This window comes from Sceloporus occidentalis, unplaced genomic scaffold (genome assembly GCF_023333645.1).
Source record: "Sceloporus occidentalis isolate IW3139 unplaced genomic scaffold, rSceOcc1.0.p SCAF_2, whole genome shotgun sequence".
NCBI classification, from domain to species: domain Eukaryota; kingdom Metazoa; phylum Chordata; class Lepidosauria; order Squamata; family Phrynosomatidae; genus Sceloporus; species Sceloporus occidentalis.
In genome coordinates, this window is record NW_028316982.1 from 253555268 (window position 1) to 253659079 (window position 103812).

Here is a 103812-nt window from a genome sequence, read left to right on the forward strand (position 1 = left end):
GCTCACAACGAACTTTGATTTTGCCTTTTGATATAAGGGATGGCATTTATTACACCTTTGTATATAACAGAACTTGAGCATCCATGGATTTTGGTATCCATGGGGTATCTTGGAACAAAGCCCAAGACTACACCTAACATCCCCCCTAATTCCAAACAACAGGAAAAAATTAAGTTAGAGGAGCTTCAAAGCTAGTCTGTGATCCTTATCTCCCCACCCCAAGCTGCTATCAAACTGTTTCTCCCTTTAGGATCCCATTAGAGTGTCAACATCATGTCCTGCCTCATTTGGATAGAGCTCCCTGCCCTCTGTCCAAAAAGAGAGCTATGTCTGTATAAGCTACATTTATGTACACATATACCTCTAAAAGGATGCTGTCCAATGAGTATATATATTTTAAATGTTTTTGAAAAATTCAAAAAACTATCCCATTAAAAACTGCACTGATTTAAAAACAGTTTGAAAGCACTGAAAACATAGCTCTGAGAGTAAAAGCATAAACACTCCTTAAAAGTTCCTTCTCCAACAAGTTAAATTGCCTGCCAGCAGTAAGAGAGAAGAAAAATATTGGATCTCATTTTGTGGTGTTGGAGCTTTTCCTGCAGGGAAATGTTCATTCCTTCTAGTGGCCCTTAGAATACCAATCCTAGCACCATAGAATGCATCTCTTCCTGTTATAGAAGGGTATAATCACTGCTAACATAGTTGCCATTTCCTTTGCTTTGCCTTTTCATCCATTATGATATGTATGCATTTTCGTAGCTCTGCCTATGCCGGATTACCTCTCCACACACATCACAAACCACTATTTACTGTATTCTCCTCTCATCCATTCAATCTTTAGGGTGAGCACAAAGAGTTATGCCTGCTCCAATTCTGCAAGTTCTTTGGCATTGTTTTCCTTTGCTTCATCCTTTACATCCTTGGTTACATGCCCCTAAATTTTACCCTGAACTTATCCTAGGTGCGTTACAGACGCGCCGAAGGGGCGTGCTAGGGTTAGAAAGGGACGTGTTAGGGTTGAGAAGGGGCGTCCCTTCCAGACACCCCTCAACCCTAGTACGGACCGAGTCTGTACAAAATAGCGGCACCCATCCACACAGGGGCCGCCATTTTGACGTTGCGGACGCGTAATGTCCGGACATCACGCGGCGGAAGTGACGCTGCGAGTGTGTGACTAGCACCTCGCGGTGCCACTTCTGGGGCCCAGAAAGAAGTGCCATGTCAGCGCTTTTCTTGCTGCGCCGGGAGCTGCGCGGTTTGGCCGCTGCGGTTCCCGGACATAGCAACCGGCGGCGGCAGCAGAGCACCCTTCTTGGGCACTCTGTAACGCGCCCTAGGGTCATATCAAAATCCATAATTTTGGTCCCATGCTTTTGTTATCTGCAGAGGGGTCTGGAACCCTCTGGAAGTATATTTTGCTGTGGCCTCTAAGTAGTTTCTGACTTCTAGCAACCCTGAACCAAACCTATCATGGGATTTTCTTGGCACGTTTTTTCAGAGGGGGGTTGCTATTACCATCCTCTGAGGCTGAGAGAGTGTGATTTGCTCAAGGTCACCCCAATGGGCTTACATGGCTGAGTCCGGATTTGAACTCTGGTTTCCACAGTCATAGTGCAACACTCAAACCACCACACCATGCTGGGCCCCATCGCATGAGTATATACAGTAGCATAAATAGCCACATGTGGGGATAAACTACAGTAGCACTACGTAACCCCCATTCAGAATAGCAACAACAGACAATAGACAAATAGACAAATGAGATCATTGCACAACTAGTGGTGTGTATTTATGTTTTAATCATGCTTCTAACTTTTATATATTTTTATGTAATTTTATAATGTTTTTAGATGATTTTAAGTATTTTAAATTTTATTGTACATTTTTAAAAAATGTTTTTTACCTGTGTGCAGGAAGAAAAGTGGTATACAAATGAAATAAATAAATAGTGGTTGCCAGTGTGCAGCTCTTTTGCTACTGTGTAATACGTCAATTGCATAATACTGAGATTGTCACTCTGCAGGCATAGGTCACTAGCAGAATTCTGGCCATAGATACTTATTTTACAATACTTTATCTTTACGCACTAGAGCTTTCTTTAATCTATTTCCACAATTCCTAGTATTATCCCTAACTTATACATAATTTTTCTACATAAAGCTATCTACTAATCAATTAATGTAAGTCATTCAAATGAAAATCAATGTAGCGATCAAATTCTTACTAAAAGGCAACATTATGACAGGGGGGGGGAACAATGTTATTCCTTGTGTTAGCTGGAAGTGAATATTTTCATTTTTGTGCTGAAAAGCTCTACGTTTTGAATCCCAGCCACCTTGTTAAGGAATTAAGGAATTGCCTAATCAGGGATTTTAAACTTAGCAGCCTGTGTTGTGTGTCATTCTGCTCAAAGGAGCATTTTCTGTGTTTGACAGGTCAACGGATGTTATAATGCTGTGAGTCATCTTTCTGTTGATTTTATAGAACAAACAAGGAGTATATATAGAAGGCCACTTTAGAACATCTTAAACAGATCCATTGGCAGAGGCAGCAGAGTTTGAGAAGTTGGCAGCTGGGACACAAGAGGGAACGCCAAAATGAAATGCCTTCTACTGATGATTGCCCTCTATGGAGCCTTTTCTTCTGCTGCGCCCTTAGTCCAAGAAACTGATCACATTTCAGAAACGGACCTGGAGTTTGCAAAGGTAATAAATTGTTAGAGATAATGATTACCTGACTGATGCAGATCCAGCCAGCAGGTTGATTAGGAATAGATTGTTGCTGTTGTTACAGTATGTGCCTTCAAGCCAACTCTGATTTATGGTGACCCTATCATAGGGCTTTCATGGTGAGATTCCTTCCTCTAAGTGGGTTTCCACAGCTGATCAGTTTTTTGATCTCAGGTTCTTCCTTAGTCTTAATCCAATACTCTACCTGCTATAGTATGCTGGTTTTTGGAAATAGCTAAACTACTAGCCATGGCAGCTAGAGGATGCTAGCAACTGTAATCCCAAAAAAGAGACTTTTTATACAAATCACAACTGGTGTGATCCTGTTTCTCATGTGGCTATAGTATTTGACTGGGAAGTGTTTGCAGGAAGTGGGAAATCTGGAATTTAGTCTCGATTAAGCCAAGAAACTCACTGTGTGATTCCATGCGAAACTCACTGTGCCAGTTATTCTGTCTCATTCTCAGAGGTTTCTTCTGAGGAAGGAAACCATATTTGATGCCTTGACCTCAATAGAAAAGAGAAATGTAAAAGTAACAAATAAAAAAATAGTTAAAACTATAATCGCATTTCTTTGTAGACCCTGGTGGTTGGTTTAGGTAAGTTATTGTGTGATGCTATGTCTATAAAATGGGTGCAACAGATGAATTATCTTCTGCATTCTGAGCATAGAGAGGACACTGCGAGGTCCACTTTAAAATGTGAAAAACAATAAATAAATAAATACAATGATTTAAGTAATGAGATGTATGTTATGTCTTTCTGTCAGAAATACATGGAAAACTACTATCCCGAATCAGAGTCAACACCTGTTCTAAGAAGCAAAAGTGCCACTACTGCTGAGAAAATGCAGAAAATACAGCAAATGCAGAAGTTCTTTGGGCTGAAAGTGACAGGAAAACTAGATCCAAGCACTTTGGAAGCAATGAAAAAACCGAGATGTGGGGTTCCTGATATAGAAGAATACCGCACCTTTCCTATGTCTCCTAAATGGGGAAAGAAAGACCTGACATATAGGTAAGGCTTCAAAATGCTTGCCTGAATTTAAAATGTCACTGGAGATGGCTGTTATCACAGCTTGGAAAAGCAGTATGTATGTGTGTTTATTATTATTATTATTATTATTATTATTATTATTATTATTATTATTATTATTTAAAGAAACCTACATTGTTTCAGACTAAAAATCTGACTCCTAAAGGAACAATTCTCTTCTGTCTCCTCTGCTTTGGATTTTTAAGTGTGTGTGTGTGTGTGTGTGTGTGTGTGTGTGTGTGTGTATATATATATATATATATATATATTCCCAGGATATTTGAGAGAGGGAGTCCAAAAAACTTGCTTTGGGCCTGAGAAGCATGTGATTCTCACCCCTGTTTTAAGTGATGTTTATCAATTGTGTGTGTATGTGTGTGTGTTTTGTGATTGACATTGATATATATATGTACAGAGATGTAGCTATTGGAAGATAATATGAACCTTTTCACCCCCCTCATAAGAATTCTGGCCCCCCATTAAATTTTTCTTCAGCCCAAATTTCTAACATTTCAAAGAATGAGACTTTGAACATTGTTCATACCTAGAAATCTCAACTGACTGTATTTGTATTCCCTTGACCAATTTGCCTGCCCCTTTTCTTGGATATATATATTATTTCTAAATGCTCAATTGTAGTTTTAAGCATTTAGTATTTATCATTTATCGTTTACATTTCTATACCACTTAATACAGAACTCAGTAGTCTCTAAATAGTTTACAACATGTAAGCTAATTGCCCCCCAAAAGTTGGGTACTCATTTTAGTGACCTATGGAAGGACTGAGTCAACCCTGCAGCCCTAGCATCGAACTCACAACCTTGTGGCTGCAATACTGGCTGCAGTCCCGGCTGCCCCAGTTGTGATGCACAGAGAAGCGGGGTACAAATAAATTGTATTATTATTATTTTTATTATTACTGGCATGTAACCATTGCACCATTAGGTCTCCTTATTTTTAGTATTAAGGTACCGTTGCCCTTCTGTATCCATGGATTCTGCATCCACAGATTCAACCATCCACAGCTTAAAAATATTTTTTAATCCCAAAAAACAAACTTTGACTTTGTCATTTTATATAAGGCATACCATTTTACTATGCCATTATATATGGACTTGAGCAGTCACAGATTTTGGTATCCATGAGAGGTCCTGGAACCAAACCTGAACAAATAACAGATCTATACACTGTATTGCAATGATAAAAATGTGGAGACGGAAAGAAAATTTCATTGGGAGAGGGCAAAGGTGATTTAGAAATGAGACAAAAAAACATGAGAACAGACCCTATGAGGAATGAGCATCCTCCGTGGCCAGGAAATGGTGAATGCAGGAAATTAGGTGGTGCATTTGAGGACATGACTGACTGAGGACATTACTGGTTGTCTGGAACCCTGAACAAGGAGCGTGTTGCTGCAGTCTATCTTGTCAAGCATCTCTTTTCACACCATGGTTCTAGGAAGCCTTGCTATGTCCAATAATGACTTTCCCTGAACATGGGCTGATCCTGCGTTAGTGATCTTCTTCAGTAATGGAGACCAGTATTACTCAGGCTATCCTATGCGGAAGGGGGGACTGGCATTCCCACCCCCCCATTGGCCATCACTGTTGTTTTGTTTCCTGGAAATTTTCCACAGACTGGCAGCTGGTAGCTCACAGGCCATCACTGGTCCACTGACCACCACAGTGAATAGCAATGATGTAGAAGGCCATCCTAGTTTCTGTGGCCATTGGTCTATGTCAGGAGCAGGCCACTGAAGCACGGCCAGGAGAGTACAACTCTTTAGGCTGGCCAAGGGTTTAAGGGTCACAATTCTATTGTTTCAAACTTTTTTGTATTGATTGCTATGTGTTTTTATTAAGAGTAAGAACTTTGAAAACTTCCATAATCTTTCCCCAATCCAGCATTTATTTTACACTCTTCTGTGTATTCCGCAGCATTCAGAATTACACACCAGACATGGCGCCTGCTGATGTAGATAATGCTATTGAGAGAGCCTGGAAAATGTGGAGTGATGTGACCCCGTTGACCTTCACCAGAGTTTATGACAGCTCTGCAGATATAGAGATCTCTTTTGCTTCTGGGTGTAAGTAAAGCTCTTTTTTTAAAAAAAGCACTGGGAGATTTCTCCCAAGATATTATCTGGAAGATTAAATATATATATTCTTTTCCTTTTTTAAGATCATGGCGACTATATTCCCTTTGATGGACAAGGTGGACAGTTAGCTCATGCGTATTCACCAGCTTATGGTGGAAATGCCCATTTTGATGAGGATGAAAACTGGACAAAATCTTCCCCAGGTTATTTTGTCTTAATATATTCAACTATTTATGGTATTTCTAATGACTGTTGAGTGATTCTTAACTAAGCTGACTGCAAACCATCGAGACATGAGAGCTATTCCAGACTCTGGGTGTAAAAATATCCATCTACTGAGGGATTTACCTTGGATTATTTTGAAAACAATCATCCCCAAATGATATTGTTTGATTTTAGCTTCTATTTGTATACCACAGTATAAGGAAGGGCTAGGAAACCTGTAGCTTTCTGAATGTTGTCAGGGTATAGCTGTGATCATCCTTGAATATTGGCTATGTTGCCTGGGACTGATGGGAATTCAATTGTAACAAAAACTAGAAGATCACAGGTTCCCTTTTACTGGTATAAAAGTACTAGTACATCTTTAGTCATTGTTCTAAATAAACCAATAGTGCTGATCCTGTGTGTCAGGGTAGACATCTGATCAATCAAACTGAACAATGCTCACCAGCTTGTCAAATTCCCCCTGCCTGAACTGGTGCCTGAAAAAGATTTGAGTACATTTTTCAAGGTCCAAGTACATTGTCATAAATAGATGTTGGCCCGTAAACAACTTGGTGGGCTATAGACTAAGAAGGTCTTCAGTAAATCTTTCTTTCAAAAACTTTCAAAAATTTAGTGTTTGTGAAATCCAAATGCATAGCCACAGTATTTGCATAAAGACAATTAAAATGATGAAAAACAACACATTAGCTCTGGGGCATGGTGGTCCTTCCCACACAATGTGTTGTGTGTTATATTTCATACATTGGCAAAGGGTAGGCAATTAGACAATATGCCCATGTTTCTGACAGAAAAGGGCTGTGTTCTCTTAGCAATTCACTGAGGTAGAAATTCAGGCCCAACTCATTTGTCATCCTGGTGGCATGGCTGCAGAGCTTGAAAATTACATGATTTTACTAACATCCAATATAGCCCAACTTGTTGGGGGATTGTGAGAAATGCAATCTGAAAAGTAACTTTTACAACCTCTTGAGGTTGCTACTAGCAAAGTGAAATGAGTGAATGACATGCAGTGACATCAATTATATTCATCATGGCATGCTGCTGTAGCTGGGCTGACAATGTGCAATTGTGTGTTATTACGTACTACTCTGGGCCTCATCTACATTCATGGGCTCTTGACACAGACTGCTAATTATTGCCCAACACAATTTGTTTCCTGGTAGCATTACTGAGCATAAACCATGAGTTTATGCTCACGGTGTGTATGTGCCTTCAAGGCACCTTTCAAGTAATGGTGATTCCATGAATTTCATAGGTTTTTCTTAGGTAAGGAAGACTCAGATGTGGTTTTCAAAATTGCTTCCTCTGAAATATAGCATACAGCATCTGGTATTCACTGGTGGTCTTCCATACAAGTACTAACTAGGGCTAACCCTGCTTAGCTTCCAAGATCAGACAGGATCTGGTTCCTTTAGGATATTTAGGCATTCTCGCTGATCTTTCCCTTAGTAAGGAACGAAGTTTGTAAATGTATGTGATTTAAACCAGTTTTAATTTCTTTTACATTGGTAAATTGTTCAATATATATTTTAGACTTTATTTTAATATTTTAAATTGTTTAAATTTCAAACAAAGGACCATTCCACACTACACAATCATAGCACCATGATTCCACTTTAAATGCCATGGCTGCACCTTAGGGAATCCTGGGGTTTACAGTCTGGTGAAGTATTAGAGTTTTCTGACAAATAATGGTAAATCCGCATCTCAGGAGTCCATAGGATGTTAGATTGGAACCATAGCATCATCACTGTGTACTGTGCAAAGGCCCAAAGCAATGTAAGTTCCATGACCAGTTTACTTCATCATAGTTGCCCACTTCATGGAGGGAATTTACCAAGAAGAGGAGACTCTGAGTTTGAAGAATGGGGGATTATGTGCTTTTCTACATTTAAATTCTAAATTAAAAGTGCACATTTCTAAAAATGTGACTAGAATATACACTTTTCACAACCTTTTTTTTATTTAAAAAAATTCCCGATAGCAGCTTTTGGAACAGTAGCATAATATGGAGAGTTGAATAAATGAGCTCATTCCCAGGTGCACCTGGACTGTTCATATATAGGTCTCTTCCATTCTGTTCAATATATCATGTTGAGATTTAATTTAAAAAATATGCCTTGAAGTACATTTTGACATGTTTTGACACCAAGATCTATGCATAACATTAAGTGAAAAAATCTGATGGATAGTGATGTTCTGATCTGTACATTAGTTTGAGAGATGGAGTGGGTCACTTTGAAATGAAATTTGCAATGAGCACATTCTTCAAGCACCATTGCTCGCATACGTTTTCTCACAGCCAAAATTGGACAACTCATGCTCCATCTGTTTCATTTTAGGAATCAACCTATTTATCGTTGCTGCCCATGAGTTTGGCCACTCCCTGGGTCTTCAGCATTCCAATGTTTTGGAAGCTCTGATGTTTCCAACCTACCAGGCTGGAGACCCACAAAACATAAGGCTTCATAGAGATGACATTGAAGGCATCCAGCATCTGTATGGTAAGTTAAAGTTCCCAGTTGATGGTCTGGATTGGTTCTGTATATTATCATTACACTGAAGAGTTGTAAGCATGATGTAACCCCTCTTTTGGGAACTAACCCATTTTTCAGCCAGGAAATTAATAATGGTGAATATTCTTTCCATCCCTGGTGGTATGTGCCTCCAAGTCATTTTTGACTTATGGCAACCCTAAGGTGAACCAATCATAGGGTTTCCTCAGTGAATTTCTTCAGAGGGGGTTTGCCACTGCCATCTTCTGAGAGAGTGTGACTTGCCCAAAGTCACTGTTTTTTTATGCTCAAACAGGGAATCAAACCATGATCTCCAGTCATTGTCCAAAGCTCAAACCATGCTTTGGCCTAAATCTAATTGCTAGTCAACTAGATTAGACCCATCAAAACAATAATACTTACACAAGTATTGGCTTACCAACTTCCCTCTGATTCTGTAGATCTGCTCTAGCTGAGACAAGCACTTCAGTTTAGGATTTAACCTTTTCGAAATGTCCCACAAGTCTCACTGACATGAAAGTTTTCAAGCTGAAGAATATTTCATTTCTGAGGTGGTATGAAATTAGTACTTCCCATAAGACTATCAAATCTAAAGAAATTATTTCCACCCCTAAGATTAATGCCTAAATTCTGATGTTAATCCCACCTCTTGTAAAACGTTTTCTGCAATGGCCCCTAGACTTTGGATCAACTTACCGGAAGAGATCTGTCTTATACCTTCTTAGGGAGCCTTCAAACGAGCATTGAAGACAGATCTCTTCCGGCAGGCCTATTCAACAGATCTCCTTTAATCTGATTTTGAACATCTGAATATGATGACTTGATTCTTCCGACTGTGAGCGATACTGTAACATCTCTTCCCCTTTTTATTTTTGATTGATGTATTTTATATGTATTTTATGATGTTCTTACTGTTGTAATCCCACTTCAATCCGAAGGGAGAAGCGGGAGATATAAATAAAATTTATTATTATTATTATTATTATTATTATTATTATTATTATTACTATTATTACTATTATTATTATTATCTATAATATACCCATTGAATCACTGCAGTTAGGTAAGCAATACTGAGATAAGTACCATGAGAACTGGCCTTAGATCCAAGTGTTTTGCAATGCTTCTAAACTGCAGCTTTGGACATCTTATGCATTCTTCAATTCTTCTCTTTACCCTGTTTTTAAGGTCCCCCTAAAGAAGACAATGATGAGTCAGAAGACCCCATACTAGTAAATGACGCAATGTTAGCAGACTCATGCGACCCACATCTGGCTTTTGATGCTGTTGTTAGTCTCAGAGGAGAAACCATCTTCTTTAAAAACAGGTAAAAGGAGTCTAAAAAGACTGACCCTTTCACTCCTAGATACCAGAGATTAAACCTGGAATCTTCTGTACACCACATTTGGGTTCTAACACTGAATTCCACCGGTTTCTCCCTAAAATGTATGTTGCCTTTTCCAAACCACTTCAGGTTTTTTTGGCGAAAAAATCCACTGAGAACACAGGTTGAAAAAGATCCTATATCTGCTTTCTGGCCAACTTTAAACCATGATATAGATGCTGCATATGAAGATGAAGATGATGACACAGTCTTTCTTTTTAAAGGTAAATGTTTTGGCCTGAATCCAATTGCTAATCCAGTTAGATCAGACCCTCTGAATCAATAGGATTTACATAAGTGTTGATATATTGCTCAGTAATAAATGGTGTATCCATACTAGGTAGTAATAGCACTTTGACACCACTTGAACTGCCATGGCTTCATCCTATGAAGTCCTAAATTTTGTGGTTTGGTGAGTTAATTCAAATTCTCAGCCAGAAAGTGCCTCACCAAACATAAAATCCCAAGATTCCATAGAATGGAGTCATAGCAGTTAATGTGAAATTAAACTGCTATAGCTGTGCTGTGTGGATATGTCCTGAGACAATGTGTGTACTCTGCTTTGGACTGCAAATTGGCTTTAGGCCTCTGGAATCTTAGACATCCTGTGTAGAAAGAAGGATGTTCTGTTCTTGAATAGAATGGATTGTGGAAGTGTCTACAGGCTAGGGTTATGAAATATTATTTTACAAAGCTTTGTTTTCAGTTTTGGTAAATGTGCTGCTTGCTGCTGACGTAATCACAAGGGTCTTTTTATTTTTTACAAGATTTGTTCAGAGGTTTGTTTTTGCCTTCCTCTAAGGCTGAGAGTGTGTGACTTGCCCAAGGTCACACTGTAGGTTTCCATTGCTGAGCAGGGATTTTGACCCTGGTCTCCAAAATCATGGTCCAGCACTCAAACCGCTACACCATGCTGGCTCTTCAAGATGTGCTGCTACAGGCCAAGAAATTGATTTCCTATTTGTATCACTACTGTGCACACACTGGGAAGCCAGTTTCAGAAATGGAATGCGGGAAGCACTTTCACTATCATGGAGTTATGCAAACAAGAATAAATTCAAGAAAACAGAGGTTCAGTGTTACCTCCTGGCATTTACCTTTTGGGTTCCAGTAATGATTCTCGGGGAAACATTTTTTTTAATATGCCCTCACCAGATATACATCATAAGAGCTCATTAATACCATTCCAATCAGTCAAGCTTAATAAGATCTTTTGGAGACCAGTTTCTTTTCTGTGCAGCTCTACCCTTCATTCTGAGAGATAAAGAATGATGTTTGCCATCCATATACCGATAGTTCCCATCCAGGTTGACCCAACTTAACAGTCAGCAGCTGCTGTGATCAATAGGGATCTATTCCCCTGTCACTCAGGAAGCAGCTGATTAATGTTCTCACCTTCTTATGATCTCTGATTCAACAAGCAAAAACAGGGTCCCTATAGCAGTTTTTCCTCATATTAGAGATCACACATGGAAGGGGCTGTGAATGTTAGCTACTTTCAGAGCAACACAGGAACAGATCCCCACTGATCACAGTGGCTGCTGATCTGAAGCTAGTATTTTTGGGACTTTCACAGTCCCTGTGAGGGCAACTCTCCTCTGAACAAACTTGCCAAGAAAACTCCATGATACGTTCACCTTAGGGTCACCATAAGTTGGAAATAACTTGAAGGCACACAGCAGCAACAACAAATACATCCCCTAAATGATGGGATAGGTAGAGATCATGAATACGAAGCAGACCTGAATAAGTGTGTGATTTAACTCAGTAGGATTCTGGTCACTGTTTTTAACTGACATTTACTTCATCTTCATACAAAACTTTTCTATATTTTTTCCTGACAGGTCATAAGTATTGGGCTACCAAAGGAAATATTATTCAGCCAGGTTTTCCAAAGAACATCCACAGTTTGGGCTTACCAAAAATTGTGAAGAAAGTTGATGCAGCTTTTTATGACAGAAGCTCAAAGAAAACGTACTTCTTTTCTGGCAGCAACTACTGGAGGTAAGAGAAAATGCCAACTTTATATTGGATCATCTGTACAATGAGAGTTAATATGGTGCTGTGCTTAGCATGCTAGTTTGGAACTTGGGAAATCCAGTTCATGTCCTCCATTGAGCTATAGATAGGCCTGCCACTCCCTCTTAGCCTAATCCACTTCATGTGCCTTTTGTACAGATAAAATGATATATATAATTATATATAGCATCTTGTGCTTATAGAAGGAAGACAGAATATACATGTAACACATTAACTAACAATCCTGAAAATTCATTCCTGAACTCTCTGAATCCTTTGCAACTGAAACATAAAACAAATACCATGTTCTTCTGGCTTCTTTAATATGTATCCTCAGATCCATTACATATCTAGTGAAAATAGCATATAATTTCCATTTTACTCAGTCTCCAAGCTTATAATTTCTGTTCTCCTCAGAATCCCATACTTCTTTCTATGGTAGCAATGTACATTCGGCTGAGGAAATCACATCATTTTCATCTTTGACTTTTGTGCTGAACTCTCTACAAGAGCCATAGGTACACTTGCAGTAAGGCCCAGTGGGTTCAACAGGTCTTAATCAAGAGTAAATATCATTAGAGTTAGGCTGCAAGTCTAAAAGAAATTAAACCCCATTTACATAACAGCAGGAAGTCATGATGTTCTAAATTATGGTCAGAAAAGAAGATAAACATTTGGAAATAGCTGAGGGAAAGATGATACTCAGGCTAATACAAATGTCTTTTGTAAACTAGAAATGAATCTAGAATCCCGCATTATATCAGTTTGATGCCATTTTAGAAGTTATGTTTCCATCCTGTGGAAACCTAGGATTTGTAGCTTGGTGAGGAACAGAATTCTATGCTAGAGAGCCTTTAGCCTTATGGTTCTCCAACAGAAAATTCTAGTACCTTGTGTGTGTATTGTGTGCTTTCAAGTAATTTTAGGCCTATGACGACCCTAAGGCAAACATACTATCGTTTTTTCTTGGCAAGATTTGTTCACAGGAAGTTTGTCATTGCCTTCTCCAGAAGCTGAGAGCATATGACTTGCCCAAGGGCAACCAGTGGATTTCATGGTTGAGATGGGAATTGAACCCTGGTCCCCAGAGTCATCATCCAACATTCAAACCAGTACACTACACAGGCTCTCTTACGAAAATGCAAATCTTAGAATTCTGTAGGATAGAGCCATGACAATTTCAAATGGTACTGAGCTGTTATAACTCTGTAGTGTTGACATACTCTAGAAGCTTGCTCCTTGTTAAGAGTGACAAATTTCATCTACCAAAATTATATAGGAGAGGAGAGTCAAAGACTGGGACTAGAGCTGGTATAATTTGGAGATGCATTAGCATATTAAATGTGATGATTTTGTGTGACAATGTGGACTACCTCTCATACAGGTTGACGTGTAAATGGATAAGATGCTTTTCTCTCTAACTGTAAGATTCAAAGACATATGTAGTTGTGTTAGTCTGGATCAGTGTGCAAAGGAGGCTTGTAGCATCTTTGAGATTAACAGAGAAAGAAAGTAGTTGGTAGCATAAGATTTTGTAGACTTCTCTCTAATGGTACTTATAGTGATAAGTTACTATGCCAGTAAATGCTAGCAACTCTGAATTTTCAACATGTTGATTTCCTTAGATATGACAAAGCCAAGAATGCACTGGAGAAAGACTATCCAAGGAAGATAACAGCTGATTTCTATGAAGTTGGTTCTGCAGTGGATGCTGCTTTTCTATATAATGGTAAGCAGATGGCCTTCACAGTATTAACATATAGAATTCTTGAGCTGGAAGGGACCTTGGACCTGAACATCTTGAAATCCAGGATGGCCATCATGGACAGAGGCCCCCTAGATGCTGGTGGATTATAGTTCCCAGCATTGTCCACCACTAGTTATGTGGCTAGGGCTCCTGGAAATTGCATTCCAGCAATATCTGGAGAACTTCATGGTTCCCACCCCTGATCCAGTCAAGTCCCTTGCTTGGTATAAGCTCTGCATAAATTGGAAACCATTTAAAGGCAGACAATGACAACAACAGCAACAAATACCTATAGCAGAAATTAATTTCACCTGCATCCAAATCCATATAAGTTAGTACTGCAAATGCACCCCTCCCCAAAAGAACATGCAGAGTTAATCAAACTTTTCCTCCTTGCTGCCAGTTTATATGCATATGCATGATTATACACACACATATTGTAATTTATGTGCTGGTTTATATTTATATACACAACAACAGACATTTCTATTTAACTGCACCTGTGGCCAGGTCCAGGTGCAATGCCCAAAATCCATAGTGACAACAATCATTTTATTGGTACCCTGTGTTTCCTCAACATCGGGACTCAACTAAAGGTGTCTTGCAAATTAAAATGATTAAAATAGAGTTAAAAACATACCAAAGGCTCTGGATAGCCATGTACACATAAGACACCAGCAAGATTATGACCATATGCCATGATGGTCCAGAATGTATTATACCAATGTTTCCTTAATAGAAAAAGGAAGCTGGGGGGATGAATGTTTCACAATAAGATTTCAAAGTTTCCTGACCCTATTTGATTTATAATGTTTCCTCTTCTCATTATCCTTTTAGGACATATCTATTTATTCCATGGCTCAAAGCAATATGAATATGACAGCAGAACCAAACAATTTCTTGGCATAAAGAACAGCAACAGCTGGTTTGGCTGCCAGTGACATGGGGTTAAGGAAGAGAGAAGTAACTGAAAACAATGGGATCCCTGTTTCTCCACATACCCAGCAGGCTTTGCTTTTGAATAAGATGGAATGAGATGGAATGTCCAACCCGAATATATATATTTAATATAAATTATTACCTCAAACTATTTGTTCATTTGTACATTGCCAAATAATAAAGTGATTTATCTTTCTATAAATGGTTGTTTTGATTTGTTTTAATTTTGATTAAGCAAAAATAAAAATTCACAACACATCTGAAAGTGGCGGACACTATCTATCTAGACAACTAACTAGAAGTTTCTTGGTCAATCCACTGTGTTACAAGACTGCAGCTTCATCTGCACTGCAGAAATTGTGCAGTTTGATAACACTTCAACTGTAATGGCTCAATGCTATGGAATCCTAGGATTTGTAGTTTGTTGTGGCACCTGAGCTCTCTGAGAGAGAAGGCTAAATCTCGCACAAAACTACAAACCCAGAAATCCATAGCATTGAGCCATGGCAGTTAAAGTGGTGTCAAACTACATTATTTTTACAGTGCAGATGCAGCCAGAATAGCACATGAGTTGCAACCACTCTAAAGCACAGTATTGCCATTCAGTGTGGTTTCCTCGCCAGTTTTTTGCCACTGAAAACAGTGTGGTTTCCTCACCAGTTTTTTTACCATTCAAAAGGTTGCTTGTCTGGAGATCTGAAGGCCCAGGGCAGGGAAAAAAGCAAAAAGCCTTTTTTTCCTGTTTTTCCTGACACTTTTTTTGTTTTTGTTTTCCCTGTGAAAAAAATTTAAAAAGGGAAAAAAAGGAAGACAATTGATTGTAGAATGTTTTATTTTAGCATGACAAATAAAATCTTTAAGATGAGGTGTTCATATATTCTCAAAATCATTTCTAAAAACTATGTACAGTATCAGATTATTCTAATTTCTGTGCACTGAATGAGAAAGATAAGCCAGTCCTGGTTACAAACTGAACTCTCCACTGGAACAGTAAGATCCATTTCTTCCCTTAGGAGACACTGAAAGAATCTGGTCTATGTTTAGTCATATTTTATGTTCCTAAAATAACAGAGTGACTTTCAATCTTTAAAGAAATGCTGTTGCATTTTTCATTTTTCTGATTTTTTTTAAATTTCTGGGGGGGGGGAATGGGGGGGACCCCAGTTTTTCCCCATGGCTTCAAATTTTTACATTTCTATTTTACATCTCTCTGCTTGCCACACAACCAGCTAACAAAAAAGCACCTACTAAAATTTCCACTTTTACACAACCATAAAAGGTTCAGGCGACCTTTCAATTTTTCCCTCTTGTGAAGGAAGAGTCAAATCCATCCATCAATCTTTATTGTACAGTCATATACCATTAAAACAGAAGAAATCTGTCCTACAAAACATGGTAAAAAGTTAAACAGTATGAAACAGGCAAAGGTAATATCAAGAGTTGTTTAAAAGATTAAAAAACAAACAAAACATTTAGTATATTTGGTGTCATTCAGTACAATTTAAAGGAAACAAATTCCAAGTATTATGTCTGTGTCTGAATCATAAGTTTATGAATCTGAATAGCAGAGAAAAGGAACCTTGCAACATGTGAAGTTGAAGGCTTTTGCTGCTGGCATCCATAGTTTTTTGTGGGTTTGTGACCATGTTCTAGAAGAGTTTCTTCCTGACATTTTGCCAGCAGAGATGCCAGCCACAGATGCTGGTGAACATCTTTTGAGGATGAAAGAGCATGACCTGCTCAGTATCACCCAGTGAGTTTCCATGGCTGAGCAGAGTTTCCAACCCTGGTCTACCAGAGTCCTTGTTCAACATTAAACTACACCATACTGAAACAAAGAATCCAGGAACCTGGGTGATGAATAGAGTGATGAGACACAAAACCACATGAAGTGTAAGATGCGATGTAATAGTTTTGTGTTAAGAAGGAAATGATCCCACTTCTATAATGTTACATACGTAATATTCTTGAGTATAAAAGGAACTGCACTAAACAACCCCTGGGATGACAAGTGACTCATTTTCTATATCATATTCTCTAGTATGAAGAGGGTGTCTGTGAAATTCCATATTGCCTTGGGTGGGAAAGGGGGAATCAGTCACTTTCCTGCCCACAAGAAAGAAATGATAGATTGTGATTGATTGTAAAGGCAAAGCATCTTGAAATGAAATCCTTCATCACTTCTCACACAGTCCTCTCCTTGCAATCCATTTTACAGCTCTGAACCCAAGAGCCACTGGTCTGGCTCTCACCAGAGACACTGTAGTCTTTCTCCCCAACAAAGCAGCACATGGCAATATGCCATGTGTGACCCTTCACTTTCTTTCTCTCTGTGCTTTATTTGCACCACAAAGAAGTAGAGATGCAGACAGTTGAATCATTGTCCAAAAGATGGAAGAAGCAACAAGGGGTTCAACTATTCTAGATCTGATCCTAACCAACAAAGATGACTTGGTTAACGGGGTGCAAGTGGTGGGATCCTTAGGTGGAAGTGACCATGTTCTCCTGGAGTTTGTTATACAATGGAAAGGAGAAGCCAGGCAGAGTCAGACATGCATTCTAGACTTTAGGAAAGCCGATTTCAGTAAACTTAAAGAAATACTGGGTGTGATCCCATGGTCAACAATAGTAAAAGAGAAGGGAGCTCAAGATGGATGGGAGTTTCTTAAAAGGAAGATTCTGAAGGCACAATTTCAAACAGTTCCAATGAGGAAGAAAAATGGGAGATGTCTCAAGAAACCAGGATGGATGACTAAAGAACTTTCAACTGAGCTAAGATTAAAAAGGGACATGTATAAGAAATGGAAAAATGGGAAAATCACCAAAGAGGAATTCAAACAAATAGCAAGCCAGTGTAGGGGTAAAGTCAGAAAAGCCAAAGCACAGAATGAACTCAGGCTTGCTAGAGAGGTTAAGAACAACAAAAAGGGCTTTTTTGGATATGTCTGCAGCAAAAGGAAGAAGGAAACGGTAGGCCACTGTGTGCAGAAGATGGCAAAATGCTAACAGAGGACAGAGAAAAGGCAGAATTACTCAACACCTTATTTGCCTCAGTCTTCTCAGAAAAGGCAAAGGGAACTCAACCTGACGATAATGGAGCAGAGGACAGAAAAGAGGAATTTCAGCACAGAATAAGTAAAGAGATAGTACAGGAATACCTGTTTAACCTAAACGAATATAAGTCTCCAGGACCAGATGAACTACATCCAAGGGTATTAAAAGAACTGGCAAATGTAATATCAGAGCCATTGGCAATAATCTTTGAGAAGTCCTGGAGAACAGGAGAGGTGCCAGCAGACTGGAGGAGGGCAAACGTTGTCCCCATCTTCAAAAAAGGGAAAAGAGAAGATCCCAACAATTATCGTCCAGTTAGTCTGACATCGATACCAGGAAAGATTCTAGCTCAGATAATTAAACAAAAAGTCTGTGAACATCTAGAAAGCAATTCCATAATCACAAAAAGTCAACATGGGTTTCAGAGAAAGAAATCATGCCAGACAAACCTGATCTCTTTTTTTGATAAAATTACCAGCTTGTTATATGAAGGGAATGCTGTGGATATAGTATATCTTGACTTCAGTAAGGCCTTTGACAAAGTTCCCCATGATATTCTTGCAAACAAGCTTGTAAAATGTGGGCTAGACAAAGTAACTGTTAAATGGATTTGTAATTGGTTGACTGGCCGAACCCAAAGGGTGCTCAACAATGGCTCCTTTTCATACTGGAAAGAAGTGACCAGTGGAGTCCCACAGGGCTCTGTCCTGGGCCCAGTGCTATTCAACATCTTTATCAATGACTTGGAGGACAATATTGGGAGCATACTTATCAAATTTGCAGATGACACCAAATTAGGGGGAGTAGCTAATACCCCAGAAGACAGGATCAAGATTCAAAATGACCTGAACAGACTAGAAAACTGGGCCATAGCTAACAAAATGAAATTCAACACAGAGAAATGTAAGGTACTGCACTTAGGGCAGAAAAACGAAAAGCACAGATATAGGATGGGGGACACCTGGCTGAATGAAACTACATGTGAAAGGGATCTAGGAGTCCACGTAGACCACAAGTTGAACATAAGTCAACAGTGCAATGCGGCAGCTAACAAGGCCAATGCGATTTTAGGCTGCATCAATAGAAGTATAGTGTCTAGATCAAGGGAAGTCATAGTGCCACTATATTCTGCTCTGGTCAGGCCCCACCTGGAATATTGTGTCCAGTTCTGGGCACCACAATTAAAAAAGGACATTGAGAAACTGGAGCGTGTCCAAAGGAGGGCGACTAAAATGGTGAAAGGTCTGGAAACCATGCCCTGCGAGGAACGACTCAGGGACCTGGGGATGTTTAGCCTGGAGAAGAGAAGATTAAGAGGTGATATGATAGTCCTGTTTAAATATGTGAAGGGATGTCATATTGAGGAGGGAGCAAGCTTGTTTTCTGCAGCTCCAGAGACTAGGACCCAAAGCAATGGATGCAAATTGCAGGAAAAGAGATTCCACCTCAACATTAGGAGGAACTTCCTGACAGTAAGGGCTGTTCGACAGTGGAACAAACTCCCTCAGAGTGTAATGGAGTCTCCTTCCTTGGAGGTCTTCAAGCAGAGGCTGGATGGCCATCTGTCGGGGGTGCTTTGATTGTGATTTCCTGCATGGCAGGGTGTTGGACTGGATGGTCCCTGTGGTCTCTTCCAACTCTATGATTCTATGATTCTATGATTCTATAGAATCCACACCTATACACTCCAAATTGCCCCCAAATTGAATGGAAACTAGCTAGTAGTGGTCCAACTACTGGCTGGTAGTTATCACAGAAGGCGTTTTCATCAATGGTCTTAATGACTGCTGCCTTTGTAAATGCTGAACCCCGCTTTATGCACTTAGTCTGTCATCCTCTAGCTTTTTAAAGGAAGGGCAAAGGTGTAGTGCACATGTCCCTAATATCTATCAGAAGTGCCCAGTGAGCATGACAAGTGCCCAGTACATAAGAGGAATTCCCAATCTACATATGAATTGTCCAATGTGCATAAGACATGCTAAGTGCACATCAGAAGTACCCAAAGCTCACGAGGCGCACCATATGTGCATGTTGGCACATTCTTCCTGGTGCTGGGATGCACATCTTCACAATTCAATAACAGAGTTTCATTGCTTTGAGAGATCTTGTAGCACCTTTGAGACTAACTGAAAGAAAAAAAGTTGGCAACATGAGCTTTTGTAGACTTCAGTTTACTCTTGGGAAAGTAGACTGAAGCCTACGAAAGATCATGTTGCCAACTTCTTTCTTTCAGTTGGTCTCAAAGTTGCTACACCATCTCTGCATACTGATCCTACAGACTAACATGGCTATATCTTAGAGTTTCATTGCATTTGCAAAAATAGATTTGCAAAGTTACAAAATGTAGACTGAGGTTTCATTCAGCCAGGTATCCCCCATCCTATAAATGAAAAGCACAGATATAGGATGGGGGACACCTGGCTGAATGAAACTACAAGGGATCTAGGAGTCCAGGTGGACCATAAGTTAAACATGAGTCAACAGTGCGATGCGGCAGCTAACAAGGCCAATGAGATTTTAGGCTGCATCAATAGAAGTATAGTGTCTAGATCAAGGGAAGTAATAGTGCCACTCTGTTCTGCTCTGGTCAGGCCCCACCTGGAATACTGTGTCCAGTTCTTAGCACCACAATTAAAAAAGGACATTGAGAAACTGGAGCGTGTCCAAAGGAGGGCAACTAAAATGGTGAAAGGTCTGGAAACCATGCCCTATGAGGAACGACTTAGGGAGCTGGGGATGTTTAGCCTGGAGAAGAGAAGGTTAAGAGGTGATATGATAGCCCTGTTTAAATATTTGAAGGGCTGTCATATTGATGAGGGAGCAAGCTTGTTTTCTGCTGCTCCAGAGACTAGGACCCAGAGCAATGGCTGCAAGCACCAGGAAAAGAGATTCCACCTCAACATTAGGAGGAACTTCCTGACAGTAAGGGCTGTTTGACAGTGAAACACACTCCCTCAGAGTGTAATGGAGTCTCCTTCCTTAGAGGTCTTCAAAACAAAGGCTGGTTGTCCATTTGTCAGGGATGCTTTGATTGTGATTTCCTGCATGGCAGGCGGTTGGAATTGATGGCCCTTGTGGTCTCTTCCAACTCTATGATTCTATGATCCTAGGTGAAGAATCTCAGCTTTTTTGCATTTAAAAAAGCTCAAGTAGACAATTGTTAGAATTTTTGTGAAGATGTATAATTTATGCTTTCATTTTTCATTTTCATTTATTACGGACACATCCAGCACATATGCTTTCCTTTTTTCAGCTGTCAATATATTAGCTAATATATTTCCCCTGCACCAAACCCTTTACTTAACCCGACGATGGCCTGCTGTGACGCGTTTAATAACTTCTTTGTAGATAAAATCTCTCAGATAAGAGCCGACTTAGATGCCAATATTTTAACAGAAACCATAGACGAGGTGTCCAGCGACTCTGTCAATGAAGTTATTCTGGATCAGCTGCAATCTGTAAGTACCGATGACGTGGACAGGCTCCTTGGTAGAGTGTGGAAAACAACTTGCCCTCTCAACCCTTGCCCATCATGGCTGGCCGTCCGGGGGGGATGCATTCAGGACGTTCCTTATGGATATCATCAATGTGTCCTTCAGGGAAGGACATATTCCATCTTGTTTGAAGGAAGCGGCTGTTAGGCCGCTTCTGAAAAAAACCTTCCCTTGACCCCCCTGGATATGAATAATTACAGGCCAGTCTCTTTACTACCATTTTTGAGCAAGGTGATCGAGATGGCAGTTGCTCTTCAACTCCAAGCTGTCTTGGATGAAACCGATTATCTAGACCCATTTCAAACTGGCTTCAGGAGGGGCTTTGGGGCTGAGACTGCCATGGTTGCGTCTGAGCATCGACAGGGGCAGTGTGACCCTGTTGGTGCTCCTAGACCTCTCAGTGGCTTTTGACACAATAGATCACGGCATCCTCTTGGACCGCCTGAGGGGGTTAGGTATTGGAGGAACTGCATTGCAGTGGTTCCGGTCCTTCCTCTCGGGCAGATCCCAGAGGGTGCTGCTCGGGGACAGCTGCTCCAGTAAAAGGGAGCTCACCTGTGGGGTTCCACAGGGTGCTATACTGTCCCCAATGTTATTTAACATCTATATGAAGCTGCTGGGTGAGATTATTTGGAGTTATGGAGCTGGGTGTTATCAGTACGCTGATGACACCCAGATCTATTTCTCCGTGTCTCGTTCGTCAGCCTCGAATTCTAATGGCATCTCCTCTCTCAATGAATGTCTCCAAGCAGTAATGGGCTGGATGAGGAAAAACAGATTGAAACTGAATCCGGACAAGATGGAGGTGCTCACGGCAACCAAGAATTGGCTTGCAACCTCCAGTCCTGGATGGGGTCACACTCTCCTTTAGTGACTGTGTTTGCAGTCTGGGGGCGCTCCTTGACTCGTCGCTCCTGATGATAAATCAGGTAAATGCGACAGTCAAGAGCGCCTGTTATCAGCTTCGGCTGATACGCCAACTGCACCCTTTTCTGGAAGTAAGGGATCTCGAGACTGTTGTACACGTGCTGGTAACCTCATGTCTAGATTTCTGTAATGCACTCTACTTGGGGCTACCCTTGTGCTTGATTCAGAAACTGCAATTAGTGCAGAACATGGCGGCCAGAGTAGTGTCAGGAACATCGAAGAGGGACCTTATTACTCCTGTATTAAAGTCTCTCCACTGGCTGACTATTAGTTTCCGGGCCCAGTACAAGGTGTTGGTTATCACCTTTAAAGCCCTAAATGGCTTGGGTCCAAACTATCTCTGGGACCGCCTCCTCCCATATAATCCTCCCCACACACTCCGGTCCTCTGGGAGGAATTTGCTGCAGCCTCAAAGATCTAGGCTTTCGACTACCTCCCAGAGGGCTTTGTCTGTTGTCGCCCCCAGATTATGGAACGACCTGCCAGACGAGATCCGTCAATTGACATCTTTAGACAGCTTTAAAAAAGCTGTCAAGACAGATCTCTTCCGGCAGGCCTTTCCAGGATAGATAACCCCGGCCTCAGGAACACTCCCTGGAAATGCTACCGTAGTTTACTGTTTTATTTGTTTTGTTTTGTTTTGTTCTGTTTTGTTTTTGTCTCGTAATAATGTGTATGTGTTAATGTTGTTTAATTTGTTGGTTTTAATTATAATTGATTTAATAATTTTTTAAGGGGGGAGGGAATTTTGATGCACAATGTATTGTATTTTATTGCTGTTAGGTGCCCCGATTGACCTCAAGGGGCGGGATATAAATAAATTATTATTATTATTATTATTATTATTATTATTATTATCCATCAAATAAATGTGTTTATTAAAAATGTAATTAACAGACTGGCTTCCAGTCCAAATCAGAGGTCCCATTATGGAAATGATTCATGACTGATACCCTGTTGAAATACTTCCCATCGGTGTAATCAGCTCTGAAATAGATGGACTTCAGTACCATATAAGGCCATTTCCTGAATTCTTCCTACTCAAGGGTCAATGCACAGAAAATGTGATGGACATGATTAGATGTTTTGAGTCATGATTCTGTTGACTTGATAGAACCACCATGAAGTATATATAGAGGAGGACTTGAGACATACAAACAGATCTATTAAGACACAGAAGAAAAAAACCAAAATGAAGTGCTTTCTACTAACCATCACACTCTTCGGAGCACTTTCTTGTGCTGTACCTGTACTTCAAGAAGCTGAACAAGTTTCAGAAAAGGACATAGACTTTGCAAAGGTAATGGATGAAGGCAGTGGATGTTGATAGATTCAGGGAAGAACTAGAATGCATCCAGTGGATAATTAGATAGCTAATCAAGAAGTGTATTGGGCAGTCTGATTCTTAGCATGATTCTCTGTGTGATTATGAGTTAGAGCAGGAGTGGTAGTCATGTGTCTCTCCACATGTTTGATAGTAACTCCCAGCATTCCTCACTATGGTTTATACTAGCTAGGGCTACTGGAAGTTGCAACCCAGCAACATCTGAAGGGCTGCATGATGCCCACTTCTGGGCCAAAGAAATCAGAGTTGGGCAAAAATTCCATTTTTGGACTACACCCCCCAGAGTCCCCCAACAGCTATGCTAGTTGGGGAATTCAATTTGTCTCTCTGAATTCTTTTTTTTTTAATCTCATGTTCATTCTAAACATTTTTAAAGCTGCAAGTGCTTTTTTTTTTTTAGATGAACCAAGTAGAACATTCTGTCATCCCATTTCAAGTCTCAATTCCACTACAGGGTTTATGCTTGAAATACGTAGTCACTCCCCATCTTTCTGCTTTCCAAATGTGTTCAGCTGCCAGTCCCATAACACCTAGTCAATATGGCCACTCGCTCACTCTGATTCTGGCTTAGGTTGTAAATGTATGTTGGCTTTATTTTCTGGATCTGTGAAACAGGTGGATTAGATAGATGATTGAGACTTCTGAAAGAGCTAAGTTTTGAAGATTTGGTGTTGGTGTTGGCTGACTTGGTATTAAAATGAATATTATATTATACTACTCTCCTTTATTAAGATGATCCAACTTTGGAGCAAAATGATAGAACAGAAATACAAACACACAAATACAGTCGACCCTTGTTATACACTGGGGTTTGGTTCCAAGATCCCCGTGGATAACAAAATCCATGGAAGCTCAAGTCCCATTAAATATAATGACATAGAAAAATGGTGTCCCTTACAAAAAATGGAAAATCAAGGTTTGATATTAGAAATTTATACTTTTTTTGAACATTTTCAAACCGTGGATGCTTGAATCCGTGTATAAAAAAATCCATGTATAAGAAGGGTCGACTGTAATAGCAATATATGTCAAAACTATGTAAAATATTAACTTCACTCAGCTAAATGCATTTTATTTCCCATCAGAAATACATAGAAAAATACTATTATGAATCAGACCAAGTGCCTGTCTTTGGAACCAGAAGCAGAAGGAATATTCCTACTGAAAAATTACAACAAATGCAGGAATTGTCTGGATTGAAAGTGACAGGCAAACTAGATCCAAACACTTTGGCAGCAATGAAGAAATTGAGATGTGGGGTTCCTGATATAGGAGAATACAGAACTTTCCCCTTTTCTCCAAGATGGGGAAAGAAAAACTTAACATATAGGTAAAAATTTAATACAGTTTCTTGAAATTAAGATGTCACCTGGAGATGGTTGTCATGAGACCTGAAAATGTTTTTATTTTTCATTTTATTAATGTGTAGGCCAAGCCATGTCCTAGAATTAGGAAAAAAAAAACAAGTTATAAAGGAAATGTTATATTTATTTATTTAATAACAAATCCTGAAGCAAGAGTGCACAAATAGAATATAAGATAATGATAATATGATCTGCAATTGCACATTAGAATCTTTACAAAAAGAAAAGAAAAGAATTACCATTGTGAAAGAAACCATTGGTACATTAGGCTGAAAAAGTTGTTGAAAACAGTGCTGTAAAAATTCTATGACATTTTAAGATTCAAACTGCAAAACAATTAGGGCATAATTATTAAAATGTAATTGTTCTAATTGGGTCCCATACTGGTGGGAAAATTAGAGAAAAATTAAAGAAATAAATAAACAGGTGAGACATACCTCTGATGTGGCAGTCCAGGGTAAACAGCAGAACTGAAGACAAAGAAGGAAAATATTATAAGGTATAGTCTTACATGGAGAGTAAGAAGTTTGAAAGCTGTGTGATCCCTTTTACTTCAAATATTCATTTCATGTACTCCCATGCATATCTCAGTATTCAGAACTATACACCACATATGGAGCCTGCAGATGTAGACAATGCAATTGAGAGAGCCTGGAAAATGTGGAGTGATGTGACACCATTGACCTTCACCAGGGTTTATAGTGACTCTGCAGATATAAGGATCTCTTTTGTTACCGGAGGTAAATAAAGCACATTTAAGTGCGGGAGGGGGCCAGGTTTTTCCTAAGGTCCCGGCTGGGAAATTACATGTATTTGTTCTATTCTTTTTTTTAAGACCATGGTGACCATCATTCCTTCAAAGTATATAAACACCTGGCACATGCATTTTCACCTGCATATGGTGGTGAAGTCCATTTTAATGAGGATGTTCTCTGGTCAAAGGATTTGAAAGGTATTTTTCCTTAATATATTCCTTTGTGTATATTATTTGTTAGGGCTGTTAAGAAGTTCTTAACTGCATTGATTGCAAACTATTGGTACAAAAGAACTATTCCAGTCTCAGAATGTTGGTCTGTTAGCAGGTTTTGCTTTGAATTTTGATTTATGCAAAAATAATCTCTAAATGTAGTCTTATGGTCTACTGATATAATATGTATGTATGTATGTATGTATGTACTGGGCACAAAGGACACTTGGGAAACTTATGGCTCTATTGTTGGACTAGACTTCCCATCAGCCCTTACCATTGGCAGATTCTAATGGGAATTCAAGTAGAGGACCACAGGTTACCCACCACTGGAATATAGGCATCTACAGTTATTTATGGGTTTTTTCAGTCTATGAGGCCATGTTTGAGAAGAGTTTATTCCTGACATTTTGCCAGCAGCTGTGGCTGGCATCTTCAGAGAATGCTACATGGAAGAGAATGGAGTATATATACTGTTGGTTGAGAGGAAGCGATTTACTTGTTAATCTGTGTATTGTTCTGTTGTTGAATGGCTAGGGCTCAGGGTGTCTATTTATTTTATGGTCATTGTCTGCTGGGAACCCCCCTTCACCCTGCATTTCCTGAGTCCCGATTTTGCTGTTTTTCAGGACTGGTAGCTAAACTTTGTTTACTTTAAAGGTTTCTTCTTTCATGTTGAAGTTGCCCAGGTGTTCATGGATTTCAATGCCTTTCCTGTGCATTCTGACCTGATAGTTGTTGGCATGGTCCAGAATTTCAGTGTTTTCAAACATAAATTTATGCAAATTCTGATGTATAGTGATGTTCTGATCTTCCCATTACACTTGATGGTGTAGTCTGACCTATTTTGTACTGCAATTTGCAAGGATCACATTCTTCAAGAAAACTGATTCATTGATGTTGGATTTCTTAGGACCTTCCATGGAAAGTAATTTCAGAAGAATTGTTACACTTTGGGATACCCTTGAGGCAGTGGTTTTGGATACCCTTAAGGCAGTCTTAAGAGGGTTCTTCATACAACAAAATATAATATTACAAAAGAAAAGGAAATGCAAAATAGATTTGTTGAACAAATGATAAAAGAAAGAGAAGAGTTTTAAAAGAGAACCCAGAGAATAAGAAACTGGAAGATGAAAATTGGATGAAACTGGAAGATAAAAAATTATTAGAATTAGAGGGAGAAGGGATAAAATTTGGATTGCGTGAATACTTGGCTTATGTCAAAGAAAAGATTAATCAAATGTTCAACAATCACTGTATAAGGAAGACTATTTTGAAAGTATGGGGAAAATATAAAAATAGGATAATCAACAAAATTCCTCTATGGCTATTTCCACCAGAGGCTTTTTATAGGAAAGAAATGGATAGTGAGGATAATTGGTGCAAGTACAAAGATATAGTGGAGAGGCAAAAAAGGAAGATTAAAATAGTAGAACAACAAGTTTTACAAAATAAAAGATTTAAATTGGGATGGTTTCAATACAGACATATTTATAAAAGGGCTATGATGGATATTAAAAATTAGGGGATAGCGGAAGGAAAAACGAAGTTAGAAGGAGTATTACGTGAGAAAAATAAGAAAATGATAGGATTATTATATAAAAATTATTGGAAATTAAAACAGAAGATGAAATAGTCAAGGAGACAATGATAAAATGGGTGAATGATGTGGGACATTCAATTCAAATGGAGCAGTGAGAAAAAGAATGGAATAAACGATTAAAAAATACAGTGTCACAAAGTTTAAAAGAAAATTGGTATACAATGTTCCACAGATGGTACCTATCACCAAATAAACTAGCAAAAAATTTATAAAAATGTAAACAGTAATTGTTGGAAATGTGATGGAGTATCTGGAACTTTTTACTACTGTTGGTAAAAGTGTAGATTGGCTACAAGATATTGGAAACTAATTAGGGAAACAATTAATATCATATTGGATTTAAAATGGAAATGAAGCCTGAAATTTATTTGCTTGGAATCCTGGATGACAAAATAGAGAAAAGATATGGGAGAATTTTATTTTATCTCATTACTGTGGCTAGGATAACTTTTGCCCAAAATTGGAAAAAGAAGATTGGATGTGGAAATTATATGATATTATGGAAACAGATAGACTGACACATCTAATAATAGAAAATACATTAGAAAGATTTTATAGACATTAGGGTCCGATAATAATGTACTGTATATGAGAGAACAAAGAGGAGATTTAGCAGTAATTGGTTTAACAGAATAATGACTAAACTATTAAGGAAAACATAGATTACCGTTTAGGAAATATAAAGTTACAGAAGAAAAAATAAATTAAAGAGAATTTGGGGGAAAAAGGAGGAATTGAAGGGGTGGAATAGGAAAAAAAGTAAAATGAATAATAGAAGTGTAGTAATAAAGAAGATATGAAATAGAGAACTAGAAAAGAGTCATGATATATGTCAAAGTATAGGACAAACTGGAAGTGAGGAAGCTGAAATAAGTTGTTCTCTCTTATTCTCCTGAAAAAAGAAAATGGAAGAGGTGGCAGAAGGATGTTATGCATGTAGATGAGGGTTTGTGTAAGTGTGTAGAGAGTAAGTGTGTAGAGGGCAGAAAGTAGAGGTAAGTAGAGAGGAATGATGAGAAGGGGAGGAGAGTAGTGGAGAAGAAGGGGTAGAGATCTGGAAAGAATGAAGGCTGAGTTAATAGGTAGGAAGATGAAGGATGAAGAGGGAAAGAAATAGGGAAGATAAGGATAAAGGAAGGATGAAGAAAGAAGATGATGGAAGTAAGAAGAAAAGAGGAAGAAGAAGATTAAAAATACAAATGTATGAAGAACTGTTGTTTTATTGGTTGTATGACCCGGAGCAATGGATCCAGCTAAAGGAAAAGAGATTCCACCTCAACATTAGGAAGAACTTCTTGACAGCAAGGGCTCTTCAACAGTGGAACAAACTCCCTCGGAGTGTAGTGGAGTCTCCCTCCTTGGAGGTCTTTAAGCGGAGGCTGGATGGTCATCTGTCAGGGAAGCTTTGACTGAGAGTTCCTGCATGGCAGGGGGTTGGACTGGATGCCCTTGTCGTCTCTTCCAACTCTATGATTCTATGATTCTATGATTTTATTTGCATAATAAAAAAGAAGTATTGATACACTTCCTGTTTCCTTTTAGGAATTAATCTTTTTATTGTTGCTGCACATGAATTTGGCCATTCACTCGGTCTTTATGATTCTGATGTTGTGAATGCTCTGATGTTTTCCTTTTACAAACCTAGTGATCCCCAAAACCTGAGGCTTCATCGTGATGACATTGAAGGCATCCAATATCTTTATGGTAAGTTAGCATTATGGTGCCTAACTGTACCGGGGGACATTTGACATTTGACATTCAAAAAGTATGAAATTCTGTCAGAGCACTCCCTAATTTGATGATCTGACAGAATCCTGTCTTAAATTCAAGGTCCTTTTAGTGTCTTTCTGAATTGTGCTTGTCCTTTAATCACTTTTAATATTTAATTTCTTTTCAAGGAACCCCGGGAGAAGACAGTGGTGAGACAAAAAAACATACACCACCAGTAAATATTTCAGAAGAGGCAACATCAACAGAATTGTGTGACCCTCAGTTGGCCTTTGATGCTGTTGCTAATGTCCGGGGGGAGACCTTATTCTTTAAAGACAGGTATATTATTAGTAGTTCATTGACAGAACCAGTAGCATTACTAGGGCTGGTGTCACCCCAGTGCAGTAACTCATGCTGTCACTCCCAAGCTTGGAGCCACAAGACCAATGGTCCCTCGGGAGTAGATCAGGCCACTATGGAACTGGTATACTAGTTGCCCATGGCTGGTGGACTGAAGCACTTGAAGGAATTGTCCATGTCCCAGAATGTTCTGGTCTATACACCTTATGCACAAGTTATGAAGGGATCCAGGCACCATTCGGCAAAGGGAGACACCTCCAGAGGTTTGCTGTAACATGTCAACAGTGTCCTGACCAGCCTCCTTGCCATCTTTGGGCAATTGGACTGGGTCCTTCCCAAGACCTTCAAACTCTGGGAGTCCTGGTCTACGTGGGGAGAGGTGCATTAGTACACTCCACCCTGTAAAGCAGACTCCCTGCTTTCCTTTCACAGGCAGGCAAAGACATTTTTAAGCAGGCTTTTAATATTTAATATGCAATCATTGACAGGGAAGCCTTTACATGAGATGTGTGTCCTATGTACTTTTTTTTAAAAAAAAAAGTGTTTTTTTTAACTTTTTAATGTAATTGTATACTGTTTTAATGAGATAATTTTAATTCTTTCAAATTTTATTGTTATGTTTTTAACCAGTTTTATCTGTGGGTTCCACTCCAGAAGAAAGGCATCATATAAAACAAACAAACTGGGAAGGGCAAGACTTTAGCCTCTTCTCTTCCCTTCCCGCACTGAGTGCAAGCTACTTTTGCACTTTGAATTGTTTGCTGCAGTTAAAGTAAGCTGAGGAGAATGGGGAAAACTGGGAGGAAGAGAATGAAAGTGACACTTTTTTTAAAAAGGTGGAATATGAAAAGATTAATGAGGACCATCACTGCCAAATAGGGATAGTTGAAAAGTATGAGATCAAAAACCTTTCCCAGTTCACTCATAATACATCTCCCAATCCAGATTCTTTGGCCTCTACTAATCCCTCTGATATTGGAGAGGTATGAGCCTCAGAAGCTGGGATGGGACATCTGAGGTCAGTTTTCCCCACCCTGAGAGGGGACACCTAAACCATCCCATAGTCCCTGGGATGTCATCCTGAATAAAATTTAGGAAAGTACTTTTTTTGGACTGCAATGCTCAGAATCCCTCAGCCAATGGGCCATGGGAGGTGGGTTTTGGGGGGAGTTGTAGTCCAGAAATAATTATTCCAAACTCGACTCCCAAATACTATAGACACATTTTCTTTTACTTATATCCCACTTTTTCTATGAGACGAGGGTTGCCAGAGTTAAATCCATTGCATTCAAACATCACACACAAGAATGTTCCAAAGAAGAATTTTGATTTAGTATAAGCTAAATAAATACTTCTGGTGTCACTTTCCTCCTGCAGCTTCATATGGCGGAAGTTTCCTCAGAAGAAAGTAATTGAAAAATCATCTATTTCCTCCTTCCGGCCAGCTTTGAGAAAGGACATAAATGCTGCCTATGAAATTGAAGAGGAGGATATAGTCTATTTGTTTAAAGGTAAATATTTTTCATCTCATAAATGGCAATTTAGGCCTGATCCAGACGGGTCTATAGGGCACCCTCATCATGTGCTAGGGGTTGGCTGAGGGTGCATCGCCCATATGTGCCTCACCCCTAGCACGTGACGAGGGCGTCAAAATGGCAGCGCCCTGTACAGACAGGTGCTGCCATTTTGATGCGACGGACGCCTAGTGTCTGCACGTCACAGCTTCATTGTGACCTAGTGAGTGTGCCACTGGTGCCACAAAAAGAACTCACTTTTTCTGGTGGTATTTTTGCTCCACGAGGGAGCCGTGCGGTTTGTCCGCTGCGGCTTCCTCACGGAGCAAAACAAAGCGCGGGCAGACCACTCTTTTTGGGCAGTCTGTACCCTGCCTTAATTTGAATTACCAGGTAGGAGGAGAAAATACCCTACTGTTGAATTAAATCAGTTGTGTAAGATGAGGGCCTTTTCCCTGGATGCTCCCATGCTCTGGAAAGTCTTCCTAGGAACATAAGGCCGGCTACGAACTTGCTATCTTTTTGTCTGCAGGTGAAGACCCCTTTTATTATATAAGATTTTAACGGAACTGATTGTTTTATAAGAAAAGAGCTTTTCTTAGTATGTTCCACTACTAAAAGCTTGTTTTGCTTTTAAATCAGTATTTTAAATGTCATGGCCATGAAGACATGGTTAAAGATTCTTTGTGCACAAGAGATTCCATAACTGAAGCCAGTGTTGCTGATGGTTTTCAGCTGTCACTCAGTATGATGTTCTTTATTAAAGTATTAATAAAGTATGTCCTTTATTAATATTTAGTTGCCATTCAGAGCCATAATTGATTTTAAAAAATACAGGTTGGATTCAGATGCAATCATCTTCCACATAGATTCACTGAAACCAATGCAGGCCAAGATACTTAGTCATTCAGTGCCATTCTTTTCCATTGGACTTCTCTCACTATGATCCAATCAAAAGAACAGAGCTTGAAACTGTTGCCGTTTGGGCTACAAATTCCAGGCTGGCCCCAGCCACCATGGTCTGCAATTCTAAAGGAATGTGGAAAGTGTAGTTCAAAACCTCACTTTCCCAATTTCTGCCAAATTAACATGCAGTATGCCACCAATAATCTAATTCTGCCTTATTTGATCTCTGTTCAAAACCCTTTCAATTTTGTTTTAAACCCTTTCTATTTTATTTTATTTTTAAAAACAGGAACTAAGTATTGGGCTACCAGGGCAAATATTATTGAACCAGGTTTCCCAAGAAACATCCACAGGCTCGGTTTCCCAAAAAGTGTTAAGAAAATTGATGCAGCTGTTTATGATGAAACCACAAAGAAAACATACTTCTTTTCAGGTGACAAGTATTGGAGGTAAGAGAAAATGAATGGTTTTATACTATTTTATTACAATTTTACACAATCACATTAGACTAGAGCAGAAGAAAATAACCTTGACTTGTGCCATCTCAAAGACTCACAACTTTACTTGAACAGAAGCATCTGGCATAGTAGGCTGGAATCCAGGAAAACACAGCCTAAACAAACTTTTTTTAGTTTCAAAGTGCCACAATATTTGTTGCTGTTTTTATGTGAAACTGGCTAGCGCTTATGTTTTATTAATAAAATACTGGCAATCAAAATAGAGATTTGGGGGGGGGGGGGTTGTACTTGCTAATTTACCACACAACCTGAAATGAATTGTGGGTATGGTAATACAAATAATTTTTGTTGTATAGGATCCAGTTAAAACTCTTGGTATTAGAATAGTTAGATGCATTTGAGTTAGGGAGGCTTAAGGAAAATGTGGCCAGCTTGTTTCAATAACTGAATACGGTTCATGGTCTATAGTTCCCAAGAGGCGAAGGGCAAATTTAGACCTTCAGTAATCTGATAATCATGATTCTGTAGGACAGTGTTTCCTCCAGTGCTTGATTTATACAAATTTTAAATAATACAAAGGCTGCAGTACTAAACGCAAGGCCCCTGCTGCTTTACACAAAGTTCTAAAAAGGGAAAGATGGACTAAAAAGCATCAACTACCTGGTCCTAGCCTTTTGTACACTAATTGTCGAGACATGTTTGGCCAGGCAGCAAAACATCATGGACTTTTCTTTCAACCGATAAAAGTTGGCCAAAAAATAAATAAATCCCAATTTTGCTTTGTGAATGAGGCGGTTTGTGTTTGTTTTTATGTCACTTTTGATTTCTGTTAGTGCTAACAGTGACACCTGTCACACTAGGAAAAGCACCCTTGCAGCTGCATTAATTCTAAACCCATTTCCTCAGATACAGTGAAACCACAAAGACTATGGAAAGGGGATATCCAAGGCAGATAGAAGCTGACTTCCCAAACATTGGCTCTAAAGTAGATGCTGCCTTTCAACAAGATGGTAAGCATCAGGTGATATTTGGATATTGAAAGCTCATTTTTCATTATGACTGCAATCATGCAAAGGTATGGGATGCATTAGCCCCCCAAAGGAGTATACCTCTTGCTGAACCTGGTCTCATTTGCTCCCATTAAAAAAAAAAACAGCTTTTGCCCTCAAATGTCCTCTGGGATACAAGGGGGCATTTTCACCATGTCTTGGGGCCTTGCTGGGACACTTTAGGTCCAGACAAGGCCTTTTTTAAACAATAGGAAGTGAGTAGAAGTCACTTCCTTTTTTAAAAAAAAGCCTCTGTTGAACCTACATTTGCCCAAGGTGGACCCAAACTATGGTGCAAATGCCCCACACACCCTCTAGAGGGCATTTTGGGACAACAAAAATTGTGGAAAATTTTGTCTGACCCCTGGGGATCTCCAGTTATGGTGGAAATGCCCTATGCACCCCCAGGGGCTTTTGGGAGGCATTTAAAGATGCAAAAAGATATTTGTTGGCCCTCGGGGGTCCTGGGGCCATAAAATGGTGAAGGGTCTGGAAACCATGCCCTATGAGGAAAGACTGGGAAGCTGGGGATGATTAGCCTGGAGAAGAGAAAGTGAAGGGGTGATTCTATGATTCTATGAAATGGTACTATAGAACCGTAGGATCTAAACGCCCAGGCTCCAGCCATGGGATGAGAACGGTCCAAAAGGGGCCAGGAAGGGAACGGAACAAGTGGGGACACATTTTACTGCACACAGAAATCCCTCACTCATTCCATTCCCTTCCCTTTCGTTCCCAATTCATCCCAGAGGAAGTTGTTTTTGAGAACTGTTCAGAACATCAACATCTTCCACTATCATACAGCTCTCACCATCAATAAGTTCTTCCCTCTTTTCCTGTAGTTTGCATCCATTGCTCTATGTCCTAGTCTTTGGAGCATAGTGAGAGCTGAAAGTTTTCTATATCAGTGAAATTCACAGGATTTACCTCTCTTTTTCTTTAGGACACCTGTATTTATTCAATGGCTCAAAGCAATATGAGTTTGACAGCAGAAGCAAAAATTTTCTGGGCAGGAAAAAGGCTAACAATTGGCTTGGCTGCATGACACCTGAGAAGAATTTTAAAAAATAATGAAGAATAATGGCATCTTCATTCAACCAACACATGCCTTTGTTTTCGTTACTGGCATTACTCCAGTCTGTCCTGTGTTTCTGGCTCATGGAAAAAGCAACTGCCATTAATAATGTTTTTATTTGTTTAAATTTATATTTTAACTTATGTTTGTATTTCTCATACCTCACCTTATGGGATGACAAAAGGCTCTAGATGGTTTATATTAATTTACTTACTTATTTGCTACTTTTTATTTATTTATCATTATTATTATTATTATTATTAAATTGAAAGTTCCAGTTGGAAACACATAGATAAGCATTATATATTTAATATAAATATATTAATACAGCATATTAATTGTTAATGTTTTTGCTGTGTTTAAATTAATAAAGTCATTTATTTATTTTTATAATGTTGTTTTTGTTTATTCCTTTGTATGAAAGCATGAGCTCATGGCAGTGTATACTGCTTTGGTTGTTTTTGTAACAGAGAAGCAGAATATATTATTATTATTATTATTATTATTATTATTATTATTATTATTATTATTATTATTGAAAGGAAGGAAAGCCCATGTAATCAAGTTCCCTCATTAGATGATTTAAAAAAAAACCTGAAACAGTGCCAATAACTAAGTGTCTTATTTAGGATACATGTGTGGTTTTGGCCAATTTTCATTATGTCATTGGTCTTCCTCATTCTCTTTCATGTTCGTTTCTCTCAGAAGCATATATACTCTGCACATACACTTGAATCTTGAATTCTCTGTAGGGTTTAAATGAATTAAAATCCATGAAAGATCAAACAACCCTGTTGGTTTTGGAGGTGGCACAAGGCTATATCATTCAACTCACCACACTGGTCAATTTACAATATTTATTCTCCTCTTTGTATGTAAAGCACAGTGAGAATATTATGCTTACTCTAGACAAAAAATCCAACATTGTCTGTCTCAATTCTGATCCTGCTGCCAGTTATTTCATTTGGTAACCCCTAAGCAGAACTGGGAAACTGACACTGCGAACAACACATCCCAGAATCCCCAATGCAGCATGGGCAGTGGGAGCAAACCTGGACTCTCTCTAGAAGCCAAATTGAAAATGTCATACTTTGGCCATAGACAGAGAAGACATGACTTGCTAGAAAATACAATAATGCTTGCTAAGGTAGAAAGCAACAGGAAAAGAGCAAGACTCTTTTACAGATAGACACAATGAAGAAAGCCCCAGCCCTAAGGCTGCAAGACCTGAGCAGGACTGTTAAGTATAGGGAGACTTGGGGGCAGTATAGACGGGTGGCTAGAGGCCGTCCCTGTAAGCCCCACGTCTGTGCTGCACCATCCACATGCTGCAGCACAGACGCACCATCCAAAAGCAGCCACTCTAGGCAGCTCTATTTTTGATGTGTCTGAAGTCGCTTCTGCCCAGAGGTGTATGGACACTCGGATGCCCTTATGTCATGAAGCTGCACCCTGTGTGGATGGGGCTGCAGCCTTGTGACATAAGAGCACTGATACTAGGGCTCGGCAGATGTGGCCGCTGAGCCAAATTGAGCCCTAGAAATGGTGCTATGCAGTGGGGACAGGCTGCTAACCAAACGTCAACCCCCACCTACACACTTGTACTCTTAGAGAAAAACACTCCACCTCCTTTTTTCTGTTAAAAGTTGGATCCCACACTTGAGACATGACTTAAGATGTGACTTGAAAGTACTTTGCAAGGACTAGAGACTTGACTTGAGACATGAATGTAGAGACTTGAGAGTTGACTTGAGGCTTGGCCTAAAAGACCTGAATATATCACTGCCCACAGGAGGTTGGTCTAGTAGAACAAATGGGACATTTAGTGAACATTGCGCTGGCCTCTAAGGAGGAGAACAACCAGGTTCAGCTCCACAGTGCTTTGGTCCAATAACTGGTCATACATAAACCTTTCATGTTCCAACTGCCACAGCACTGGTCTCTGAGGGGAAAGGAGCAGCCATCATGTACTGGATTTAGAAGCTGATTGCACATGGTTTTTCCCCGTTATGGGAACAGGCAGAGGACACTCGGGGCCACACGTGACCATGAAAAAACAGATTTTACTGCACACCAAAGTGTCCTCAAAATGGCCCCATTCCATTCACTGGCCCCAAGCCATCCCCATTCAGTGCTGAGGTGCGCCATTTTACTCGGCCGGAAGACTTCCAACCTGAACATTTAACACCCCTCAGCACTGAATGGGGACAGCTTGGGGCTGGGGAATGAAAAGGAGCCATTTTGAGGACACTTTGGAGTGCAGTAAAATCCGTTTTTTCTCAGTCACGCGCAGCCCTGAGTTTCCCATTCCCATTCCCATAACGGGGAAAGAAATATGTGCGATAAACTTCTTAATCTTAATCCTCACTTGCCTTTCCTTTATGTGTCCTGCCTTATTTATATGGTAAACCTGACGGCAGGGAATCATCAAATTTAAGCTTTGTAAGCTGCCCCAGGAGAGTTTTTGGCTGAAGAGTGTCAATCTAATCCAACCAACCTCTTCTGCCTGCCTCCCTCTTTACTCACAACCAGACTCTGCTTTATCAACTTATTTTGCTTACTGAGATTTGCGTTTTCTCTTCTTTGCGTCTGTTTGAATTATAGCACTGCTAGGAATGTGTTCATATCTAATCAAGGTGGTGGAAGACACCCAAGTTCCATTTCAGAGATGAGAGATAAGCATCAAAAGAAACGAAAGAAGCACTTAGCCCTGAAGCATTCTCATTCCCTGCAGAGGAGGAGTGTTTTTGGCAGACTCTTACCTTCAGGAATCATGGATCATGACCTCCTGGCTCATGTAATTAAGGGTTGTTAGATCATCATTACCAGGGCCGGCCCTGTTATTAGGTAGAGTGAGGCAACTGCCTTAGGCAGCAAATTTTGGATGCCATGAAAAGGCAGCAACTAGTTAGTTGCGTAATTGGTAGCAATTGTATTTTTTTTAATTTTTCTTTTTTTTTTTAATACTGGGGTGGGGAGGAGTGCTTTTTGAATTTTTGGCCTCATGCACAAAAATAACTTCCTTAGCTTTGGGTACTATCCTCTTTCACTCAGGTGGATAGAGCGTGTCATTTGTTATTTCTTCTCAGGCAACAAAATGTCTTGGGCCAGCCCTAATCATTACTCATCTAGCTTCTCTTTTGTTGTGTGGTGAACTTTATTGAGCGATCCACATTTCTGTGTTTATTTTGAGTGTTGCAGTTGCAAAACACGACTACTGCTAACTTGGAAATTGCTCCTGGTAGATGCACATTGTACTCAAGTTTGCCAGAGTACATCTTTCCCTTGAGGCTATTATATGTGATGTGGTGTATATGATTACACTGTATTTTACAAAGAAAATAAAAAAGAAATCTGTCTTACTATACTCTTTAATTCTTCACAATACAAATGAACAACGGAAATGAAATTGAGGAGTCCATTGCCCTCCAGATGTTGTTGGATGGCAACTCCCATCAGCCCCCCCCCCCCTTGGCAATGCTGGTAGGACCAGTAGGAGCTGCAGTCCAGCAACATCTGAAAGACCACAAGTGGCTTATCAGAGTGATACCACCTGGCTGATGGAACATCCACCCACCAGTTCACTGCAGCTGCAGCTGCATTGCAGAAATAATCCAGTGTGACATGACCAACAGCCATGGCTCAATCCTCTTTGTCTAGCTATCGTCCGATTTCTTTTCTTCCCTTTCTTTCTAAGGTTTTGGAACGGGTTGTTTATTCTCGCTGTCTCAAGTTTCTTGAAGCCAACTCCATTCTTGATCCCTTTCAGTCTGGTTTCCACCCACGGCATTCTACAGAGACAGCTCTCACTAAGATCTCGAATGACCTTTTACAGGCCAAAGCTAATGACCTTTACTCTGTTCTCATCCTTCTTGATCTGTCTGCAGCCTTTGACACTGTTGATCACTGTCTTCTAGTTGATATACTCTCTGACCTTGGGTTCTCAGACTCTGTTCTCGACTGGTTTAGATCTCATTTCTGGCAGATCTTTTGCAGTGGTTGCAGGCAGTCAGACTTCATCTCCTGTTCCCTTATCTGTTGGAGTTCCCCAGGGCTCTGTTATGGGTCCCCTTCTGTTTTCTCTCTACATACTGTCCTTAGGTAAACTCATTAGCTCTTTTGGTTTTTCCTACCATCTGTATGCCGATGACACTCAGCTGTATCTTTCCACCCCTGACCTTTCTCCAAGGCTTGAACAGCAAGTTTCGTCTTGTCTCACAGCTGTCTCGCAGTGGATGCACCATCGGCGTTTGAAGCTCAACATGTCCAAGACGGAGCTTCTTGTCTTTCCTCCTAAGTCCACCCTTCAACACTCCTTTTCTGTCTCTGTGGACAACATTTCTATTCAACCAGTCCAGCAAGCCCGCAGTCTTGGTTTTATCTTTGATTCTTCTCTGTCGTGTATCCCTCAGATCCAGACCACAGCCAAGGCTTGCAGATTCTTTTTATACAATATTGCCAAAATCCGACTATTTCTCTCCGCCTCTACTGCCAAGATCCTGGTCCGTGCCCTAGTGATCTCACGACTTGATTACTGTAACGTCCTCCTGACTGGGCTTCCTCTTTCTCACCTCCATCCTTTAATTTCTGACCAGCATTCAGCTGCACGCATTATCACATCCGCCCACCACTCTGACCATATCTCTCCTGTGTTGGCATCCCTTCACTGGCTCCCCTCCCTTTCCACATTCAGTATAAGCTCTTGCTGTCGACATTTAAAGCCCTCCATGGACTGGCCCCTCCTTACTTATCTGACCTTCTTTCTCCTCACTTTCCCACTAGGGCCCTCCATTCTGGTAGTCAAGGTCTGCTGTCCCAGCCCAGGATTTCCTCTGCCCCATCTTGGATTCGCCCCTTTTCACTTGCTGCCCCTCACTCCTGGAACCTTCTTCCCCCACAAGCAAGAGCCATCACTTATTTAACCAGCTTCAAAATGGAGTTGAAGACCATCCTGTTCAGAGAAGCTTTCCCAGGCATTGCATAACTGTCACTTGCTATTTGATGTTCTTTTGTTGCCTGTTTTATTGAATCATTTCATGTATTGCTATGTATTTTATATGTATTATCCTACTAGTGAGGCAGGCTAACTCCAATAGGCCTCCCTGGAAGAAGATTAACCATCCATTATGAAGCCAAGCCCTCCCTCCAGTCCACCTGCCTTGGTCCAGGCCTTGGAGGTAGAGAGGAACTGCTGGACCTCATCCCCTTCCCCTCCACCACTCCCTTCTCCTTTTGTGTCATGTCTTTTTAGATTGTAAGCCTGAGGGCAGGGAACTGTCCAATTAAAAAGACTGTATGTACAGAGCTGTGTAAATTTACAGCGCTTTATAAATAAAGGTTAATAATAATAATAATAATAATAATGCTGTGGAATTCTGGGAAATGTAGTTTGTTGTGGCACCAGAGCTCTCTGACAGAGGCTAAACATCTCACAAAACTACAATTCCCAGAATTCCATAGCATATTTTTTATGCTTTTAATTTTTTTTAAAACAAAAATATTGTTAGCCACCCTGAGTGCCAGTTTCGGGGAAAGGGTGGGATAACAACAACAACAACAACAATAGAGCCATTGGCAATTAAAGTGGTCTCAATCTGCATTATTTCTGCAGTGCCAATGCAGCCAGTTTCATCTTTTCCATCATGACAACCTTTACACAAGCACAAGTAATTCATAAGTAATGCAGGTTTATTTTTTCCAGAGAAGAATAAGTTTTTTCCCCCCTCTCTGCTAGACACCGTGTTTGTGGCACCGTGCACCAACCACACAGTCCCTAACCCTAGTACATGCAGGCGGCATTCTGACGGCAGCCTCTCGTCCACACGGGGGCCGCCATATTTACGTAACTGATGCTCAGCATCCGCACGTCACTGCGCTTCACTTACATCACGGGTGCGCCATTGGTGCACTCATGACGTCCGCCCAGTGGTGCAAAAAGAACCCAATTTTTCCAGGTTCTCTACTCTGGATGGACTCCGCACAGTTTGGCAGCTGCAGTGTCCCTCCAGATGGAAATAGGCCACCGGCAGGCTGCCCTTTTGACGTGGTCTGTCCAGCGCCACCATTTCTTAGGATTTTTTCTCTCTGTGTATGGTTCCCCATTCCCAGAAAAAATAGTGGGTTTGTTTTTGTTTTTGTTTTTTGTTTTTCCTCTCCACAGAATAATTCCTCTGTAAAACTTTGGGACATTTGAATACAGGGATAATACTGCAGAGGCATGTTCATTTTCTCTCAAAGCATGGATAAAAACTACTGTAAGGACAAAACAGTTGAGGATTTACATTTTTGCTACACATGCAATATACAATCAAACAGTGGATAAATAACTAAATGGCGGCTTTAAGGATGCTTATTTTATATCACTGAAGACTATATTCCACTGCTGAGTGGTTATATTTAACAATATTAACTCTATGAAGATGTGGCAATGGAATAGAGATGAGGACAAAAGCATAAAACTAGTGTCTGTTGTTCACAAAAGAATCTATTTGACCACCACCTGGTCTTGTAAGAGAGGAAAAATATGTGGGTGATAGACTAGTGATTCCACTTTAACTACCATGGCTGTGTGCTATTGAATCCTGGGGTTGTAGTTTGGTGAACCACTAGAACTGTCTGGCAGAGAATTCTAAATATCCTTCCCCAAACTGTAAAGGAGAAGGAGGAATGTCCCCAAATTGGATAGACATATGGATATAAATGGTGCCAAAAGCAACATTTGAGGCATAAATGGTGCCAAAGGTTGCCCATGGATGGCAGATCCTGGATCCAGCCCTATCTTTTTAATGCAATATTAAAACTAGTCAGGCCATGTGTTCAAGAAGATGGTTGACTCCATATACAAACAAGAAGCATCCTGCCTCATATGGTCTTTTTAACTATGTGCCAGAAAATGGGGTACATACTTTCCCCTCCGCTCCTATCCTGTGTGAGATTAGAAGTAGATAAACTCAGATTGACTGACCTCGGGGTTTGGCAAAGGAGCAAACACTGATGGGAGGTGCCAATCATTCTGAAGAAAACAGAGATCATTGAGGGCATTGCCAAACTGGTACAAGATTTGTTTCCCTTTAGGAGGCTCATGGCATTACTCTACTCAAAGAAGTTTATTATTTAACATATTTTTTCTGTTTTCTTTTGTATTCAGTACCCTCTCTTAATTGGAGACTGTAAACTGTAGCTTACTTAGTTTGAGTGTAAATCCAGCTCCAAAGCTCCTTCTCTGAATTTCCAGAATGATAACATTACATGTATTTCTCGCAATGGCTTCAAAATGATTCGCCAACACTAAACATAATAATAATAATAATAATAATAATAATAATAATAATAATAATAATACGTTTTATTTATAAACCACTTTTCCGCAGTGATCAAAGCGGTGTACAGATAGAAATTGCATAATGAATTGATCCCATACACACTAACATAAATATTCAATATAATAATAATGGACTCTGTATTTGCTACAAAGCCAAAACAAGTCTACTGAGAAGCATGAGAGAAAGACCAGTACACTCAGGGAATTGCAAGTTTGGTAGAAGTTGCTCTATTACTCCTATCAGCTAAAAATTTGTCCTAACTGCACATACAAAAGGATACCCGAACCACTACAAAAAAAGACACCTGAACCACCACTGCATCAGGAGATGTAGTGATGAGATGCAGATATGATAGTCCACCTCCTGGCTTCCTCCAGTTTGAGAACTCCAGGACTATTCCTAGAGTGAGCTGAGCACCAAACAAGAACCCAACTATGTATCTATAGATGACACAGTGACAGTCATCAAAGGGAACTCCAGGGTCCTGTTGAGACCCTTCCAGATTGATGTCATTACTCTGCATTCAGCTATGGCAAAATAGCTGGATGTTTGTTTGCTGGTCTCCCAGCTTTTCACCACCCAGGGAATGGCTGGGATCAGTGAGCAAAGGTGGGTTTGGTGGAATTTTGGTCATTGTGCAGTCAGTAATGAATTCCAACCTCCACAATGACCCCCCTAGAGTTTAAAGACACAGCCATGTTAGTCTGGAAAATCAATATGCAAAGGAGTCTTGCATCACATTTGAAAGTAACTGAAAGACATGAGTTAGTAGCATGAGCAAATGTAGACTTGACCCTACTTCCTCCACATGCATCTGAGGAAGTAGGCTCAAGTCTAAGAAAGCTCATGCTACTAACTTCTGTCTTTCAGTTAATCTCGAAGGTGCTGCAAGATTCTTTTCCATACTTAAGCCCTTGTGGTTCATCAACATAATGCCAGCCATGGTGGTTAGGGTCCACCTTTCCCCCATTAACCTCTACTAAACCCTTCCCCTGCAAAATCAGCCATATTTTCCACTGGCAGTGACAATATAGGTAATGGAGAAAATGGCCAGCTGTCACTTCACAATTGCCCACTCCAGGATAATGTGTGTGTATGAGTGTGTGTGTGTGTGTGCGTGCGCGCATGTGCGCGCGCACACACACGCACCTTCAAACCATCTGTGAACTTATGGTGATACCATGAATTTAACAGAGAAGATTATCGCACTGGGTTCTGAGAACGTTCTCATCACGTGATGAGAACGGAACGCATTTGAGTATACCGCACGTATGTGTTCCAATCGGGTTCTCAGAACGTTTAAATGTGTTCCAAATGTGTTCCAGGAGGGTACAGATTGAATGTGTTCCCAGCGAGCTGAAACGTGATGAGAACGTTCCAACAGAAGTCTGTGCGGTATTCTTATCCGTTCTCAAATCCGTGCTCTCATTCCTCCGTCTCCTGATTGGCTGAAAGAATGACAGGCAGGGAGGCAGGGAGACAGGGAGGCAGGCAGGCGAGCGACTGCAGTGAGGGAAGGTGTGTGTGTGTGTGTGTGAGAGAGAGAGAGAGCGAGAGAGAGGGGGGGAGAAGGTGGGAGGGAAGGAAGGAAAAAGGGAGGAAAGGTGGGACAAGGAAGAGAAGAGGAAAGCAGGGAAAGAGAGAGAAAGAGAGAGGGAAAGAAGAGACCAGAGCAGAGAGCAAGAGGGAGAAGGTCTGGCTGCTTCTGCGGGGGGCCTCTAGTGTCATGTCCAGTGGGGCTCCTGTGCTGTCACAATGCAGGAGGCAGGGATGCCCAGGATCTTCTCCTCCTTCCCTCCAGGAGGGAACCCACAAAAGCTCCTCTGTTTGGAGCACCACAGAAAAGCAAGCAAACAACTCCCAGAATTCCATAGCAAAGAGCCAGACAAGAGTTAAAGCGGGGAGGGAAGCTCACAACCTGAAGGCACACATTACATGCACACACACAGGAGCAAAAGGGTGTCAAGCTGCCAAAAAGGGGAAATGGGATGACAGCAGAGGACTCTTCTTTTCTAACCGGTTTAAAGAGCTGCAATGTCTGCCGGGGCTCTGCCCTTGGTCCAGTCCCCTCCCTTTCCCTCTGCTTGAAGGGACCTCCGTGGAGCTCCCTTAAAACCCAGGCTGCCAAGGAGGGGACTCTGCCCTTGGCCCATCAAGTTACATAGGTTTTATCCTATTTTCTTCAAACATATGCCAGCATATGAAGCCCCAACATTTTATAGGGACTTGCCTTCCTTCCCTCCCAAGAGAATCCTCGGACTCCCTTCGGAGGGAAGACAAGCTGGGGGGGGGGGGGCGGCCAGAGTCCCTAGGCTTACTGAAATCCCCCACCTCCCTTCCTCTTTGGGTCTGCATCTGGGAGAGATTTTAAACTCCGTTTTTGGATTGATTCCTATGGGGAAAGAGGGGAGAGAGAGAGATGGCAGGACATCCCCATAGCCAAGCAACCTCTGCCTCCCCAGATGAAGACCCATAGGGCTCACTGCTCTTTTTAAACTCCGTTTTTGGATTGATTCCTATGGGGAAAGAGGGGAGAGAGAGAGATGGCAGGACATCCCCATAGCCAAGCAACCTCTGCCTCCCCAGATGAAGACCCATAGGGCTCACTGCTCCTTTTAAACTTTGTTTTTGGATTGATTCCTATGGGTAAGGGAGGTGAGGGATTTCAGTAAGCCGAGGGACTCAGGAGAGGCGAGCTCCATGGCCCAAGCCTCCCTTTTTCTTCTTTCCTGGGAGCAGCGCCTCTCCCGAGCTGTCCAACCACTGAGTGGCGACGTCATCAGAACACAGCCCACAAAACATAATACAGCAAACCGTTCTGAGAACAGTTTCAAGAAAAAGGAAGCGCTGTGCGGTAAAATGCATTCCAATCACGTTTTGATCACGTTCCAGTTTACTCAATGCGGTAATATCCGTTCCAGGAACGTTCTCATCACGTTACGTGCAGAACGTTTTGAAAACGATATGCGGTAATCTCCAGAGTTTTTAAACGTAAGGAATATTCCGAGTTGGTTTCTCCAGTTGATGATACCTATAGATACCCTTTTTTCCTCAATGGAGAGAAGTCAGGATATAAATGTAACTTAAAAACTCATTAAAAAGTGTCACCTTCCATGCAATCAAGATTGTCACTTGATCAGGGATCCAGACTGTATGGAATGCCTATGTAACTTCACCTTTCCATACAAATATATACAAAGTTGTATTTGGGAGCAAACCCAAAGGCACAAACTGTAAAGTGAGCTTGTTGTCCTTAACTGTAACAAGAGCATAATAGACTATATGAAGATTATGAATGGCAACCATGAAATTATATGATGCAATCAGTTTCTGAGTAAGAAAACGGTCATGTCATCGAATGTCTCTCTGAGGGAAATGTCCTCAAAATAAATCATTTAATGAAATGTCATTTTGTTAACCACAAATTCCTCTTTTTCACATGAGTACATGGAGATGGGATATGGGCAAGAAAGAGATGATGTGATGAAAACCACTTCAACTCCGGAAAATCAACTTAGTTATCCAAGCTAACTAAAGTTCTGAATTTGTTTCAAGAACAAATCTCTCTGTCACTCTTTACATTCACATGAACATTTATACCTTGCCTTTTCTCAAAATACCCAAGGCAGCTAACAACATAGCTTAAAACAATAACTTAATTAACTGTTATTTTTATTACATTAGTGATGAATATAACAAAGCAGCCATAAATCACTAAAAACAGCAGAGAGAAAGAAACTAAAATACAGTGGCTATCAAAAATTGCTGAACTACAATATCATGTCAGGAAAAAAGGCTAAAAATGAAAGGGTTTTTTTTTGGCCATGTTGCTGAAAGCTGTTAGAAAAAAATGAGATGGCCTTCAGTTTCTCTTAGGAAGTAGAAGCAGCAGAAAGACTGGTACAGCAAAGAATGAATCAAGATGGTTCCTGTCAAATCACAATAGTTGAAAGGTGTGGATACATTAAAACATTAGAAAAAGAAAAGGGAAAAAAAAGAAAAGGAACGAGGAAATTTAATGAGGAAAAAAACCTGTAGCTAGAAAATAGTAAAGGCATTTTGGAAAAATACTAATATTTTTATTGTGGAGTAATAGCACTATGATATTCTTTACATGAGGCTAGATCCTGCTAAAGCTCAATATTTTAAAAATATGTAGCCAGAAGTGTAAATTTTTAGTGCCAATGAAAGTTTTCAGAATCAATATGCTTCTAAAATGGATGCCCACCACAAAAGTTAAAGCAAGTCTCTGCATTTCTAGTTGTGATAGGCTGATTTGCCCAAAATAGAATCATAGAATCATAGAGCTGGAAGAGACCACAAAGGCCACCCAGTCCAACCCCCTGCCACACAGGAACACAGAATTAAAGCACCTCCGACAGATGGCCATCCAGCCTCTGTTTAAAAACTTCCAAACAATGAGGCTCCACCACACTCCAAGGCAGCATATTCCACAGTTGAACAGCACTTACCATCAGGAAGCTTTAGATAGAATACATACTCCTGTAGCCTTCTTGCATGTCACTTCCTCTAAGAGAGTTGGCAAATTGTCCTCCACATTTTTCACTTCGGCTCCTAAAACCTAATGGTGAAGAATGTTGGCAACTGCAGTCCAACAACATTTAGAATGTCACAAATTGTCCACATCCCCTCCTATGCCAAAAAACATAATTTAAAGAGGCAAAAGAGTTACGCTAAAGCCACCCTGACCTGCTAAGATCTCAAAACAGGCTAAATTTTCTGCCACAAAACAATTGAAAGCTGGATAGGGAAAACATACCAGTGGATGGTGATTTCATTTGGGGTTAGGGATGCATGGCAATTTTGCTTCAACTGTTTTTTAAAAAAATAATTTACTGAAATTTATTACAAATGTCTTCATATTTGAAATGCTCCTTATCTTTAACTCCTATATAGTAGACAGGACTTGCCTACCAACACCACATCCTCATTACCATCTGATTCCATCATGAGATCTGCTTGGAGAAGGGACAGAGGCTAGAAGAGCTACATACTGTAAGAGATATCAACTTAGGATGCATAAGGGAAGAAGGGAGACAGACTCAGAGGTGGATAGTGAATTAGCCAAGCAAAAGAAGCTGAATGAGCCTCCATCCACATGGGGGATAATGGGACAAGACAGCTTGGGGAACGAGTGATGCAACTGTCGGAAGACGTGGAGAAGGGAGAAGGGAAAGCAAAATTGTTATTTAAATATAGTGAAGATTGGGAATATTTCTATTAGCAGTTATCACAGTTTCTATAGTATATTTTAAACTGAGAGCTGTCATAGCCATCTGTGGTTTGAAGGGGTCAGTTAGTAAACACATTCTCTTTTATAGCTTTTCAAAATATGGTAGCCAGTATGGTGTAGTGGTTTGAGTGTTGGACTACAACTCTGTGGGCCAGGTTTCAAATCCCACGGAAACCCAGATCGGTGACCTTAAGCAAGTCACACTCTCTCAGCCTCAAATGGAGGCAGAGGGAAACCTCTACTGAACAGATTTTGCCAAGAAAACCCCATGATAGGTTCACCTTACGGTCACTGTAAGCTGAAATGACATGAAGGCATGCAACAACAACTTAATGGGTCTACTGTAGCTGGGACTAATCAACAGTGTTCAAACTGTATAGTTCCCAGTAGGTGTCCCATCCAGATACTGACTAGCTCCAAACCTGTATCACAAATCCTCCAGCTCTCCTCAACATGATGTCCTTCAAATATTTTGGACTACAACTCTCATTAGCTTCAGAGAGCATTCACAATGGTCAGCATAATTCTTATCCTAAACATTTGGATGGATGAAGTAGCCTCATTCCATGCCACTGATAAATGTCTTGACATATTAACTTCTCCTAACCCACAGGTACCATGAGAGTGTGAAATGCATCATTTGTTTTCATGCAAACAATTCCATATGTGTTTGTCAGTATCCCCCAGTCAAGCTTATTATTCCAGGGAACAGTCTGTGCCAGGCTACTCCATGTTTGATCGTTAATTTTAATTTACAGTTCAAAAGAAGTGATAGCTTGGATATGCCAGTAAAAGAGAATCTAATCAATCCACAACCAAATAATAGATGCTAAATAAGAAATCTGAAAAGCTTCTAGCAAGTCTTCACTTGTTAGTAATTATTAGGCACATACTCTTAACAGCCACACTTTCTTGATTCTGTTGCAATCTCTGTATGTTGCCATTTTTTATTTTTGTTTTTGGCATAAGAGTTTCATGGGAATGAGTAAGAGATCCACTTGGGAATTTCCACAGTTCAAAGAGTGTTAGCCACCTAGATGACAGCATCATCACCTCAAAGAAATAAATCTCCGAAGACCTTCTTATTTAAAGAGGCCTTTAGCATTTAACTGGCATTGGGTGTACTTTGTCTTAATATGTAATATTTTAGCATGTTTTTAACTGTATGAAATTTAAGCTTTTAAGTGGATTGTTGATCATCACAGCACTCCCTTGGTGCAGCATGTACATGCACTGTGCCAAAGAAGTGCCAAAAAGCCACGGTGCCGGTAGTTATGGCACGCTTTCCACGGCACAAAAAGGAGCTGCTTTTTGTGCTGAAGAAAGGCCAGATTGGGGCCTTTGGCGCTAGGAAAGGGCTAGGAAATCCAGCTAGGAAAGGGGCAGTGCCCCTCCTGCCATTAGGGGCTGTCTGTACAACCCCCAAGTCTCCTTCTTTGAAGGTTTTTAAAGAGAGGCTGGATGATCATTTGTTGGGGGTGCTTTGGTCAAGGGACTGGATGACACTTGAGGTCTCTTCCAACTCAATGATTCTGTGATTCTGTAGATTTTTTTAAGGCTTTGCCTGCCAATGGAAGAGCAGCAAAGAGAGGGTCATTCAATCTTCCTTACAGAGGGAATTCCAAAGCCTAGGGGCAGCCACTGAGAAGGCCCTGACAAAAAGTACTTATGAAAATTGTAGGATACATGCAAAGGGCCTTAAATTAATGAAATAGATTCGTGGGCATCACTTTGGGCTCTGGATTACACATTATCTGCAGTCTGGAACCATATTTTGTTAAGATGATGAACCTACTTTATAATCCACAGCTTGTAAAGTGAGTCAAATCTAGCAGGAGGTAGGGGAGGAAAAGAGAAAGACAAAGATTTATTGCCCCAAACATTTTGTTGGCATTGTTAAAGCTAATTGAGGGAAACACATAAATGGTAAGTATTTCCTAGTCACCGAAGATGTACAATTGCATCATCTGGCAAGGTGGAAAATGAAGAAACTGTGTCAGGCTCTTCAACCAATCACCCCCACCCCACCCCATGTTTTCTTTCACTGATTGGGTAACATACTGAAATGAGTCAAACTCAAACGTATGTTATGAATAACAGAAATGCTATATAAGCAGGGAGCATATGGTAAACATTAGAAGTTAGGACCTGGCTTTGGAAACAGAAATTGCCAACTCAGGATGAAGGGAATCTGTGTCGTTCTGTTGTGTGCAACAGTGTCTTATGCAGTACCGATCCGGAATGAAAGAGAAAAGCTGCAACTCGTTGAGGTAATGCTGATTAAATGAAATCGTTCATTTTTTTAAAAAATTAAGCTTTTAGAAAGACTAACTGTTAGTTTTGTTTGGGGGGGGGAGGGTTCTGTGCATTTGGGAAGATGATATATATCTGGTTAGAAAAATGGGGGACCATCGTATGTGTGTTGTTTACCTTCAAGTCATTTCTTCTGACGTATGAGGATCCTATTACAGGATTTTATTGGCAAGTTTCTTCAGAGCACATTTGCCATTGCCTTCCCCTGAGGCTGAGAGAGTGTGACTTGCCCAAGGCCACCCAGAGGGTTCTCCTGGTCAATCTGGGATATGAACCCTTCTCTCCAGAATTGGGGTCCAACACTCAAACCACTACACCAGACTGGTTCTCTAGGGAGGAACATTAGTCACATGTTATGTTTATAGCACTGAAATGTATAACAGCTTGAAGATGCAGAGACCCTTCTGGAAGTTTTACAATGTATTCAAGGAATATTGTGAGCTTAGGGGAAGAAAATAGGATTGCTTGAAAGGGATCGGTTTTGGCAGGACATGTGTGATGAGGCAGCAGGAATAGAGGGATAACTTTGTTAATGAACTAAGGAAGACTCATAAATGTGAATCTTCACAATATAGTGGAACAGGTGACCCCCCTATGGAGAAACTGCTACTGATTTTGCACTATTTTGTGTTTGGCTTTTGGGGGAGAAGATGCCTGACAGGACATTTGGGTAGCTGGTACTCTGTTAGAATAGATGTATAAATGTATTGAACTCAGTATAATGTAACTTTCTATGGTCTTATGGTTCCTACGACTGCAAAACCCATTAACACCAAACAATATTGCCAATGGAGAATGATGATGGGAGTTGCAGTCCAACAATAATGGGAGGGTGAGAAGTTGCCCACCTCTTGTCTAGAAGGAAAGGAAAACTATGGGAAGAGAATTAGTAAAGAGGGAAGCTCCACTACTAAAGAGAGGAGCTAAAGTTCTCGAGGTTTGAAATAAACTGAATTTTTGGCAGAAGATTTTTAATTATTTGAGAATTAATTCAAATGCATATTAATTTTGTGTATAATTATAAGGAAGTATATACAAGTATAATGAGTTCTTTCTCTCTCTTCCTCCCTTTCTTTTCTTCTCTTTATCAGAAATACTTAGAAAACTATTATAACTTCACCTCAGATGGGAAACCAACCTTAAGATGGAAAACTAACAGCCCTATGGTTGAAAAAGTCAGAGAAATGCAACAGTTTATGGGACTAGAAGTGACTGGCAATTTAGATTATAATACACTGGAAATTATGCAGAAACCAAGATGTGGAAATCCAGATGTTGGACAGTTTGCTTTCTTTGCAGGACAACCCAAATGGGGAAAGAAAGACTTGACTTACAGGTAATGTTTCAAGCCCAGGATGATATCCTCACAATTCTTTGAGGAGTCAATTGTTAGAAATGGTAGACTACATCTCTTTTAATTTGTCTTTCACTCTTTTTGAAGGATATTGAACTATACACCAGACATGAAGAGACTTGACGTGGACAAAGACATTGAGAAAGCATTTAAAGTTTGGAGTCAGGTTTCACCACTGACGTTCAGACGGATTTCTCAAGGCGATGCTGATATAATGATCTCTTTTGGTGCAAGAGGTGAAGAAGTGACTGCATATTGTATGGGGATGAGAAGGGAAACATACTACCTTTGCTTTGGCATGATACATTAGATTCAGCAGGGAAAAGAAAGAGTAAAAAACATGAGGGCTGCTTCCACACCAGAGAAATAATGCAGTTTGACACTGCTTTAACTGTCATAGTGCCATCTTGTGAAATCCTGGGATTTTTAGTTTGTTGTGTCACCAGAGCTTTCTGACAGAGAAGGCAAAATATCTCACAAAACTACAAATTGCAGAATTCCATAGCATTGAGCCACAGGAGTTAAAGCAATGTCAAACTGCATTGATTCTGCAGTGTAGATGCAGCCAGCCAGAAGGAAATGACCAGTTAGAATGCCTGCAAGACCTTTTAACTGAGGATGTGAAAATTTCTCAGGGCTTCTCCAGAAGGGAAAGAAGTCTCTGGAAGCACTGAGAATTTCCAGGAGTTTTTTGTTCTGATTTCCCCCAGATATACATCCAAACTCTTTCTTGAAATATCCCAGGTTATCTTTCTTCCTCCCTCCCTTGTGCTTATCCTCCTCCTCCTCCTCTCACTGATTCTGTGTCACATCTAGACTCATTGAATATTTTAGGAATTGATTTTCACCAATTTCCACTGAGCCATCTTGATTATTATTCATGAGTTACATAATGCTCAAGTAATATTGCACTAATTAAACAATAGGATCATTTTATTTTGTTGCACTTAACAAATATATTTTTCATGTTCAGGGCACACACAATATGGAATAATGGTTTGCAAATTTGTGCTGGTCATTTCTGAATAAAGATTTTTAACTAGTCCTCCCTTTCAAGTTAGTTGTTGGGTGAAAAACATTCACCAGGGTGCAAACCCACTCTCAGTGGCTCTGAAAGTAATGAAAGTGTGCTCAGAGTTAGATAACCAAGATCAACTATTCTAATTTTTTCCATAGGGGTAGAATTCAAAGACATAGCTGTGTTAGTCTGGAATATCATTCTTTCATTCTTTATCATTCTTTCTCATGATAAAATCATAATTTCATTTTTTACTACAATTAGAGGTCTGTGTCAGTGCTGTTCAAATATTAGTTGACAGTAGGGACATTATCATACAAGGGAAATTGGAAGTATAATCCAATGGCAATCCGAACACAATCATGGAGTTTAACGTTATTGTGTGATAGACTACCACACACAATTTCAGGCAATGGGAAGTCAGTCCAAACGCAATCATGGGGTTTCACATTATTACGTGAGAGGTGAATCACATGCAGTTTTGGGCAATGGCAAGCTATTTTCAGGCAATGGGAAGTCAGTTTGAACGCAATTCGAATTCACGTAAATTCGCTGAACTAGCGAATTCACATGAATGCGTTCTGGCCCTACTTTCTTTTCATTCGAAATTAAGAGAAATTCCTCCTGTGTGATAAACTCCTAGGTTAATCCCACCTTCAGAACTTTAGAAAGCTCAAGAGAAGCTATACCAAAAATTTGTCACTAACAAATAATACATCAAGTGCTAAGATTCAGCTCGATGGCAAAACGAGAAATGTTTTTGTTTCTTCTTATATAGAACATGGAGATTTCAATCCTTTTGATGGACCTGGAGGCACTGTTGCCCATGCTTATGCCCCTAGCAGTGGTATTGGAGGAGATGCCCACTTTGACGAGGATGAAAAATGGAGTCATGGCTTAGATGGTAATTTTAAAAAATAGAAAACATAAGAACAGTTTTACTTGGTCATGTTGAAGATCTACTATTAAATGAAAGTATACATTTACTCAATGTTAAGATTAGAAAAGGTCTAGCAGATGATTACAATAATAAAGTTGTTAAATATAAGGGGGAAATGGGTTAAGGTAGAGTATGCAGAAATAAGGATAGGAAGATAAAATAACGAATTGAGAAAGAAAGAAAATAAATGAGAGAACTCCAGGTAGAAGGAAGTTAAAATCTTATGTTATATGTTTTTAGAATAGATGTCAACTATGTAGAATAAGTTGTTTTATGTTATATGTTTCATTAAGATGTATGTCCTCAAGTTATGTATACTGTCTTGTAATATAAGATTTAAAAATCATTATTAACAAAAAGAAGATCTACTATTAAGTGTTCTTTAGAGCTTGGAAGTAATAAGTTACACAGAGCATAGTTATTTATAACAAGCTACTTTTCTTGGCAACAAAAACTAATGAAATTACAATTCAAAAGTATGGTAACAAGTGGGAATGCTGTTATTGTAATGGTTCAAGGCAAGGGTGGGGAACTTTGATGGAGATGAAAAATGAACCATGAAATTTTGCCACTGAAAATTAAACAGAAGATTTAGCTGGATTAAAAAAACTATTTAGGAGCAACATGAAAGTAATAGCCTAAGTAGTAAGCAAGATTTATGGGCAAGATTCTGTTGGTGATGTATGCTGTTATAGACCTTGGTTCTGTTGGCATTTGAATGAAGTTGAACAAGGTATCCTGGACAACACTGTTAACTCCAGTGTATCAGGAGGCTTGTGAATGTGGTTCCATTCTCATGGCAACTAATCCAGGTTCATTCCAGCAATCCTGAAATACCCAGCAAAAGTGGAGCATACTTATGCTGGAAGCAGAGCCTGCTATTTTTCTTCTAGGTGTGGAAGAGCAGCCAGGACGCACTAGTGCACAGACCTGCATCATATCAGTGGCCAGGGAATAAACCCACACCTGGATGCTCCCTCTGTTCTTGTGTACAGTTGTGTACAGGAATGGAGACAAGGGAACTGCCTTCTCCCCTTCTAGTGAGGACATAAGTAGATGACTGGGGTCTTTTAAGGTGCTCACTAGATATATGTCTATCTAGGATTTCAGTTTGTGAATCTATATCATAATCCATTTCTTGCTTTTTCTTTTAGGTTCCAACCTGTTTTTTGTTGCTGCTCATGAATTTGGCCACTCACTGGGCCTCTACCACTCTAAAGATCCTAATGCTGTGATGTTCCCAGTGTATAGGCATCCTGAACACAGTCAACAAATCCTAGCTCAGGATGATATTCAAGGCATTCAGCACCTCTATGGTAATTTAGATACTATTTATAGCCTTAAAATATATTCTCAAGCATATGAAATGAAAGTGAACTGATATGGTTTTTCCTTCTGATTTTAATTTTTTTAATAAACAAAACATTTCCACAAGTACAACAAAGTAAATAAAAATAAACAATAAACATTAACCAATTTTCTTGCACCAACTTGGATTTAGCACTTTCAGAAAGGAAAAGAAAAAATCAGTTCAGTATATAGGTTCATATACAGCAAATATTTGTTAGAATAGGTTTTGTTGGGGTCATGCCATCGTGTGTGTGTGTGTGTGTGTGTGTCTTAGTATTGTTAGCAATCTCAGATAAAGATGAATAGACTCCATTGAGGAAGTCACAGTCCTGAACTTGCAGGACTTGAGCAGGGTGAAAACAGGGAAACATGGAGGTCTCTTATTCATAAGGTAACCATAAATTTAAGTCAGCTTGATGGTAATTAACAGCAGCAACAAGAAGACATCTCAAAACAGTTTCTTTCTCATTCTCTTTTTCTCTCCATGCATATGTCTATAGTCAGAGGCTGCTTCCAGATACTTGGTTTACCAAATCTTTATAATAAAATAATTTCTAACCTCTTATGTTCTTTATATACCTTGTGTAAATCAGGGGTGGGAACCTTGTGGCTCTTTAAATGTTATTGGATGTCAAGTCCCAGCAGCCTAAATGGCATAGTCAATGCTGAGGGATGCTAGTCCCAGTCTCAGTAGACCCACTACCTCTGTGAGATTTACCTTAGTGCTGATTTACCATTAGGAAATAATTGAATGGATTTGCTTGAATTGAGACTAGAAGCTGGATGTAGACCATTTCATCAGCACCTTTTAAAGTTAGAAAGATAATGTGTTAACTTAAGCAAAGAAGTAAATCAATAATTATGCAAGCAAGCTGATATGCAAAAAGGTGGTTTCAAGAATTGATTCTCTCTTGGAGCTCACGATTCATAGAAACATAGAATCATAGAGTTGGAAGAGACCACAAGGGTCATCCAGTCCAACCCCCTGCCATGCAGGAAATCCAAATCAAAGCATCCCCGACAGATGGCCATCCAGCCTCTGCTTAAAGACCTCCAAAGAAGGAGACTCCACTACACTCTGATTGGTCATGACCTTCAAGAGATCAATCTCCACTTGTGTCACCAGTCCAGTGATATCCTTGCTGTATGTCTGGGTGTCAGGTTCCCTACGGTTTCTTTGCCTTTGTTAGACAATGCACCATGTGCCCTCTATAAACCTTGCCCTCATACTACTGAGCCTGTATCATGCCACTTTTCCTGGATTACATTATTTTCTAGTATAGATTCTACCAAGAATGACCTCCCTGATCCTGCTAGTTATGAGTTCCTAAATGTTTTCTACCTCTAACTTAGGTGTGCCAACATTCTTTTAAAAATTATCCCCCATATTAGTGGCCTGGTGATGTCTTGGATGGAATTCATGCTTCCCATCAAAGCCAATAACAAAACCTATTATTAAGATTTACCAAAACTAAAAAAAAGTGACATCACTTACCAGTTATGCTCCCCTGTGCAAATCACATAACACAGTCTTGTCTAGCTAAGATTCATGTACCTCTCATGCATATTGTCTTTTCAAAATAGTTAGGGAATATCACTCCTGACTATTCAGACATTTGCCGAATGTGTTTATATGGCTATTCAGATCATGAAGGACCCTTTCTACTAATTTTGTGCTTCTCAATTTCTTTAGGTCCATCACTTAACCCACCTCAAGACCCACAGGAGGACGATGAGCCATTTGAACCTGTCCGGCCAACCCAACCTGCATTACCAACAGCTTGTGATCCTCATTTAACATTTGATGCTGTCACTCCTTTTCGGGGAGAAATATTATTCTTTAAAGACAAGTAAGTACCTAATCTTCAAGCACTATAAATCAGACAAGGAGTTTCACATTCTCTGTTCCCCATTGTTAGAGAACACTGAGAATTGCTCCCTTTCAATTGATAGAAAAACCCTGTTCAGCTGTTTCTCACTATGTTTCTAGAATACAGGAGTGGAAGACTGTCCTACCTCTTCAGCTGTTGCTGTCCTGAAATGGAAAGTAACACATCAGAAAAAGAGAGCTCCCTGTTCTCATGGAGGACCTCCACACAAACAGGAGCCATGATTTTTGCTCATATAGACAGCTTCCACATGGAAAGGAATTTCTCCTCTTCAGATGCATAGCTTTCCAACTAAGGGAAGAAACAGTTGAGCAGTGTAGCGTTAAATGCTTCCATGCTCCCATGTTCCAGAAAGTGTGGTGAGAAATATCTGAACAGTAGTAGAGCTGCCTATAGACCTGGAACTCCCAAATCTACTGACGACTGTCAAATAGGACATAATTGTAACTGAGGTACTAAATCTGTGTTTGGCTTTACCACTTCAGATTGCACATAGCTGGGGACTTTCATGATTGAATGTGTCTGAAAACAAATAAATCAAGTTTTTAAACAACTTGATATGCAGTGTATCTCATTTTCATATATTGACTTGTCATCTCCTCAGGGCCTTTGGCTTCAGTGCAAAAAAGTATGTTAGCTCATATTCCACCAAAATGGGTGGGATGGACATTAGGAACAACTAGCTTGCTCCATTGATTTCAGTGAGATCTAAATATGACCAACATTCTTTGCACAGTACCTTTGATGCCTGAAATAAAACTTTCCATGATCAAATCATCTCCTATTCCCCCATTCTCGCTTATGTTCCTATTGTACTCTGGTATTTCCAGAGCCTGCAAAGTGGCTTTTAAGACGAATGAATATAATAATATGCTGAAAACATCCACAACTGAGAAGTGGTATGATGGTCTATCAGGTCTTAACGGCTGCAGGTTGCCATTATACTCTTAAAAGTAACTTTCCAAGTTCTAGCTCCACGATATTAAGTCTTTTTCTTTTTCTATTTTTTAACTCCTCCTTTTTCTACATAACAGAAACATTGTCACTATATTCCACAAAAGCAAAAGAATATACTTTTCATAGGCATATAAAAATATATTAACAATATATATCAAGGGCAGGGCTTTAAAAGCTTTTTAGCTTTTAAGGTTTGTATAATTTCTTTATATTTTATATTTTAGTGCATAGCCATTTTAACTTGGAAAATTGTTTAATTGTTTTTTTTTATTTTTAATTTATACATTTTAATGGTTTTGTATTGTTTTTAAATTGATTTAAATTTTTGTTTGCTGCCTTGAGTCCCTAATTTGGGGAGAAAGGTGGGATGTAACTAAAATAATAATAATAATAATAATAATAATAATAATAATAATAATAATAATAATGTTTGTTACAGGTATTTCTGGCGAAAGCATCCTCAATATGCACAGATAGACTTTAGCTTAATTTCTCAGTTCTGGTCATTTTTACCAGCTGGTGCGGATGCGGTCTCCGAGAATAATGATAAAGATCAGACACTTCTCTTTAAAGGTAAATGCACAACTTTTTTTTTAAATACTGTTATGTATTTATCAATTTTGGCTTTTATCCCACTCCATGGGAAAAGATAACAGCAAAACAAAGTACAAAAAAATAAATGTAACTGGTTTGATAATAAACACTGCTATACTAAAAGGACTGAGAAACAGTCCTCAATCTGACATCCCCTTAGCATACCATAAGTACTCTCAGGAGATAAGCCACAGCAGCACCACACAACCCCTTTGCAGGATAGCAACATTGAATGGCACATCCACAAGGTACAACCACAAGGCAAAGTACATGATGCATTACTGCAATCTGCCATACAAATACTATGTATGGAATGTACAACCACTATGCAAAGTTACGTTGTAATGTATAGGATGGACAAACACAATCTTCTATGAACAGAACATGTCCACTGCACAATGGTAACCTTTTTGGCCCTCATGTATAGCATGACTTAAGCATGCATATGTTCTGAAGTGAAATCTGACCATAGTGTGTAATGTGTTTTGATTCAGACATAAACAAGTGGCACAGGTGAAGACATTGTGAATAGAGAGCGCAAGTTCCCAAACAGGTGCCTTCCTCTCTCTCATGATTCCTTTGTGGTTTCTTCTGTTGCATTTTTGAGTATTTTTTATTTCTTTCCATTTTGCTTATGTTTATATTTTTATTTTTGTTAAGTTTTTGGGATTCATACCTTCTTTGCCCGCAATGCAACCAATGAGATAAGATACAGGAAAATAAGCATCCATTTCTAATTGTTCTCTTCCCTCCTCATTTTCCCTTCAGCTCACTGATGCATTAAATTTTGTGTCTGATGTACTTAAACCATTTATGTGAGACTTCTACTACTCACATGCTCCCTGTGCCCCAAGAAATTCACTTTGTGCTTTTTCTTTGTTCTCCAATGTATTTTTTTTCTGGTGCAACCACTGATAAGTCCCAGCTAAAATACTTTCTCTCACCTGTTTCATTACAGGTAACCAGTTCTGGGTTGTGAGAGGTGAATACAAGCTTCCTGGGTATCCCAAGCGTATCCAAAGCCTTGGTTTGCCAAAAGATGTCAAGAGAATTGATGCAGCATTTTACAATGCTAATGAAAAACGAACATACTACTTTTCTTCTGATAAGTACTGGAGGTATGAAATAATACCAAAGGGGACTTGAAAAGAAGATGATGCTGTTAGGAAGTAGTACATACTGAATTGTGCTGTTGTTTGTTGTTAATAAGAATAGTGGTTAAGAATCTAGATCAGCTATTTAGTTAATAAATGTGGTATCCAGACCGGCGCAAAGCGCCAGCTTGGATATGTACTAGGGTTGCCTTGGGGCGTCCTTTCCAGATGCCCTGCAACCCTAGTACATTGTAATGGCGGCACCCTTTCTACATGGGCACCACCATTACGACATCACAGCAACACCACAGCCAAATGGCGCAGCACGGACGTGACGTCCTGGCATCACTGGAGGGCGCTTGTGGCACCCTTTCAGCAGCGCCAGAAGGAGCTCCATTTCAGAGCTCCTTTGGCCATGCCAGCGGAACAAAGAGAAAGGGACCAAGCGGCCCCTTTCTCCCTTTCCCCACCACTGTCCGGGTGTCCTTGGGGCATGAAGCCCCAAGGACACCCCTTTCCAAGCCATGGGGAAGTGGTATTTTGCCACTTCCCCGAGGCCAGGAAAAACGGAAGATTGGGGCCTCTGGGGCTGCCGCTGTGGCAGCTGAGGCCCGATCCATCAGGGAAAGGGGTGGGTGCAGGCCGCTCCAAAGGGGTGGTCTGTATCCCGTCTAAGTTTAGTTAAAGTTAACTAAGAAGCATCTCTGGTCCAGCCTCCTGCCATCCTGCATTGCCCCCCATGCACCTGACAGGGCCCTCTCCAGTTTTTGCTCTGGCAACCCTAAGGTCCAATATTCTTTCTTCCATGTGAAGAATGCTGGATTCTATGCCTAAGGAAAGGGAAACAGGAAACAATTTCCTTCCCCTCTCAAAGAAAATCCCTCTTCTGAAGTTGGACTGGCAGTTAAAACTCTTTCAGTACTGATGTTGGGATTACATCCCATGCTTCTCTTAAGGGGTGCAAGCACTCTTTGAAGATGAAGTGAGGTTGTCTGGACATAACATTACCCTGTTGTCTAAGAGAGTGGAACAATGATTGACTGGTGCTACATTCTCCATCATCTGCTGCCTCTGGCAACTATTCCACTCTCCCTAATGGTAGGGGTGGATTGGATTTGACCAGGTTTATGCTTTCTTGAAATAATGGAAGAAAACAAGGGTATGAGGCCAATGGCTCAGGGATTCACAGGTTAAACGTTCAAAGTGGTAGATTCTGGACCAAAACAAAAATGCCACAAAATTAACTGGTTTGTCTGCAAATTTCTTAATTCCTTGTTTCCTTAGTTATGATGAAAGAACCCAAACTATGGTCAAGAAACCCAGAAAGATCAGAGATGACTTCCCAGGTATTGGTGGGAAAGTTGATGCTGCCTTTCAGTATAATGGTAAGTAGCTTCTCTCTCAAGGAGAAATAAAGGGATTCTGGATGGGTGGAGCTTTTGCAATGTGACAGAATCAGGAAGTGCTGTCCTCCTGATACTGAATCCTTCTGTAATGTGAATCAAAGTCCCCAATGTTTTCTATTTTTATTTACCTATTTACAAACAGAGATTAAAAATTCTAGCCAAAGATGTAGAAAAGTTATGAAATGAGGTTTCCTTCTCATCTTATGTCAAGTTGTTTCCACAACTGAGCCTGTTGACTGTTAGCATTGGAAGACTTTATCGTGATGACCCAAGAAAACTGAGATAATCTGTTAGCAGGCATGTTCCCTCTTCTCTAGCCCTTTTCTGTTATTATGCCTGAACAGGGAATTCCCTTGTCGAAGCATTCTAGAGAGAACAGAGCTGTGCCTACAAGTTTCAGCCTCAAACATCTCTGGACCCATTCATTCCACAATGACCTTTCTGAATTGCACAGGAAGCTGTGAATGGAGCTTAGGAACATAAAGCTCCCTTATATTGAATCAGACTGTACTATCTGTTTAGTCTAGTCATCTCTGGCGTTGTCTGCATGGACCAAAAGGCCTAGGTTCACCCTGACCTTGTGTCATGATGACACAGGCCAAATCCCCAGGGGCAGGATCAGGCCAGATCCTGCCAGAAGAGATGTGGATCTGAAGGATCCAGCCAGATTCCAGGTCAACAGTCGATACTGATCAGTAATTTAACCCTGGTTTTCACCAGAGTTTCCTGGAAACTCTGTGACGATCCCCCACAATTTATATGTCCAAGGTTGTGAGTTCTATTGCAGGGGCTTTAAGGTTGACTCAGCTTTCTGTCCCTTTGTAGGTTGGTAAAATGAGAACCCAGCTTGTTGGGGGCAATTAGCTTACAGATTGTAAACCACTAGAGTGCTGAGTTCACTGATAAGTGGTATAGAAATGTACATACTATTGCTTTTTCCTGTTGAGGAGTGATGCTTTTTTGTATTCAAATTCAAAACGTTCTATCAAACCAACAATCAACCAAAACGGTAAGATAGTCTTGTTGATAATAATCAAGGCACACAAATTTGTAACAGTAAAAGCATTGTAATAATCAATAAGTCTATTTTTTTCAAACCAAACTTATCATGTTTTAATATTCATTTAAACCATGAACCGGAGTGTGTGCTGCATATCTGTGCTCTTTAGAATTATATTCTTTCATCCCATAATCTGGGAGATGAGCAGAAACATTGTGCTGACTTTGTGGAAACACAATCCACTGTTTGCCAGTAATTCTTTCTGCTGCATTTCAGTGTGACGTAGAAAGAGCACTGTAGCTTTATATTTGACAGAATCAGTAGCACAATCCTTGCCCCTTTACTATTCTGAAATAAGCAAAGCCAAGAAAGGAACAGATTTCCCCAAATGCCTATATTTATCAAAATGCTTCAGAAATGCAGATAATTCCTTCATAAGGGCCAGACTCATAAAACAGTCAGTAAGCTCTAGAAACAGCTGAGAAGATTCAAGCATGTTGGTCATTTTCATACAGACACTGTAGAAACTTTGGCCTGTTACAGACTGCCAAAATAAAGCTGCTTCGGGTCTCTTTGGAGGTATGCTATTTAAATGATGCATGCATCCTAAGAATCCAGAAACTGCACCAAAGCTGCACTCCAGTGCTTAGGAATGGAGTGTGGCTTTGGCGCGACCTCTGGACTCTTAGGACCCATGCATCATTTAAATAGCATGTCTCCAAAGAGACTCGAAGCAGCTTTATTTTGGCAGTCTGTAACAGTTTCTCTCTGGATAGTATTATTTGTTTTGTTTCCAGTAACTTCCCCCTCTCTCCTGTTCCCGTTCTGTCACCTCTCCCTACATTGCTCCTTAAATAGCATGGAAGAAACATAAACCATGAACCATTTCTCAGGAAGCAAATTTTGTGTTTGTGAAAGTTTCTAAACATTTTGCATTTTCATCCCTGCTGCCTTCCTTGCTTTGTTTTGTTTTGTCTTGTCTTGTATTTCCTGCAGTGTATTTTTGTGTGTATGGGTATGTGCCTTCAAGTCACTTGTCAACTTATGGCAACCCCATAAACTTAACTCAGAGATCGCTTTGCAAGTTCCTTCCTTTGAAATACTGTCTACAGCATCTGAGATTCATTGACAGTTTCCCATCCAGGTATTAGCCGGGCTGACCCTGCTTAGCTTTCCAGACCACATGAAATCTGATGTCTTTAGGGTATTCAGGACTTGTGTATTTCTTACAATATATATATTTTACTCCTTTGACTTTGCTTTGTTCTTTTATCCCCTCCTAGACTTATTGTACTTCTTCCGGGGAACAAACCAATATGAGTTTGACCCTAACACCAAGAGAGTTACTCAAATGAAGAAGGCCAATAGCTGGTTTTCATGCTGAGAAGATTCAACCATTGGAAATATGGAGAACTCTGTTGTAAAATAACTACTGTTGAATGTCTAACACTGTCACTGGTCCTTTGTAAATGCTCCCTATTAGGCTGTGAGCTGTAATGCTAATTATTTTTATATATTTTCTATGCATATGGCAATTATTTTTAATAACTGAGGGTCAAATTGGACTATATGTTTAGCTAATGTTTGGGGGCAGTGCTCCATCAGTTGACAGAAGACATCTTACTATCTTAGAACAATCTTTCCCATATACAGTGGCTTAAAATTAATTTGCTTTGTTTTGTAGTTAGTCACAGGGGTGGTAAGCAAGAGCTTGGTTTACAAATCCAATTGCTCAGGTATGAAGTGCTGAAGAAATTGTGTTGCTGAGCAGAAGAGTGCCATCAACCTTTATCATCTGTAGTTTGACTCTACGGGTGTAGTCCTGTTCTTACTATCATGAGAAAAAGCTCCATTGTAGTAGTTTACTCTTGAGCAGACATGTAAGTAAATAAGTGCCTTAGAGGTTCCAAAGATAATGAATTAAAGAGAAACCCAATGAGGCCACAAAATCCACTGGGTGACCTTAGGCAAGTCACATGCTCTCAGCCTCAGAGGAAGGTATTGGCAAACCTCCCGTGAACAAATCTTGCCAAGAAAACCCCATGATAGGTTCACCTTATGGTTGCCATAAATCAGACTTAAAGGCACATAACAACAACAACCACATTATGCAAGTGTTTTCATATCAGATCAAACTTCACAAGATTTTGAGATGATCAAAACAGTTCCTCTACCAGGACTAAAAGTTTTTGTGTGCTCCTCAGCACTTTTGTCAAAGACCATTGGTCTAACAAGAAAGATCTTATGAGCCATTTTGAGTCCAGTGTTTCCCAGAAAGGTCTGTTGATTTCAGTGGAGTTCTACCAAGGCGAAACAACACTTTTTAGGACTTCAGCATAAATGTTTGTATATATGAGCTTTGTATATAAAACTTTTGTAATATTCTTATAACGTTACTCTGTATGTTAATCACTGGTAATTTATTATATGTATATCTGGAGATCATCAATATGAGGATTAGATTTTGCACAGATATTTGTTTGAATTTGCATGGGTCACATTTCATGGATGTTGCTCTGACAACTTGTATAACATGTTATGTTGAAAAAACATGTTATGTTAACAATCAATAAAATAAATTTTACTTTAACTTATCATTAGCTTTCTTGTAGTTCTTCTATGATTAATGGTGAACTAGAGGTTTTTAGTAGTAGAGGGTTTGTAACAGACTGGCTAAATAATGAACATGACTAGACAATTTTGGCCAAAGAGAACCTTTACCTTTACCTTTAGAGGGGTTTGAATCAAAATGATAGACTTCAAATATAAATAGATTCCACTACTCTCCTTTTACACCATCTGTGGTATGCAGCATTCAATCTGCAGATGTCAAGACTGGAGGTGTTCAAATATATGAACTGGGATGTGAGGGCGATCTGGCTGAGACATCTGTCACCCCATTGATCGCCAGGGTTGATTCGGCTGATCTGGCTGGCTAGGCGGGTGTCCCCTTCCTCCCTCACCGCTCCATGTGCGTCCCTCCCGAAGCTGCGCGCTCGGTGGAAGAGGACGACCGTACCGTTCTTCGGTCAAGGGTATACGATAGCTGCGCTCCCCTGCTAGAACCTCCAAAATATATATATATATATATGAACTGTTGTCATGAAAAACAGATTTATTTTTTTTTCTCCACAAGTGGGAGTAGATCTGATGGGCTTAAGTTACAGGAATGTAGATTTTGACTGAACATTGGGAGAACTGTATTAAATGTAAGAATGGTACAACAATGGAAACAATTACCAGCCAGCCATCAGGGATGCTCTAGCTCTGAATGTCATAGATGGAGAAGAGAGATGAAATATATGGTATACTAAGCCTCCTCCAACTCAAGAACTCTAGGACCATTCATTAACATGCTTATTACTTGCTACAATGAAGTCTTGTTGTGTGAAGAAGGCTTCCCAGATAAAATTTAGAAGCACCATTATCCTGGAGTCTTCAATACCCTAACGGCACCAGATTCAGTCTGATCTTGGAAGCTAAGCCCTGGTTAGTACTTGGATTGGCAACCACAAATAAATACTAAGTGCTATACACTATATTTCAGAGGAAGGAACTGGCAAAACCACCTCTGAATATACCTTGCCTAAGAAAACCCTATGAAATTCATGGGATCACTATATGTCAACAAGCAACTTTAAGGCACACACACACACACACACACACACATTCCTTATCCTGGGGTGGGCACCAGTCCCACTAGTGAGACTCAGGTGAGTGTCCTCAAAAAGACCTCAACCTCAAGTAAACATATATTCATGGAGATATGCTGTGTCAGTTAGCAAGTATTTGACTCTTCAGTAACACTGGCTGATTCATGGAATTTTTAAAGGAGATTCAGGCTAATGTTGTTGTCATCACTTTAAGGCCCTCTTGAGTTTTCTCTGTTTTTTTCTCTCTCCCCCTTCCCTTTTGCTGGGAAATATCTGTTAAGGAAAATAAGATGGAATAATGGCACAACATCTTCTGATTTTTAATATGCAGCTAGGTGCTCTCCATCTGCTGAGTCCTAAATACCCTAATGACATCAGAACCTATCTAAACATGTTAAGCACGGTCAGCCCTGTACTTAGTACTTGGATGGAAGACCACCAATGAACACCAGGTACTGGGGGCTATGTTTTGGAGGAAGGAACTGGCAAAACCACCTCTGAATATTCCTTACCTCAGAAAGCCTATGAAATTCATGAGGTCACCATGAGTTAACAGGCAACTTGAAGGCACATATACGCACAGCCCTCCATCTGGAAACATCTTAAAATGGGCTAAAAGTGTTACCATCTATAGAAGAATTGCTTCTGTATCTACTGAAGACTTTTGTATCAAGGGAATAGGTGTCTTTCTACCTGAAAAGCTCGCTGACTCCCAGTATGTTCCACTTCTATTCACTGAAAGTTTTCAACAGCAAAATAGTCTGAAGAACCATCAGTTGTGAAACCAGAAGCTACCCAGGTCAACTGATGTAACATATTTGTTAACATATGCATAACATTTTGCCTAGCGTTTTCTTTAGTGACTAGAAATGATTTTATTATACTTCATAAACAAATATTTTCAAATCCATTAGGCTTGGATAAAACGCTAGAACATTTGTCCCAGAAAGATGTTCTGCTTTCAGCATATAGTTTCAAGTAATGATTTATTGGCCACTTCTGTGCTAGAAGTCATCCACTACAGAGTTATTTCTCCCTAGAAGGAAATGTGCAATACTGAGGTATGGCCAGATTTGCAAGAGCAACTTGCCTTCAACTTCCCATTTCTCAGTGATATTTGTGCTGATAATCAAATGCATCTGTTGGTACTGATTTCATTGACTTATTAAGTTTAGATGCTGTGGAAATGAGTGTTAGAAAATGACCACAAATGTTTCATTGTATGCTATCATTTAATAATCGGGCACACTATTTCCATCTCTCCATCCCCGCAGGAAAATAAATATACTTTTAAATAGTTTAAATGGGAAGTCCTATTTTCTGAATATGCCCAGTTCTTGTCAGTTGATCTAAGAACAGTCCATAGATTCTAGAGTCGAGCTCAGATTTCTTAATTTTTTCTAGCCATGTTTCTTGTTTGTTTGTTTGTTTGTTTACTTTCCATCACCTCCGTGTTGTTGCTGTGTGCCTTCAAGTTGTTTCCTACTTATGGCGTCTCTATGGAGAGTCTATCATGGGGTTTTCTTGACAAGTTTCTTCAGGAAACAGTCAACCAATCAGAAGCAAGATTAACCAGATGTCTGAATGTGGGACTCAGCAGTCCAATATGACTTTCTAAGTTTTCAGCCTGGTCCTTCTGCACAGCATTAAACCATCATCCCAAGGCCAACTCCCTCATTCAGCTTTGGAGTGGCATCTCACTCCTCTCCTCTATGGTGTTGACATTCGTATCTGGACTGGCTTTCTAGAGGAGTACCATTGGTGTTGTTTTGTCACAACCTTGGCGGCTTCAGCATGAGACTAGATAAAATGAGAGAAAATGGGTCTGAGTACCCATCACCCATAATTAATAGGGGTCCTTTTGGGGTGAGACTCATAGAGGCAAACCCAGCTTTGGACATGGTCTTGCCATAGACCCAGCTGACTGAAAAAAAGCCATACTGTGGCTTTCATGCATGTGGAATCTCAGTACTGTTACACCTAGGTTCCCTCCAACAAGCAATCTGGTGAGGTGGTGCATGTGGGATCCCAGTCAGCCTGATTAGCTGACTGGTGGAGTGCCTGCTTTCAGCATCTGTGCCCCATGCTAAGCCAACCTTTTTCAGCCATGATCAATAAAAGTGGTGGCCCGTTTACTCCAAGTTCAACATGTCAGTCTTCTTTGGCATGCTCTCCCCTCTGAAATGTACACACATGGACATACATACATACATACACACACAAAGAGAAAGATGTCTTTCTAATTTATCTGGTGGAAAATTCCATGAGGCTATTTGATGAGACCTGCAGGTTTGGACTAGGCAGTTCAAATACACTGTAGTTGCCAGAATTTTAGCTCTAAAACTGAGCCCTAAAAATGCCCTTGGAGTAAAAGAATGCATGCGTTCATTGGGAATAATCAGTGCAGTTCCAGTTTAGGAGTACACAACCTTTTTCTATAGAATGCTTTCCAAAAACAAAAAAACTCAGTGCCAAGGATAACACAACACAATCCCTCTAGGAATATCAAGCACGGGATTTAGCAGATCAGCAGCAGAATAAGGAACCAGTGTTACACAGTGGTTTGAGTGTTGGACTATGACTCCAGAGACCAGAGTTCAATTGCCAGCTCAGCCATGAAACCTACTGGGTAATCTTGGGCATGTCACATTCTCTCAGCCTCAGAGGAAGGCAATGGCAAACCTCCTCTGAAGAAATCTGGCCAAGAAAACCCCATGACAGGGTCACTTTGGAGTCACCACAAATGGGAAATGACTTAAAGACACACAATAATAACAAGAGAGGGGTGAATTGTGCCCATAAGAAGCTATCAGTTCCAGGTAATCTATTTGTTCAAGAAACAGATTTTGGGCTTCTACAAATATGGCACTCCTTTCTTTACCCTCTAAACAATCCAGGTACTGTCAGTAAATGATGTTACATGTCTTTCAAGTCAATGGGTATGATTCAAATGAAGTGTAAAAGTGTATTCTATATGGCAAGTGGTTTTTTGAGTGTGTTTGAATAATGTGCGTGTTAGACTATGACTCTTTTTAGACTATGACTCTGGAGACTGAGATTCTAATCCCCGTTTTGTCTGATATTGTCTGATATTGGGCATGTAATACTCTCTCACCCTCAGGAGAAAGTGAAGGCAAACCCCATTTGACCAAATCCTGCCAGGAAAACCCCATGATAGGTTTGTCTTAGAGTCACCATATGTCAGAAGTAACTTAAGGCACACAACAAAGGAGATTAGTTATATTTATTCAGAGTTTTCCTTGAGCATAGAATTGTAAACTCAACTGTGCCCATGGGCAATGCCATCTCAGTATAAAGGTGTGCCCTAACAACCGTTATTCTCTTAATAACATCCAAGAGAAGACAACTATGTCTTTATAAACAGTGTCATTATACCACCCTATTAATCATTCTAAATATTTTCTGTAGGAAAGGTTATTAACCTGAGTTCATTTCATCTGCAAATTCATGAGGCGTTACTTTGAATAAAAGTACCCAGTCTTTTATAAAATAAATGCATTGATATCCTGTTTGCGCAATAAATTATGACTGACAAATTACAAAATATAGAGCTGAACCATGGTATATACATTCCTCTGTATTTAAAGCCAAATAATATATGAAGTAAGCAAACTGTCATTATTTTAGTAGGTTTTCAGACTATAAAACATTTATTGACTTGCTATATGTCAGGATATTAGGTAGCCAATTCTAAATGGCTTATTTGCTTTGAGACATCATACCATTCACTGGCCTTAGTTCTAGTTTTAGTCCTGACATGAGTAGACACATCGAATCAGTTAATTTACCTCATTGTTCAACAATTGATTCAATGATCAACTATAGTTGGGACTAATCAACAGAATTTCACACTGTGTATAATCCCAGTGATTAGATGACTGGATGGGATCTTCCAAGTAATGTAATTAATTAACATATAATTTGTGTGTTGTACCCAGTTCATGGCACCACGATTATAGAATATTCATTAATGAGATAAACTCATTGAAATTCTATCAACCACTTTTTAAATTGGGTCAAATTAAACAACACAGAAATGTTGATAAAACAAAGAAAGCATTTAATTTGAGATTAGGAATGTCTGGATCAGATCAAAATCTGGGAATGCAGTTTCCAGTGTAAACCTGAACCTGGGCTTGCTATCATACATTTTAGGTAAAATTTAGCTCTGTGTCAGAATCAGCACTATGTTTGTTTTAAGAGAATGAAGGCTAAGTCTCCCTGTTCTTCTCCCCTCCCTTATATTTACATTTTTGAACATTTACATTTTGGACTACATAAAGAATCTCCCAGACTACTACTAGAACTAATAATAATAATAATAATAATAATAATTCTATGCGTTGTAATCCAAACCAGTTCTTTTTCATGTTCTGCTCTTAGATCAGAATCCAGCATTCTAATTTAAATAGTAGGAAACCTACAAAGAGGCATGAGCACAAAACAAAAGGGCAGAGTTCATGGCCCCGCTCAACAGAATAAGCAAGAGGGCCCTTCCAAAGCAGCAATGGCTACCATATATATATATATATATATATATATATATATAGTAAAGAAGGTCCCAATATTTACATTTAAGAAATATTGTACATTGTCACCTTAAGGAACCCTCGCATTTAACCACAAAATTAGGTTCTGTGGTGGTGTACAAAGTCAGAATCAAATAGCCATATAATATCTTAAAACAACAATCACAAAAATGAAAGGGATGGAAGAAACAACCTGTGGAAACCAGGGGCATTTCTGGGGAGGGTGTGGGGAGTATGGGCCACTCCAGGTGATACCTTAAGGGGTGTGTTACCACTGCTTCCCAAACATCTGCCTTTTGGCAGAAAGGGACTGTGGCATTCACCTGTCTTCCTTTAAAACATTAGAGCTCAGAGGAGGAGATGGGGTGAGTGGCGTGATGGCTCAATGGAAGGAGAAGGAGAAAGGAAAGGCCTCGGGTTTTATTTTTTAAAAAAATAAAATTTAAAATTTAAAATTTTTTTATGTATATATTTTAAATTTATTCTTTATACATTTTCTGGAAAGCATCACACCTTACCAAATTTTCACTTTAACAACAAAAAACTTCGTACACGTGAACACATTTTGTAATTTAAAGGTATAATTTTGATTTTGCTAGTCACAACTATTGACATTACATTCAGTGATATAGGAGAATTATGATTTATGGGTAACAGTACAAAAAACATTACTAAGGATTTTGTATGGTGTAGCATGGGAGGAGTTCAATGGCGGGGGGGGGGGGGAGCCACCACACTGGATGATGCTAATTCTACTGATGCTGGTGGTGAAAACCATAACACAGTACAGTGACACATTGTCAGCCTCAGAAACCCCCATGATAGGGTTGCCTTACAGTTGCCATAGGTTGGAAATGACTCAAAGGCACACAACAGACAACAACAACAACAACAACAACAACAACAACAACATATCTGGGCAAGTAATACCATTTTTAACCTACCATCTAAAAATACATAGAGGAGGGGGGCAGAAAGAGACAGACAGAAAGTAAGTATTGGTATCAGATGAATATTCTCTCTTGGGAAGGAACTGCAGCATTTTGATATCACCATAGAAGAGACAGAGTAATGGTAAGATAAGATGGTAAGAAACATTTTATGTCTGTGGATAGTACAGAAATAATTTCTGTGTATACATCTGGAATAAAAATCATGCAGCCCTTTGATTGTTGTTGGACTGGAACTCCCAGCATTCTCCATCATTGACTTGGCAAGGCTAAGGCTGCTACGGATCGCATTCCAACAATATCCAAAGAGCCTTATAATTCCTAACCTTGAATTACATTGCTATATAACAATTAACATGTGCAGATTTTGTGCATATCTGTGTCCCCATTTGTCCTCTTGCATTTCTTTCTTTTGGAAGGGGTGAGATGCATAAATGGCCAACATCGTCCAGGGTCTTATTCAGCAAAAAGAGCACAAGAAAAGGGCTTAAAATGCAACAAGACTGCTTTACCATAATTTGAAATGTATTAAGTGATACACACATTACCATCTAAAGGGAAGAGGCCCATAATACGATTTCCATCCCAGCCAAAAAATTACTTAACTGTGCAACTGCTCTGACAGACTCAAATACTCTATCAGTGATTCTTCCATATCCTCCTTTGCACCCAGTTTTAAAATCTAGCCTCAGCCTCTCCTGAACTTATCTGAGTCTTTCTGAACAAAAATGTTATAAGCACCAAGCTTTCCAAAGTCTCTGGGATATATCACAGTGATGCCTTAATGCCCTGTAAATATGTAAAATATATATTTTAGTGTTTATCTGGACACATCCCATGCTATTCATCCCGGCTCTAAAACCCATTGGTTTATAAGTCTAAAAGTTTCCACGAATTCTTTTTATAAAAGTCTGTTCAGGGAATATTGGGGCAAAAGTATTTATGGACAAGAAAATAATTGTTCATGCCAGGAAGGACCAGAAGTACAGAATGTGAGAGGACATGCGTAATTTTTGACTCAGGGATTAACAGCAGGATATGTCCAAACACGTATATACGTTTTGTTATTGATTCATAAAATGTTAGTGAAGCAAGAGATTTTTTTTTTTAATACACAAACACACACTTTTTTGGAGGATACATCCGGAAATGAAGACTGAGTTAAGTTAAGGCCACTAGAGATGCATAGCCTATAAACTGCTAGAATTGCCATCATGTATCTGAACTGTATGTCCCCAAACAGCCTTAACCCTAGAACCTAGATGAGATATTTTCTGCCTGGCTTGTATAATAAATCAGGACACTGGCAGAAATTTACAACACTAATTTCCTGTTTTAATAGCCAAAGAATCATTTCTGATTCTTCTTAGAAGATGTCTGGAGGAAACTAATTTTTATAAAGCCAATGTAGTGAAGCGTGAATGTGCTGACTTCAGCTGGGGAAATGCATCCAAATTCCATCTCAGAAACAAACCTGATAGGTAGGCAGCTCACTACCTTTCACAATAACCTACCTTACAAGACTGAAATAATAAAAAGAAGAATAAATATCAATACATAGAATGTACAGTAGGTTCTCATTATCTACTGGGGTTTGGTTCCAGGACTCTCACCCCCAAGTATATCAAAATCCATGGATGCCCAAATCCCATTAAATAGAATGGAGCAGTAAAAGGCTGTCCCTTACAGAAAATGGCAAGTTCAAAATTTGCTTTTGGGGATTTTTAAAAGTATTTTCAAGTCATGGATGGTTGAATCCATAACCAACCATATTTACACAGCACATTATAGCAACTTGGTCCTACAACAACTAGAGTCCTGCAGGCAGTAGAGCCACTAACCTGGATTGCAGTTGTTACAGTCCAAAAAGTAACAACTGAGATCCTGCATCAGGGGACCTAAAGGTTTCACAGTTATGAAACAATGGCACATCTCCCTTGTGCACTCTTGCAGAACTCATCTTCCCCATGTACTACTACCACCCCAACAGCCATTTAGTGACTGCTGAAAAGCCAGAAATGTCTGAATGGTGTCTGGCTATTTAACTATAGCCAAACCCGCATGATATTGTCATCTTCCAGGATGTCTAGCATGACCGAGTGTGCATGCAGTGGTTAAGAATTCTGACCAAGGAGCAAAGATAGCAATGGCTTAGAGAAACAAAGTAAAGGTTTTATTATAGGAACTTCATTCTAAAGATAGGAAAGTTACTTAGAGTGCTACATTCTAGGGAAAAGCTTAGAGGACTTTGAGAAAGAGAAGAGATGGAAACATCCCTAAGAGCATCAGTTTACATCACAAAAGTGTGCAGGATAGGTAGACAGGAGGAAGGACACTTTGGTTCACTTAAACTTTCTAACCCTATTACTACTGCTCAATGCTAAGCATTCTTCAGTTGTTGCACTTCCAACACAGAGCATGCTTTCATCATTGTGCATCTGGCTGTAGCCACATAGACACACACTTCTCAGCTTTCCTCTACTTTTCACCAGCCACTTAATGGCCATGGAAGGGGGAGCAAGCATGAAAAAGCTGGATTTCAGGGAGGTTTTGTCACTGCATAGTAGAGGTAGTGAATTCCAACCTCTGCAATGATTAAAAAAAGACCAAAAAAAAAGGCATGCATAACTTGGATGAAACACCTATGTTATGTCACCAATTAATGCCAACCAATGTTCCCAAGCTCTCAAAGGCTCTTGTGGCATCTTAGAGGCCAGCAAATGTGAGGTGGTGTCATATACAAATGTTTGCCACTTTACACAGTGCCAAATTCATGAGATAAACAAGGAGACAATCTTTGTAAATCCTTCCTTCTACATGTTGTGGCATTAGGTGAAACAGTCTTGATTTCTCTGTCTGTGAATCTTACACAGGCTTGACAGTGAGCACAAGAGAAGAACCATCTTGGGTCATAACATAGGACAATTTGTTCTCATAGGAGTCAACCATATGCCTTGCAGGAAGAATCAAAACAGGATATGAAACCTCTCCCACTGTTGTCATGCTGGAAGTGGCAACAGCCATCATGAAAAAGATCTAGTGATGAAGTCCTCCACTATTTTGTCTAATCCCCCCTTTAAGGAAAACCACAAAAACCAATGGCAATTACATCTGGGATTGTCATATCCTATGTACATTAATGATGCACTCTGTGAATACATGTTTTCTTCAGTCTGTTGCAAATCTTCTGCTAATTAAAATGAGGAAGGAGATATATACATGATGTTTTCATATTAAGTAAGAACTCTTCCTTTCTGATTATCTCAACTCTCTTGGGAAAGATCAATCTGTTGTTATCATGCAATAAAAAAATCTTATTTTTCTTTTATTGATCATCATTGCCCAAGCCAGGTTGCTCCAGATGTAAAGGGCATATATATCCCGTCTGTGTGTATACTCACAAGGCTGCAGCAAGGCATTTCTAAATAAGAGTTGTGTGTTCAATTGGACAGCCAATCCTGGTTTCTGAATACCTAGTAGAACCAAATGGCAATAATCTGCGAATAGTACTATTGCCACCCCAGTTTCAATGCCTTCTGTAAGTTACCACAAATCAAAAATTAAACTAATCTCCAATATATGTATTTTGCAATCTGCTTATTTTAAAAAAAAATAATTTTTCTGGAAATTGGAAATTTCCAATGTGGCTCTCACCACATGAGGCCCTATACGTCAATCCCAAAAGAGAAACAGTCTGGATAAAATACAGAGATTTAATTGATGAAAATCATGAAATTAAAAAGTATGAGAGGATGAAGGAAGAAAAATGGAATATAGGATGGTTTTTATATAGACAGTTATATCAGAGATATCAGATAGATAAAAAAGAATGTGGTTTTTCAAGTTCCAATACGGAAGTGGAAGAAATTATATGTCAATCAGAACAGAAAACTTTATCCAAAATATATAATAAGCTATTAGAATGGCATACCAAGGATGAGGTAATTAAAGAAGCCATGGTTAAATGGGCACAGAATTGTGGTAGAGTAATTGATTTAGATCAATGGGAGAGAGCATGGAACAAAAGATTAAAATACTCTATGTCACAATATGTAAAAGAGAATTACTATAAGATCCTAAATAGGTGGCATCTGGTGCCAGACAAGCTAGCCAAAATTTACAAATCGGGTAAGAGGAACTGTTGGAAGTGTCACAGAGAGATAGGCACTTATTTTCACCTATGGTGGTCCTGTAATAGAGCAAAATCGTTCTGGAAACAAATGCAAGATGAAGTTCATAAAATTCTGGGGATTAAGTTAAATTTGAGACCTGAAATTTGGTTACTTTGTATGTTGGATGATGAGGTAGAAGTAAAATTCGGTAAAATCATTTTTTACATGTTAACAGCGGCGAGTTTAACCTATGCTAGATTTTGGGAAAGTGACAAGGAAATAGAAATGAATGATTGGCGTATAAAAATATATGAAATGATGGAAACAGATTTGTTATCATCTAAATTGAAGGATGAGGATAATACTAAATGGAGAATATGTTGGGAAAGAACATTGTGTTATATGGGGAAAATGTGGGGTAAAGTTGCAAACATGCTGTCTAATCGAGACATACCAATTTGAAAGCTTAAATGTTTTTTTTACTTTTCAGAACATACGGATTTAATATTGTGACATTATAACGGTTTGGTATATGATTTATATATAATAAGATGGTATGTAATTGAAATAAGCCTGAGAGATGAAAGAATAATCTTGAGGAGGATTTGGATTTTAAGTACAAAGAATAATGAATATAACTTTATGGAGAAATCCTGTTGACTTATAACCAGTGATGAAAACAGGTAGGTAATTTAGAGGGAGAAAACTAAGATTACTGTATATAGAAGAAGACCTCCCTTTAATACAGATCAGTAGCATATATTAGAAGCAAACCTATAGTGTGGGAGGAAACTATTTAGAGCTTTATTTGTATGGATTACTAGAGTCACAAGAAAATTTAAGAAGATGGAAAAGGTAATAGAGATAGACGGAATTCCAATGGGAAAGGAAGTGTGTTGAAGAAACCATCACGAATTTAAATCCAAGAGATAAATAAAAGAAGGGATTAAGGGAATATTATAACAATGTTTGATGAGAAAATTGTGTATGATGTAATATATCATACCCTTGGTGGGCGGAGCCCCTATTGAGGTTGTGTGGGGCAGGGGGAGGTATGGCGGTGGGAGAAGGGACTTCCGTTCCAGGGGAAGACGGGATAGATGCGTCATATCTATCTCGCCTTCCTGTCCCCCTCCCAACCTGAAGGACCTGAGGGTCACTCCAACCGTGCCACAAACCCTGTCGCTGCTCCTGTGCAATGCCAGGTCTATTAATAACAAGACCCACATCCTCCAGGATCTCCTGGAGGACTCAAAGTGTGACCTGGCTTGCATTACCGAGACCTGGCTGGGGCCGGAAGGGGATGCTGTGTGGGCTCAGGCCCTCCCTGCCGGGTACTCGGTGAAGGACCAGCGCAGGTTAGGTGGGCGGGGGGGGGGGGTGTGGCCTTGGTACATAGGAACACCGTGTCCCTCACCAGGAACCACCTCCGACAGACCACCTATATCGAGTGTATTTACCTGACCCTAAAGGCTAGGGACAGTCTAGGGATTCTGTTAGTGTACCGGCCACCCCGTGCATTAGCGGACTCCCTTAACGAGCTGACACAGCTGGTTGCTGAGCTGATGTTGGAGGCGCCCAGGCTTCTTGTCCTGGGTGACTTCAACATCTCCCTCACGGCCAGCTCTGTTCCACCTGGTGCGGCTCGGGAATTCATGGAGACCATGGCGGCCATGGGCCTGTCCCAGCTGATACAGGGTCCCACGCATTGTGCGGGTAATACTCTCGATTTGGTCTTCTGTTCGGAGGCGGAAAATCCGTGGGCGGAAATAGTTGATATTTCCCCCTTGTCATGGACGGATCATTTCCTGGTAGAGGTGATAATCAAGGCTTCTACCCAGATCCCCCCCGGGGGTGGTGGACCGATTAGGATGGTCCACCCTCGAAGGCTGATGGAACCTGAGAGGTTCCAAGAAGCCTTAGAGGGGCTCACGGTTGGAAATGATGGCGACTCTGTTGATGCCCTTACCGGTATCTGGAATGCCGGTCTCTCTGGGGCTATACACAGAATCGCTCCCAAGCGCCCTCTCAGGCCCGCTTCCAAACGCAAGCCCTGGTATACGGAAGATCTCCGGGCGAGGAAGCGGGCTCTGCGACGGCTAGAGTACCGTTGGCGGAAACACCTTCGCTTAAGCGACAAGACTCTCCTAGACCGACTGTTAAAGGACTACGGAGAGGCAATATGAGCAACAAAGAATTCGTTCTATGGTGCTCGTATTGCGTCCGCGGAGTCGCGTCCAGCAGAGTTGTTCAGGGTGGTCAGGGAGCTAACTCAGCTCCCTCCCGCCCTGAACCAGATCCTTGAACCCTCTAAGGCCTGCTGCGACTTGTTTAACGACTTTTTCGTGGATAAAACTTCTCGTATAAGCGAAGGTCTGAACGCCGACATTATGGCAGAACCTAGGGTAGAAGCGTCCAGAGCCTCCGTGGATTATGTTATTCTGGATCAGTTTGAGTCGGTGAGTACCGAGGATGTGGACAAGATCCTTGGAAGTGTTCGGAAAACAACCTGCTCTCTTGATCCCTGTCCCTCATGGTTAGCGGCCCAGGGGGGACCGGCGGTGACACTCTTGTTACGCCGGATAATTAATACATCTTTCAGGGATGGGCGATTTCCATCGGATCTTAAATTGGCCATAGTAAGACCGATCCTAAAAAAGCCCTCCCTTGACCCCCTGGTTCATAATAATTATCGGCCGGTGTCGCTGCTACCATTCTTGGGGAAGGTGATTGAGAGGGCGGTTGCGATCCAGCTTCAGGCGGTCTTGGATGAAACGGATTATCTGGACCCATTTCAAACTGGCTTCCGGGCGGGTCACGGGGTTGAGACGGCCATGGTCGCCTTGGTCGATGATCTCCGTCTGGGCATTGACAGGGGAAGCGTGTCCCTGTTGGTGCTCTTGGACATCTCAGCGGCTTTCGATACCATAGACCATGGTATCCTTCTGGGGCGCCTGGCTGAGGTGGGAATTGGGGGCACTGCGCTCCAGTGGTTCCACTCCTACCTCTCTGGGAGGTCCCAGATGGTGCAGCTGGGGGACGTGTGCTCCAGTAAGCGGGCCCTTAAAACTGGGGTCCCTCAAGGAGCCATTCTGTCCCCCATGCTATTCAACATTTACATGAAACCGCTGGGAGAGATCATCCGGAGACATGGGGCGCGGGGTTATCAGTACGCTGATGACACCCAAATCATTTTCTCTATGTCTCCGACTGATGCAGTGTCCGGGGATGGCGTCTCTCCTCTCGTGGCCTGTCTGGAGTCAGTAATGGGCTGGATGAGGGAAAACCGACTCAAACTTAATCCAGAGAAAACGGAGGTACTAGTGATAGGTTCCCCTGGTCCAGGAATGACGGTGGTTCCACCTGTCCTGAATGGGGTCACGCTCCCCGTGAAGGACTCCGTGCGCAGTCTGGGGGTGCTTCTTGACTCTTCCCTTCACCTGACTGCTCAGGTGAATGCGACGGTCAAGAGCACCTGTTATCAGCTTCGGCTGATTCGCCAGCTGCGCCCATACCTGGCTCAGAGGGACCTTGAAACTGTTGTACACGCTCTGGTAACTTCGAGACTGGATTTCTGTAATGTACTCTACATGGGGCAACCCTTATACCAAACTCGGAAGCTGCAACTGGTGCAGAACATGGCAGCGCGGCTGGTCACTGGTGCTCCCAGGACCAGCCATATAACACCCGTGCTTAAAGATCTCCATTGGCTGCCCATTCGCTTCCGAGCGCAATATAAGGCGTTGGTTATTACCTATAAAGCCCTAAATGGCTTGGGTCCAGGATTCCTGAAGGACCGCCTCTCCCCGTACATTCCGCCTCGCACCCTCAGAACATCTGGGCAGCAACTCCTGAAGGTGCCTGGGGCTAGGTTGGCTGCTACTGCCAGAAGATCCTTTTCCACAGCTGCCCCAGCCCTCTGGAATACGCTGCCTACGGAGCTCCGCTCATCCACCACCCTGGCCCAATTTAGGAAGGGCCTAAAAACCTTCCTATTCAATCAGGCATTCCCCGACTGAACATCCTGTGGGCCTCCCTCCTCTCTCGTGGCCGTGAGGTTGGGCTAAGGGGTTTTTTATTGTTTTTAAGGATTGTGATGTTAATGTATGTTTTTAATCCTGTATGTTGTTCGCGCTTCGGTGCATTTTGTTAGCCGCCCTGATCACCCGGAAGGGCGGGGTACAAATAAAAATTTTATTATTTATTTATATATATGTAAGAATTTTCAATAAAAAAGAATTAAAAAACAATTTTTCTAAGCTTTGGTAAAAATTCTAGAGATTTTCTGCTTTGTAATTCAGGGATGTTATGGAGCTAGGGTTGATAATGAAAATTGCTATGATATTGATGTGTTTGATTGCATTAGCAGTTCTGTATTCACTTCCCTTTTTTTTTTTTTTTTTTTACAAAAGCACAAGTCACTTTCAATACAATCTCGTGTTCTCCAAAATTTCAGAAAAGAAAATCAGAACATGTGTGGCCCAGTGACATCAGAGTGCAGTCAAGATGGCAAAAGTTATGAATACGGAAGAACACACCAAAGCAGCACTTTACTTTTGGCTCAGCCTACTGGGAAGGGCAAGATTCCACCTCCTACTTTGATCTCCTACCATTTTGTTCACCCTCTTCTGGACATGCTCCAGCTTGTCAACATCCTTCATGAAGTGTGGTGCCCAGAACTAGATGCAGTATTCCAGGTGGGGTCTGACCAGCACAGAATAAAGTGGCACTATTACTTTCCTCAGTCTAGACACTATACCTCTATTGATGCAGTCTAGACTCATATTGGCTTTTTAGCTGCTGCATCACACTGTTCACTCATGTTCATCCTGTGGTCTACTCTCACATGTACTGTTGTCAAGCTAGGTGTCCCCCATCCTATATCTGTGCATTTTATTTATTTGTTTATTTATTTCCCTTAGCACCTTACATTTCTCCCTGTTGAAATTCATTTTCTTACAGTTTCTTTTAAAATGAATTAAGGTGCCATGATGGAGTGGAATAGTGGTAGGGAGGAATTAGAGAAAACTGGGAGCTGACAGGGCAGCTTTCTCTTCTGATACCAACAACTGCCTCTGCCTCCACCACAATGCTGCACATGTCCACAGAAAGTGCACTAGTTACGTGGCTTCATCTTATGGTGACCCTATCAGACTTATTCAAAATATTGCTTTTGCCTTCTTCTAAAGCAGTGTGGGTTTCTGTAGCTGACCCTGAGTGCAAGTTTGAACTGTTGTCTTCCACAGTCCTAGTCCAACACTTAAACCACTATGCCATGTCGGCATGAGGTTGACATAACAGGCTTAGTGCACCAAGAAGATTCTGGACAAAATATTTGCAAAAATCACATTGTTTCAGCTGAGCTGAGCTGAGCTCTTGTAACATGTCTCACATGGCAAGTCGTGCATGTTTTTACATTTTCATCTTTCAGCTGTACCTGCAGATGGAAACAAAGTTAAGCAAAGAGATTTGATTATTACCATCATGTTCTGACATTGTGCAAAACCTCTTCCTTTTTTATCTAAGTAGTTGTGAAAATGGCCATTCTGTGGCTGTTACTCAATGATGAATCCATCTCTCCTGGCTAATCAGAGGATGTTGTACCCAGTGAGTCAGAACAGAAAGAAGCAATCAACAGCTATATAAGCAGAGGATGAACAAAACACACAAAGCCCAGAAATATTGTATGGGCAAGGAAGACACCACTGGGATTGGCAGAATGAAGTACCTTTCGATTCTGCTCCTCAGCTTTGCATCGTGCACTTTTGCTGCACCTGTGGACCTAGACAGAAACGATGTAGACATGAATTTTGTTAAGGTAAATATTCATTTTGAATTTCTCAAACATTCGCTAAAAGAAAATGCACTTTTCTGTGCTGTCATTTCCTTCTCTCTTTTTCCCATTTTAAAAAAAAAATGTGGAAATTTTAAGATCCCAAATGCTTTTCTATGCCTAAATCATATATTACATCTAGACCTAAGGGAAGTAGACTCATTGAATCAATAAATGTTGAGTTTAATATTCAGAAACTGAGACACTCACTTGATTGCAACTGGGACTAGCAATTGGATTTAGGTTTATTAATTGTATCCAATATTTCTTCCAAGATGATCAGGACAACAACTTGGAGTTCTGATGGTAGTCCAGTATGATTTTGCAGGCATGTATTTTGCTCTACTCTCTCCCACAAAAACTTCAACTAATCTATTTGCATATCAATTTTGAAATTTTTATCTAATCATGTCAATTTAGTACTTTTTTGCAGCATAAATTTTTAAAAAGATTTTTTAAAATTGAGTTTGGTATTTATGTGTGACATTATTGTAAGGCACATATGATAGTGAGACTTTGCTGAGAACAAAAATCTATTATTAAGAGTGTATGGATGACATTCCTTCATGCATGTGTTTCAGTCCCCTACAGTGCACATGAACTCTGGAAATTGGAAAGGCTGGAAAACTCTATACTAGGGGAAATGACCTTTATTCTGTATCATCTTAATTAAGTAACTTCTCCTGGCTAGATCCCCTGAAATCTGTTACAAACATCATTTACTCATCATATGCTCTGATTGTCAGTAGAATGGACCTCTTTCTCTCCATGCAGCTGATGCCCAGTAAAACAGTAGGGGTTGGGGAGTTACAATTGTTCCAAGAGTGTCAAAATCCTGACTAAGTATCCATTGTGAATATGAAACAGTTACAAATGAGTAAATCTAGGTAACTTTCACATTCATGAACATTGCTTTGTGATACTATTACCACAAGAAGTTACTTAGTTAGATATACAGTGGGCCCTTGGTATCAACTGGGGTTTGGTTCCAGGATCCTCCATGGATATCAAAATCTGTGGATGTGCAAGTCTCATTAAATACAGTGGCACAGTAAAATGGTGGCCGTGACATAAAATGAAAAAAATCAAGGACTACTTTTTGGAATTTATATTTTTTGAATAATTTCAAGCCATGGATGGTTGAATCCATAGATAAAAAATCCATGGGTATTGAGGGATGGAAGTAGTTAACAGAAGTAACTGATAAAGAATACAGACCTACAGTCTGTGGAATACCAGGTTCCTCTTACATTTAGGGAGATCAATAAATGGAGTTCCATTGAAAAGTTGAAAGCTGGGTATCACTAGTAGGCAAAGGGCAAGCTATATCTAAAACAGACCACCCAAAATTGAATCAGAGAATCATAGGCCCTTTACAAATGGGTCGTTTTGTACGTACTCCATACATACTAGGGTTGCCTGGGGACGTCTCTTTCAGACTCCCCCAACCCTAGTACGTACAGAGTACGCACAAAATGGCAGCGCCCATTCTACATGGGTGCCGCCATTACGACGTCACATCTGCGCAGCCTCCAAATGGAGTAGTGCAGATGTGATGTACTGGCGCCACGGAAGGGCGCTGGAAGGAGCTTCATTTTGGAGCTCCTTCTTGGTTTTGTGTCACTGGTGCAGCCTTTACATGGCTGCGCCAGCAACACAAAGGAGAAAGGGGCCGAGTGGCCCCTTTCCTCGCCGCTGTTGGGGTGTCCTTGGGGCTTCAAGCTCCAAGGACACCCTTTTCCAGGCCATGGGGAAGCGGCCTTTTGCCGCTTCCCCGCGGCCTGGAAAAGCGGTGGATCAGGGCCTCAGGGCTGCCACTGTGGCAGCCCTGAGGCCCTGATCCATTGGGGAAAGGAGCAGGTACAGGCCGCCCCAAAGGGGCAGTCTGTAAACCGCCATAGAACCACAGAGTTGGAAGCGACCCCAAGGGTCATCCTGTCCAGTCCTGCAGGAACTCACAATAAAAGCATCCCCGACAGATGGCCATCCAGCCTCTGGTCATCCTGCATGAATGACATCCTCTCCTGCTTCTTTTCCTGGATCTTGCATCCATTGTTCCATGTTCTAGTATCTGGAGCAGCAGAAAATGAGCTTGCTCCATCCTCAGTGTGACACCCCTTCAAATACTTAAACAGAACCATCTCTTCTCCAGGCTAAACATACCCAGCTCCCTAAATCTGGGATTAAAGCAGAATTGTTTTATCACACTGCAAATGCTAGTACCACAGAAGCAGGAGAGGAGGTCATTCATGCAGGATGACCAGATGTCCTCCTTCCCCAGACTATGTCCTACATTCAGTCCTCTGTCCAGGAGGAATTTCAAAATGTCCTCCATTTGGAGCGCAATTAAGAAGCATGAATTTACACTTATATTTGTGTTTTTAAATTTTATTTTGTAATGTCCTACATATTTTAAAATGTGCTACATTTGTGGTGCCTTGTCCTCCTTTGCGGTTATAACATCTGGTCTCTCTGCATTCATGAAGGTTTTGCATGAATGAAAAGAAACCCCTGTCAAACAATCTCCACTGAGATAACAACAAGAAAAGAAGTACCATGGTGTGATAAGTCCCAGTGAAATATGATATTATCCAGCTGTTACTGTGATTTACTGCCTTTGTGTAATAAAGTCCTAACTGAAAGACATTTGTAGCATATGCTCTGCAGGCTGGTCTGTTTCATCAGACGCTTTGAGTCTAGTTGGAAAATACAGATTCCAAATATGTAGGGATAACACTTACATTTACTTTGTTTTTGCAATCCAAAGGTGTCGTGTTCTCTTTGGTAATGCATATATGTTATCCCCTGCCAGAATTATTTAAATAACTACTACAGCTCCGAAGATGAGGCCATAGCACCCTTCTATTATGATGACAATGTCACTTTGGCTGAAAAGCTCAAGAAAATGCAGCAATTTTTTGGACTGGAAGTGACTGGAAATCCTGACAGTGAAACATTGGCAGTGATGAAAAAGCCCAGATGTGGGGTGCCAGATTTGGGAACCTTTATGCTCACTGATGGAAATCCCAAATGGAAGAGGACCAATATCACATACAGGTAAGAGTGGATTCTTCTCAGGAGGAAGAGGGTTAAGATACAATATGAAAATATAATACTTTTAATGTATAATGTTTATATGCACATGGGCCTAGACCCAACTCTTAATCCCAACTAATTTGCAGTTGGTGGTTCCCACATCTAGAGTTAGCATGGTGTAGTGGTTTGAGTGTTGCATACAGAAACCAGGGTTTGAATCCCTGCTCAGTCATGGAAACCCAATGGGTGACCCATTCTCTCAGCCTCAGAAGGCAAGGGCAAAGTCAGTCTGAACAAATTCAGCAAAAAAAAAAACACCACCCACGGTGTGTTCACTTTAGGGTTACCATAAGTCAGTAATTACTTGAAGGCGTACAGCAGCAACAGACTCCTATGCCAGTGGGATGATGACAGACCTCTTAAGGAGTTATCCAAGGTTCTGATTTTATTTTTCAAATAAGCTTCAGCACCTTCGATGGCTCCTTTCAAGTTCAAACTAAAATCCAGAGCAGAGTTACTTTCCAGTTAACACTGGAGCCTCCAGCCTCTACTGAGTAGACCTCAGTGACTCTATGGGTCTAATGTAATTAGTAATAATAATTTAATTTAGGCCTAAATTATTCACACTAACTTTTGCACCAAAACTGGGACTCAAGACAGCTAACAATAAAATGAACAAAAAGAGAAAATTAATTACAGGTTGAGCCTCCTTCATCCTGAATTCCAAAATCTAAAATATTCAAAATCCCCAATTGTCCATACAGATGGCTGAGATAGTTACACCTTCGTTTTCTGATGGTTCGGCATACACAAATTTTGTTTAATTCTCAAAATTATTTTAAAATATTGTGTATAAAATAATCTTCAGACTAAGTGTATAAGGTATATATGACACATATATGAATTTTATGTTTAGACTTGGGTCCTATCTCCAAGATATTATGTACATGTAAATATTCCAAAATTTGGAAAAATGCTGAAATCCAGAACACTTCTAGTCACAAGTTTTTAGATAAGGAAGGTTCAACCTGTGATTAAAAAATCAGCAAGCTAACTTATGAAAAGATCAGAGAACTTTGAAAAGAACTAAAAAAAAACCCTCTTTTTTTAAAGAAGAAAAAAGACAGAATAACGAAGCTACAAATACCAAAGGCCAAAGCTGAAGCTGGAAGCAAAGCACCACTGTGCCCAAATCACAGGATGCTTCCTCCCTCTTCCCCACCTCACCATCTCCACCCCAGAAATAAAAGGCAAATGCACTGGCATTGGGTGTATCACCTGCCATATCTCAGGAAAAAAAGGAAATGGATGCAAAAATGGCACTCAAAAAGAAGAAAGCATTCCTTTCCCTCCAGAAGCTGAAGTCTACTCCTAGAGGCTGTCTCTGTTATTCCAGGAAAAGGCTAGTTCAGAGTAGAGACTTCATCTGGTGCCATGGAGGCACAAGGATGCCACTCCTCTTAGTAGTGCCCTGTTGTCTTCCCTCTCACTAGAGGGTGCAGGGTGTGTGGGATGTACAGGGTGACATCCCAGGGTGTCTGGTGTACCCAGTAGGCCTGATGCTGATACTGGGAGAATGAGAAAAGGTGTTGGGGTTTCACTTACCTGGCAACTGTGCCAGACCCCAAACAGGCCCTCTGAAGGCCGCAACACTGCCTCCCTCACAGACACCAAACAGATCCTCCAGAGTCTGACTGGATGGCAGCCAGCAAACCAGGGGTCAAAGGAGCAGGGCAGAAGGAGAGAGAAAGGGCAGAGGAGTCCACTGCTTCTCCTAACCCTTTACAGGACCTGCACCGGGTGCACCAACCTCAGTGATGCCACTGCTCTTTCTAAAGCAACCAGGAGGGATGCCTATCTTTGGCAGCTTTCTGGTAGGTTTGATAGAGCAAGCAGTTGGGCCCAACTAGAGCAGAGAGAGAGGCTGAGCAGTCACTCCAGGGCCTCACTGCCTGAAGGACTCACCTCACCAACCCTTATAACAACATTGACTGGATATTGAGAGAGATACTTAATGGGATTTTTTTCTGCCTGGTAAGAAAGGCTTAATAGGATATTCTGAATCATGTACTGAACTAAGTTTGCAGGCTTTGATTATTATAACTTAGGTCTGATTCTGGTTTCTACTAGTGAATCAGTGGGAATTTGGAAATGAGCACTTATATAAATTTCGGTGAGTCAATGAATTTACTCTAGCTGGAACTGACAATTAGGCTTAGGCAAGACATACATGTGGTGAACTTTAGCCAGCATGGTATGGTGGTGTGGACATTGGACTGATTCTGAAGACCAGGGTTCAGATCCCTGCTCAACTATGGAAACCCACTTGGTGACCTTAGGCAAGTCACACCCTCTCAGGCTCTGAGGAAGGCTAAGGCAAACCCCCTCTGAACAAATCTTTCAAAGAAAACTCCATATAAGGTCACCATACATTGGAAATGAGGGAGGAACACAAGAAGAAACAGAAGTAGTGCACACTTCTTTTTTTAACTTCCAAAGCCCTACACAACTTAGTTCCCCCCTTAACTTTCAGCCCTTGTTTCTTTTTATCACCCCGCTTGGGATTTGTGTCCTAGAAATTCTAGGTTTCTCATTCAACCAAGGACATTATCAGACAAGGGAAATTGGAAGTACAGTTTAGTTTTATATCTATTCCTTGTGTACAGATTTTAGATTGTACACTTTTGGCAGGGCTCCCTGTTTTTAGTTGTTTTACAGGTAAAGCACCTTGTAGATCAGTGAGTCTGTATAAATGATAATAACCATAATAATAGGCTTATGCACCTTGAATAAGCATTTGCTATTTTACCTCAGGCAGAATGTTTTTACTCAATTTTCTCATGTTTTTGTCATGTTTCCAATGAAAGAATTCTGAATTATACACCAGATATGCACCAATCTGATGTGGACAATGCAATCAAGAAAGCCTTGGAAGTCTGGAGCAATGCATCACCCCTGACCTTCAAAAGACTTTATGATGGCATAGCTGATATAATGATCTCTTTCGAAGTACGAGGTAACTGACTACACATAAAGATGAGAAGAATAATCAAAAATATTTTGAAAAGGATAAAAAAAATGGGTTTCTCAACCCTGAAAATGAAAAGCCTAGACGGGCAAATATATTTGTAGTTCAGGATTCATTCTGCATTAAAAATGCTGGTGTGTGTGTGTGTGTGTGTGTGCAGAAAATGGTATTTTCCCACAGAAAACCATGTTTTTTGCACAGAAAACTACTTTTCTTCACAGAAAATGCCTTTTTTCTGTCAAAATTTCAATTTTTGCACAGAATAAGTCTAAAACTGCCACAAGTTTTCAAAAGCTGTGCAGTTTTCAATGACTTTCTCACAGCAAGGACTAGCATGGTAAAATTATTTGTTCTTGCCTGCAAGAATGGAACTAACGAAGATTTACATCTTCATTATTGCACAACTCTAGAGCAAAGGTACTGCCAGCTGTTCTTTTTCTAGGCAAAGGGCTGTAACTTGATTGAACTTATTCACTCTTCTGTATTCAGACCACAGAGATAATTCTCCTTTTGATGGACCTAATGGGATTCTGGCACATGCCTTTCAACCAGGAGACAACATTGGTGGAGATGTCCATTTTGATGAAGAAGAATCATGGAGCAGCAAGGGCACTAGAGGTACATTTATCCAACGCTTAAGCAGAGCCTGGAAACATCACTTTTTGGACTTCTGTTCCCAGAGCTGTCCAGCCAACAAGGCCAGTGAGCCACTAATCCAAAGATTCTACTCACAAGTGCTGCAAAAGGTTTTACAACAATGATTCCCAAAGTGGGCGGTAAGCCACCTCTGGTGACGGTGGAAAGATCCAGGAGTGTGGTGAGGGGAAAGGGGGGCAGCAGGGGACTTTAGTTAAAGTATTAGTGTGCAAGAAAGACAAGGGGAGTCAATGGTCTTTAGAACCATGGTGGGATGAGGGTTGCATGAAATGTCTTTTCATGGTCCCTTAAATCCACCTCAAAGCCTCACTTTCTGAGGTGGCATCTCCCACTCTTCATGTGCTTGCGCAAGTTCACTCTATTCTCTTTCACTACTATTGGCAGGAAACCTTTGGGTGTAGGGCATCATTTCTGTGGCTTGGAATGGCACCATTTTAGGACAGACTGACTGACTGGAGAAGGCACGTGACAGTGGGAAAGAAGTGGTAGCAAAAGGAACTTTCAAATTTGAGACCCTGCTTAAGCTTTTCTGAGCTTTGCCAGGACTTGGCTAGCAGGTTGGCACTGCACGCCAACTTGCTCCTGCTTTTTTTCATTGGACAACCTGAGGGAAGATGTAGCAGAAGAAACAGTGTATGTGTGGGGGGAGGGAATACTTGAAACTTTGTGGGGAAGACATGTATCTGAGGAAGGAAAGGGAGGAATATTTGGGGTTGGTTCTTGAAAGGAGTCATTTACCTTGGAGCAACTCCTGTAGTAAAAATACCTCCATTTCCCTGTCTATGCCAGTCCCCAGTCCAAAGCATGTGGCATCTGTAAAGGAGCTTCTCCCTTTGCACCAGGTCACCTTGGGAGCAGCAACCAAGGAGCTAGCTGAGCAGCATCCAAGAGGCCTCTTGCATGCACTGGCCTTTGCCACAAGGCCAGAATGGCTGAGAGGCTTCTCAGTCATTGCTCAGTATCCTGCTCAGTTACTGCTCTGAGGGTGACCAGGTGCCAAGAGAGAGTGGAGCAATGACTGAGAAGCTTCTCACCTGCACCAGCCCTTACCACAAAGCTGGCATGGGTGAGAGGTTTCTTGGTCACTCCACAGCCAGCTGCTTGGTTGCTGCTCCCAAGGTGACTGGGTGGAAAGGGACCAGGGACCAAGATTGGTTGTTTTAAATATGCAGTAAAGAAGTAGACTTAATATCAACAAATTTGCATTGGGGTGTGTGTGCTAGGATTGTCACCCAAGAGGGTCATATCTCCAAGATACTATGGAGGACCACTGTTTTACAAAGATGAAAGACACTCAAATCTTTCTGCACTGGAACATTCTGAATGGCTAGTAACTGAAGAGATTCTGATAGTTCCCAAATAAGAAAAAACATCTATTTTGTTAAAGTGAACTATAAGCAACTGTGGGTTTATGATGGTCAGGCTTATATTTGTTATGGGTTTGATTGTTTTTGAGTATCATAGATGCCTTTTAATGCAAAGACAGAGCTGTGTTAGTCTAGAAATTCTGTATACAAAGGGATCTTGCAGCACCATTGTGACTAACTAAAAGACAGAAGTTGGTAGCATGAGCTTTTGTAGATTTGAGCCTTCTTCAGGTGCATTCCCCATTTCCATTATTAACTAGTCATGATTTGGGAGAGAGCAGGGAGAGGTTAAATTTGGTTAATGGTTAGAAAGTTAAATGTAGTTTAGTCTTTCATTGTGTCTAACATTTCCTAGATTGTGCTCTCAGGCATACAATGCCTCTGAACTGGAAACAAAGTGTGATCCATGGTTTGTATGCACCTTCAAACACATTATTGCACCCCTGAGCTTCCCAGTTTAAAATTGGGGGGATTCATCCAAATTCATCCAAAATAAGCCAAACTGCCACAGAATGATACCAAAATGTAGTTTGGAGAAATGTTGCTTGCACATGTCCCCAAAACCTTCCAAACCCAAAGGAAAAGACAGCTGAAAACTATGCAAACTTGAAACTAAAAGTAACTTCTGGTCATTTCTGGGTCACTACAATTATGTACAGTCAGCCCTCCACTTTTGCAGATTTGATTATTTGCAAATTTGATTAATATGTTCTCTCTAGGAATCTTTAGGCCCAGCCTGACTCTGCCAGAAGTTGACCTGGCTGGAAGCTGGAGGACCTAGAGATTTCGTTAAAAACCCACATCTTTAGGCATTTCTAGGTCCTCCAGTATGATTCTGTGGTCAATTTCTGGTGGATGATGTCTACAGAGTTGCATTGGAGGACATAGATATTCCTAGGGAGATGTTTCCTCAGGTAAATAATAATAATATTTTTATTTGCAGGTTTTCTACTTTCACGGGGGTCCCTTGCCCCTAACCCCAGCAAATGTGGAGGGTCCACTATACTTGTGGTTACAGGGGTGTTTGAAGTGAAAATTGGCCTCTGCTCTTAGTACAATTGTTCAGCCTCAGGTCCTTTTCACACTGCACAACGGCAGTACTATGATTCATTGTTTAATCTTGTTTTAAGGAGGGTATTATGTATATATGGATGTATTTTAACCTGTTGTACGCCGCTTTGATTGCCTGGCAAAAAGCGGGATAGAAATAAATATTTTATTTTATTTATTATTCCACTTAAACTATAATGGCTGCATCCTACGAAAACTGGGGATTTGCAACGCAGAAAAGGGCATTTAGAAATCTCTGACAGAGAGCTCTAGTGCTTCCTCAAACTGCAAACCCCAGGATTCCTCTGGATTCAACTGTTGCAGTTAAAGTGGAATAACAGCGTTATAACTGTGTAGTGTGTAAAAGAGCCTCTGGTGTAATCTGTGATTCACAGAAGCATATTAAAGTAGCAAATTTTGGTTTGATACTTGCTTACATAGGCCTGGGACAGACCGCCTGAAAAGGGCGGCCTGCCAGTGGCCTTTTTTCCAAACCACGCAGCTTCCTTCCGCAGGAAAAAGAACCTGAGAAAAGCGGGTTCTTTTAAAGCTGCAGGGGTGGAGTAACAAGTGCACCACTGGCACACTCATTATGTAAGTGCTGCACGGTGCTTACGTAACAATGGTGGTGTCCTTGTATACAGGGCACTGCCCTTGTAATGGTGCCAGTACATACTAGGGTTAGGACCGTGCTGTTGCTGCACAGTCCCTAACCCAAGTATCGGCCCTTGTACGCCGCTTATTGGCAGTATGTACCGGGCCATAGAATCATAGAGGTGGAAGAGACCACAGGGGTCATCCATTCCAAACTCTTGCCATGCAGGAAGACACAATCATATCTCTTTTTATTCCAAAATAAAACTTGAAGTCTGTTTCTATTTTTTTCCAGGCTACAACCTTTTTATTGTTGCCGCCCATGAGCTTGGACATTCTATGGGTCTGTCTCATTCTAACGATGCTGGGGCATTGATGTACCCTACCTACTCTTACACAGAACCTCATTTATTTAGGCTTCCTCAGGATGATATTGATGGAATCCAAGCCATCTATGGTAAGTGTAAGGGGGGAAATGAAGCATCAGTCTGACTAAAGTGTCTTGTAGTATAAACAAATATCTTCATCCCATGGAGCAAACTAGAGTACAACCCAGTGGTATTGTACACAGCTCCATTTGGCCTAAATTCTATTGTTAGTCCAAACAAGAGTAGATCCACTGGAATAGTTGCAACTTGATAAGTCAACATACAGTATTTGTAAACTTTGTTGATTTCATGAGTCTAATCCAGTTGACTGTACTTGTGACAGGACTGGGGCCATGCATTTCACCTGTATTTTGGGAAGGTGAATTCTCTGATCAACTGTCCCTATCAGACCAATACATTGCCCACATTCTCATGTTGAAAATAGTCTTAAATGGCTAAAGAGCAAATGGCTTCATTATTATTTCCACTGAAGCAATAAGGTTTCCTCCCTCATGGAACTGTGCTCTCTTGAACAATTAAACCATGATCTGCCATACATGATTGCTTTACATTATCCACTTGTTGCATGGCTTCATTGACATTTTCATCATTTTAGGAAAATTAGATAACCCAGTACAACCAACTGGACCCACAACACCAAAGGCTTGTGATCCCAGGACCACTTTTGATGCTGTTGCCAGCATACGTGGAGAAATGATGTTCTTTAAGGGCAGGTAAATTACTTGGTAAAAATTATAAAAACACCTGTTTGGACAACATCTCTTCTAAACGGGGCTTGAATCAGAGGTAATTTTCAGATGAGGCTATTATCTGCCTTTGGCTCGATTTCAATGGTGTCACAAGTCAGCTCAGTTTACAGGTTGAAATTAAGTGGATTTTGTTGGATGGCTTCCCTTAAGGAGGCATATTTGTGGTTTTCCTATTAAAGTGTGGGTGGGCATGCTCCAGGACTCAGCTTCAAAGGAGGTCTGGACATCAGTATTGCACTGCCATGGCCAACATTTTGAAAAGATGAAGGTTTTGGTCATCTAAGGGAAGATGAGGATTCTACCATTTTGAAGTTGGGGAAAAGCACTCCAAAAAGCTATTTAAAGGTGATTTTCCAGCTTTCAAATGGGTTTCTTGCTCCCATCACCCCCAACCACCAATGTCCTCGGTGGCTATGACTGAAGAGAGTTGTAGTATAGCTCATCTGCAGGGTGCCAGGTTGAAGACAATTGGTTCCTAGTGGCTGTCAACAGTTCTCCAAGATTTGAGAAAATATATATATATATATATTTTATCTAAAGATATCAGAAACAGAATCTGGGACCTTTCTGGAGCCCTAGCGTTGAACCAAATCTTTTCCTCAGCACCATATGTCAGCACCCTTGCCTAACATATGGTGCCTAACATATGCCAAACCTTGTAACAAGACCCTTATATTTTAAAATTAGGCAGTTCTGGCGTAAACACCCACAACTGGATGTAGAGCTCTATTTCATTGCCCTCTTCTGGCCAAATCTTCCATCTCGTATTGAAGCTGCCTATGAAAATTATGAAAAAGACCAACTGGTTCTTTTTAAAGGTGAGTAGTGAATTCTTCATAAAATTCTTTTGGATTCTTCATAAAATTCTTTTGGATTTTGGTTTCTTCAGTTTTGGATGCTTCATTCTTGGCACTAAAATTCTTGGGACTACTTTACAATACATAACAGGCAATAAACAATTTGCGCAGTATTCTAAGTAGTGGCTCACATACAGAAGCAGCATGTGCATATTATGTCTCTATTGTCCTGTCTCTCTTTGTAATGAATAACTTTGCATTTACAAGCCCCTAAAAAAAATTGTACCACAACAGTATTTTAAAATTTTTTAAATTAATTTATGTTTGTTTTTAACTTCTATGCAGGAAACCAATACTGGGTTCTAAATGGTTATGATATCCAATATGGCTACCCAAAGAGTATCTACCATCTGGGCTTCCCCAAAACTGTGAAGAAAATTGATGCCGCATTCAGTGATCCAGAATCAGGGAAAACATATTTCTTTGTCGGTAACAAGTACTGGAGGTATAGTGGAAAGCTCTGCAGTTGTAATACATCATTTGCACTGATGACTTTAAAAAAACACCTTCATGTGACAATGTGTTGTCTTTCTTCAGGTATGATGAAATCAGACAAACCATGGAAGCAGGCTATCCCAAAAATATAGCCCAGACTTTTAAAGGAGTTGGCCCCAAAATTGATGCTGCTTTACAGCATGATGGTAAGCAAAGAAATCCAATTGTTATTTTAATCAGAATTATTAGGGAATTAGTTATTCAATTAAAAAAGATACACATTTTTTAACTAGTGTCATTCAGTGCAATTGTAAAGAATGTTCTTAGAAACTGTATATAATATTAAAATGCATATTTCTAATTAGCAAAGCAGTGGAGAATTTAAGGAACACGGGAATATAGAAGGACCAATCTGGAGGAACCTTTTTGAAAGGTTTCTTCCTCCTCCAATGGTAATGTTCAAAGGCAGCGCTCACTGGAGCAAGAGAGTAACTAGTTAGTACATAAATAGTTAGGTGTTGAATTTAATCCTCCCTTTCTCCATCTAATAAAGGGAAAGCTCATTCTAACAGAGGCCTGAACTAATAATTTGCAGTGAAATGAGACAGAGGATTGCATGAGATCAAGAGCTGCATACAGGCGTCGGTTGCTTTTGTTGTTGCATGTTTTCAAGTCATTTCTGGCTTATGGTGATCCTATCACAAGATTTTCTTGGAAAATTTGTTCAGAGAGGATTAACTATTGCCTTCCTCTGAAGCTGTGAGAGTGTTACTTACCCAAGGTCTTCCAGTAAGTTTCAAGTGGTGGATTGAACCTTGGTATCCAGGAATCCTAGCCTAAGACTCAGTTGGTTGCTTACCCTTGCTCTTAGACCTTGGCTATCAGGTGAAAGCCTTGAAAATGATCTATTCTAGAACTCTCTGTTTAAAAGTAATGGCTAATAACATTTTAACTGTTTTACTTTTATATCAAGTTTTTATGCTGCATTTGTTTTGTGAGCCACCCCCAAAATTTATGTTATGAGGTGGCTTTATAAATAAAATTTTAATAGTAATCATACATTATTTCATTTACACTAATTTATTTCTTTGTTTTTAGGGTATGTCTACTTCTTCCAGGGGACAAAGGTACTCCAGTTCAACCCTAACAGTCGACGTGTTCAGTCAGTTCAAAGAAGCAATACCTGGCTGAACTGTTAAAACATTTAGTCAATGCTTCCCAGCAATAGCTCGTGGCTTTCATTCAATGGGATGATGCATCCATTCTCAATCACACCAAATTTTGATAGAGCTCTCCAAGGGTTTGAAATTTTAATTGTATTTTTAAAGCTATTTTATCTGTGAGCTCCCTGTCTGGGAGAAAGGTGCCATTGAAATGAAATGGAACGAATAAATAAATAAATAAATATAAAATAAATAAGGTGCTGAACCATATTTCAAAAAATAGGTTGAGCACCATGGATAATACCAAGTTTGGAATTAACCTTGGAAAAGATTCATCATCCCTCTGACATAGGAACTATCAGCTACATTTGGTGCTATTTGTTTATGACTGTATTCCCATTGGCCTTAATCCTGATGCAAAGACAGCATTGTGTATTTCATCAAGTTTTATTGAGAATTCAGCAATTTTTTTTGTCATCAAACAAACTGGCTCCAGTGTGCTTTAGCTTGCTTATGTACTGCAACAGGTTTGATTCTGCCTCTTCTATAAAGTGCTTTTTGTGGAAGAGCTGTGTGTGTTTCTGTTTGCAATAACTCCAAACACTGTGAACAAAACACTGAATAGTTGTGTGTTGCATTGACAATAATTGCTGACTAGATGCAACCATTGCAACATTTCATTTCATAAGCAACTATGAAAAAGTGAAAGGAAGTTGAAACTTTGGTCATTTGTAGTCCTGGTTTCACACATCTCCCCTCTTTCTTATCATTATTTTACTGTACTACAATACAATATTGTACTACATTTAAATACATATTTTATTGTATTCACAGTCAATGGTGTCTTGTAGAATTAAAGAAAAGAGGCCCATATATGTATCTGGGTCCTGTTGAGAAAATAGACAACTAACACAGGATGTTAAAAAAAAAAGATTGTGAAAATTCATTTGTGCAAAAATCCTTGAGTTCACACGCAGGGGAGAAAATGTGCATAAAACTATTTTGTGTAAAATACAAGGTCTAGATTGAGAAAATGTTAGGGTTTTGTATAAAAATATATTTTAGGCAAACAAAGTATTGCATGAAAAATGTCCCAAATTATGAGGAAAATTCCAAATAATTTTCAGACATACTCATAATTCCCCCCCAAAAAGGGGGGATTGAAACTACTCATTCTTTGTGTGCAATAGTAAAATACATGAAGGTATGCATCCTGACTATAATGGTAATTTCTGAAGGGCAGGCAGACATTAAGACACATCCCTCCAAAAGATGGAGTCCAAAAATGCAGCCAGATGAAATCTGCAAAAATGCAGACTTCATCTCTGCCAAGAGCAGGGTTTGTAAGGCCATTGGATCTTAATTTGCCTATTCGAGCACAAGCTATCTCCAAACACTTTCATCACATTGCAACCAATGTACATTGTAACCAAACTTCTTAGCCCGTTTTATCATGCATTATTTAACTTGTTCTTCATTTTACATTTAACTCATGGGTTTTTCTCCTGACATACAGACATGGACACATCCCCTTGCCATTGTTTAAATGGTACATCAATTGTCAAACAAGGTATTGTCTGAAATAAAAGCATCATTCTATGCCCAGTGGTTCCTTGTTTCAGATGTTTTGGACTCCAACTCCCAGAATTCATAACTGTTGGCAAGCTGGATGGAACTGCTGAGAGCAGAGGTTCAAAACACCTGGAGGACTAAAGTTTGGGAACTACTGTTCTAGGCAAAGAATTCAATTTTATCTGAAAGACTCTCCCCAACAATGGCAAATTTGGTTTCTCCCATCTTACCATGTCTTTCTCAATTCCACTCCATGTCATACAAACCATATTCAACATAAAATACCCAGATATTCAACTTTCTTCCCAATTTCAAAACCAATTTTACCATCAACTCAATTTGGCCATTTTTCATTAACATCTAGCCTACCAACACTTATCAACAAATCAAAATTTTGACAATGCCAAGCTGTCCCAATGTTTTTTATATCGTCATTTATAATTTCAATTTTAATTTCCAAAGTTTCCACTTTATTACACCCCAAACTTTCTATTTCTTTAGGTTCTTTAACCTCTCTTTTCAAATTTTCTTTCACCTCCTCCTTCTATTTAAGCACATCTTCCTTTATATCATTTCTCAAAGATTTGATGTCTTTAAACAACTTCTGTAAAATTTCAGGGGATAGAAACTGTTCTTTCTACACTTCCCTCACTTCTGAAATCTTTGTCATTTTCCTGGTAATTATCGTATTCAACAGATCCAGAGTAAAAACATTGCAGTTACAAGGTTAAAAGTAAAAAAGCAAGCTTTTTTTTCTCCCCTGGAATTGCCATTAAAAAATTTGGACCCAGTGCAGTCACTGTAGTTCCAAAATACCATCAGGCTATTCTTAGGCCTGTTACAGACTGCCAAAATAAAGCTGCTTTGAGTCTCTTTGGAGGCATACTATTTAAATGATGCGTGCATCCTAAGAATCTGGAAGCTGCACCAAAGCTGCACTCCAGTGCTTAGGAATGGAGTGTGACTTTGGCGCGACCTCCGGACTCTTAGGACCCATGCATCATTTAAATAGCATGCCTCCAAAGAGACCCGAAGCAGCTTTATTTTGGCAGTCTGTAACAGGCCCAAGTGTCATTGTCTTTTAAAATGAACAATCAACATTCCCATGGAAGTATAGTCTCTATGTCTAACATGTTTCAAAATTCTCATGCAGATAAAAGCCTTCTATCATCTTATAAAGTTACTGTCTTCTTTATGCATTTAAAACTTTGTAGAGCCAAATTATTTCTAAGCATTTTGATTTTAAATTAAAATCTTCTAAATTGCTCTTAATTTCTCACTTCTTATACAGAAAGAGGGCAACTCACTGAGGCTTTAATATAACCACCAGTTGGAAGATCTCTCTTCAGTTGTAAACTAAGGCCCCATTCCCACTGGCTTATAACGCGGATCAGGATGTGAATCATGGGTGCATCCTTCCCATTGAGCGTGCATTCGATCCACATTGCTCCAATATCATTCTCATTGGGATTCGAATCTGAATCAATTTATCCTGAAAAACCCGAATTATTGGTCAATAAACTGGTTTAAAAAAACAGCAGCTTTTTAGCTAATTTTCCTGTGCCTCCGGAGTCTGATTCGGGGCAAATGAATGGGAACGACAAGGGTGTCTGATTTGGGAACCTGGAGATGGGAGGAGCAGCGCTCAAGGGGCTGGCCTGGGGGTATCATCCTGTTTGTTCTCTTTCTGCATTGCCAGCGCCATTTTTTTCCATTCGCATAGCCTTTCCCCCAGTGGATTGGGAAGCAGGGTAAGGAGATCGCGCTACATTGAGCTCCAACTGCAGTAAACACATTACTCCCCCTGCAACCTCCCCTCTGCTTCACATTCATAGACCGATGTGTGAGGAGAGCCACTGAACACCATTTTAAACTATTATTTTTTATTTTTTTATTTTTTTGCCTCTGCCTGAGCGCCTGAGCAGCAGATGGGCTTTGCAGTACATGCCTGCTTGATCGCCCCCCAGACAGCCCAGGGAGCAATGGGGGAGGCAAAAGGATTTGGGAGAATGGAGGCTCCTTCTCTCTTTCCCAGAGGAACTATGGGGAGACACAAAAGAGCCTTGGATGCAAAAGGGTTTAGGGCGCATAGAGGCTCCTTCTCTCTTACCCAGATGGACTATTCTTCCTTTCCCAGAGGGGAAAAGTGCCTAAGTGACTGATTGGCTGTGATGTCAAGCACTTAAGCGCTTGATTGACAGCTGCTTTAAAAAAAAAGAGGTCCCGGAAGGGCAATGGGAATGGGGATCAAAATAACCCGCTTCAAATTACCACAGGTTAAATATCAATGGTAATGAAAACAGGAGTAAAAAAACCCAGGTCTGTTTGCACCGATTTTTAATGGGAACAACAGGTCAGATTTGAGTCAGAATCCGAGTCAGAATCGCAGCGAAATAAGCCGCTTTTTTTGCCAAGTGGGAATGGGGCATTAGTAGTTAAAAGTGATCAAGAAAGTGAGGATTTCCACAGGTCCAGTGTTCTTTAACTTGCTCAGCTCGCTTCTGACTACTATGAAATCAGCTGTCTCTTCATGAAGAGCCACATTTGGGGGCATGTGTGTGTAATCTCATGTTTTCTCCTTATACAGGAAGAGTTTTCACAGGCTGGAACATGTCTCCTAGCCAGATAATTTACTGCTTAAGCACTTCCCATTTATTCTTGCCCTGCAAAACTCCCTACCACTATTATCTTGTGAAAAATGCATTCTGCATGTGTTCTTGGACATTTTTCTTGCATCATAATTTCAGGATAGACTCCTCACATTGCAAAAAAGATCTCAAAGCTGAACCCTGGTAAATCCTCACATAAATTAAGCTAGAGGTTCCCAATAGCAGGTCTCCAGATGATACTGGCTTTGAAATCTGAGACTCCCCAGCCACCATGGTTAACATTCAGGGATTCTGGGAGTTGTTGTCAAACATCCTCACAGAATCCACAAATTGGAAACCACTAAATTAAGCCAAGTAGATAATGCTACACTCAAGATATCCAGTACTTAAAATATACTTCCAGATCCTGATTCTAAAAAATAATGATCACCAGCTGAACTAAAGTAGTTTATTTTAATATGAATGTGGTGATGCAGCTGAAGTCCAAGAACATCAGCCCGGTTGGGTGCAGGCACAAAAGTCCCACCAGCACAGTAGGTAAGGGGAAGAAGTGTGAAATACACCTGGAAACACACCTATGATGTGGCTAGCAAGCGCTAAAACTGCTGACCACAACACTACCTTTCTTCTCATTGGTAGAAACTTTTTACAACCCAAGGGCTGTTTACTGTGCATTTCACATATGCATTTAGAGAAAAATTGATACAGATACAAATATAGACATGGACAGATTTTGCATGGGATAAATATAGAAAATAATTAAGTAAATAAATGCCTATGACCAAAAGTTGTTTTGTTGTTGTGTGATTTATGATGACTCTGTAATGGGATTTTCTTTGCAACATTTGTTCTGAGGGACTTTGCACTTGCTTTCCTCTGAGGCTGAGCGAACGTGACTTGCCTAAGGTCGCTCAGTAGGTTTCCATGGCTGAGCAGGGATCCAAACCCTAGTCTCCCAGTGTCCTAGTTCAACATCATACTGGATACTTTCAAGTCAAGTCTCAAGTCTGGGAGCCAACGTTTAATGTGTGGTATGTTTCTCAGAAAGGAACAGCAAATGTATTCATCAATAGGCTTGAGATGAGGGCTGAGGTCTACTTGGCAGCCTGTCATGGCTGCACATCAGAGGAGATTTTCAAAAGCTTTGGAAGGTTTCTTCTGTCTCAAGCCCACTGCCTAATGCATTTACTTCCAAGAAACATACCCCACACTTTGGAGGCAGGTCTTGACTGCTGCTCAAAGTGAATGGCACCAGCAAGTCAGTCACTCAAAATATACAAGTCTCAAGTCAAGTCAGTATATCATTTTTGCCAAATCAAGTCCAAGTCAAGTCACTGAAGTGACTTGAATCCAACTCAGTTGACTCAAGTCTATATCACTGGCCCATAAATTTAAAAAGTCCCCCCTCCCCCCGCTATATGGTCATCACAGTTGTAGCCAGTATTGCAAAGGGACACTGAAAATCATTCATACCTAGAATTCATATTTGCTGAGTTTGTATTTCTGTGGTAATAATTCCTCTTCCTTTTTTAATGCCTTGAGCCTCTCCAAACAAAGGAGTCAAGCAGACCAGCAGCTCGGAGTGGCCTCTGACTCCACCAGTGCCAGTCACTCCCTGTTCGGCATGGTACCATGCTGACTAGAACTGTGGTCTTGAAGCCGGCCACCATCATGGTCTGCAATGGACCACTGGCAAGGAGTGCTTTTTTTTTGTTCCTTTTGTGGCAGGGTTTCGGCTGCCTTAGGTAGTCACAGAGCAGCTTTGGCCTAATCGATGTGTTTGTATCATCTGAACACCACACCCCCAGATTGGCCCAATGGTGGTGCTTTTGGGCCATCAGTTTCAGGCCAAAGTCTCCATACAAAGTCTGGACTGCATGACATTTTCCCCATTCCAAGGTTTTCCCTGGGAACTCGCAGCATTATCAAGGGCACTTCATTCCTACTCCTTGATCAGTTTAAATTAACCCAGTATTTCCTGAAAAGAAATACTCTCCATGGCTGTCTGTTTGTGTTATACCAAAGCTAGCTAAGATAGTCCCTGCAAAGAAACACAACAATTGTTTCCAGGACCCAGATTCAATGAAGATCAAGCAAGGAAAAGAAGAATGCTTGCAATAAACGATCCCAATGATTAAATAGTGTAATATTCTGCTAAAACACTTTAACACTTTGACTCCTGAATAATAATTTAAAAGAACTCAGTGGAAATTGGTGAAAGTCATTTTGTGGTACATTGTCTGAATCTAGACTGAAACATTATCAGTGGGAGGAAGAACACAAGGGAACAGAGACTAAGGGAAATCCAAGATATTTCCAGAAAGAGTTCAGCTGCAAAACCTTGAACACAAAGATAAAATCAAAACAGAAAGAACTAGAAAATCCCAATATTTCCAGATATTTTTTTTCCTTTCTGGATAAGCTCTAAACTATGTTTCTAAATGTTCAACTGAATTTTTAGATTTCTACAATGCTAAGAATTTGGGGACTGAAGGGAAAAAATCATAAAGGAAGCAGAATTCTTATTAGGAGCAATGCCCTCATTTTACCTGCCCCCTCACCCAAAGCTACATCACTAATATTCAAGCATTCTACTTGAATCCCTGAAATCCCCATCCTCCTACAGAGTGAGCAGATGGGCACAAAGGTCATCCAATCCCCATCTGTATTTCCAGACTTTCAGATACAATTTTTATGATAGCATCAGGGGATGGGATCTTGCAGCTGTCCAGATGTTGTTGGACTGCAGGTCCCAGAATTCTTCATCCTTGGCTTATGTTGGCTATAGTTTCTAGGAGTGGTGATAACAACATCTGATGGGCTGCATGGTCCTCATCTCTGCTCTGACATATGACAAAGGAGTACTGAGAATTGTGTGGCCCTTCAGATGCTGAACTGCAACTTCCAACATTCTTCACCATTGGTTAAGGTGTTCGGTACTGATGGGAACTGCAATTCAACCATGCCTGGAGGGCCTCACAATTCCCTCCTCTGGTTTAAATTATGGTGGGTAAACCTGCATTTGCACATCTTATTTAAATCAGTGCCCTCCTTTGATGTTTTTCAGGAGCAGCATACTATGACAGGCAATGGAATACACCTGGCCTGGCCAAAAAATCACTATGGGGGATATAAAAACCTCCTCTTCCAACCTATAAGCTTTCACTGCTTTTCTGAAGATGGGAGAAATCAATAATGGAAGGAATAATGAGAGGAAACAGCAGCTAAATCAGGCATATTAAGTGTTCCCATCAACTATTTAGGAAAGGATTTGTCAGTGACTTGGACAAAGGCTTTATCCTTCCTGCACTTTCTTCTCTGAAAATGCCTTTTCCCCATTCTTGTTTTGGAAAATGACTACAAGAAAGACTTTTAAAAGAACTGGAAGTAGGGAAAGAGGTTTGGTAATACAAACTGTGGTTTTCCGCTTAACTTAGAATTGCAGTAGGAAGACACTGATGCAACATGTACTGTTACTGTTTAACCCTACCTTGTTTACAAGAAGCACTTATGACATTAACTCCATATTGGGACAAATTCTTTTACAGTGTCCATCACCGGATAAACATCAGTGTGGAGACTGATCCTCATCTTTGAGACTCTTGTCAACATAGTGATTTATTTGTTTACTTGAATAATATGAGCCCTGTTCAGTCATTTCTGTGAATATGTGTGGGGGTAAAACTGGACACAGGGATGTGAGTGTGCACATAGGCCCTACTCCTCCACAGTTCTGAGAACTAGTTAGATCTTTGGTCCAAAGAGTGAGAGACAAATGTGTTTCTATATGTGGCATGCTTTTTAAAGGAATAAAGTATATATGTAAGATTTGTGAGTCCAGAGGTTACCACATGTTACTGAGCACACGAGCAGGAGAGCACCATCCACTGATTCCATCAATACCTTCCTCACAGGGAAAGCAATACCTCTAAAGAGAAGTTTCTGTTTAATCATAGAATCATAGAATCATAGAGTTGGAAGAGACCACACAGGCCATCCAGTCCAACCCCCTGCCATGCAGGAAATCCAAATCAAAGCATCCCCAACAGATGGCCATCTAGCCTCTGCTTAAAGACCTCCAAGGAAGGAGACTCCACTACACTCCAGGGGAGTTTGTTCCACTGTTGAACAGCCCTTACTGTTAGGAAGTTCTTCCTAATGTTGAGGTGGAATCTCTTTTCCTGTAGCTTGCATCCATTGTTCCGGGTCCTGTTCTCTGGAGCAGCAGAAAACAAGCTTGCTCCCTCCTCAGTATGACATCCTTTCAAATATTTAAACAGGGCTATCATATCACCTCTTAACCTTCTCTTCTCCAGGCTAAACATCCCCAGCTCCCTGAGTCATTCCTCATAGGGCACGGTTTCCAGACCTTTCACCATTTTAGTCGCCCTCCTCTGGGCATTTTAGTCGCCCTCCTCTGGACTTTATGTGGAGGCCTTCCATGTGAATAAGAACCCTGGGAAATCAGGGAACTTGATCATGTGAAAAAGCTTATAATCAACCAAAGCTGCATGAGCACTGCAGAAATAATGCAGTTTGTCACTGCTTTACTGTCATGACTCGATGCTATAGAATTCTGGGATTTATAGTTTTGTGAGATAACTTTGTGTATCAGAGAGGTTTGGTATGACAACAAACTACAAAACACAGGATTTCTCCAATGGCAATTTTTGCAATGCCATTGTTCGATTTTTAAAAATATGGATATATGAAGGGAAAGTGCAGACAGCTATAATGTAATGTACATATTGATGAAAATAATATGCAAGACTACAAGATGCCTAAGTAGCTTGTGCTTAAGAAAAGAACATTTTTAAAGCAAAAAGAAAAAGCAAGCATTGCCTCAGAGTGATGAAAACCAGAGAGGAAAGAAGTTTAGCAACAGGCTAAGTTGCAGATAATGTTGATGAACACAATCTCTCTCCTTCCCATGCTTTCAAGGGTCTGAGTGCTTCCTTTGCCTCTTCCTTCCCCCTCCCACGACCGACAGGGTTTCAATAGTATAGGATAAGACACCATCCTGTTGACAACTTATGTGCATGTGATTTTTAGGTGGATTTTGCAAAATTGCTCAGAGGAAATCTCAGTAACTTGTGGTTAATGGTAAAATTTGAGAAAACAAGTGATTTGTGAGCTGCCTTGGGTTCATGTTGGGATAAGGGTGGCATACAAATAACATTAATAAAGTAATAAATAGTCCATACAATGTCCTGCTGTGCCACCACTACCACTAGTGGCAGTGTGAGTAGCTCCTCTGATGTTACAATGAGATGTTGACACAGGGCCCTCATTTTCAGCTTCTGCAGGAGCAACCTGTACTGGCACCACAGCAGAACACATTGTAGACCACTGGCCACCATCACTCTGGATCTCTAGGGAGAAAGCCTCCCTACAGAGCAGCCAGTAAGAGCACGCATTTGTTCCTCCTCCTCTGTGACCAAGCTTCCTTGCCAGGAAGAAAGCCCAGTGATGGAGCAGCCAGAAAGGGTGCACATTTGCCCCTCCTGATGTTCCATCACTGGGCTTCCTGCCCAGAGAGAAAGCCCAGTAACAGAGCATCTGGGAGGAGAGCCCAACAGGGCGTCATCCTTCCCTGGGGTGTCACCTAGTGCAGTCCACACACCCCGCACCCCCTGTGATGCCACTGGTGGGAGTGGAGTCAGAGCAGCTTCAGCACCTGAATGTTTTGGGGGGAAACTCGGAGTATTCTGGCCAGTGTAGACCAGTCCGAGCTCTGTAAAACATTTTAAAAAGAAAATTATTTACATGTTACTTGTACATAATCATATATGTGGAGAGGGAAGAAAATGACTTGCAAGTTAGAATGAGGGAGAAAGAGAGCAAGTTCAGTAAAACAAGCAAACAGAAAAGCACATAAATAGCAGTTAGTGAGCATACTAGCAGTTAGTGAGCATAGGCATGCAAAGTTTGCTAATTCCAGCATCCATAGGATGCAGCCATGGATGTTAAAGTATTATTGATGTGATATAACTCTATAGTGTAGAAAGACTGCACTTCCAGCCTTTGGACAATGGGACTTAATTCAAGTAAGTATGTTGCTGATGCAGAGGAATAGGTGATGTACTTTCTGCTTCATGTCTTCATTCTAAACATATATACTTTTATAATGGAGAGCACAGTGATTAGACACAGTTACTTTAGTGTAAATATAACTGCAACTAAAAATAGAGTC

At 40.4% G+C, this 103812-nt stretch overlaps 4 protein-coding genes across 6 annotated transcripts; all 4 read left to right on the forward strand.

Annotated features, from left to right (window-relative positions):
• The first annotated feature begins 2600 nt into the window (after positions 1 to 2600).
• On the forward strand, positions 2601 to 14748 carry LOC149320004 (matrix metalloproteinase-18-like). Of its 2 annotated transcripts, XM_089508248.1 has the most exons (10): positions 2601 to 2708; positions 3502 to 3749; positions 5705 to 5853; positions 5949 to 6068; positions 8436 to 8597; positions 9798 to 9936; positions 10084 to 10217; positions 11838 to 11997; positions 13638 to 13741; positions 14597 to 14748. In XM_089508248.1, the coding sequence occupies exons 1-10, from the start codon at positions 2601 to 2603 to the stop codon at positions 14698 to 14700; spliced, it is 1428 nt and encodes a 475-aa protein (XP_089364374.1). In that variant the 3' UTR covers positions 14701 to 14748. The 2 variants fall into 2 exon arrangements, with proteins under 2 accessions (XP_089364374.1, XP_089364375.1); XM_089508249.1 differs by lacking the exon at positions 2601 to 2708 and having other exon boundaries at positions 3583 to 3749; positions 8436 to 8636; positions 9813 to 9936.
• An 8617-nt stretch (positions 14749 to 23365) lies between these two features.
• On the forward strand, positions 23366 to 34520 carry LOC149320005 (interstitial collagenase-like). The gene is made up of 10 exons (XM_089508473.1): positions 23366 to 23473; positions 24604 to 24848; positions 25474 to 25622; positions 25718 to 25834; positions 28995 to 29156; positions 29351 to 29501; positions 30900 to 31033; positions 32232 to 32391; positions 33307 to 33410; positions 34393 to 34520. Exons 1-10 carry the CDS (start codon positions 23366 to 23368, stop codon positions 34518 to 34520), a joined length of 1458 nt encoding a protein of 485 aa, XP_089364599.1.
• A 14742-nt stretch (positions 34521 to 49262) lies between these two features.
• Positions 49263 to 62399, forward strand: LOC149320006 (stromelysin-1-like). Its single transcript, XM_089508250.1, has 10 exons — positions 49263 to 49370; positions 50505 to 50749; positions 50855 to 51003; positions 52564 to 52689; positions 53880 to 54041; positions 55769 to 55925; positions 57361 to 57494; positions 58474 to 58633; positions 59894 to 59994; positions 62299 to 62399. Exons 1-10 carry the CDS (start codon positions 49281 to 49283, stop codon positions 62397 to 62399), a joined length of 1425 nt encoding a protein of 474 aa, XP_089364376.1. The 5' UTR covers positions 49263 to 49280.
• Positions 62400 to 79999: 17600 nt separating this feature from the next.
• On the forward strand, positions 80000 to 96523 carry LOC149320007 (interstitial collagenase-like). 2 transcript variants are annotated; one of them, XM_089508252.1, is made up of 11 exons: positions 80016 to 80098; positions 82926 to 83170; positions 86017 to 86165; positions 86667 to 86795; positions 90141 to 90302; positions 90830 to 90947; positions 91671 to 91801; positions 92126 to 92285; positions 92378 to 92481; positions 93374 to 93402; positions 96302 to 96523. In XM_089508252.1, the coding sequence occupies exons 1-11, from the start codon at positions 80084 to 80086 to the stop codon at positions 96326 to 96328; spliced, it is 1269 nt and encodes a 422-aa protein (XP_089364378.1). In that variant the 5' UTR covers positions 80016 to 80083; the 3' UTR covers positions 96329 to 96523. The 2 variants fall into 2 exon arrangements, with proteins under 2 accessions (XP_089364377.1, XP_089364378.1); XM_089508251.1 differs by lacking the exon at positions 96302 to 96523 and having other exon boundaries at positions 80000 to 80098; positions 93374 to 94004.
• Positions 96524 to 103812: the final 7289 nt, after the last annotated feature.

What these genes read in the sequence shown, in the direction of transcription:
- LOC149320004 (XM_089508248.1), top strand. Translation starts at nt 2,601, where the DNA reads ATGAAATGCCTTCTACTGATGATTGCCCTCTATGGAGCCTTTTCTTCT. An exon ending in GATCTCTTTTGCTTCTGGGT is followed by an intron (nt 5,854 to 5,948) that starts GTAAGTAAAGCT and finishes TCCTTTTTTAAG; the next exon opens with ATCATGGCGACTATATTCCC. An exon ending in CACAGTCTTTCTTTTTAAAG is followed by an intron (nt 10,218 to 11,837) that starts GTAAATGTTTTG and finishes TTTTCCTGACAG; the next exon opens with GTCATAAGTATTGGGCTACC.
- LOC149320005 (XM_089508473.1), top strand. Translation starts at nt 23,366, where the DNA reads ATGAAGTGCTTTCTACTAACCATCACACTCTTCGGAGCACTTTCTTGT. An exon ending in TCAGGTGACAAGTATTGGAG is followed by an intron (nt 32,392 to 33,306) that starts GTAAGAGAAAAT and finishes CCATTTCCTCAG; the next exon opens with ATACAGTGAAACCACAAAGA. An exon ending in TGCTGCCTTTCAACAAGATG is followed by an intron (nt 33,411 to 34,392) that starts GTAAGCATCAGG and finishes CTTTTTCTTTAG; the next exon opens with GACACCTGTATTTATTCAAT.
- LOC149320006 (XM_089508250.1), top strand. Translation starts at nt 49,281, where the DNA reads ATGAAGGGAATCTGTGTCGTTCTGTTGTGTGCAACAGTGTCTTATGCA. An exon ending in ATGGAGTCATGGCTTAGATG is followed by an intron (nt 52,690 to 53,879) that starts GTAATTTTAAAA and finishes TTTTTCTTTTAG; the next exon opens with GTTCCAACCTGTTTTTTGTT. An exon ending in TCAGACACTTCTCTTTAAAG is followed by an intron (nt 57,495 to 58,473) that starts GTAAATGCACAA and finishes GTTTCATTACAG; the next exon opens with GTAACCAGTTCTGGGTTGTG.
- LOC149320007 (XM_089508251.1), top strand. Translation starts at nt 80,000, where the DNA reads ATGAAGTACCTTTCGATTCTGCTCCTCAGCTTTGCATCGTGCACTTTT. An exon ending in TAGACATGAATTTTGTTAAG is followed by an intron (nt 80,099 to 82,925) that starts GTAAATATTCAT and finishes ATCCCCTGCCAG; the next exon opens with AATTATTTAAATAACTACTA. An exon ending in CCAACTGGTTCTTTTTAAAG is followed by an intron (nt 91,802 to 92,125) that starts GTGAGTAGTGAA and finishes ACTTCTATGCAG; the next exon opens with GAAACCAATACTGGGTTCTA.